We start from the raw sequence: 131,579 nt of genomic DNA, 5'->3' as shown, positions 1-131,579 counted from the left end.
CACTCTATACTTTCAACAGTAACTGAATTTGCAGTAATAACAATAGGCTGTTTTCTTAGATTTGTTGGCCCTACATGCATGACATCAGTTAATAGTTTAAAGCCTGACAGTAGGGTAAATGCAGGATACTTTGATTTAATTTGATTGTTGCTAAGTGGTGACAAATTTTGCAGCCCAAGTTTGATTTTGCTGTCAGAATACCAAGTGAATTCAGAGGAGAGTAGACAATTTTCCATTCCCATCATACTTGGATCATTTCAGTAGCACTTTCTTCAATATATCTAGTATCCATCAGAACCAAGATTTTCATAGTCTGTTGCCTATCAGGAAGTGCAGAATTATTGCCCAAGATATTTTTCAATAGTATTTTTAAACAAAATTAAGTAAAAACAGTTACTAAAAAATAAGTGAAAGTTTATAGAAATCAGAGCACCACCAAAAATTAGTAAGATTTTAGAATGATCTTTATTGTATGCATTTTTCAAGTATATACACATTTTTTAAGACAGAACTGGTTTTGGTATCTTACCCTGGTGGTATGAAATTGTCATTTATTCTTTCCATTTCAAAAGGCAGGGTGTCCTTGGTTCCTGTCTAAGGCACCCTGGGAAGGCTTTGAGTTCCTTTTTTCTGAGAGTCTTACTAAGTAAGCCTAAGATCTCTTAGAGGATGGTACTGGTTTTCTAGAATGGCCCTTCAGTTGCATGGATGTAACTTTTAAGAACTTATTTTCACTGGCAGATTGGATGAGAATGCAGAGAAATCCAGTGATCACTGCTGAATTTCAAGATATGTTACACCTATGTCTAGTGGGCTATTTCTATGTGCTGTTGTACCTTGACAGTGGGGATGAGGCTTCCTCTTAAGGTCATTCCCCATGACACCTAAAGAAAGGCAGATATTGTCCATCAGGAAGCTTTCAGCAGATGCTATGAGCTGTGCTTTCTCAGCCAATCTGTATTTGAGCTAGAATGGCAAATTAGAGACACTTCACTGGGCTAGAATGTGCAGGACATACTCACCTTCAGAGTTGGATGCCACTCTTCTCCTTTTCTTTAAAGAGAACTATTATGTTGTATCTTGGGTCCATGTCTAGATACTCATACTAGGTAAGTCTTTCTAGTATATTCCTGATATACAAGCAAGACTTAAACACAAGTATAGCTAGTCCCACATACAACAGGAGTTCCCAAAATCTCTCCCATACACTTTATCCATGAGCTCTTTGGGAATATAGAGAAAGCAAGATGGTCATTTTGTGTCCCTTCCTCATTTGCCCCTGAATCAGTTCCACAAGACTAGACTGCACTTTAAGTTAGTGGTTGCTATTGTTTTATACCTTGAAATGATTCTGAAAGGATTCTAGAAACAGGGTATTCTGAAGGTTTCATTTGTGTACCAATTTTTTTGAGTCCTCATATTTTAGAAATTGAACATGCACACACATGATTTCAACTTTGTAAAATGATTTCAAATTCATTCCGTCTCCAGATTTTACTGCACAGTTTCCCTGTCATCTCAGTATTTATAGAACTGGTTGAAATTAAACTGTTTTGAACTAAGAAGTAGATAGATATATATATATTTTTTTAAAGAGTGTTCATAGATGAACTCTGGCATAAGGTTTGTAAAAAGGCAATTTTTAAAAAATAAAACGTATAACCTCAGGTAAAAAATAACGCATGCATTAGTACTTGCAAATCTGCCTACTCAAATATTAACCAAAGCATGCAAGATAACTGTACTGAATGTAAATTTACCCAGTGCATGGTTAAATCTCATAGGGTAGCCTATTTTTCCTTGCTTCTGAGCAAGGAAACATTTTCATGAACTTTGCATTATAGTTTTACTATTTGCTTTTAATATCTTCTTGTCAAGACTGTTTTCCTGCTATCACACTACACTGAACTTTACAGATATTCACACATCTGGCTTATGCAGTGTTGCAGCCAGTGCCAAACGAATCTACTGAGGAATCCAGGTACTTAGACATCTAAACAAGTTTTAAACCAGTTGAGGCACAACAGATCCAAAATTCAAACAAAATCCGTGTGTCTGAACACTACTAAATGCAATTGTGTTGATTGCCTCCACAGAGTTTTGGGTTCAAAATTCTGAATTGTGCATTTCAAATATTTTCTAAAATTTAGGAGTAAATTAGAAATACTGACCTTCTAAATAAGGTGGGAAGGTTGGGGTAATGTCAGGCACATGAAAACCACCATAAGGCAAAGTGGACGTGACGGCTTAATTTCCACAAATGTCACATAGTGAGTGTGTGGGTGCCACACCATTGGCCTCAACATGGCCCTATTTATATGATGAGTGAGTGAGCTATGTGGGCCCCATCCCTTAAGAAACTGGACTTGATCTGTATGTCTAAAAACACTGAAAGTCAGAGATAATGAGGTGATTTCATGGTCACTCAGAATGAACTTGGAAGTCCTCTCACTGCCTTTTTCTGTAACCCCTGCTTCATGAAAAAATAAGGGCAAGGAGACCAGAAATGGAGGGAGCAAAGCTCACTAAGACAAAGCTGGGGGTGAGTCTTATGTTGCTAACAGCTTTGTCACCATCTCACACACCGCCAAACACACACATACAAGCTCAAAGACGGAAATCCTCAAACTCCTAGCAAAGACTCGTGTGGAGGCATTAAACAGTTAAAGAGGAGAAAAACCAGAAAATCAAAAGTGTGAAGTTTAACAACCTCTCACGTGGTATTTTGCCTTGAATAAAATTTCCGCTCCCTGTGACCTCTGCAGACTTACCAAATTAACACACTCTAGAAACCAGTGCCCCAATCTCGGAACTGTTGTCTCAGGACCTTCTCTACAAGAGAAAACTAACTTGCAGTGTTGCAGGGTGTGCGTGCAAAACCCTGACAGGCTCTTCAGGATGCTTTTAGAAACCTGCATTCGAAACAATATGAAGATGAAAAAACAGCAGGCAGTTCTTTGCTCAACAATAAAATGTGTGTCATTTTATTTTTTTCTTTGAATTTCTTGGAGAGGGGAAATGGACTGACAAAACAATAGTAAGGGATATACATACACAGCTAGGTAGTTTGGCATTTTCACTGAGATATGTAAAAAATTAGCCTAGATACCATAAAGAATTGTACAATGAGAGAAATGGTTCATGATTGAATATGTTGCCAGTAAAGGAAATAAAGCAAACCTAAATTTTTACCAATGTCCCCCCATATCACCTGACTCAAACCCTCTTCAACTTTCATTGCCCAAATTTGTTTACATTGGTTGAAAAAAAAAACCTGATTAATTTAATAAACTTTTTACAAACTATAACAGGCATTTATTAACTATTTAGAAAAGACATTTCTATATATTTTGTATATCTATGAATATTGCATATCTAGTCTAATCTAAAAATATTAAGACAAATGGCAAATTCTTCTGTGATGCTTCTCTATGCTCAATGTTTAAAATCTTGGGATTTCATTTTTAAGCTGAAATAGATAACAATAAATTTAACTTTAAATGTTTACATTGAGTTTTTAAGTTAAAACCAACCCAAATTAAGTGACCTATAGTAAATTAATGGCAATGGGGTGAGGGTGTAAAAGTTACGGGCATACTATGTGATAATGTATCTGTGTATTTAGTGAAATATTATGTATCATAGCACAACTCTGTTGGATAATAAGGCTTCATCTTAGTATTTCCCTGCATTGCTCTTTGAAATAAAACTACTACCATAAAAATAACCTATCATATTGATGTGTTTAATTTACTCCTTTGGCTTATAATTTGCAAAGTACCAAGATTAAGGTAGTATTTTTGTACTATTATTGGAAGCATGCCTTCCCTTTTTCACATTACTAAATTGTATTTATATTTGTGCAATTTTAAACTATGTTTTCAAATAAACTTTGTCTGTGGCTTCAAGGTCTTTTGAGAAATCTTTCAAAATGGGATTTGGGGGTCAGAATTGCTTCAAATCATATATAATCCAATTTGTACTATTGATAAAAAAGGTCTTTTATTGAATAACCACCACATATGATGTTGCATGAGCTATCTGGAAATCAAGAATGCATTTTTACATATAAAACAAAACTTTAAAATCTTCTTCCTTTGTTAATTTTTTAAGAGTAAAATATTTAACCTGAAACTGGATTTTGTGATTTTTTTTTAGAATAAAAATATTAAAATATATTTCAGTTTTAGGGTCTGTTTTTTTTCTTTTCTTTCTTTTTTAATCAGTCAATAAATATTTGAGGTTCTATTACGTGCACGTACTGTTCTAATGCAGGAGTGGTAAGTAAGTCAAATCAAACTTGCCCTTGAAGAGCTTAGATTTCTGTGAGGGATCAACAAATACTTTAACACATAAGGATGTCATGTGCCAAAAACTGCTAGAAGGACAAGGCAAATGAGGTATTATGAGAGAAACTGGGGGCTCCTTTTTATCCATAGATGGTCAGGAAAGATTTCTCTTAGGTGATGTTTGGGCTGAGCTTTGAACACCAAGAAGCCCACCAAGTGGTACTGGGAACAGCTCTTTGAAATATTCTCGGCAGAGCCAACAGCTACCACAAGACACCAAGGCAGGAATGAGCTTGGCGTGTTCAAGGAGGAAGGAGCCCAGGATGGCGAGCGCTGTGAGCTGGGGAGACCTTAGGAGATGCCCTGGCAAAGCGGGAGATTGTTGGTGGCCTTCCTGGAGCACATAAAGGGTGGATTTGCCCTCAAGCAGAGAAGGGATGCCACCGAGACAGATGTTTCTGTTTCCAGAATGTTTACTAATGAAGTCCTTGAGTGGTCAGGTTGGTGATGCAGGAACAATAGACTTGGATGAAGAGAGCCACACAGGCACACTGAGCCCCCCTTCTCCCTCTTCACTAAGTCCTCTTGCTATAAGCCAACAACCTGGTGGAAGTTCATTTTCTCCTCTATCAAATCAGGCTGTACCTCCTTCTTTCCCCTTCACGGTTATTTTACCCAGCGGTGAATTGTGGCTCCTCTCCCGACCCCTTGCATAACTTAAACCTTTTATTATGTCTCTTAATCCTTTTTAAGCGTGAATTCTATTTCCTCAAACAGCTGCTTCACTCCATGTGTATACATACATGAAAGCAGCCCAAGGTTTGAAGTGTTTTTCACATTCCTTTACAAGGCTCCTCACAGTAATGCCTTACCTATCCAGTACTTTAGCGCTCACAAGGATGTATGTATTTTTTTTTTCCTTACTTATACCTCATAATAAATAATGCTGCCTGAAAGGAGGTTAGAGGGGGAGCGAGCAAAAGCATAAGAGACTCTTAAAAACTGAGAACAAACTGAGGGCTGATGGGGGGTGGGAGGGAGGGGAGGGTGGGTGATGGGTACTGAGGAGGGCACCTTTTGGAATGAGCACTGGGTGTTGTATGGAAACCAATCTGACAATCAACTTCATATATTGAAAAAAATAAAAAAATAAAAATAATGCTGCCTGGTTATCAACTTAATGAATCAGAACCTTGGAAACTGACAGTTAATTTAGTATTTTCATCTAAGGAATTAAGCCATTTGATTCTTAGGAGGCCCCCTGCTTGAGTTTGCTCACCTGAGTTTAGAAGGGTGGAGACCAAGCAGTGCAGCCTTCCCAGGCCAAGGTCTTTGAAAAGGAAAAAGAAAGGAAGCTAACACTTACTGAAACCTGCCATGTGCCACATTCCTACACCATTATTTCTACTACACCATTTTAACCCTAATGCACACTCAGGTCCTCTGCTTCTCCCCTCCTAATAATAAACACAGTCTATAATTAATATTATTGCAAATGATGAACATAACAGCAAAAACTGTGCCAGGTGGAAGAAAAACATCTTACCGATTAAGAACTGACTAAAGATCACATCTACTATTAAAAACTGCAAAAACTGGCCCAGGAAAAAGTAAGCTTGAGAGAAATCTTACCAAGACGATGGCTAAGAGTGCTTACAGGAAAACTGGCTACTGATTCAAAAAAATGACAAAAGAACAAAATCTTGACAAAATCTAGAGTGGCAAAATTTGACCTGGTAAAGGTGGACCCGCTGGAAATCATGGCCACAAAAGGGACTCTGCAATAGGAAAAGTTCTAATAGGGAAAATGTGATGAGGACCAAAAGCTGAAGACTCAGACTGTCTTCATAAAATTTACAGAACTGAGGGTGCCCGGGTGGCTTAGTTGGTTAAACATCTGACTCTTGGTTTGAGCTCAGGTCATGATCTTGGGGTTTTGTGAGTTCAAGCCTTGCATTGGGCTCTGCATGGACTGTGCAAAGCCTGCCTGGGATTCTCTCGATCCCTCTCACTCTGCTGCTCCCCCACTCGTGCTGTCTCTGTCTCTCTCAAAATAACTTGAATTGATACCAATTAAACTAATTTCATTAAAATAGAAAGGAAAATATAAAAGCTTGGAGAGAGTTCAACTGGATAACTGTTTCACACCTCCCCTCACCTCAAATCTCCAATCTCCCCCACCCATGGTCCCTCCAAGCTGAGGATCTCACTTCTTACTTCCCTGAGCAAATTAAAGCAGGCAGGACAGAATCCCCAGACTCTCAGTGCTCCCACTCCTCACAGCCGCATCTGGCGCTCTTATCTCTGCCTTCCTCCTGTCCCCAAAGACGGGCTCCCCAGCCGGTGTCTAAAGTCAGCTCCAACTGAGCACGAGATCCCGTCACCTCTTGCCTGCTCAAGGGCAGCAAACAGCAATTCTCACCTTTCTGTCCTACATCCTCAGTATTGTGCCTATTTGACCATCTTATTTCCCATATTTAAAAACAAAAACCTCTCTTGTTCCCAGCCCACGTCCTGTCAGCCACCATCTCTTTTTTGCTTCCCTTTGTGGCAAAATTCCCCAAAGAGTGGTTTGCATTCATCTTCTGCAGTTCCTCCCCACCCCCCAAACTGTCCCCTTGGAGATCACCCATGACCTCCAAGTTGATCAATTGTGTAGTCAACTCATCTGACTTAACCTACCACAGTTACTTGACAGTTGATATCTGTTGCCTCCACTTGGCTTCCACTTGCATGCACTGTTCTCTTGATTTTTGCCCACGTTGGTGTTCACTCCTCTCAGAGTCTCCTTTGCTGGCTCATCTTCTCCTGGACTTCTTATATTGAGCCTTTGCTCAGTCCCTGGACCAGTTCCATTTCCTGTCTTCCTCCACAGGTGATCATACCCAGTCCCTGGTTTAAATGCCACCTTTAGTTTTTTTACTTCAGTCCAGACTTTTCCCTCAAAATCCGGAGTTGTATATCCAGCTTCCCACTCAACATCAACCATGGAGATCTAACAGGCATTTCAAATTCAACACATCCCAAACTTGCGATCATCTTTTCCCATCAATACCCCCCAATCCCACCAAGCCTTCCCTATCTTTGTTGATTGCAACTACATTCTTTAGTTGCTCAGAGGAAGAACTTTAGGGTCTAGCTTGGCTACTCTCTTTCCCTCACATGCCACGTCCTGCCCACCAGGAAATCCTACTGGCTTTACTTTCACATGTATCCAGAATCTGACTATCCTTGCAACCTCTACTGCTACCATCCCATCTATGTGAGCCATCATCCTAGCTCACCTTGCTTACCTCAGTAGCCTCTACTTTTATCCTTGCCTCCTATCAGCTAATTTAGAGAACTATCTTCCTGAAACTTTGGTCAGATCAGATCATTGCTCTACTTAAGAGCCTATAATGACTCCCAATGGCACTCCAGAGTCAAGCCCTTCCAATGCCTCCTGGCTCAGGCAATCTGGCCCCTCTCCAACATCTTCCCCTACTCCTCTTCCCCTCATTCCCTTCTCTCAAATCACACTGGTCCCCTTACTGCTTCTCTGACATAATAGATTATGCTCCCACCCTGGAGCCTCTGCTCCCATGAGTCCCTCTGCCAAGCATATCTTTCCCCCCCAAATATGCATTTAGATGACTCCTTCACCTCCTTCAAGTCTTGGTTCAAATCTCACCTCCCAAAAAATGCTTTCCCTGCGTACCATATTTAGTAGCAAAATCCACGCCTCCCCCCATTCTGCTGTTCTTTTTTTCCATAGCACATAGTACCTTTCAACATATTATATAATTTACTTATTTCTTATGTTTAGCATCCGGCTCTCCCTGCTAGAAAATAAACTCAACAAGGGCAAAGAGTCTGGTCTGCTTTGTTTACTGATATTTTCTAAGAAAAGCAATGCCCAGCACATAGATATTCAGTATTTACTGAATGATGAACCATGTTATATACATTAACACAATAAATTGGCTTAATGACATTATCTCCAGAAAAATACTTTGGGGGAAAAAAGTCATCGATGTTGGTATAATTCTGATTCTTTACAAAAAAAAAAAAAAAAAAAAGATTTGCTAGACTGAAATAAAGGGTCAAAACCTCCACAGGGTCAAAGTGCTAGTTAAAATAGTGATGTAAAATAGCACAGTAAAAATATCCTGTGCCACCAGACTGTGAAATGTTTGACGTAACTTATCTCATGTACTATTAGGCCCCCTGCACAGATGACAAGACTGAGTTTCAGAAAGTCAAGTCTCTATGCCTCTACTCTTGCCGTTCTATCTGCCCCCTACCTCACTGAAAGACTTTTCCTAGTAAATTTTTAAATAATAGGTTGCATGCGAATGAGAATAACTTACTGTTTCCTATTAAATTTCCTCACTACAAATGATTTGCCACTGACCACATTCGAAAAGTGGGACCTTAGATTCAAACAGTGCATACACACCATGGTAGACTCTCCCACTGGGCACAAGGAGACAGAACAAAGTGAATGTAAGCAGCATCTGACTTGCAAACATTGTCCTAAAAACTTTATGTGTGAGTCATAAAAAAAATCCTCCATCCCAATCATTTCCTTCTCCTCTTCTCACCAAAACATTATGGCACAACACTGATGTTGGTCATTTTACTTGGATTTTTAAAAATGTATAGATTCTTTTAAATTTTTTAAATATTGAGGGGCACCAGGGTGGCTCAGTCGGTTGAGCATCGGACTTTGGCTCAGGTCATGATCTCACAGTTCGTGGGTTCAAGCCCCCCGTCGGACTCTGTGCTGACAGCTCAGAGCCTGGAGCCTGCTTTGGATTCTGTGTTTCCCTCTCTCTCTGCCCCTCCCTGGCTCATGCTCTGTCTCTCAAAAATAAACAAACATTAAAAAGAAAAATTTTTTTAAGTATTGAATGGACATGTTTTAAGTAGTAATAAGCATACCCTATATGGTAGGCAAAATAATGCCTCCTCAAGGATTTCTATATCCTAATCCCCAAAACCTGTGAATGTATTATCTTACATGGCAAAAAGGAACATTGCAGATGTGATTAATTTAAGGATCTGGAGATGGGAAGTTTATTCTGGACTATCTGGGTGGGCCCACTGTAATCATAAGGGTCCTTATAAGAAGGAGCAGGAGAGCCTGTCAGAGGCCATAGGACAATGGACACAGACACTAAGTGACGTCCATGTTGTTAGGAGGCCACAAGCCAAAGAATGAGAACAGAAGAGTTTCTAGAAGCTGGAAAAGGCAAGGAATGGATTCTCACATAGAGTTTCCCTGCCAACAGCTAGATTTTAACCCTGTAAGACCCATTTTCATACTTCTCACCTAATGAATGTGCTCTCTTGAGCCACCAAGTTTATAATCCTTTGTTACAGCAACAATAGGAAACTCATACAACCTACAAACATGGTGCCATCGAAATGCTGAAATCCCTTGGTGCAACCAGTATTGAGCACACTGGCACCTGCATTAGGGAAGCTACCAGCAAACTGAGAGCCACAGAATCACAGCAGGGTCTCCACTGACTCCAGTATTGCACCTGACATCCATTCGAGAAAGACTAAAAGACTTCCCTGCCTCGGCCCCTCCCACCTTTACAGAAGAAACATCTTGCACCGTTGCTGATGTTCCACTACTGATGGGAATGAGGCGGCCTTGGTGCCCACACCAAGAAACCCTAAAGAGAAATAAAATCAGTCACTGTCTTGGGTTACCTGTTCCGTTGATGGATGAGAACCCGCCAAGGGCAGAATCAGTTTACTTGGCATTTTGCAAAAGAAAAAAGAGCCATAAAGGAACCTCAGATTGTGAGAATAGCTTTTAATTTTAAAACAACTGAAGCAATAAATCATCCATCTCTCTTTCCATCACAGGCAATGCTCTCCCCAAACAGTTGAGATATTTTAACAGCAGCTGTGACTAGTGCAAAATAAAATAAATACAAACTCTTTCAGGAGTCAACCTCAAACCTGCTGGGCAGGTGGGCGCAGGCAGCAGGCTCAGCCTCTGCCCAGGCCGATAGGAGCGGCGAGATTTACACCATACATCATCACACCCAGCTCTGAACGGACCACACAATACCTGGGGAGGGGAAACCACAAGAGAATGTTGCCTAAGGTGGAGCAAATATGCCCAGCACCCTCATGTAGCCAGCATCCTTGGCACATGGAAGATGCTTGAAAAATAAGTGCAAAGTTAGCTTCTAAGCAAAGCTGAAGGAACGCGGTTTGGGGCTCATTTGCTTTAGTTTTGTTTTGTTTTGGTTTTTTTATTGGAGTCTTATACATACTGGTTTTTACATAGAAAGTCTTCTGCTGTCTGGAAGGCATTCTGTGCCTCACCGAGCTGACCCCAGCGAAAATATGTGTGTTGCTTCTGTCTATTGGGAGAATTACCTTCCACACGTGGCATCTCACTGCTGACTCCACACCATCTAGAACCTAGAGCAGCACCTGTCCAAGTGCAATGCCAGCCACATGTCTAATTTTAATTTTGGTAGCCATATTAAAAAAAAGAGAAAAAGGAATAAGTGAAATTTTAGTAACAGCTTATTTATCTAAAATATTGTCATGTTAGCATGTAACCAATATAAAATACTGATGAAATATTTTACGTTCCCTTCTTTTTGGTACCAAGCCTTCAAAATCTGGTGTGTGTTTTACATGAACAGCACAATCTCGATTTGGACAAGCCAAATTTCAAGAGGTCACTAGCTACATGTGGCTACTGACCCCTGCACCCAGTAGCACAGATCCAGCACATTTTAATACAAACTCTTTCAAGATGATTTACGGTGTAGGGAATCTTCATGGCACTGGGTAGGTGATCTTATACACCAACGTAAGAGTACAAAATCTTGCTCTGTAACCTAGGATTTCTGACCGAGGCAAAGGGTGAAATCACGTTCCATCTAATCCCATCCCCTGCTCCTGCTCAGCACCTGCCATCTCCCCAACAGACTACAGAGATAGTGTAATTTAGCAACAGTGATGCTCACAAGAGGAAGAGATATCCTTTCTGTGACAGACAACTTTCTCAGTACTTACTTGGGGATCATAGCTATCACTGAATTAGAGTAAGAAAATCGTCTACACACGTTACAGATTTATTTGCTGAAAGTGGTGCCGAGCTTTTTCATCGCAGGAGGTGTTTTAAACAGACTTTTTCATTTTTGAAGGGGATGGGAACAAGGTATCTTGTGGACTAAGAAGTGGAAAGTTTCAAGAATGGGAGAGAAAGAGGATAATTACCAAAGGAAGTGGGAAGAGAAGTTGGGGTGGGGACACTAAAATGATGCAGATTATAAACTGGGGAGTACGACCTATAACAAACCAACAAGTTACATCTAACCTCTGTGTGCTCCCTCATCCCACATGTCTAACCCCCATAGTAACTATAGGAAAATAAAAATAGAATTGAATGTTAGGGCAGGAAGGGACTTCTGAGCTGATCCAGCCTACCGCACTCATTGTAAAGAAAAAGGCCCAGAGAGGTAAAAGGCCCACGGCACCTGGAGTGGCGTCGGGCCACGAACCCGGGTACGCACACTGGACACTGCAGGTCATGGGAAAGAATGATGTTGGGAGTCACAGGCTCAAGCTACTTGTGCCGGGCTTCCTGTAGCCCAAAGTGAGCGTGGGGGAACAGCAGGCACATTCTCTTATAGTTGGAAGAAAACAGCCGTGTCAATTCAAAATACTGAAGCAATGTTGACGTAAATGGCATTAAAACGTGATTCTTCCAGTAGTCCTTTCTGCATGCTTTTTTCCCTTAAAAAAAAAATCCCCCAATCTGAACCAAAACTGGATTTCTGATCAGTTATATGGGCATTCAGATCAATTGACAAAATAAAAACTTTGATACATTTTCCAAAGACACATTCATTGGGATTTTACACAAATGGATATCAAAAGATATTTACAGGAAAAAAAAAGGTGCACTCTTTCACACGTACACCCACACACGGTGAGAATTTCACAATTACACCACCACGCCTCACACAGAGGACTCCTAACAGGCTGATAATCTGACAAAATCCACACATTATTCCAGTTTTCAGTCACAAATAATCTCGTCAACATACATGGTAAAATTAAGGAGTATGTTCCAGACTTTTATTCCAGGGAAATCTGCCTCGTATATATTAAGGTATACATATAAACACACTTTTAAAAGCAAGAAAGAAACACATTATTTGCTCCAGTTTTTCCCCAACTCTCAATCTGAAATAAAGAATAGCACATATACAAAACTTTGCCTTGTAGAAATAGCCCTTTGTTTTGTGAGGCAGGAAAAAAAGGCAGCCATAGTAATATTCTCTTACAATATGTTTAGGCATCAAAAGGGCTAAGTTTATTTTTCTACTTGAAGAAATTAAGTAATGGATAGCCTATAATCTTGTACTGATTTTACACCATTTTGCAAAGTTTTATTACAAAATTTTTATTTTGTTCAAAATACACATGCTATCTTTGTTCACATTTCAATCCAAACCCCCAGTTATCCCCCGACCCCCGAAGAAGGCCTTCACTTTGTAAGAGCATTGAAAATGAGTCATTTTTCATGTGTGTTTGGAGTCAGTATTCTAGGACACTCAGCCAAGGAGACTGGATTTTGTAAGGCTGCTTTGCGTAGGAATTTCTACAGGAGCCAGGGACTCATGTGACAGAGTGGGGCTGCTTTAGGATCTCCAAAACAACACTAAAAGGCGGCACTGGTGGGCACAACCGAGTAGAGTTACTGCACCGTGAGCGCCCTCCTCATGCCAATTGCATTTGTTCCCAAATTGAAGAAAACATCAGACGGGAGAAGGAGGGAGCACACTCTACTGGGACCCACACGGCATACCACCTGCTACTCTTTCAAGGGTCACCGTATCAAACCTCACATATCTATCCTCAAAGCACAGCTCAGAAATTAAGTCAAAGCTGAGGCACAGGGAGGATGAGGGTCTTGCCCAGCTAGGGGCAGCACCCAAGTCTCCAGGCTCCCAGCCTCGGGCTCAGTGCTCCTCAGACATACAGCATAGCTAATCTCCTGTAAAAGGAGCCCCGATCTTAACCAGAATCCTGACTGCTCACAACTCACCGTGTTGTAATCCACTTGTCCATGTGGTATTTTACCCAACTGGTTCTACTTTATTTTCCTACAGTTTCTAGACAGATCCTTTCTACCAATCAAATGCACGTTAGGCAGACTGCAGTAGATCCTTCTTCATTTGACTGGATAATCTGAAATAGAAACTCCAAAGACTCTAGAATTCAGTACAGAGCTGCAGGAAGATTATAAACCACTCTTGTTGCACTTTTTCATCACATTTGAAACCCTGATCTAATCCCAGGTTGCAACAAAAATACTAAAACACCAAAATGGAAATGATGGTTTTTCACAATGTCATATAAAGCTTCCTTGCATCTGAAGCCCTGAAGGTGCCCAAGATCACACTGCTGGTCACAGCAAATAAGCAGCAAAGGCAAGTCAGGAGGTGATTAGCCCAGAAAGGGCCAAGAGGAGACTCTAGCCCCAGAAAAATGTAAAAATGGAGGCAGGCAAAGAGCTCAGGGACAAGAAAATTACAGACAAATTTGGGGCACTTAGTGTGATTCCAGGGAGTTGTTACATGTTACGGTAAGATTAGCTACTTTAACTAAAAATACATACTATGCCTTAGGGAAAAGGGCTGCTGAGAACCAGAATTCATCTACTTTTATTTGGCAAAGAACAATGTTGTGCTGCTGTGGGCATCCAGCATTCTCCCACAAAATGTCACAAACCCAGGTGGATTCTTGACAACACTTTTTTAAAGGGACAACTCAGCCCTTTTTACTCCTGAAAATCTAAGTGGGGAACCAATTTTTAAAACTGTTCCTGAGTTATAGTTTCTTTAAAATAGTTACTTGCTTTTCTCAGCTATGCTTAAGACCAACTGCTTTAACCTTTAAAAACTAGCCCGTCATAGATTTCCTGGTTGACGATAACAGTCTCACCCTCACACATTCACACAATCACATTATGAATTTTGATACGATTAAATTAAAAATACCTTTCATTGCAGATGCTCTTATCTTCTATACATGGACAGGTCAGAAATTGTGTGTAATGAAAAAACTATGTCACAAATAAAGCCCATCCCATTACTGATTTTTGATATGAAACAAAAATGGGCTTCTCATTTATTTGGGGGTGAGGCCACACCATGGGCCCCCAAAGCATAACACAGGGCTGATGGCACATTCCCATTTTTGGTGTGACACTGGCAGATCCCCCACCAGCAGTATAAATACCTTTTTTTTTAAATCATCCTCTCCTTGAACATTTATAAAAAGAAAAACTATCTACAGTAGTGTATCATCACTAATAGAAATTCCTTCCCAGTTCTATTTCAGAAGGCGTCAAATGATGTTCTTTAAATAAACTATAAATACCCCCATGTATTCCTTCATTTCATGTCTGGTTGTCCCAACTTCTGTTTTTTTTTTTTTTTTTTTTTTTTTTTTTTTTTTTTTTTTTTTTTTTTTTTGGCAAATTAAAAAGGCGTGTGGCTTCTTCTGGCCAACTGGCACATCTGAGGCTCAGCGTGGTACCCTGTGGTAAAAGTACATGTAGCCCAGGTCCTTAGGGGGCCTTTCTGAGGCACACACCCTGTGGTCATTGTAGATCACCCATCTGAAAACAAAAGAGAAGAATTCGATGATTTCAGTCAGTCCCAGGAAGCTTAGCGGAAAAAAAGTTACTGCTCCATCCTTATAATAGTCAAGGTGTTTTAAGACAAAACCAAGCCTGTTGTATAAAAAGGAACAGAACACTGGTGGGAATTTACTACTACTTTTTTTATTCTTGAGCTCAAAAGTGGTCATTAAAGGGGTTTCCAAACATTTTACACCCTTTGATCTCATAGCCCCTTTTGTAGAAATCCATAGATGGCCTCAGAAATTAAGTCAAAGAATTATGTACGACAGCACTTACTTCAGCCTGAGACATAAAACTAGGTAAAAATAAGAAGTAAAGAGCCATGTGGTGAACTACTGTACAACTATTAAAATGTCTTCAAGGAATATTTGGTAAAGTGGGAAAATTATTTCAATACAGTATGAAGTGGAGAAAAAGGTTAAAAAATTGTATGTGCTGTGTGCATACCTTACTCTTTTAGAAAAGTTGTAAAGACATACATACATTTATATATAGCATATGTACATAGACATATACCCTCTCCCAATGAAAATAATAAAACAAAGAGAAGCGTTATCAAAATATAAACAATGATTATCTTTAGGCTTTCAAATGACATATCCTTTGCTTGTTTTTGCACTTTACAAATTCCCTGCCGTAAACTGTATGGCTTCTTAAATTATAATTAAGCTCATTTTCTTAGGAAGAATATTTTGCTTAGTAATAAAAAAAATTCTCACTATAAATCAAGTGTGCACAACTGTTTCATTAATCAAGTTAAGATGACAGCACTAAAAGACACCAAAAAGGGGCACAACCAAGTCGCAGGGGTGGGGGGGACGTGTCTCCCTTGCAGTGCATCTTGTTGTATAAGATCAACATCCCACCAGGACAGGGCAAGACTCCATTTCTCCAGCATCCCAGGGGCTGAGCATTGCCTCAAGCGGGAGGCCAACACACAGGCTGCTCAGAGGAAAGCTCAAGGAAGACAAACCAGTGGGGTGTGTGGGGATCCAGCCCAAGGAGAAGGTTCTGAAGACAGCAGCAACCTCACATGCCATAGATGTCTTATTCCCGGCTCACCACACACATAGCAATTCTACTTAAGAAGCCAAGAAGCCCACTGTAAGGCCACAATAAGGCAAAACAGTGGATGTTTAGGGACGCCAGATAAAACACAGGATACCCAGTTAGATTTAAATGGCAGGCAAGCAACAAACAATTTTTTAGTGTAAATACATCCCACGTAATACTGAAGACATGTTTATACTAAAAAGTTATTCGTTGTTTATCTGAAATTCAAATTTCCAGGGCATCCAGTTTTCTCATTTTGTTGGCTAAAACTGGCAATCCTATGGAGGTCCCAAATATCTACACATTCGGCTGCAGGATGTATCTTTATTTTGGGAAGTCACTTTGGTATAATGGTTGAGAGAGGCTTTGAATACCAGCTACTTACAGGCTAAGTTCAAGCTATTCAACTTCTCTGAGCCTCCTGTGTCTTGATGTGTAAAATGGCTTTAAGAGTATATCCCTACAAAACCATTGTTGAGAGCCAAATGAAATAATATAACAATAACATACACCAAGTAGAGTCCCTGGCATACAGTAGGTGCTTAATAAAACATGGATATCATTTACCTTCTAAAAAAGACTTACCTTCCTTCCTTTTTAATATGGCAAACATAATGGCCACTCATTGTAGATGTTCCCATGTGACTGATGAACGCAAATAATTCATACACTATGAAAGAAGAAACACCTCTGTTACAAGGCAGCATTACCAGAAACCAAAGCCACTTCTGATTAGAATTTAAAGCCAAGAACAGTGGGGGCACCTATGGGGCTCAGTTGGTTAAGCATCCGACTTCGGCTCAGGTCATGATCTCACAGTTTGTGAGTTTGAGCCCTGCACCAGGCTCTGTGCTGACAGCTCAGAGCCTGGAGGAGCCTGCTTCAGATTCTGTGTCTCCCTCTCTCTCTGCCCCTTCCCCACTCTTGCTGTCTCTATCTCTCATAAATAAATGAACTTAAAAAAAATTAAAGCTGGGGCGCCTGGGTGGCGCAGTCGGTTAAGCGTCCGACTTCAGCCAGGTCACGATCTCGCGGTCTGTGAGTTCGAGCCCCGCGTCAGGCTCTCTGGGCTGATGGCTCAGAGCCTGGAGCCTGTTTCCGATTCTGTGTCTCCCTCTCTCTCTGCCCCTCCCCTGTTCATGCTCTGTCTCTCTCTGTCCCAAAAATAAACAAACGTTGAAAAAAAAAAAATTAAAAAAAAAAAATTAAAGCCAACAACAGTGAACCCCAGCAACTGTTTAGATTGAAAGACAAAGACTGTTTACCTTGCTATGCTGAGAACACACACACCCACCCACACACACACACACCCAAAGTGACATCAAATTTGACCTGCAAATTCATCACAACACAGGACATAAACTATCAAAGCACAGCTGACATTAGATTCCTATCTGGAAGGGGCTTTAAAATCCCATAGCCACGTCTGGTGGCAAGCTCATGGGTCTAACGGGGAAGTCTTGGCTCTCTCACTTCTAAGCAGCATGAGAGCAGAAAGTGGTTTCCTCTTTCTGAGCTCGTTTCTTCACAGTGATTAAAAAATCCACCCACTTCACAAGGTTGTATAAGGCGTAAGTGAGCAATTCAGACTAAAATACTATACAAATGTCAGGATTATGAGGAAGACAGCAGAGAGCTGTTGTCATTTATAGAAAAGGATAATGCTTCACAGTAGGCTTCTTGTGGATTCTGACTTGCTCACAACGATACGGGACCAAAATTCAGACTTCATGCTTTCTGAAGAAGAAAATATAGAGCCTTAGTGTAAGACCGATGTTTATTCTCTAATAAGTACCTCCTCCCATCTAGCAAAGTATTCTGGACATCCCCATTCTGAATGAATTTCAGCCCGGGCCAGGCCTCAATCTAAAAACACCAAGTGGGCTCCATGGACTGGTACCCGTCCACTCTGCAAACTGTTACAGGCCACGACAGAGTGTTTACAAACTTTCATAATAATTTCAGAACAGTATTCATGTCTGTTGAATCTAATAAGGAAAGAAAATGAGCTTACCTGTTCATTTTTCTAGTGCTTAATTTGTATTGCATTTTCCAAAGTATTGTTTCTGGACACACTCTTTCCCTTGACCCTCCCTCTCTAATTCCTTCTCTCCTTTGCTATTCACTCAGGCTCATCCACTTACTTTCCCACAAGTCCCAACCTTACTCCCCCTTCACTTCACATCACGCACAGCTGATCACCTGCTCCTTCCTCAAATATTTGCCCCCAGGACACAACTGTCTCTTGGTTGTTCAGCTGCCTCATGGGCTCCTCCTGGTCTCCCTGACCTTCAAAGACTGATGACCTGGAACTTAGACCTCAGACCTTTCTTTTCTCCATTCTACACACACTCTCTCTCTTTGGGTGATCTCATCCCATTGCATGGAGTTAAATGGAATTATTTTCTTAATTTCTGGAATGTTCATTGCTAATGCCCAGAAACACAATTGAATTTTGTATGCTGATCTTGTTTCTTATAATCTTGTTAAATCCATTTATTAGTCCTAAAAGTTTTTAGTGAATTCCTTTGGATTTTCTATATACAAAATTATATCATCTGCAAATAGACAGAAGTTATACTTCTTCTTTGCTAACTTTGATGCCTTTTATTTCTTTTTCTTGCCTAATTGCCTTAGCTAGAATATTCTATTACAATGCTAAATAGAAATGGCAAGAATGGACATCCCTGTCTTGTTCCTGACCTTAGAGGAAAAACATTTAGTCTTTCACCATTACGCATGATATGAGCTATGGGGTTTTTGTAGATGCTCTTTGTCGGGTTGAGAAAGCTCCTTTCATTTCCAGTTTGTTGAGCATTCTCTCTTCGGCCTATCCATCTCAGTTAATGGTGATTCCATTCTTCCATTCAGGACAAAATTTTGACTTCTCTTTGACACCCATCTTTATTTTTCTTTTCGGTAAATTTTTTTGAGTATAGTTGACACACAATGTTATATCAGTTTCATGTCCCCTCAGGCTCTTTACACACATCCAATGCATCAGCAAATCCTGTCAGCATTTCCTTCAAAATATATCCAGCATCCAACCACTTTTTACCACCTCCACTAGTAATGCCCGATCCTAGTTACTGTCATCACTTGTCTGAATTTTTACAACAGCCCCCTATCTGGGCTCTTTGCTTCCTCCCTTGCCCTATACTGACTATTCTCAGTATAGCTGTCATAGTGGTCTTTAAATGGAAGTCAAACTGTGATTACTACTATTCAAAACCTTCCCAGTGGCATCCTGTATCTCACAGTAAACTCTTCCTCTCACAATGACCTATGAGGCCAATCTCCTGCCCCTCTCCCCCTCACTCCACCCTGGCTACTCCCCTTATCCCCCTCATATCACCTCAGCTACTTCCCCCCTCCCCCTCACTCCACCCCAACTATTCCCTTGCTCCCCCTCACTCCATCCCAGCTATTCCCCTTCTCTCCCTCACTCCACCTGGGCTACTCCCCTTCTCCCCCACACTCCACCCCTGCTACACACCATCCCCCTTACTCCACCATGGCTACTCCCCCCTCTCCCTCACTCCACCCTGGCTACTCCCCTTCTCCCCCTCACTCCATCCCAGCTACTCTAACCTCCTGGCTACTCCTCAAACACCCAGCATGCTCTGGCCTTCAAGCCTCTACACTTATTGTTCCCTCTCTGAAACTATTCTTTCAGATGTCATTTACTTACTTCACTCCTTACTTCATTGAGACCATGGATGAAATTATCACCTCGGAGAGGACTTCCTGAACCACCTTGTAAAAGAGCAACTCTCCCTTCCACCCCCACCCTCACTCCTAAGCTCACCCACAACCTTGCTTTATTATTGTCCACACAGCATGAAGCAACTCCTGTCACATTACATACTTACTTGTGTGTTTATTTATTGTCTATCTCCTTTTATCTCAGATTAGAATATATCTCCGTAAGGATAAGAAGTCGGTCTGTTATGTTTACTGAAATATTCCTGACACAGAGAATGGTGGTTTAGCATGCAATAGACGCTTCATAGGTATTTGCTGAACATATAAATAAATGTATGAATTAGAGAACAACTCCGTTCACTCCATTTCTTCACTTGTTTTTATATCATCTTATATTGTATATATTTTATAAACCACCTACCAAAATATAAATTAGTAAAATAATTATTAAAAAAGGGGGTTCCTGGGAGGCTCAGTCAAGCATCTGACTCTTGATTTCAGCTCAGGTCACAATCTTACAGTTTGTGACTTCGGGGCCCACGTCGGGCTGCAAGCTGACAGTGTGGAGCCTGCTTGAGATTTATTCTTTACCTCTCTCTCTGCCCTTCCCTCCTTCCCTCCCCTCTCTCTCTCTCAAAATAAACTTTTAAAAAAATAATTAACAAATTAATAATTATTTTTTAATTATTAAAAAATAATAATTAAAATAATTATTAACAAAGATATCACTCAGAGGGGATTGCCTTTCCCATCATTAACTAAATTTTTGTTGTTAGCTGTCATATCAACTGATGACTAAATCAATCAATCAATAAATAAAATCCAAGTTTAAAACCTGAAACCAGGCAAAAACAATTATGAGTGGCAATCATTTTGCCTGGCACTTAGTTTTTGAAATAGTGACCCAAGCACCCTTTTTGGTCTTCCCTCCCCTTTGCCCCCCCCCCCCAACACTAAGAACCTACCCTACAGTAAGCAAGGGAGAGTGTGGGCAGAGACCGGTTCATGTTTCTAGACCCTGGTTGGTTTTTAAAACTCTTTGGAATGGGGTGCCTGGGTGGCTCAGTTGGTTAAGCATCCAACTTCAGCTCAGGTCATGATCTCAGTGGTTCTCGGGTTCAAGCCCCACATCTGCCTCTGTGCTAACAGCTCGGAGCCTGGAGCCTGCGGTCTGCTTCAGTTTCTGTGTCTCCCTCTCCCTCTGCACCATCCCCCCCCCCATTAACTCTCTTTCTCTCTCTCTCTCTCTCAAAAATGAATAAACATTAAAAAAATTTTTTTTAACTCTTTGGAATAATTCTATATCAAATTCCAATACCTCAGTCTGAGATACAGTACTGGTCTCCCAAAATGAAGCTGCTCTCTTAGAGTCTTCATGAAATAAAGACAGGACATGATACCCTAACCAAGACTTCCCCCCTCCCATGGAACTGATCCCCAAAACAATGACGTAAATAATTGAACAGAGTATCTAATGAACATTGCTCACATTAAGCACGGGTCATACAATGAAACATGGCTTAGACCCCAACACAGCCAATGAGTTGACAAAACAAGACAGAGAAAGGGATGCATCCATACATTCCCAAGCCCCCATAGGCATTTCTCCTCTCTTTGGTTAAAAACAATTCAATGTATACTCAGAATCATAAAAATGAATTAAAAAAAAGGATTAGCATAAATCTTAGTCCTATAATTAAAATTAACAATGTTTATCAATATAAGCAACCACCCCATGCATTATTCAAGACCTCCTGCTGGAACCACCAGCAAAAGAGAGCATCTCTCCCAATGCATCTGCAAAAACTCAACAGGTAAGAAATCTCAATTGATATTTGCTTCCAAAAGAGAAAGTGAAGGCGAATAAACCCAACAGGGCAGCTACTGCTGATTCTTCTCCAAGTTCCCAGAGGCCTCCCTCTAAAAAAACAGCATCAGTGCACACACTCCCAAAAAATGTGCAGACCCCTCTTCACAGAGATAGAAAAAGCATTTTGAGGCAAGGCAAATCATTTTTTAAATGCTGACTTGCAACAGAGAAACTCTGGAAGTACCCGGAAGAGCTGGACAAAATTGCCTAAACCACTATGTCCCTCTAGAAAGCCAGAATTAAACAGTGTCTCCAACTCACATCTTTCCCCCTCACTTCCCTCTCCCAACAAAACTTGTCCTTTTTTGAACGTTAGAAAAATGTGTCCAACCTTGCTAATATGAAGAATTTTTTAATATCAAAATTTTACCACCACCGCCCCTAAACAACAAAACAGCGACTGTGCCCTGATTTTATTCTTTGAGAAAGGACTGTCAGAAAACAAGGGTGGCACGTGGAAAACAGAGGAGCCAGGCAACCTGCCCTTTCATGTCATATGGAGGAATGGCCACCCAAGGGTTGTCTAGGGTAGGGACTGGCATACTATGATGGCTCATAAGCCAAATCCAGCCCTCAGACTACTTCTGTACTGCCAAGGAGAAAGGAAGGAGGAGAGGGACAAAAATACCAGATGACATAATTATGGCCCACAAAGCCTGAAACATTTACTCTCCGGCCCTTTAGAGGAAAGGCTTGCTGGTCTCAGTCTAGGGGAATGAAAGTTCATCTCACTGCTTACTACTGACTAAAGGTCCCAGACTTAGTAAAGTTACTCATTAACTTGTAGATTTTTGTTTGGTAAAAATACAAAAAATTTCTGTCCAGTGGAATGTATACCCTAAAGGATTTATGACCCTGAGACACTAATTTTATATTTAACTCAGCAGTCAAATTATCTTTCAACATCCTGGCTTCTCCGATGCTTTGAACCAGTAATAAAAACTAACTGGTCCCCTCAGTAATTAAGGAGTCAAAGAAAATCTGTGATACGTGCTCAGTTTATATGTACCTGAAAATCATGATTTTACCTTTTTGAAAATTATAGTTCAACAACTCGTAATGACCTAAAGCAACTCTAGATTCAGGAGTGCAGTTCAATGAATTTATATTTGTTAAGCCATTATAGCATCTATATGCTGTATATTTGAAAAGCAGTACTATCTTGTAAGGGTGTGACACATTAGTTCGTCTACAGAGCATGCACAGAGTACACAAACACCAACAGACTCCTTGAAAGGACCAGCGAGACCCCAGGGGCTCCACAGCTTTTTGGTAAGAAACCCAAACTGAGTCTTCCAACTGAGTCTTCCTAACCGGAATAACTGGATCCATTACCCACCTCTAACTCCTTCTGTACAATGGGGGGTGGGGGGGGGGGGTATCGTTCCCAATTTATTAACATTTGACTCACAAATACCTTATATCTGCAAACAATTTCTACCCAGAACAGCTTGATTTCCTTCATCACTGCTCTGAGAAAAGAACACAGTGGGAGGTGGGGGGGGGAGAGAACAGGGTAGATTTGGATTTGGAGCTTTGAGAAAACTTCAGAATTCCCAAAAAAAGCAAAAGGAGCATTTGGGTAAATCAAGAACAGCTTAAGGCAGCTGACAACAAAGACAGAGTCTTAAAGAGCCTACAAATGGGCTCCCCAACCTCAGCCAGCTCAAAATTACCAAAACCTCTTGACTTCTCTTTCTTATACTGCCTAAAACTCTAAATATCAACCAATCCCCTCCAAAGCTTAATAGTTCTCAGTCATTCATACTTTAGTATAAATTAGCTTATTTCAGACTGGCTTCCTCTTAACTTCCAATAATGCCATTAAAAAAAAAAAAAAAAAGGCCTATAGGAATTACAAGCAGATACTGAAATGCATGGGCTCAGGAGCCCAGCTGCATTAAGTGTGTGTTGCTTTCCAGAGACCACTTGTGTTTAGCTCCGCTGCGTGGTTGTACCTCCTGCTCTGTGGATCCTATTCCCGTTGCATCCCTCAGGGAGCCTGACACTTTGGGAGACACACCATTATATAAATGTCTCTCTGCTCCCCTTGCTGGAAAATCTCAGCTGCAGTAGAAGCTGTCTGTGCCATTACAGTGATGCGGCTGAAGGAGCCAGAGCAGATTTTGAGTAATCACAGCCTAATCACATTTTAATTACATTGGCAATCAGTGAGTTCTTAAAGAAAGAAAGAAAGAAAGAAAGAAAGAAAGAAAGAAAGATTAAATGCTCGTTAAACACAACACAGAAACAGAAATAATTTTGCAAATGGCAAAAGCCCAGATAGGTCAGACTGAAAGGCCTGATTTTTGCACTTTTTATAATATTTAAAAACTCAACAGAAAGTTAGGTGATAGCCCTACAATGTGCAGAATATGATGATAAATAGAGCCTTTTGAAAAACAGACTCCTCCTTCCCTTCCAATTTAGAAAATCTCCAGTAAGATGAAGGAGGAGGTACACAGGTTTCAAAATCAGACAGACCTGAATTCCAAGCTGGTTCTCCCACCACCAAGTCACCTAACTTGTCAGGTCCCCACTTCCTCATCTGAACACCCAGCCGTAAGGAGTGAAGGAAAGCTGTGGAGGAAGTAGCGGGTGCCTTAGCAGGCATTCAATAAGTGACACGCTATTTCACCCAGTGTTGTTAGCATTAACCCTTCTTTTTTCTTAATTTTTCCAAATGTTTATTTTTGAGAGAGAGAGAGACAGAGACAGAGTTCTAGTGAGGGAGGGGGAGAGAGGGAGGGAGACATAGAATCTGAAGCAGGCTCCCAGGCTCTGAGCTGTTGCCACAGAGCCTGACGCAGGGCTCCAACTCACGAACCACAAGATCACGACCTGAGCCAGAGTCGGACACTTAACCGACTGAGCCACCTAGGTGCCCCAGTACAAGTGCTTCAGTAATCCCTGTCCTTATATAGTCACTTTTTTCCTAATTCAAACACCTATCTTGCCATTATTTTCCACATTAACATGGTATAGTGATGTCCCAGCAGCCACTGTCCTCCTTCTTAAGGCAATGGTAACCTAATCTGGCTTGTAGGGTGGTGGTTCCCAAAGTTTGGCTGAATTAGAACCACCTAGAGGGCTTGCTGACTCCTAAATTGCTGGACCACCTCTGAGGTCCTAATTCGATAGGTCTAGAGTGGGGCCCAAGAATATTCATTTCTAACCAGTTCACAGATGACGCTGATATTCCTGGTCCAGGACTACTCCTTTCCCTTCTCAGATCACAAGCTAGGAAGGAAGGTCTCCACCCTCAGGTTCCATGAGTGGGTCCAGTGATCAGGGGAAGGCTGGGCAGCACATGACTCAGATTCTCAGGACCTTCGCTAAGGACTCCAGGACAGTAAGTACTCCGCTGGATTTTAACCTGGAGACATACATTGTAGGAGGCACTGGAAGTCACCTCAGGGCCATTAGGGAGACGCTGTCTGAGAGTGGCACCAACCCAGAAGAAGCAGAGCCAAGGGGAACAAACAGATAAAACGGTTTCAGTCCCAGGGGCGCCTGGGTGGCTCAGTCAGTTAAGCATCTGGACTTGTGATTTCAGCTTAGGTCATGATCCCAGGGTTGTGGGATCGAGCCCCGTGCTAGGTTCCTCGTGGAGCATGGAGCCTGCTTAAGATTCTGTCTCTTTCCCTCTGCCCCCTCTCCCCCTCACACTAGCACATTCCGTCTCCCTCTCTAAAACAAACTTAAAAAAGGGGGGGGGGGGTTCAGTCCCAGAATCAAGGGCATGGTCTCCCTGGGACTGTCCAGGTTTTATGATACAATACTTCCCTTTTTGCTTAGATAAGTTTGGCTCAGCTCTCCTTCCACTTACAGCAGAACCGGAAAATGGAGTTTGTTGGTTTTACTTGGTTTTCCTGTCGGTTTTGGCTCTCCATTTTGCTCCTAAATAACAATTACCTAAACCATTAAATTGTCTCCATTACCACCAAGTCAAATGTCTCCACCAAGTCACCAACCCAAAAAGAGGTCCAAAGCAATGTTTTGGGAATGTAAACAACCTACCCCACACAGAATACACATCTCCCAAGGTGAACCTCTATGAGTTTAATGTAATTCTAACCGAATCCCTACAGAATGGCCAATTACAAGATCAGGAACTTTCCAAAATTCAGCAGTAACAATTTAGAAAACATAATGGGGAAAAATTATATTTAAAAATACATTAAAATTATATTCATAAGTAACAGAAAATGTAATTCTGAGAAGACACTAAACCACAAATACACAGGAAGTTTATGAAGAGAACCATATAGCTTTGCAGGGGTGGGCAAAGGGAGAGGTGAATAAAAAAAAAAAAAAAAAAAAGGATAAATAGCAAGTTTCTGGCCAGAAAAACTCAATATTGTCGAGCGACCAGGTATTCCCAAGCTAATATGCAATATATGAAACTCTCATACAAATCAATAAAAAACAGATGAAAACATCAATAAAAAATGGGAAAATGGACCAAAGGAAATGAGGAAGTGATTAACACAAGAAGAAAAACAACCAGCCAATAAAAATGTGAAAACTAAGGGCAGTACTTAGCCTGACGGCACTGGTGAGAGGGACAGGGAAGCAAGAGAGTCACCAGAGCTGGCTTTTGGGGGCCAATGTAATAATCTGCATTAAAACCCCGAAAACACACAGTTTTGACTCAAAAACTTCACTTCTGAAATTTACCCTAAGGAAATAATCAAATAATTTTTAATAGAGAAAAAAGTAAGGGAGCACAGAAGAGAAAAAAACTTAAACATGGAACAAATGGTTACTATCTGGACAGTGACTGAAGGAGGTATTTGTTGTACTTCTGTAAACAGAATTCATCCTTTAAGACATGTATTATTTAAAAATAATTGCTATTATCTTCTGGATGTAAAAATAACCCTATTATTTGAAGCTCTTTCTACAACTGTCTTTTATTTATATGATTAGTTGGCCTAAAATCAGGTGTATAAATTATGGTACTACTGTACATGGGATATTATTGGCATACGTTCAACAATTTAGACTCACATATATGTACACACACAGGGGAAAAGCAGGTTATAAACAGCATGTACAGAATGAATGTTTGCTTTTTTTATTGTGGTTGTTTTTAATTTTATTTATTTTGAGAGACAGAGCACACAAGTGGGGGAGGGACAGACAGAGAATGAGAATCCCAAGTAGGCACTGCACTGAGAGTGCCCACCCCCCATACCAACCTGGGGTTCAATCCCACAAACTGTGATATCATGACCTGAGCTGAAATCAAGAGTCAGATGTTTAACCGACTGAGTCACTGAGACATCCCATGAATGTTCTATTTTCATAAATATACATATTTATATTCATTTTTATACAGTTTCGTAGAAAGGCCTAAAGAACACACACAAAATACTAATAGTGGTTATGACTGGGAAGTAGGATTGTAAGTAATTTTTATTTTCTTCTTTTCATATATCTGCACTTTCTCAAGTTGCTAAAATTATTAAATACCCTTTTTAATTATAAGAAAAATAATACAAATGTTAATATTTTTAAAAAAAGAAGTGACTGACATTTGAGTTTGGGAGTGCTAATGCAGCTAAGTATAAGAAATCATCTTTTTCTTTTCCTGTGATTTATGTGATAGAACACAAACCAGTACACTACCAATTCCTCCACCTAGCACTTAATGGAGACAGCAAAAACTTTATCTCCCAACATTCATTCATCCTTCATTCAATCATTCATTTTTATGATCACCTCCCATGGGCAAGGCAGATGGTGCTGGAAAGTCTACTTTAAAAACATCCGTTTTTCTTAAAAATCAGATACAAAACGCAATGGGTAAGTTAGGGTGGGTTATACTTCTTTGGCATTTCATAATTAAAATTTTCACCTACTACTGCTTTTAGATGCAGTATATTCTATACCTGATTTCTCATGGTGCATCACTGTCTCCTTCCCCACCCTTACCCACAGGAGCCCTAAATTTGGGGGCAGTGAAGAATAAGACCACAGAGCTTGGCCCCAAGTGCCTGCAATTTAAGGATGCTTAAAAGCATCATTGTGACATCCCATTCAAGGATGAAACTCAAAACCAGCAGCACCAGGAGTACCTGCAGATCACTCCAAGTCAGTAAGCCCAGGGAGATGATGTGGCTGTTCCAGACCATTAGTGACCATCTGTAAGAGAGTGACTGGTCCTTCCAAGCTCCATCAGAAAACAGGAAAATGTAAGGATCAGATTCTCCCTCTTTCTGCAGCCAAATATCTTGGCAGCTTTACAATGGCCCCATCTTGTGGTTTATTCCTTCCATGAGGAGGACGTACCATCCCCAAAGAAAAGTCCATTACAGAAAATCAAGGAAGAAGTGGACCGATAGATATGTAACATGTAATAAAATCCTGCTCATGAATTATTGAGTAACATCCATTAGTCACCAATTTCCAAAAAGTAATACAAGACTCTTAGAAGAATATGGAAGTTGGGAGAACTAGATCTCATCCTTTTCTTACCCAGTCGGGATAACAGCAGTTTCAGTGAAGAAATTCCTATTTTATATAAAAGAAGAAGAAAGTTTCCCTCCCACCGTCTATCTCTAGAGGTAAATCAATATACACATTACAGATCCTGTAAGACCACTAATGCGTGGACCATTAATGAGAGCTACAGCTTTATTATTACAGGAAAAAATGCTGCTAATGTAAAATTAATTAAATCCAATTATTTTTTACTTGGTACTTTCTATGTGCTAGACACCATGAGCTTTATAAAAATAAAACAGCCTCTCCCTTCCACAAGCTCCCAAACAGGAGATGCAAATATTTACATAAATAATTTTATGTTGCAAGATGAATTTGAAACTTCTAATAACAAAAGAATAAACATTATGTTATAGGGGTTTCAGGCACAGGCTCTGGAGGCAGATTACCTGGATTGGAATTCTGATTCTATACCCATCACTAGCTAGCTATGTGACCTCAACAGGCTTAACCTTCTTTTCTACCTCATTTTTTTCATTTAAAAAATGGACATAATAATGATATCTACCTCATAGGATTATTGTGAGGATTAACTGTGGCACAAATGGAAGTATCATTAATATCAGTATTAATTATTACTGGCATGAGATAAGGAAGCACTAATTATGAAGATCCTGGGAAAGCAGTCCCACGGAATAGAATCTGTGGCCAAGTTCTGAATAATGGTAAGGATTTTAGTGGGAAGTGATGGGAGAGAAGGGCACTTCACAATTAAGGATTAACCTGAGCAAAGGCCTAGAAGTAGGGAGAGTCGATGCCCTGAGTAAGCTGGTGTTGTGGCTACAGCAGCAAGGCAGCTGAGCTATATGTAGTGGGGGAAGGAGGTGTGCCAAAGAAATAATGCTGAGCAATGAGGCACGCTGGCATCTGACTCAAGGAGGTGGTGACCATCAGGCTAATAAGACAACACTCCTCTAGAGGCAATGACAGCTCAAGAAGCAGGGCATCATAATGGTAAAGAACATGAGATTCTGGGTTTGAATTCTAGCTCCATCTCTTAAGAGCCGTGTGACTTGGGCAAGGACCTAATCTTTCTGTGCCTCTGTTTTCTCACATGTAAAATAGGTGTGTTGAAGATTAAATGAGGGTCTATATACCAAGTTCTTAGAACAAGTGCCTGGCACCTAGTGATACATATGTGTTTGCTATTAAAAGGTTGAATACTGTATGACTCTTGATCTCAGAGTCGTGAGTTTGAGCCCCACACTGGGTGTGGAGATTACTAAAATAAATAAATAAATAAACTAACTAACTAACTTTAAAAAAAGTAGAATACTAGCCTCTTCCTCTTGATAGCTCTTCAGAAAATTATGAGCAGTTGGTATGGGCAATGACAGGGTCAAGGATATAAGACTGCTTTTCAATTATTCAAAAAAATACTACCACAAAAGTAAATGCTCTCATTTGGACAAAAATTTCCACGGTCCATGAAAAAAATTTATCTCAAAGGAGTGACAAACTGACAGCAATCACTAAGCTTAAGCACACACAGTTCTAGGCAACACGACTCTTGAGTTTGTCCAAGACTTCATCAGATCACCACGGCCATGCAAAAATGGCAAAGTGCACCATTTACGAGAAGACAGTATCTGTGTTGATTTTGGATGATGGCAAAGGTTTTAATGTGAGTTGGGATGGGGGGGAGGAGGGCATGAGCCAATGGATGGTCACGATTGCTCAGACAATCCCTAAGGCAAGAACTTACTTCCAGATCCATCCTTGACTCTAGGTCCTTCAGGCTTGGCCTCAGAAATAATGTTTGCATTGGCGTTATTCTCCATCTCGATCACAAAGTCACTGTCCTCCTCAAACTCAGGGTGACTAAAGATCCAATCCAGGGCTCTTTCCAGGTTATTATTCTAATAAAATAAAACATTTTTACAATGAATGCAGTCCCAGGGCCTCATTATATCCTGCCCACTTGAACCAGGATGTCAAGCCGATAAGACAGGAGGCCTGAATTCATTAGTCCTAAGTGCTTCTGAGTGAGAAGCTCTGACCCTGCATATGAAATGCACATTTAGCTGGTATTCTCTGAGTCTCCCAACTGGGGTCTGTAATTGGATTCACCAGAAAACAGTTCTGAGCAGCAGACCAGCCTTCCAAAGTCCATATCAGTCTTAGCTCAGTGTTCCCACAGGCTAATGCTACTGATGAGGTGCAGAATATCAAAGAGTATTGCCTATGTCTAAGAACAGCCCTTTTTCAGGCCACAATAACTGCATGTACCACATTCCCTATCAACTGTGTTTTCTGCAGAGCCATGCCAGGTAGAAGGGATGCCAATGTGAGTACCATGTTAGTGCATCTTCTCCCTCAATGTCAGCAGAACTGTTGAAATTGCAGTAGAGACAAGATTAATGCCTTGATTAATGGTGACAGCATTGGTTAGTTAGGTTATATTGTTTTAAACTGAACTCCATGAAGTTCAAACCAATTGACCATAAAAACATTTTCCTCTGTGATATCAATCAATGGCAGGTTCAAGAATTTGTTTCAACATCATCAGAATCTCCAATGAAACACTCAGGCAGTAAAATAAGTGGGGCAAAGCAAGTGCCCCGAATGAAAACTAACTCCAGTTGAGATATTTCAAGCATTTTAAAGGGAAACAGATTGCTCCAGCCACACCCCATGCATCAGTTGAGAATTGTTACATGACCTCAACAATGGACCCCAGCAGGCAACCAGTCAGGAAAGGTAAGAAAGAACCAGTAGCAGACATCCACTCAAAAATGGATATGGTGTGGCAAGGGAGGGTGGGTTGAAAAAAAAAAAAAAAGTACTTTCCCTCAATATTAAACAGGTATCTGTACTATAAGAGGAAGACTTCTATGTACCCTCTAGTTTCATGGTCTCTTCTCTCCTGATAACATCAGAAGTTCATTAATACCAGAAGCATCTTCTCTCTCCTCAGAGAGAAACAGAAATGGAAAATTCCAGAAGCCATTCAGTCTTCTCTGTGAGGACTTTTGATAGACACTTCTCCAAGGTCTTGGTCTCAGAAACGTAAAATTTCTCCTCAAGAACTGCCTTATTGAACACTGAATCTAATGCATCCTTCTCTGCTCTAAGGCCACAAGGAAGCTCCAAGTCAAATCTCAGACCCCTGCGAGTAATAAACACCAAGATGATACAGTTTCTTTAGGTTTGGTCATCTTGCCCTGGCTGCATTATCTCCCTATTTTTATTTTTTACTCCCTATTCTTAAACTGTCCATATAATTCCCCCCAATCATTTATTTTAGCTATATATATAATATATGCAAATACAATTTCTATGGGCCATGGTGGGGTACAGAGTGAGATGAACATGATTCCAAATGATCAAAGGACACTGGAAAGCCCAACGGCTACTGGCAGAAATACACATGACCTCCAATAAGTGGAGAGTATTCTCACACTATCTCTCATGCTTACCGTGGCTCGTAGCGCCTGAATAGCCTGATTCCGATGGAATCCCATGGAAGTAATGATAGCTACAATTTCCTCCGGAGGTTGGTTATCCAATCCAGTAGCACCAAAAACAGAGGCCCCAGCAGAAGCCGCTCCTCCATAACCAGGCATGGTCAGTGGTTCGGCAAAATCTGGGGAAAATAATCATTCTCAGGTCTTTTCCTTTTTTTAGTCTTGAAATAAACAACATTTTAGAGCTAAGAAGGAAAAATACCTACGAAGTTATAATAATCAGGACAGTTGGTACTAGCATTAAGGATAAACATATAGATCAGCTAAAACAGAATTCAGAGAGTCCAAAAATAAACCCATAGATTTATGGTCAGTTGAGTTTTGACAAGACCACTCAATGGGGGAGGGCAGTCTTCTCAACAGATCGTGCTGGAACAACTGCATGTCCACATACAAAGAATGAAGATGGATCCCTACCTCAAGCTATATTCAAAGATTAACTCAAAATGGCTCCCTGACCTCAATGTTAGAGATCTTAGGATAGGCAATGGCTTCTTAGCTATGACAACAAGAACACAAGCAACAAAAGAAAAAACATAGAAAATTAGACTTCATCAAAATTGCAAACTTTTGTGCTTCAAAAAATACCATCAAGAAAGTGAAAACACTCACAGGATGAGAGAATATATTTGCAAATCATGTATATGGTAAGGTACTTGTATTGATTATGAAAATAACTCTTACTACTCAACAATAAAAAGACAAATAATTTCATTAAAAATGGGCAAAAGTTGGGCTGCCTGGGTGGCTCAGTCAATTGAGTGTCAGATTCTTGATTTTGGCTCAGGTCATGATCTCATAATCAAGATCAAGCCTCATGTCGTGGAGCCCGCTTAAGAGTGTCTCTCTCCCTCTGCCCCTCCCCCACTTGCACACACACATGCTTGCACAAGTGCTCTCTCTCTCTCTCTCTCTCTCTCTCTCAAAAAAAAAAAAAATGGGCAAAAGATTGGATAGACATTTCTCCAAAGAGATTTAAATCACCCACAAGGACATCAAAAGATGCTCTACCTCATTAATCATTAGGGAAATGCACATCAATATCACAATGAGCTACCACTTTCACATCCACTGGAATGGCTATAATAAAAACAATAATAACAAGGGTTGGTGAGGATATGGAGAAATTGGAACCCTCATACACTGGTGGTAGAATGTAAAACAATACAGCCTGATTGTTGAAAAACCTGCACTTTTATGTTATGGAGATGGCTTCTTTCCTTCAATCTTATGAAATAACCTGTGCTAGCTTCACACTTTTCTTCTATGGCTTCCTCACCTCTCCCAGACTTCATAGACTGAAGAGAGTGAGGGCCTTGCTCTAGACTAGGTTTTGGTTCAAGGGAATGTTGTGGCTGGTCTGATCTTGTGTCGAAACCACTAAAACTTTCTCCAAATCAGCAATAAACCTGCTGTGTGTTCTCATCACTGGTGTGTTCAATGGAGTAGCACTTTGCATTTCCGTGGAAGAATTTTTGCTTTGCCTTCACAACTTGGCTGTTTGGTGTAAGAGGCCTAGCTTTTGGCCTCTCTGTTTTCAATACGCCTTCCTCTCTAACCTGAATCATTCCTGGCTTTTAAGTTAAAGTGAGAGATATGTGACTCTTCCTTTCACTTGGACACTTAGAGGCCAGCATAGAGTTATTAGCTGGCCTAACTTCAATACTGTTGTGTCTCAGGGAATAGGGAGGCCCAAGAAGAGGGACAAAGACAGGGGAATGGTTGGTCGGTGGAGCAGTCAGAACACACACATCTGTGGATTAAGTTTGCCATCTTATGGGTGCAATTTGTGGTACCCCAAAACAGTTACAACAGTAACATCAAAGATCACTGATCACAGATCACATAATAGAATAATAATGGAAAAGTCTGAAATATTGTGAGAATTACCAGAAACGTGACACAGAGACACGCAGTTAGCAAATACTGTTAGAAAGTGGCACCAATAGACTTGTTCAACACAGAGTTGTCACCGACCTTCTGTTTGTAGAAAGTACAATATCTGCAAAGTGCAATCAGATGAAGTGCAGTAAAATGAGATATGCCTACATTTCTAACTAAGAAATGATAAGGACTTGAAATAGAAAACTGTGCATGAAGAAATGGGGGTTGGTTAGTTAGCTTTCACTTCTGTCTACTTTATTAAGGTATAATTCACACACCCTATAATTCACCCACTTGAAGTGTACACCCAGTGGTTTTCAGTAAACAATATTGCCCACTCAACAGACTACAGTATAGTGTAAACATAACTTTTACATACACTGAAAACTAAAAAATCCATCTGATTCACTTTATTGTGGTGGTCTGGAACTCAACCTACAACATCTCTCTGACATATGCCTGTATGGCCCACATCTTTCCACTGGTCTTTTTGCCACCGAATTACATACTTTAAAAGGTGAATTATGGGATGCCTAGGTGGCTCAGTTGGTTGAGCATCCGACTTCAGCTCAGGTCACGATCTCACGATTCGTGGGTTCAAGCCCTGAATCAGGCCCTGCGGCGACAGCTCAGAGCCTGGAGCCTGCCTCAGATTCTGTCTCCCTCTCTCTCTCTGCCCCTCCCCCACTCACATTCTGTCTCTGTCTCCCAAAAACAAATAAACATTTTTAAAAAGGTGAAAATAAATAAATAAATAAATAAATAAATAAATGTAAAGTACTCACTTAAAAAAAAAAGGTGAATTATATCTCAGTAAAGCTATTATTTAAAAAAACAGAGAGAGTGAGAGTAAAGATTAACACTGTGACTCTGCAACACAGGCAAAGTGCCACCTCACTGAAGCAGAAAAAAAAGTGACCTAAAAAGTTAAATTATGAGGGGCAGGAAAAAGTGAGCTAAGAAGCTAAATCATGAGCTACAAAGTCATTTTCTGGGACACATTCAGAGGACATGTTAGTATCTCCATGGCTTAGCAACACTGAAGATCTCATCAGACTCCAAAGCTATTCCCCTTTCCAACCACTGACCTGGCTCTTCCATGTGAACAATGATCCAGTTGAAGGCCACTTCAGCTCCCATATTTCCAGTAAAGTACACAGCCTTCCGACATGCTTCTAGAGGGAAACCCATCTCGGCCAGCTGCATCACTGATGACTCATCAATGTCTGAGGCTATGGAGCACAACAGAATATTCTGGTGTAAAAATGTAAACTCTCTTCTTGTCTTAGCTTCTCCTCTCCCACTATCCACGTGCTATCCAAACAAAGTGCTATATTTTTGGTGGTTTAACTTTGTTTTGTTGTGTTTTAAGTCATCCAAATATTTAGCTATTTGAGCTGAGTTTATATCTGACCTAAATAGGAACCATGTTAATTACCTGGACAGCCCAAGCACGGAAAAACAATTCCCTAATTTCATAAGGGGAGATTTGGTATATTCCCAGAACCACTTCAACCTCTCAGATCATCTCAAGACCTTTCCTATAGCAGTTCTTCTATGACTGAAATCTGAAGAGAAAAGAATTATCTACAGGCCTAAAAGCCTATTCTTTAAATCCCATAGGAAATTATACCAGGCCTTTAGGAAAATATATGTATTTTATATACACCAGGTCAAAGGAAATAATCAGCTCTGGGGAAATGGAGAGCCCAAATGTTAAGTAGAAAAGACAGAATATGTTCTGTAATGGTATACATTTAAGATTTTGAAAGAGATACCTTTATAAACCTAACTTGGGCTTGGACACAGAGCGTTTTCTTTTCTTTTCTTTTCTTTTCATAATAATAGATAGATGTTGGTGGAGATGTGTGTGCATACGTATGTGTGTGTGTGTGTGTCCATGTGTATACATAGAAGCACACGTCTGTATATGTATAATGTACAAAAATATACATTAAAACCTACAGGCATGTGTATCTATATATATGTACATGTACACACATACACACATAAATACATGCATGTATAATGCATACATATATATAGGCCAATAAATTTTTTGTATATACTTTTGCACATGTATATACATGTTTATATAGATACACATACAAGTATGCATAAATGCACACATAAACACCTACTTAGTGCTCTCAAATTATCCAACAGTTAGGGGGGAAGAGGAGCACAAAATATATCCCTCATGTTTTCCGTGTCGTGACGTCTCTACTGAAAATTCTGCCAAAGACGGCAATTAATAGAACATAGTAGTAGTAGAACTGAGGATGAGAGATATCTTTTCTATAAAAATTATATCCAAAATGTATTTATCATACAAGGAAGGTACACAGAACATCCTATCAAGACCAAATTTTAAGAAAGCAATGATTTAAGACAACAGTGGCTCCCAAGTTGTGTTGTATGGTGGCCTTGTGTTCCAAGAGAGATGTCATTATTGAACCACAAAACAAGGGGTTTCCATGGCCAAATTAGTTTTAAAATCTACATTCTCTATTCTCCCCTTAGAAATTCACAAGGTGCATCAGCATAGTGAAGACTCAAACATCCTATAATAAAGACTCCTACAGTAAAGAAACTAGGAAACTCTACAGGATACCTTTCAACATCTTGTAAGACTCTAATGTTCCCTACAATGCAGTTTAAGAAGCGCAGCTCAATAAATGGTGTATGTATGTCTATAATAACATATTAGATTGAAAGTGTTTAATTCCATTTTTGTGAAAAATTAAGTGAGCCAGGCATGGGTCAAGGACAGGGGAAGGATATGTGCCAAGAGTTAACAGTGATTATAGATGGGCGATGAAACCATAGATGGCTCCTACTGATAATTCATAATTTATAAATACCTTTTATTCTCATAATAAGAAAATAATCAAAGTTATTCTTTTTAAAAATGAGAAAGGAAGGATGCAAATGTTAAACAATCCCAGATCACTCTATTTCTCCTGTTGAGTACAGGTAATTGCTGATAAGACGGCAGGCTCAGATCTAGGAGGAAATCAATGGCCAAACCATTAACACTGGAAAATGGCTGAGTGCTTCCAATCAGAGACAGACTCCTCTGGCATTCAGGTCCAACCACCCATCACCTCCCCTGGGGCAAAAGCCTTGCAAGGACAGCTCTCTGGAGGATCTGGAGCAGCCAGCAAACCGCTCACATTCCAGAAAAGGTCAAGTGGCATGAAAAGCACATTTGACTCCTAGATCTGGTTCTGGTCCCAGCTCTTCGGTCTCTGAAGTTTTCTGGGTCTTAATTTTATACTCTGTAAAAGGTTACCTGCCCTGCCCTTCTTACTGTGAAAATCAAATAAGAACCTGGATTTTGCATGAATAGTAAAACTATTTATCATTGGAAGAATTTATGAAATAATAAATGCAATATAACTCATGGTAACCATTCAAAAGTAGTAACAGCCACTGTTATTGTTATAGATTATGCACAGAGACAATGGCTTTCCCAAGACCCTCGCTGACCCTAACAGCTTCTTCTAGCAAAGAGCAAATCGTAATTGACCAAGGAAAAGAAATGTGGAGGTCTAAGCCACATGATCAATCATTTGCAAAATACATGAACTTCTAAATTAACAATAGTTTGTCTCCAGGAGAGCTTTGTAGACAAAAAGATTGAGAGTATTTAGTGTTAAACATTCCTTCTTCCTCCTAATTAATCTCTAAATATTCATTATAAATAGTTTATTATGTTCTTTTCAGAAAACCAAGAGTACCAATTCCCACAGGATTAAGGAACTAAAAGTCTACAAAATTAACACAATCCAATGACACTAATAACCTTTAGAGTATTAATTAATACAGCCATGTCCTGTCCAACAGCAGGAGTGGAAAAAATGCTGGGCCACAGTGCCATCATTGCTCTAGAGCCCTACTCATGGCCAGAGTGGGAAGAAATGGCATCATTAGCCCACCTTCACACCTGAGGAAACTGAGGCTCAGAGAAGTTAAGTAAATTTTTCTAGGTTGCACAGTCATAAATGGCAGGGCCAGGTTTCCAATCCGGGGCTGGTTGGCTTTCATGCTGATGATCACTCTTCTGAGCTACAGAGCCATTTAATCACCATGTCACTGGTTTACATTTACTGGTAACTCAACTTGCAGATGAAGAATCATTCCTACCCAGGAAAAAGCTACACACATACACATGTAGAGAACAATGCCCCTTTATTGAATTCCCAAAGATAAATGTCAGACCCATGACAACTGTAGGACAACTGAGAAAAATTTCGAAAGATACATACGGTCTATCAGTTGGTTCATCAGGCGATCTGGAAATCAAAGGAGAGGGAAGAAATGAGACCAAAGCATGGCAAATAGTTTTAGAGAAAAAAAAAGAATTCATGCAGGGCACTCTCTAATCCCTCAACCCCGAGGGATTCCACACTGTTGTCAACCACTCAGCTCCCCCCAACACATACCACCAAGTCTGTACAATATGAAATCATCACAGTAGGGAGTGAAAATAAACAAGGTTTCAGGCATTTCAATCAGATAAAACATGATGCTCTGGTTATCACCTTAATGAACGAAATGATTTATCTCCCTGTATTTCTAAGAACTCTATATAATTACAAACTAAGGATTCTGTTAGAAACATCAGAGAAAGCAGGAGCAGTTCTAATGAACTATAAACTGATCTCTGCTCTCTGGCCCCTTGAATGGACCACCTATGCCACATAACAGAGTGTGCCACGTAGAGTTCCATTCCCTACTTTCCATACTCTACAATTTAGCATTTAGAGAATTAGCACTAGAGAATAATGGAACATAGATGCCTATCTTGAATATGATCTTGCTCCTTCTGGATTCACCTTACCCTTCTTTGGCACCTGAACTTGGTCACCAATAATATTCAATGCTCAACTAATGAAAAACCTTTGGTAGAGGGGCCCAGAGTGCTCTATCACTATTAATTCACCTAATTAACTGATTAAAAAGGTGAACAGTAAATAGGTGAGCAAATGAAACCACAATGAAATCGATTTCATCAGTAACTGAGCTAACAATAAAACCAAGATTTTTTGTCCCTGTCCTCCGATCCACAAAGATGAAGCAATTCTTTTCTGTATGTCCTTTTCCCTTAAAAAGTTAAGTATTCTAGGGGTGCCTGGGTGGCTCAGTTGGTTGGCATCTGACTTCGGCTCAGGTCATGATCTCACAGTTCATGAGTTCGAGCCCCGCTTTGGGCTCTGTGCTGACAGCTCTGAGCTCAGAGCCTGCTTTGGATTCTGTGTTTCCCTCTCTCTCTGCCCCTTCCCCACTCATGCTCTCTGTCTCTGTCTCTGTCTCTCTCTCTCTCTCTCAATAATAAACATTAAAAAAAATTTTTTTTAAGTTAAGTATTTCTAAATAAAAATTTATTCTTCACAGAGCCAGCTGCTCCTTTGTATGAAACAGTGACTAAGCTGGGGAGGTAAAATGTGGTCAAGATTTTTAAAACCAACATGCACTATTGAACTTCCCCTTCTGGCTGTCCAACCATACTCCCAAGAGGACACAGCTCCTCAAAACTAAAAGCCTACTGAAAACACACTCCTTATCTTCCCTACAGGTCCGTTTGGGGGAAGGAGAGGCAGAGGAAGCCAGAGGCAACATAACCTAAAAACTGTTTGGAGATTTGCTGCCCTCTGTTGCCAGTGATTTCTGCAGGTCCATTTCATTTACTCATCATGGGTCTGTGCCTCCTCCCATGACTAATTTAAGTTTACTGTTGCAGCCAGGCCTCCTACTGTATGTCTGTGGTGGGTTAAACACAGGAAAATGGCCAAGGGACAACAGAGTGGTGGAAGAGAAGAGACTCTTCATCTTCGGGTGGGGCAGGGAGACAGTGAGAGAACATCCTCCTGACAGAAGATGGTACCTTTTGAGTCATCAGGAATGACGATAGGGGGGCTGATGTCCGGAAGTTCCTCCTCTCCTGGCTGTAACCCCCTGGCTCGGAGATGGTTGATATCAAGTAGGTCTGGCATGTCAATAGAAACATCTGAAAAATTAGAGAGATTACATTCACCAACTCTCCAAAAACCCACAATCACCCCCTAAAACCAGCACCTCTAACTCTTATGTACATGTGTCTAAGCAGAGCTAAGGGATGCTTTTCAGTTCCCTGGAGTAGATCACTGGACCAGTAAACTCACTGAGACTAGTTAGATTTAATGGAGAAGCAGAGGGAAAGTACAGAACATTTCACACTGAACAAGCAAGAAGTTGTAAACTGGGAACCCAAAGACTATTTGTGGCCCAGACAATTTCTGTTTAATGTTTTTAAAATGTTGGCAACAAATTCCAATTTTTAAATCAGAAGATTTCATTTAAATATCCCTATTTCCAGCTTATTTTGAAAAACAGAAAGCTATAGCATATTCTCAAATGGTAATAACTGCCTGGGTCTAATTTTCAGCTTCCACTCTAGACAATATGTGCCCTAGAGCCTATCACAGACCCCACTGCTGCCTACTGATCCTGAGCATCATATTTGTGCTATTCTGATTCTTCTGGTAAAGAAATGTTTTTCTAAGCCATGTCTTTATCCAAAGTGGAAATACCCAAGAAAGACCAAGAAAGCCAGGCTACACATTTCTCATATCCAATGTACTTCTTTCATTTACATTAATCCCTGTGCTTGTTAGGCATTTGAGTTTGCAGCCCCTACATTATGCCTTTTCTCAGATCATGACAGGCACTGCGATCATTCTAACCAAGGTAATAAAGAATGAAGTTTTAAAGAAATAAAATTGAATCTCAAGTGTATTAGGCTTGGGGGTATTTTTTTTTAACTGCTCAGGTCAGTTGTTATTGTGCTGACTTACTTAAATACAAAATTTATTAGTCTAAAAGTCTGCTGAGATTTAGTGTTATATTCAGTTATGACAATAATGAAAAATGGGTCCCAATGTTGGTGTGGGATAGGTCTCTTGGGCTAGCACACAGAACCTGAAAATACTATCCCCAAAACTAGCTATGATGTCAGATAAATAAATCCTATTTTAAAACAACAACCCAGAGAAAAAGCTTACTTAAAAAATTTTTTTTCAATCTCAGGGGATAGCAAAAACAAACATAATGTCCGACAAAGTCAATACAGTTGTTCCTCAACAGAAAAATTCAGGTTCATTAAAGCTTTGAGGCTCCTTTAAATTCAGCAAGTCTATGAAATCTGATCTGAATTTTTACAGAAAATCCAATGACAAAGAAAAATAAGAAAGCTGTTTCCAAAGCAGTTAAAAGCCTTTAGACGAAAGCAGTGTTCTCTCTCAGGTACTTCTCAGGTCCACAGAGGAAAGGCTGAGTGATGATCATCCTGCCCGCAAAATCATTCCACCAGGAAAATCGAAGATGTGCTGCAGAATCAGTCACGGCCCTGCACAAGGTCACGTGGCAAGCAAGTGCCATGTCAATGGAGTGCTAGAGGTTCTGGGGAAATCCGTCCTGCTGATTTTACATTCTTTCTACCTACCCCCTTCAGATGAGCAGATGAGTGCTTAATTAACCAGTATAAGACCTGAGTTATTTTTTAAGCCCTCAAAACCAGAAAATCTTTAAGACTGGCAAGCAGCCTGAGCTACCTGCTTGAGAAATGACAAAGAGTAAAACTGTCCATCCAGCACTGAAGACAGCCTAGTAACACCTTGATGTTGGATCATGACGATGGAGAAAATGTTCTCATACATTGTCTAGAAAACTAACCTCTAACAAAGGCTTCTGAAATTAGCAAGAAAAAAACCCAAGTAAGGCAAAAATCAAATCCCTTTTCTGACTATTTAATGCAACTGACTATACTCATTTTGTTATTAATAAAATTTGTATGATTTAAGTGACTGTTCTCAGCCACACCTGCCTACTTTAGAGGCAGAGGAGAAATAATAAGAGGAGCATGTACCTTCAATTACCTGCACCTCCAAGTGTGGTCTCTGGACCAGCAGCACCAGCAGCATCAGTATCACCAGGGAGCTTGTTAGAAATAAAGAATTCCAGGCCCCACCCCAGACCTGCTGAATTAGCACCTGCATTTTGCCAAGATCCCAGATAATTTGTGTGCATGTTAAAGTTTGGAAAGCATGGTTTATTTGATAATGTGGAGATGTCATTTTCACTCTCAGAATCCAGTCATCCCAGAACGCATCATTACAGGGGTGGGCAGCATGTGATAGTTTTTATTATGAGTGCAAATCATATACTGTGACTCAAAAGAGAAAGGTGAGGACAATGGAAAAAGAACGAAATGGAACTATTTCTGACAGCCAACCACATGGGCCCTTTCACACGCCATTTTTTTAATGGCTAATTTGATGTTTCAAGCAAAAGCATGCAAAAGATACCTACCAAATTTTTTGGGAACCCAGTCAAGACCAAAAGTGAACTTCTTTATCTGCACTACCAAGTATTCAGGGAATGAGGCAAAGCGAGATGTTCTGGGAAACACAAGGGGATTAGATCAATGAAACAAGGCAATCAGAATCATGATTATAGTTCATGAAGCATCCAAAGCTTTGTCTGAGGCACACCTGGCAGTTCCAGTGACTGCACTGAGAAGGAAGGACACTCAAACAGACACAAGCGGACACACTCACCCGCAACCAGTCATTCTTCCTGGCCTTTTCCCAAGGAGAAAATGTTTAACGGAGGAGAACGTTGTCCTTAGAGAGTGATTTGGAGCATGGTGCAAAATTACACTTTTATTTTGCTGTGGCATTTTGTATTTCTGAAAACTACTTTTCAACTGTAGACATCTTTTTGTAAAACCCTTGCTAGAATTTAGTACAGTTTAGTACCCCTGAACAACGCAGAGGTTAGGGGTGCTGAACCCCCCATGGAATCAAAAATCCACATATAACTTTTGACTCCCAAAAAACTTTACTAATAGTCTACTGTTGACCAGAAACCTTACCAATACCATAGAGTCAATTAAACATATTTTATGTTATATGCATCATATACTGTATTCTTACCGTATAAATATGCTAGAGAAAATATAACACTGTACTGTAAAAAACCCACTGGACCCACACAGTTCAAACCCATGTTGTTCAAGGACCAACTGTGTGTGTGTCTGTGTGTGTGTGTCTGTGTGTGTGTGTGTGTGTGTATTATCTGTAGGATAATACGTGCATGTACTACATGTTTGTATGTGGGGTTTGAAAAGCTTCACAAGTTGGGGCGGCTAGGTGTCTCAGTCGGTTAAGTGTCTGACTTCGGCTCAGGTCATAATCTTATAGTTTGTGGGTTTGAGCGCCATATTGGGCTCTGTGCTGACAGCTAGGAGCCAGGAGCCTGCTTCAGATTGTGTGTCTCCCTCTCTCTCTGCCCGTCCCCCACTCACACTTTGTCTCTGTCTCTCAAAAAAAGTGAATAAACATTTAAAAAAATAAGAAGAAAAAAGAGAAACAAAAAAAAGAAAAGCTCCACAAGCAATCCTGACATACCCCCAATCTCTGCTCCCACAGAGAATCACTATCTTACAGCACAAAGTTGACATAAGGAGGGTTTATTGAAACTTTGGTTGAGGTTGACTACTGAAAATGCCAACACCTCATTAAAATACTACTGTATCTAAAATCCATGATCATGTGAATCCTAAATATATATAAATATATATACATAATGAGATAAGCATCTAAAATATCTAAATCTGACCTTACATTTTTAAATTAATACATATGGTCAATATCTCGAGTTTCCCTTCAAACTTTCAGGAATTGTCTAGACTTTAGTTTGACAATTTCATGCAGACTATTTACCTACTATACCAAATTCAAGCCCCAGTTCCAGCTCATTCTCTCCACATTTATCACCTTGTTTATAACAACCATTTCTATGTGAGTGTCAATGTGGATATAGTAGGTTATGTAAAAAAGAAAATAAGCTGTAGACAGATACTATGTCTTAAAATGAAAGACTCTCGAACACCGTCCCCACAAACTCTACTTTTCATATCTAAGTCATTGCCTTCTACCTGGAATGCAGTGGGCCCAGAATTCAGAAAGCAAAAGAAATGCATTGCTGCCCCCTAGTGTAGAAGAAAAGCCATAGTACAGGGACAAAACACTATCCAAAAATGGGTCAAAATGATGTGGATTTGGGTCTAGAATATGCTACTTAATTCACTCCAATGTGGACAAATCACTGACCCTCCCTGAGGCTCCATTTTCACATCTACAAAACAGATTTCTTAATCATATCTACTTGCCAGGACTATGCAATGTTCATAAAATGATGTGAAAACACTTGGCACACTAGAACATATACTATGTATACCCAGGGAATTAGCACGATTATTTTGTCATAAAAGAGCTAGAATCCATGGCATTGAACACTGACTTGGTCTATCACTGACCTGTTTTTTGCCCCAAGCAAGTCATTTAACCTCTCTGTATCTCAAATTCTCCAACACAAGGATGGTAGAAGGGTCCAGGCAATGATGTAAGGGAGTTCTTTAAAAAACAGGAACTTAACGATCCTAAGGAACTTATCTATTATTACCCTGGTTCATTCTCCAGAAACTGTAATATTATCTCTAATTAGGCTTCCTACCTTCTGAGAAGCAGTAATAAACATCATTCTTACTCCAATATAGCCAAGTCCTAATTTCACCAAAATCCAACCAACTCCAGCTGCAGTATTTTCAACTAATGTAAAAATGTCACCTCTCTGACCTCTTCTTCTTACCACATCAACTTAAAAGCTGGGAAATATGTAATAGTGAGATCAGTCAAAAGTCATCAGTATATCAGTTATTTCCAAAATGTGGCTGAAAAGCCCCAAGACTCTAAAAATTGCTCTGTGGTCAGTATCTGGGTGAGTAAATCAGCTGGTGATACCATGGGCAGTGCAGGGAACTGGAGGCTGGGGTGTGGTGGGAGAGGGGTGGATAATTTAACACATCCCTTTGTTATGGGTAACTAACTACCAACCTAAGAGTACCAGAAATCAGATTAGATGAGCCCACATTATATTTACCCTGTTAGGTAAACATGCTATATATTATATTCATCTTTGTAGCCTGTAGAGGGTCTCAAATTGAATCACACAGACAGTAACTGCTCAATATATATCTGTTCAAAATAATCTCAAAATCAGTAATGTGCATTCATTAATTGCAGGTTTGGGGCATCAAGTTTGTTAGTTAAATCTAGCAAAAAGTGTAAATTATGCACCACTTACTCTTTTATTCCTAAAATTAATTCCTGGAAATTAAAATTTTTCCTGAAAGACCATTAGACTGTAAACCATTCAAAAAGATCTAGGTAGACACACAGCAAATTTACCTCAAAAAACTGCTATGGGGACTAAATCACTTAGTATACAAAGTGCTTAGAATTGTGCCTGACAACACTGTTGCACTGTCTACTGACAACCTATTATCATCATTTAAAGTATATCAATTGTTTGCCAATCATAATCAAGGCAAAAACACTATGAAAGCCTTAATAAGAAAATATATAAGCTGTCCTTCTCTGTGAAATTAATATTGTCCACTGTATTGAAAACCTGGCAACTAAAAAAATACAATTCTATTCTTTCCATTGAATATGTTGAAAATATGACAATTAATCAACCGCAGTCCAACTGTATAACCTAAGGCAAGAAAAAAAAAGGAAAGGAAAGACAAAAACAACGGTAATAGTAATTACAGCATGTGAGGCACTATACAAAGCACTCTGCATAGTTTATCTTGCCTTAACCTTCACCCCAACCCTAGGAAGAAACTATTATTATCCTGGTTTACAGATAAGGAAACAGGAGCTTAGGGAGATGAAGTCACTTGGCCAAGGTCACATATCAGTAAGTTCTACACTGGGGATTAAACACTGCCTGTCCATTCAAAGCTTGCACTCTGGAATCCTACACTGTACCTTCCTCTTCATAAATGATAAAAGTCCACACAAAATCTCTCCCTATTGACCCTTCCCCTGTGAGCTGCTTAAAGGCAGGAACTAGGTCTTGTTCAACTCACTGCCTAGAATATTCCAGGTGAACAATAATACTTGCTAGGTGAATGAAATGTCCAAACACTAATATTCTTCCCAGAGACTGTCTGTTCAGAACTATTTGAAGAAAGAGTCTATTCTGGTCTATACTCACTGAAGATCTACAAAAAGGACATTTTTTTTTGCCTCCTGGTCTTTCAGTGTCTGGGTCTAACACAAGAAAAATTCAAGACCCTAAACTAACATAAGGAGATCGTGTCTATATTGCTAGAAATAAGAAAAAGAAAAAAAATCTTTTAGGAATCTCCTGAACTGTGTCTCCCAAAACTAATACTTGAAACATGATAAGGCATAATAAGGAATATGCAAGGCTTTGTATAAGGGTTATAAGTATATAAGCAGATACGAAATGGTAAGGGAAATTGGATACTACGTAACAGAGGAATTAAGAGTTTAAACTTTGAACTCAATAGATCTGAATGAATTCCAGGTCTGCCACTTACTGGCCAATTATTTCTCCTTTTATCTCCTCATCCATAAAATGGGGAGAATGGCACCCACTTCACAGTAGTACCAAGAGGATTAAATGACAATTGATGGTAAGTGCTTAACACATGACCTGGAATAATAAATGGACCAAAAAATGGTAGCTGCTTTCTTCTCCTTTTCCACAAAGACCAGTTTTCAATTATTAACAACTGGATACATCCAGTATTAATTTTTTTCATATACATAAAAGAATGAGAGCATGTATGTATGTAAAAGACAGAGAAAAGGAATAAACGTGTTTAATAGCTACTGTCAAGGATTAGAGAAAGCAGAAACCCCTACTCTAGAGAGTTATGTTAGCACTGCCTACAACTAAATATTTTGTAGTGCTTGAGGAAAAAAACAGGTAAGCAAGCATCATTCCTCCATTACAGATGCAAGAAGGACACTGGGTGGTGACTGTGCCCTGGGATAGAACATAGGCTGGGAAGTGGACACAGGAGAAGGATCTAGATCGCCTGATCACTCACCCTGGAGTGAGAGCCTCTGTCTCTGGAAAGCTAATGCCTCCCAACTCCATTTTAACGATGGGCCTTTTCCAAGTGATAAGAAGGCTCCTTTCTGCAGGCCCAGAGAGTGTGTCACACCTTGCACTTCTAAGACACAAGGCTACTTTTCTGAAGAATAGAAAAGGGTAGCCAAGCAGACAGGTATATGAAGAACAACTCTGCAGCTTACATCTGATGCTGGGGACTTTCTAGGTGGCCAGGTCCCCTGATCACTTCTATATCCCATACATAAACAGAATTAAAGCGCAAAGAGAGAAGGATAACTGTTTGAGAAATCTTCCACCTACTGTCAATAATTAAAGCAAAACAAAACAAAATAAAATAAAATCGTTATGTTGTATACCTTAAACTTGCACAGTGTTATTATATCTCAATATATATCTATATATGTCAATATCTCAATAATATCAATGATATCTCAATAAAGCTGGAGGAAAAATAATTAAAGAAAGTGGGTCTACCACTAAGATACTGTGTAGATGTCTAACTACCCAATGATGTCTCCAAGTTGCAATGAAGTAAATTTCACCATTTACCACACCAACTCATCAATGTTTCTCTGCAAGGACACACATACAACACACACACACACACACACACACACACACACACACACACACAACACAGACCCTGTAACTCAGCAATCCTAGGATAAAAACTTACTTCACATTGAATAACTGATAAAGGAATGGAAAATTATTAACCTCATTTGGATATGAACAACATTTAAAACAATCATTTTAAGAAATTATGGCTTTTTTTAGCTCTTTGAAATAAATCTTTGTGCTTTCCCATTTTTAACATATGAAGTCAATCATCTGAAACAAAGAGGAATCCCAGGGATGGCTGTTCCAGAGAATAAAGGATTTAGGTTTGACGGCTACTTGAGGTGATAAAACATCCAGCAGTAGCTCTTCAGCCTTCATTCCCCTTTCACATCAACTAGATAGAGCTCAATTTTTGTCAGGAGGAAAGATGGCCAAAGAATATCTAAAAGGAGTGGGGGTGCCTGGGTGGCTCAGTTAAGTATCTGACGTTGGCTCGTGAGCTCATGATCTCACAGCTGGTGGGTTCGAGCCCTGCATCGGGCTCTGTGCTGACAGCTCAGAAACTGGAGCCTGTTTCAGATCTGTGTCTCTCTCTCTGTCCCTCCCCCACTCGTGCTCTGTCTCTCTCTCTTAAAAATAAATTTAAAAAACAAAGAATATCTAAAAGGAATAAAATTCCCAGAACCAAACTTCCAGACCTCCCTTCATTTTATGTGACTATGAGGACTTTACACATTTGACTGTATAAAATCGATTAAGGTGTCAAGTGCAGGAAAAAAAAAAAAAAAAAAAAAAAAAAAAACTTATGTACCTGACAATGAGGCACACAATGTGGAAACTGAATATCTCCTAGCTAAGTCCTGAGCAGCTCATTTGAACAAAGAGCAGGAGCCCTATGTCCACTTTGAAATACCCTGAGAGCCCTGGTCACCAAGTTCTAAGCCAAATTTTTAATTATGGAATTAAACTATATCATATGGAGTTTAAATATTGAAGACTATCATGAGTATTTCCATAATTTCTTCATTAATATCATTCTTACCATGGGGTTGGGGTAGGGGGTTGTTGGAGTTCTTGACTACATCCTCTTGGAAAAAAGAAATTTCCTAATAGAGGATAAACCACAGCCTTGCCTTTAAAAAAAAAAAGGCATTCCCTCCCTAGCACATAATATAAATTATGAACATTTTATTGGACAGGTCTCATACAAGTGAGCTCTATAATTAGGGTTGTATGATTCATTATCCCATCTCACGTGAGCAAGCATGTGCAGACTTATACAGTTCCCTGCTACCTCTCCCCTAGCCATTCCCCACCTGTCAAGGGTCCCCCCTCACCCCACTCCCACCATACAAGAACACACACACAGGTGCACACATATACACACTTACTTAACACCCGCAGACTTTGCTTGTAGGGCGCTGCTCCAGAAGTCATCGACATTTTCTGGTTCAGAAAAGGCCTGAAGGCAGGCACTAAATGGTATCTTGGCGCGAACCAACTCAGGAAGGGGTCTTCTGTTTGCTTCTGCTTCCCTTCTCGTTAATTCATAGGCAATCAGTTCATCTGAGTAAAAGAGCACATGACCTTGTACTCACTCTTATCTTCTTAAAGTGAAAAACTCCCCCTTTGGCCAACCTTCCCGAAGGCTTCTGGGCTGGGGCAAGATTGCTTACTTGTTGCCCTCCACAGATCCAGAAAAGCCTGCTGAAAGGCTGATCTTGAGCCATCTTTAAAGTGGCACTGACAGACCGCATGAACCATTCATATTTTTTTTTGCCTGTTCTTCTTTGAGACTGACAGGAGGGACCTGTGAACTCCAGCCCAGATCAGAGGTTCTGCCCTCATGTGTAATGTGAGTGATGCAGGAACCTGGTCTTTCATTCGTCCAGAGGTCAAGGCTGGGATTACCCAAATGCCACCTTCCAATCACAAAGTCTTCACACCAGAGAATTTCACACTGAAAGAGACCCAAGGGTCATCTCTTCATTCTGATTAGAGGTCATGGAGGGTGTGGACCAAGGAGCAAGAAGACCTATAGGGGCCAGAGTCCTCTACCGCACACAGCCTGTGATTCTAACCAATGCTGCCCAGACAACTCGGGTTGAGGTTACCCACCACCTCAGATAGCAGAGCCACCAACCTAGAAGGCCTTTTACACTATTCCTGCTCAAACAATTAAAATACCAAGGGAAAAAGAAAACATCACATCATCAACTTCCCAAGAGTCAGCAGATCTGCTCTTGGAAACTGCCTATAAGTCAAAATTTTATATAATTTTGAAAGGGCGTTTTTGGGAATTCCTTTTGTTAACCAAAAAAAAAAAAAAACCCAAAATAAAACAAATTACTCCTGAATTATCAGTTTTTAAGCACCCTTATGTACCTATGTGTTTTCTTAAGCACATCTGAGCATGGGTTTAAAATTCATTGTCCAGCCCACTATCAGTTTATGACGTACTTATATCTAGGATGCCAACATTAGGTGTTCCCAACAATCAATTCCCAGAGACTAAATTATAAATCTCCTTTCTGAAAAAGAATAGTTACTACTCATAAATCATAAACACTGAGTTATAGAGGATCACAGAACTGAGTAGAATATCCCCAAGGCTGGCAAGAGAAAGCAATCAAGCCTTATTCTAAAACAGAAATAAACCACAGACCCCTACCCTCATTTCTACATTATATAATGGATAAGAATTTTAAAACTGGTCCAAAGTTGCAGGAGCTTATAGAAAATGGAAATCATTTCATCTTAAAATCATCATAATCCTCATTAGCACAACAAACTGACCCCCCCCCCACAAAAAAAGGGAAAAAGGCCACCCACTGAGTTGTTGACCTTCACAGAAATGACCAGTTCACAGGACATAAGTAACATAGTAGATAATACCCATCCTCTATTCTGCTTGGGAAGAACCAGATAAACAAACTGAAGGAACCTTCTCCTGAGACCCCAGCCTGGCCATGGTTCCTCTACCTTCTTCTGAAGTCCAGAGACCCTTCTAATGGGTCTTGGTCCTGCCCCACTTCATCTCCCACAGGAGGCATTTTCAATACTCAGAGGTCAAAGCCAGGTTATTTCAAGATCTCTGCTAGAATGTCTCACATCAAAAAATGCAGTTCTGGGGGCGCCTGGGCAGCTCAGTTGGTTAAGCGTCCAACTTCGGCTCAGGTCATGATCTCACAGTTCGTGGGTTCGAGCCCCGCGTCGGGATCTGTGCTGACAGCTCAGAGCCTGGAGCCTGCTTTGGAATCTGTGTCTCCCTCTCTTTCTGCCCCTCCCCTGCTCGTGCTCTGTCTCTCTTGGTCTCAAAAATAAATAAGACATTAAAACATTTTTTTTAAAAAATGCAGTTCTGGGGCACCTGGGTGGCTCAGTCAGCTAAACATCTGACTTCAGCTCAGATCATGATCTCATGGTTCGTGAGTTTGAGTCCCACATCAGGTAAGCTCGAGCTCCACTTTGAGTGAGTCCACTTCTCCCTTTCTCTCTCCCTTTCTCTCTCTCTGCCCCTCGCTCACTTGCGCCCCCCCAAAAAGAATAAATAAATAAAAAGAACGCAGTTCTGATCATTTCCCTCAGAACTTATAGCACAACTCATGAGTGCTAATGTTCAAAGAACTTTCCACATTTATAATTACAAATAATGTCCCACCAAATTAAGCTGACTCCAAGCCAACTGGTTGGTCAAATTTATAGGCACTAAAATAGGTTCCATCCGTAATCCCTCCAACAAAAGCCTGTGATGCGTTGGACTCTTCACACAAGAAAATCACACGGGGACTGAGGAAACGAGGAAAAGAGACGTGCCAACCAGACACCATCTGGGCTGGGTCTACTCCTGACGCAACTTGGCAGTGACTGAACCGTATTCCTTCTCTCCAGTTCGAGGGTTTTCACGTATGAGAAAGCACACTGCTAGTTTCCCACTTTGGAACCATTACCCTTGTTGGTTGCTGCCTCCATGGCCACAGGTAACTGCATCAGGTAATCCACCCTCTCCGTGTAGCGGACTTTCCGGGTCTGACAGCACTGAATACGTTCTTCCACCAAAAACCGAAAAACATCACTTGGGTTTTCTGAGCCAATGCGGTTCCTCTGAAGATTAGATTATATCAGGTTAGTAAATTTAGGACTATTGAGCCATAAATAAAAACTGGCATAAAACAGAGTATCTATCAATCTGGTGTAGAGATTGGGCATTACTAAGCATTCCCTCTGGGCATGGCAGTTCACCTAGAGTACATTCATAACAAAACACTGGCATTTCTCTAAAGTCAAAAAATGGGGGACTGGTTAAATAAATTGTAGTTCATCATGTGAATTAACATTATGCAGCCATGAACAGTTATGAAAGAGGGACTGACCTAGATGGAATCAGAAGAAAAGGGGTGAGGGAGCCATACTAAAGACAAGGCAGGGGGGAGGCGAGGGTAATAAAGGGTTGCCCTGGAAAAATTAAGGCACATATGATATGATCATGTAAATGCATTTGTGTAAATTATATACAAATAAAAAAGAAATCATGCTACATCCAAATATGTAACGATAATGGGCAAAACATTCACAACAGGTTAAGTGGAAAGTAATGCTTATAGGGGCGCCTCAGTGGCTCAGTCGGTTAAGCGTCCGACTTCAGCTCAAGTCATGATCTCACAGTTAGTGAGTTCGAGCCCCGCGTCATGCCCTGTGCTGACGGCTTGGAGCCTGGAGCTGCTTCAGATTCTGTCTCCCTCTCTCTCTGCCCCTCCCCTGCTCACACCCTGTCTCTGTCTCTCAAAAATAAATAAACATTAAAAAATTTTTAAAAAGAAAGAAAAGAAAACAATGCTTATGAAACAGTCTGGAGAGAATTAATAAATGCACCCAGGGAGGCGTCTGGGTGGCTCAGTCAGTTAAGCATCCGACTCTTGATCTCAGCTCAGGTCTTGATCCCAGGGTCGTGAGTTCAAGTCCCAGTGGGTTTGAAACCTGCTTTAAAAAAATGCACCCAGGGGTGCCTGGGTGGCTCAGTCAGTTAAGCGTCCGACTTCAGCTCAGGTCACGATCTCGCAGTCCGTGAGTTCGAGCCCCACATCGGGCTCTGGGCTGATGGCTCAGAGCCTGGAGCCTGCTTCCGATTCTGTGTCTCCCTCTCTCTCTGCCCCTCCCCCGTTCATGCTCTGTCTCTCTCTCCCTGTCTCAAAAATAAATAAACGTTAAAAAAAATTTTTTTTTAAAAATGCACCCAGAAAGAGACTGGTAGGTCAGACACCAAAATGTTAGCACTGGTTGTTGGTAGGGGCTGTTCTCACTGGTGATTTTTATTTTCTTTCTGCCTTTTTATATTTTCCACAAGAACATGTTTGTAATCAGGAAAAAGCGGCTGTTTTTTAAGAAGGGGAAAAATAGTTTAATCACAAATTCTCAGTAGCTTTGAAAAACCACAGCATTTAATGTGATTTGACTCTGCTGTAAGTAGAACGTGCCCATCTCTTCTGAGTGGTGGCACAAGGACACCAAAGACCACAGCCGCCTCTTAAGGAAGTCTGTCATGGAGACCAAAAAACCTGTGAATGAAATTATGGACAAACACTCTTGTAAGTACAAATTAAAGAAGAACAGGAAGATCCAGAAGTGCTAGAAAACAGGGACTGAGAAGCGACTCTGCCAAACGGGCTGCGAAGAGCAAGCCTCACACCAATGCCACACGAGCTTGGACCATGAGAGATTCGGGAAAGGGGCGGGGGGTAGGCACCCTGGCCACAACACAATGGGCTGCACCTGCGGATTGGGCACACCTCTTACAACGCTTTGAGCAGTTTGGAAAACCGCCTTCTCACCTCTACTAGATTCACCAGGTGCAAGAAGAACTCCTGGGCATCCTGCTGTCTATTAGAGGAGAATTCCGGGTGGCTCTTGCTTACGAAGGCCTTAAACATGCGTGGAGAGATCCCATTCTGTTGAGGCTGAGATGTAAAAATAAAACCAACTTACAATAGTTTCACACACGTTAACAGCACTGAGCAGCCAGCAGCGTAGGGATGACCATAAGTCCCAATTTTCAGATGAGACCACTAAAGCCCACAGAAGTTAAACAGTGATGACAGCCAACGTTCGCTGGACGTTTAGTGTGCAGCAGGCACCGCACTAACGAAACACAGGAGAAACACCTCCACTCTCTAAAGAAAGGCATTATTCGACCCATCTTCACAGGACATGCTCCAAGGCAGGCCATTATGGCCCACTTCAGGGCAGGCAAGAGAGGCAGGAGTGGGGGTTCTCTGAAGGAGGCCAAAGGGGAGGAGAGCTCTGCAGCACCCCCTTCCCTCCTTGTGAGAGAGTCTGAGAGAAGCCCCCATAGAGACGGGGGTGCAGCAGACCTCATTTTATCGTGCTTGACTTTACCGTGACTCGACGATACTGTGTTTTTTTACAAACTGAAGGTGTGTGGCCGCCCTGCACCAAACAAGTCTGTGGGCGCCATTTTTCCAATTGCATTCGTTCATTTTGTGTCTGTGTGTCAAATGTTGCTTAATTCTCAAAATATTTCAAACTTTTTCATTATTGTATATTTGTTATGGTGACCTGTGATCAGTACTTACAACTCACCGAAAGCTCAGATGATGATTAGCATTTTTTGGCAGTAAGGTATTTTTCATTAAGGTATGCACATTGTTTTGGGGGATTTTTTTAGACATAATGCTACCGCACACTTAATAGGCCACAGTGTTAGGGCGCCTGGGTGGCTCAGTCGGTTGAGCATCCAACTCCGACTCAGGTCACGATCTCTCGATTCACAAGTTCAAGCCTGGAGCCTGCTTCAGATTCTCTGACCCTCCCCTGTTTGTGCTCTGTCTCTGTATCTCTCTCTCTCAAAAATAAGTAAACATTAAAAAAATAAAATTAAAAAAAGTAGGCCACAGCGTCGTATAAACATAGCTTTTATATGCACCAGGAAACCAAAAAATTCATTTTGCTCCCTTCATTGCAGTATTCCCTTTATTGTGGTGGTCTGGAACCAAACCCACATTCTCTTCGAGGTATGCCTGTACCTCCAAGAGAGGAAATGGCACAGCATGCCCCCAGTAACCGCTGCAGAGTGCTCAGGCTCATGAGCGTGCCCTTGGCTGTTTCTGGATCAGAGCACGGGTTGTTTCCAGGAGCTTGCCCCTTGCCTGGAGAAGCTGGAGGAGGCTAGCAGCAGCTGCCAGGATGACAGAGTGCAAAGAGTGGGTGGCAGGGACAACTCTGATAGATAAGGATATGTGAACTTCTCTGGGGACCAGAAAAATAGTAGCCAGGCTCCTTCAGAAAGGACACTGCATAAGATGATGGAAAGTCAGCTGGCAGAGGAGACTTGAGGCAGGAGCCAAGGTGGGGGTTACAGAAGTCAGTTGAACAGAAAATAGGGAAAGGTCCCTGTGGAGGTCCCTGAGGAGACAAGCAGGGAGGAGGGACACCTCTAAGGAAGCACTAATGTGCCCCTACAAAAAGGCTAACCATGGCAGAATACACATGGCAGCCAAGAGGAAGCCAAACACACTAGCTCAGTGAAAGGCTCTGCCTCTTGTCTAGTATCTCCATCCCTTGATCCTTACTTGACTTTAGAGGGGCCAGAGCCAGAGGGAGCAAGGACACAAAGCTACCAGAGGATGCTGATGCTAGCTAGCCCTTGTGCACTGCTGGTTTCCATGACTCCCGAGCCTGGTAGGGGAGAGATGCTTTCAACTGCCTTTGATGTGAACTGGACTTTTTAATGCTGGTAATCTGCAGGAAATCACTGGAAATCTAGGCGATCTGCCTGAGATGCTCTGAAGAGGCAGAACAGGATGAGTCCATATCACCACGGAGGACAGAGGTGGGCTCATGATAAAGCTGTTTCCTGAGTCCCCTCCAAGTTCACCCATCTAATAATGGTGTTACATGTCACTTCACTCAATACTCACAAGAACCCCGCAAAGAAGGGACTTCCGTTATCCTCACTTGATAGCTAGAGAAACAGAGACGAGCAGAGAAGTGCCAGACAGATCTTTCAACTCAAAGAGGTCTTACGACCAGATTATCATGCAGCTAACAGAGCTGAACCAGAATGAACTCCAGTTGTGATTCCAATTCCAAGCTCTCTGAAGCAAAGATAGGGAGTGGCAGCTGTAGCACACAGTAGGTCTCACTGAGACAAACCTCAGCTTGCCAAGCAAGCAGAGGAAGTGGTTCATGTACTGTGCAAACTGTGCGGCTGCTGCACACCTACTTCTTCTCAAAACCTCCACTTGCTATCCTGAGAAACTTAACAGAAACCCATGGGGGAGGGGAAGAAAAAAAAAAAAAAGAGGTTAGAGTGGGAGAGAGCCAAAGCATAAGAGACTCTTAAAAACTGAGAACAAAATGAGGGTTGATGGGGGGTGGGAGGGAGGGGAGGGTGGGTGATGGGTATTGAGGAGGGCACCTTTTGGGATGAGCACTGGGTGTTGTATGGAAACCAATTTGACAATAAATTTCATATATTGAAAAAAAAACAAACCTCCACTTGCTCAGCTTCTGGGCCACATTCCCCTCTGCAGTCCAGGGAATGTGGTCCCTGGGCGGGCCATCACTGAGCACACAGCACAGCGTGCCTCCCACTTCCTGTAACTTCCAGTCTGCTCTGGCCCACCTCCTTGGCCTCACTGCAGGCTTTAGCAGGTGGAGGCCACGTTTCACACTTCTATGAGATCTCCTAGACATCCAGGTCAATGCCTAGGGTCCAGGGACCATGTTAGGTGTGCACAATCACACAATCAGATGCAACGGGGGATGGGAAAACTCTCGTACCCATCTCCCTGCAGTCCCATAGCGGCTCTACGTGTAAAATCTCCCCAACACATATTTCCTAAAAGCAACGTTTCTAATAAAACTCTGGTGATTTTTCCTATCTTGTTGAATATATATGTGACCTAACCCTGTCATCCAGTATTTACTAATCACCTACATCACGCAGAGCACTACTGGGGATTCTACCTTCCGAGAGCTGAGAGACCATGGGGAAATGAAAGACAACACACGTGTCCATAACAAATGCTGAGGAACACTGCAGAAGACCCACAACAGCGCCAGCAGCTCTTAAAGGAGAATTCTCCAAAGTGGGAGCATTTGGGCATCTGAGGACCTGGAAACTGTACATAAATGACCAGCTTACACACATGCGTGGCGTCAGATATGCTTCCAGTGCTAGATGAAGACCAATTTACACCTGATAATTAATGTTACTACCTGTATAAAGACCTCCCGGGGACGATGTAACAAGCGTAACTCTCTTCACTCACACTGCTTGATGCCTGTCTACCACACGGTGTCACCCAACATAAGCACACAAAAATAATGCCTTGCGTCACGGCTAACATTTATTCATTCATTTAACAGAAATTTACTTAGTGCTATAACATGTCAGCCATTGTTCTAGGTACTTGGATAAATACTTACTAGATGTCAGGCACAGTTCTGACTACTTTATACATGTATCTTGCTTAACTCACCTAACCTGACGAGGTGATGATAATGATGATGATTTTCTCCACTTGACAGATGAGGAAACTGAAGCAAAGAAGTACTAAGTAACTGGCCCAGGATCACACAGCTACAGAAGTCAGTTACTTGCTATCTCACTGTCTGTCTCCCTGTGTGTGTCTGTCTCTCTCTTTATCCCAGGTCTTTTTTTTTTTTTTTTTTTTTCTGTAGAGAGTGCACAAGCAGAGGAGGGGCAGAGAGGAGAAGGAGAGACAGAATCCAAAATATCCTCTGTGCATCATCAGCGCAGAGCCCGACATGGGGCTCAAACTCAGGAACCATGAGATCATGACCTGAGCCAAGATCAAGAGTCAGACACTCAACCAGCTGAGCCACCCAGCACCCCTATCCCATGTCTTAATACTGCTAGTAATAATTACTAGCTCTCATCTCTGATGGCCCTGAGTCCATCTCACCAGTTGCTGAAAAAAGGAAAACAGTATGCCTTGGACTCTGACTGAGCCCTCTTCAAACTCACACGCTTCTGGAGTCAACATTCCAGGCCAGTCCAGCAACTATTCCTCTGCTCTTGGCAGTGCAGAGGCACCACACGGAATGAGTCTTTTCACAGTGAGCTTTATCTTTAGGCATTCACATACACACGCACTCACTGCCTGCTGTGGATGGCATTTCTTCCTGCAAGCTGCACTTCAACCCGATGTGGCTGCCAGTCCCCATCAAAGCAGCTGCCTTGGAAAGTTCAACAAGTCAGTAAATTCAGAAAAGCTGGCTGCTGCTCTGTGCCATTCACTGTGTGGTCGTACAACTGGGAGGAGAAGTTTCAACAGGGACTGTGGTGAGAACCCCAGCACCTCAGCCCCGCACTGGGCCGTGGCCCAGCCTCATTCATTACCCACCCCCACACCTCTTCTCTTTCTGTGCCCATTTCATTTGTTTTCCCTGGACTGACCTTTCTTAATCCTTTGTTCGATCCTCTGTCAAGCTATAGCTTGTTTACCATTGAAAAGTTATTTGAAGAAGCTTCCTAACCAGAGAGACGCTATCTCTTCCTCTCCACGTCACACTGCAGACCAGCTCCCGGCTTTCACCGGGTTCAAGCATCTTAGTTAAAACTAGCTGAACTCCACAGTTAATGTCTTGGTCATCAGCTGGCCTGTCTGCCTGTGCCCATGCCCCACACCTTTTCTATCTGACTTCAGATGGAAGTCTTACTAAGTCCCATACTCAACTATTAGTATGTTCCCTTCATATCTAGCATAGTCCAAAATCTTCCAGATCTAGCTTCCAGCTTATCAGGAACACAAGCTGAAAAAGGCAACAATCTTTAAAGCAATCCTGGGGCAGATGATTCAGCTCCTTCCATAAATCAATAGCTTGCAGAAAAAAAGGGAGGGGGATTTGTAAAAGTCATCTTTGATACTGCAGGGGAAACTCCAGGCATGGACTGCATATTAGATGATACTAAGGAATGGTTGTGAATTTTGTTACTGTGCTACTAACACTTTAAACAACTTTTAACACGATTTTTATGCGGGGGGGGGGGGGGGTGGGGAAGGCATTCTAGTCACAGTTGCATACTGAACATGTACAGGTAGAAAAGGAGGATGCTTGGGTTTTGTGTTAAAATCCTGCGGGGAAGAGAAGGGAGAGGAAGGGGAGGAAAGAGGAAGAGAACAGGGAGGAAAAGTTGAGCTCAGGGAGGACTGCTGAAACCAGACTGGCAGAATGGTGATTGCTAAAGCTACACAATGCTACTTGTGTGCATATTTGCAAATTAAAAAAAAAAAAAATGTTTTTTAAGACCAGGCTCTGGATAAGGCAGTTAGTTAAAAGAAACCAAAAAACCAAAATAAGAACCAAAGAACGAAGTCACAGAAACCACATCTCTTAGTTGGTATGGGTCACTGACATCATCCCAGTGTCCCCTATGGGTCTATCACCACACAAGATGAGAGGGAGTGACCAGACCTGACCAAGAGTCAGACCTGCCTTCAGGAAGCATGCACTCTCACCATGAGCCAGCTCTTAAAACACCTGAAGCAATGGCTAGTCTCAACAACTAACTTTATTAAGAGGGAGCCCCAGGAGTCTCCAAAATAGCAACCACCTAAGGAACCTGTCATATTTATAGGATACTGTACTTACTTTCTCCATCAGCAATTGCAAAACAGATCAGCTAAAATTAGCGAGAGGACTATGGTGTTCAGAATCTTTCCCACATGCTTATTTATACAGGGCTTTCTGTTTAACTCTGCACCAAGAAAGCAGCCAGATACTCTCCACTCACATTCTGCTGAGCCTAAAGCTTTAATTAATAAACACACAGGAAGAGTGGGGCTTTGTATCACATTAGAGCAACACCCGTATGGATATTTACATTGTAAGACCACAGGAATAAAAAGAAAGCTAGATGCATCTCAGCCTGTCCCCAGTACACGTGTATGGCATCTGTTCATTTAAACTTTTATTAATCTTAAACCATAAACCTTGGGCCAGTAGTTCCTAACCCAGATTCAAACCCCAAATCTTCAAAGAGAAAGGAGCAGAGGGCTTTCCCCAAGCTATTTTTCATATTTCAAAAAGTGAGTTAGAAATGTTACATTTTCCCCACCAAGAAAAATGGAGGTTAGCGAAAATAAAGCTCTTATGCTTGGGAGTAAAATTACATCACCTCAAAGCAGAACACTGGTAATCTCATGGTGATCAAAAACTAAGACCGGTAATTCCTCATCAAGTTTTTTTTAGAGGGGAAATCAAATGAATTGTCATGTAAGAAATGCAGTTTGTTTAAAATACAGAATTGTTTAAAACATGTTATCTTCGGAAGAAGAAATAAATTAGAGTTATTCAGCATTAAAATGTGTGAAAGCATGGTCTTAGAATGCATAAAATCAGGAGTATTTTTTGAAGAAGAAGAAAAGCGTCCTTTTATAAAAGTGAGGAGGTTTTATCTACAGCAGATGCAATTTAATTTTAAAAATCAATTCAACAAATTCATGTAGAAATGGCAGTGCCCAAAACAAATACAGCAAATCTTTTTATAGATGAAAATGTGCATTAAGCATGTGTACATAAAAACTAGATTTTGCCTTGGTCTACAGAAGACCAACTTAATACTAGGAAGCATGTAGCCTAGAAAGGACCCAAGATGTAAGACAGAGGTATTGAGAAACACAAGTTGCTGGGCCACCTGGCAATTCTGCAAACTTTAAGGACCCCCTGTTGTCATCCACCTACACCATCCACACACTGAGGCACTGGAAAGCCTGAAGCAAAGCCAGAACAACTATCAGGGATGCAGAATAATGTAGGGGTCAAATGCAGACTCAGGGGCCAGCCTGCCTGGTGTAAATCCCAGCTCTGCCACTCACTAACTGTGTAACTTTAGGCAAGGTTTCTGTGCATTAGCGAACATACAGGAAGAGCCAGGCCTTTCCTCAGCACTATGCAATCTTAGCGATTAGTATTGCTGGTGGTGGTGGTGGCCGTGTAAAAAGGCCTTCCCACCACATGGTGGCTCTGACTTCTCTCTCATGCTCTCTCCCTTCCACAACACATTCCTCTTGTAATCCATCCCCTTCTCTGCTTTAGCACACCTTCTTTCTTCTCTTAGGGCATTTCAGGCACATTACAAATCACAAAAGCCACAGGCCTGGGACAAGGCCACCTCACCAAAGGGCTCCGGACACCTCAGAGAAGAGTCTCACAAACTGGTTTCTCTGAAACCAACTGCCAGTGAAAATCCTGATGCCTCAGAAAGCAATTCCCTCCACTGGGAGGGGAAATGGAGATTTTGCTATAGCAGCTTAAAACTGACTCCCCCAGGGCCACAGATTGTATGGTCAACTCAAGCTCTTTTTGAATGTTAAAGAGACCCTGGTGATCTCTGAACCAAAGGCTCACTTGTATCCCACCCAGCTAGATGGTCTTCCCCACACTCCCAAGATGCACATTGTACTACTGGTCACATTCAGGATCCTTTCTCTAAGACCATTAGATCACGGTACCTTGGAGCAGGAAAGGATTTCACAGATCATCTAGATTAAAGGTCACACACTCAAATGCAACAGCATACTGGCCAAGTCACGAATCACAAAGGGACTGGAGCCAGCTGGGGACTGTGTGTCCTGTTTGAAGGGAGGGCTGCTACTCAGCTCCAGCCATCTGCTATCATGGGCCTGGAATCGCCACAGGGTCTTAGTGTTTAAGAGAAGCTGGAATTCAGGTGTTTATGTGTGGGCCAAGGAAACATACCTACAGGCCAAATACGGCCCAAATGCTGGGTTACCCATGTTGGGCCAGACAAAGCTGGGGTTCCCACTTGTAGGCTACAGACCCTGGAGATCACAGAGCTACTGTACCACAGTCAATAAACCCAACAGTGAGCAGGGGGCAAGGGCCCCAAGCAGTCACTATTCATAGAATTTGAATAAATACATGCCTTACTCATATAAGAACTCCTTTTTTTCTAATGTAAAAGGACACTGTAATATTAACCAAACCAAACTTTACTTGCAAATATTACTAAGTTGATAATTTTTATTCTATATTTTCTCAAATGAGGAGACTCCAAAAGCATGACACCAGGCAGGAATACACACAGATTTTATTTACACTGGAGAGACAACCTTCACACCTGCAACAGTCACAACCACCACCCACACCAATTCTGCCATTTGACCGCTGGGGTTGGAAGCTTGCGTGACTAGCCCATGATCTCACAGCTCCTTGCAGAGCCAGGAAAGGAAGCCAGAGTCCCCGAGTCCCAATCCAGTCTCCTTCTCCTCCACCAAGGAAGGTGGGCTCTGACCCAGAAGTGTCCCACAAAGTGACACAGCGTGGATGAAAACCCAGGATAAAATGTGATGAAAACAAAATGCTGGGCCCAGCTGTTTTCACCATCACCTCTTCAAGGATTCATGGGAGCTCAGAGGTGGAAGAAGCCTGAATAACCCCCATGCTCCAGCCCCACATCCAAACCATCCCTTCAGCTGTGTCCCAGATGAGAGCCTTCCAGTCTTGGATGGATGAAAGACTCGTTATCTCGCCATGGTGGATACCAACGCATCTCCCTGCCCCCACACCACTCTGATCTCCCAGCCTGGCCATTCGGAGTATCTATTTCCCTCTCCACCCTCTTAAGCCCCTTCCTTCTCCCCACCTCTAAATGCTCCCTTCATAATCTCCCTTCTCCCAGCTTCTCCACTTCCCCCAACTAGCCAGCTTTGTTATGAACAAGCATTTATTCACTTTGAATTCCTGCTGTCAGTCTTGTTAAGGATGACTGACTGAAGGTGGGAACACAGAGGTCAACACTTGAGAAACAGATTTGCCCACTAAGTCAAAACAGAGCACTCTGAGGGCAGAGCAGGTGGTAGAGAAAAGGGGCACGCACTCCATTCAGGCCATATGCAGCACCACGAGCCGGGCTGCCAAATGCAGCTGTGTAAGCTGTGTACTGCAGAATTTCAGGGGCACCTCTCAAAAAGACCAGGTTGTGAGCAGTGTCCTCTGGAGTTGAGCAACAGAACCACCCAGGGAGGGGTCAGTAGCCCATTCTGTAGGCACATGGAAACGCAAGTCTCCCTATTAGGAGACGGGGTGCATCTTTCATTTATTCTATCAATAAACAGTGACTGAATGGCCAACCGAGTCTCTCATATCTGAGTGTGGTTTACAAATCTGCTAGGAGCTTACCAAAAACGAGAACCACCCAGCCCTCCCCAGAAATTCAGAATTCCCAACTCTGAAGGTGGGAGCAGGGTGGAGGAGGAGGTGGAATAGGAATGTGTGTGTTGCTTTTTAACAACCAGCTTCTTGAGAAATCCTAGCAAACAAAGTTGAGGCCTAGGAGAAAAAAGACATTATAAGGGCCAAGATTATGCTGCCCAAGGAGAAAATGTTTGTATATTTGTATCAGGTTTATTCCTTCCATCTCAGCTCTATCTTATGAAGAACACTGTTCTGAAAACCAGTGACAATGGCACGCACATAAAATCCATAAAGCAACTATGACTAGAAACACCAACCCTAGCTATTTCTTACCACAACTTTTAAGAGCACACAGACACCCTAGACTCCAAAATGAAATAGCTATTCTAATACCTTCCTAAATTTACAGCCACCAATTGCCAAAACATAGGAAATCCATATTTTAGCTGGTTAAGTCCCCTCCTACCTGCATATCAATGTGGCAAACACTGGGACACATACCTTGTGTTCTTCCTTCATCACCTGTTCAATGAGTTCAGATTTCACTGGAGGCTTTGAATACTGGCCTGAGAGAAGGCCGTGTCCTAACTTAGTCCTGGACAGGAGGGACAAAGAAAAACAAAAGCGTCATTGTTGTTTTCCCATAGAGATATTAACATTATCTATGAATGCTTTTAGCTGGAACATTTTATCTTGGTTACTCAAAAATAACTTATTTAAGGAGGCCTGGGTGGCTCAGTCAGTTAAGCTTCTGACTCTTGATTTTGGCTCAGGTCATGATTTCACAGTTTGTGAGTTCCAGTCCCATGTCCAGATCTGTGCTGAGAGTCTCCTTGGGATTCTCTTTCTCTTTCTCTCTCTCTCTCTCCCCCTCTCTTTCTGACCCTCCCCTGCTCACACTCTCTCTCAAAATAAATAAATCTTAAAAACTTTAAACACTAACTTATTTATTTCATTCTTCTTGATACCGATGTCATTTTTAAACTAGCCTCAGTCCTTTATAAATAACTATTAATATCTTTCTTCTTCTAAAAGTAACACACGCTTATTTTATAACACTTTTAAAAATACAGAAAATAAAAAAGAAAAGAGAATTGCCTTTAATTCTGCAACCCAGCAATAACCACTAAGAACACTTACTGGATACTTTTCTAAAAAAAACTTTAGATACCTTTTAATCAGCACTTACATCTGTGTGTTGAAATCCTGTGTTGGATCTAAAGGAGAGTAGTCAAATATTCTTGGAAGATTTCCCACATACCTAGAAAATGAGAAGGGAGAGTCAAAACGTAGGAAGTGAATGAACAGAAATAAAATAAGCTGCCATCCTAGCTAAGACCTTCTTGTCTTTCTATCAAAGTTAACTCATCCACCCAAAGAAAACTTTTCCTGAAATCTTACCTTTACAGCTATCTTCATGGCCTTCCATTGTGCTTCTATCAGTGGGCCTCAACCCTGGGTGCGAGTTAGAATCACCTAAAAAGTTTCTCAAAAAAATACCAAAGCCAGGGTCACCCCCAGATGTTCTGATGTTGTTGCCTGAGACTGAGGCTTGGGCTTTGCAATCTTTTTAAAGTCCCCCAAATGACTATAACATGTAACCAGAGTCAGAAACCACCGGCTAATGCCATCACAACTGCCATCTCAAAAATTAATGGTAAGGCTGGAAATTATCCCAATCATATCAAAATGAATAATGATGATAACAGGAGTAACAACTACTATCCCTTAAGGGGTCTCTATATAACCTGGTTGGGTCTTCATGAAAACCATATGAGGAAGGGATGGTTATTGTTACCCATTGGAGAGATAAGAAATCAGGATGCTTCCAAAGTCACCCAAGGAAGGAGTGATGAAGCCCAGAGTGCACCCAGGCAGCCTGGCTCCAAACCTACGCTCTGAACCAGTTTTCTGGAAGTACCTGCCCTGTCTGTGATCCCTTGAGCAGTCCCCAACCCGTCCTTCTGACCAGTTTACATTGACAGAGAAGCGCCAACTTCCACCACCCACAGCTAATCTCACTATACAATCATTCACTTCTCAAGTTCACTTCCTATTTCATACCCTCTGTTCTGTGCTGTTCATCTTTCCGTTTTCAAGCTTTAACTCTCTGAGTGTGAAAGCTCTAGAAAGAAGAATCTAGAAGCAGATCCCTTTCACTGGCACTTCATGCACTCTGCTCTGCCCACTTCTCTGACCTCATTCCCATCCCTCTCCCCTAGACCACAACACACCAGCCACATGCCCTTCTTTGCCAGGACATGCCAAGCTCACACCTGCTTCAAGGTCATGCCATCTGCTCTCTTTCCCGGAATGTTCTCTCCACAGACCCTTGCTCCATCTCAGGTCTGTTTAAAAGGCACCTCTCCACCCGTCCTAATTCCCTATCACCTGACCCTGGCTGACTTTCTTCTTGGCATGCTTCAGTATTTGCAATTCTATAATTTATTTATCTCCGTTTATCATCTCTCTAGAGATTATATACAAGAGTATAATCTCCATGAAGGCAGATACATGATCTGAATCACTGCATCTCCAGAACTAGAATAGCATCTGACATGTAAAAGGCACTCATAAAATATTTGTGGGGGGCGCCTAGGTGGCTCAGTTGATTGGGCATCTGACTCTTGGTTTTCCTCAGGTCATGATCCCAGGGTGATCGGATCCACCCCACATCAGGCTCCACACCCAGCATGCAGCCTCTTTAGGATTCTCTCTCTCCCTTTCCCTATCCCAATCCCTCGCTCATGCTCTCTCTCTCTCAAATAAAAACATTTTTTTTTAATTTTTTTTTTCAACGTTTATTTATTTATTTTTTTTGGGACAGAGAGAGACAGAGCATGAACGGGGGAGGGGCAGAGAGAGAGGGAGACACAGAATCGGAAACAGGCTCCAGGCTCTGAGCCATCAGCCCAGAGCCCGACGCGGGGCTCGAACTCCCGGACCGCGAGATCGTGACCTGGCTGAAGTCGGACGCTTAACCGACTGCGCCACCCAGGCGCCCCAAATAAAAACATTTCTAATTTAAAAAAGTGTTGAATACATTTATATTGTGTTAACTGTATAACCAATTTCCATAACTGACTACCTACAAACCAACATAAAAGGCATTACTATAATAAAGCCCTAGCAGAGAACCATGACAAATAGTAGTCAGCAATGACTTCTAATCAGATCCCCCAACTACTGGACACTTGTAGGCACCTGCTGTCTACAAACTCAGAATTTATTCCCCATATTATGTACTTATGCCAAAATTAACAGAGCCCACTTCTCTGGGACAGTCCCATTCAGATGGTTTTTGGATGTGTCACTAGGGCAACAATTCCATCTAGAAATTTTCTGTCGACCAAGAGCCAAGTAAGAGATCAACCAAACTTTGGAACAAAACTGTCCACAGCCAGAGACTGTACTGAGGAATTGTTAAAACACAACATGATGAATTCATCAGCCCTCCTACAAACCAGTCTTTATCATATCTCGAACATGATATGAAGATGAACATTAGTGAAAAGGCTTATGCTTTCAGGCAAGATTGGTGGAGAAGAATAAAAAATTAAAGGTGGCAAATCTTTGATGTCAGAAAAGCCCATTTTGCTAGTAATTTATATTACTTTTCTAATCGACGAGAAATATTCTTCATTACAACAAAATTAAGTTAAAACACAGAAGCAATGCTGGATACTTTTTAAAATACGTATTATACCTTTAGTTTGCAATCTAGCAGTTCTCAAAGGAAAAACAGTTTTGCTATCTGATAATCCATCTTAGCTCTCATTCAGTTTGTACACTACACCAGGTTACTTAGACTGGATCCTCATCAGAAGTATTCTGAAATGTAAACTGGGTTCTGGTGGCAGAAAGAGTATCGAGGAGTCAGGCTGACATTTCTAAATTACACTGTGGTTGTACGTAAGGCATTTAATCTCTCTGTGAGACACTCTTTCTACTTACAAAATGGAGACACTGTCCCCTGAATCTAACCCCACTGAGTTAGTCCCGCTGGGGAGAAAGGAGTCAGAAAAGCAAGTATTTCAATCAACTGACACTTGGTAAAAGAATGAGCAGACTGAGGATGAGTATGAATAGATTGCTCATGTTCAAATATATACAGTAAATGTGCAGAAATCAGAAAATTAAATATTCAGTAATATCAAATTCTAAAACTCTTGAAACAACACTGAGCTGAGAGATTTGAATCTTAAATCCAAAACACAGATGTGAGGTACATTTTTTCATTAAATAAAAAAAAATCAGAAAGATAAAACTGTTCATCAAACTTTGGAGGGTAGAAAGCATTTTCAAAAACTATAGACTATAAAGCACTGAAAATGTTGGATTTTGTAACCAAAGAACACAAGTTTCCTCCATTCTAGTTTAAAAGAAATAGTGATTATACAACACCTACCATAAAGTCTTTCCTTCAATATTTTTTTTAAAAATCCTGGACCATGAGACACATAAGACGAAGTTATACTGTCCCCCAAATAACAATACAAGTAGGAGACAATGGCAAAAATTTGTGAAAATAATACGATGTGTGATACATAACTTTGAAAAGGTTTTCCCATCTCAGAGCTTCAAACTTGCTCTTCCTCTAAAACCCTCCGCCCCACTCCTCCTGCATATGGGTCAAGGTGTGTGCCCCTTTGCATGTCCTTTCTTCAAAGAGATCCTCCCTGATCACCTCTTCCCCTTTTCCTCCGTGGAACTTACTATGTTTATAACCATGCAGCTGCTCTTCTGATCATTTATTTATTCAGTGTCTGTTTGCCCAAGTGGGGCCAGGCACCGTGTCCTTTTGCAAACTAACCACAAATTTCCAAAGCCAGAAAACAGCAAGAGGAATGAGTATTCAAATACCAAGAGAGGAAAGAAAAGGATATTTGATATACTTTTGATTAACCACCATTAAAGCAATTAGCATTTCAACTCTACGTGAGTAAAAAATTGTCCTGTGCTGTTCCTAGTGTGCTGCCTACCCCTCCATCTGTAAGCACATGTGTCCTCTTCCATACTTGAACCATGGTAGAAACCTACCCGCTCTGGAATACACTAGAGATAATTTTCTTTTTCTTTAATTTTTATAATTTTTAATTATTTGGTGGGGGGGGGGAGTGGGAGTTAGACGATCCAAAATAGGCTCTGTGCACTGAGAGCCCAATGTGGGGCTTGAACTCACGAGCTATGACATCATGACCTCAGCCAAAGTCAGATGCTTAAGGAACTGAGCCACCCAGGCACCCCAAAGATGTTCTAAACACCCACGAGTGCACAGCCACACTCCCAGTCTGTGCAGCGACCCATCTAAGCCCAGCCTAGGGAAGAAAAGGGCCACAGACACAGCTGCTCTCCCCCTCCATGTGGGAGGAAGAAAGCAGCCCCATACACACACAGTTAGGAAGCACCCTACATCAGTGGCTCCCAATTATCTATGGTGAAGGGCCAGCTGTTTTATTTCAGCTCATACAGGTGACTCCTTTAAAAAATATAATAAAAGAGGGGCGCCTGGGTGGCGCAGTCGGTTAAGCGTCCGACTTCAGCCAGGTCACGATCTCGCGGTCCGGGAGTTCGAGCCCCGCGTCGGGCTCTGGGCTGATGGCTCAGAGCCTGGAGCCTGTTTCCGATTCTGTGTCTCCCTCTCTCTCTGCCCCTCCCCCGTTCATGCTCTGTCTCTCTCTGTCCCAAAAATAAATAAACGTTGAAAAAAATATATATATATAATAAAAGAAAAAATGAAACACCTCTCATAAAGCATGACAATGTCAAATTGCTACAAAAACTTCTAAATCCTCACTCAATTTCCATAGTTATCACAGATCCCTATCCAGCAGTCCTAGGACCAGTGCCAGTCTGTGAACCACATTCTGAGTAGCAAAAAAATGAAAAGCTTAAATCCGCCAAGAAACTCCACTCACCAGGAGGGCAACACTGATCAAACCGATCACTGAATCTCTCCTAGAGCATCTATAGGAAGGAATGTGGCAGGCTTCCATGAAGATTGATGATTAATATTTTCTTGGCATAGAGGGTGATTGATGGTCTAAAAATGGAAGCCATTATTAATATGACAAACCCCTGTGAGTTTCTCAGTTACAAAGCTCTCCTAATCTCACCTGATTCCCGTCACACTTGACAAGTGTTCTCACCCAGCTCCAGTGCAAGAAGTCACACCAGGAGGATGTGGTGAAATGTCCTGCAGCTGAGGAAGACAGGGTCCCCGGCACATGCTGAGTGGACTGGACGTGGAGTGGACGAAGGGCAGCGCTGTGCGCACAGGTCTGCAGGGGGACACTTACGCTCTCTGGAATTCTGGGATGCTGAAGATGGCCTGCATGACCGAACTGAGATAGCAGCTGTTGCCCAGGTTCTTGAGACCCGTGTACCCGGGGCCATACATGGGCTTCAGCTTCGTCCCCGTCTCCTGGATCACTTCCCACTCGCTGACCCGCGGCTTGATGTCATTGTCCCGAAGCCCGTTCTCTGTCTGGGGCAAAGTCAATGAAGGAAACCAACCTTACTTGTAATTATCACCCAAATATCATGTCCCAAGAGTTATTTCTAACAGCAGTGGATGTTTCTGTCCCTTTATTCCTCCAGCTAAGCAGAAAAATAACCTAATTAAAGAGACTGAGGTAGTGATAGCTGCACAAAAATGTCAACACGCTCAACGCCACAGAACCACATGCTTAAAAACAGTTAAAATGGTAAATTTTGTTATGTATGTCTCTCCACAGTAAAAAAGAAACACATCTTTAAAAGATTAAAAAATGAAAGAGAGGGGGCACCTGAGTGGCTCAGTCAGTTAAGCGTCTGACTCTTGATTTCAGCTCAGGTCATAATCTCACAGTTCATGAGTTCAAGCTCCGTATCAGGCTCCGTGCTGACACTGCTGAGCCTGCTTGGGATTCTCTCTCTCTCCCTCTCTCTCTCCCCCTCCCCCACCCATGCTCATGCTCTCTCTCTCTCAAAAATAAATAAACTTAAAAAATTTTTAAATGAAAGAGACTGAGGAAAGGAGATAAGAGGAGGAAGAAAGACAAATAGGAACTGAAAGAAAGAAGCAAGTGGAGTGACTTCAAGGGAAGAGACAACACAATACTGCAAACAGAAAGGCAAGAAAGCTGGAGAGGAAAGCGAAGGAAAATCATGGGCCTCAGGAGTGCCCTGAAATAAGAGGGGGGTTTAAGAAGAGCACAGAACGTAAACTAGAAGGTGACATGAATGAGGATGAGGAGACAGGGGAGGAGAGCCTGAGGACAGGGAGGCGGGCTGAGAGGGAAGGGCCACAACAGAGCACGCACACTCAAACAGCTCCTCACAGGGACAAACATTACATAGGCATGATATCGGCTTGAAAACACAATATTAAATGAAGCAAAGCTTTTCCCATCAACAGTATGTTGGCTTGTTCTTTCCACCCCCGAGCTCTGCTTCCCTTCCTGAAATTAATTAAAGTGATGTCGGTCACAGATCATTTTAAAGGTCATCTTCCCGTACCTTCTCGCTTCAGCGAACAAGGAGTGATTCATGCAACTCTCCATCAGAGGAGACAGAAATTTTGCAAATAAACTCCAACTAAAACAAATGGTACTTGAGGAGGTGCCACTTTTATTATACCATTAAAAAAATATTCTAAGCTGGTAACCAAAAGAAAATGCTAATGAATTAAATCCAAGAAGTAAATGCACACATTAAAATTGAAAACCTTTAGAAGCAAGATTCCTGTTACAGGAATTACATATTAAATAAACCAAATGGTTCCCTCCCTGCAAGGAGGGAACACAGACAAAGTCGACCTTCTTACCCCGTGCATATGAAGCATATCAATTCCAAAATGCGCTAAGTGCTTGGCCAAATGAGGATCCAAAACAGGTTCCTCTTCTTGAAAAGAATAAACATCTAGAGGGTGAGGAGAAAACAAGGAATGAGATTTTTAACCAAGTTGTTCAATATTCAACATGTATTTATTGAGCTCCCTCTATGCACCAGGCTTGGACATATCAATGAATAAAGTCAAGAGAAACCCCTCCAGAGTTTACACTCAAGTGGAGAAAGGAAAGATGATAAACAAGGAACATAATAAAGATAGATTTTGTAATTATTCCCATATATCAAGTCTTTTGACATTTCAAGAAGTAATTTTTTAAAAAGGATTTCTGGGGCGCCTGGGTGGCTCAGTCGGTTAAGCGTCCGACTTCAGCTCAGGTCACGATCCAACAGTTTGTGAGTTCGAGCCCCACATGGGGCTCTGTGCTGATAGCTCAGAGCCTGAAGCCTGCTTCATATTTTTCCATCTCCCTCTCTCTCTGCCCCTCCCCCACTTGCTCTGTCTCTCTCTCAAAAATAAACAAACATTAAAAAAGTAATTAAAAAAATGATAAAAAAAGGATTTCTGAAACAAAAAAATTAAAAAGCAGCATCTAAAGTTAAAATAATTGAAATTAAACAGATGTAAATGCCTAACAATTGATTGCCACGGCAGAGGGAGGCTGGGAGGGAACAAAGGGAACGCACAGGCCCTGGGGAGCAGCTGAATGGCTGGGGTGAGGTTTTAAGTCCAAGACAAAACAAAATTCTGCCTGTGGAATCCTCTATGGTCTCAGACCTACCAGCTCACCAACTTCCACCTCCCACCTGCTGCTTCCTCCCTTCTTTCCAATGTTAGTGTCCACACCCCACTGGTGAGAGATTTAGTGAAGACTGTTCAGTACTTCCCAAATGCGTCCACCTCATAGCACACACAGAAAATGAGGATGCATGTGGCACAGCAGGGTAACTCAGGAGGTTCCAGCCACCCCAGGCCCGGTCCCTGGGCACCAGAGCCTGAGGGATTAGCATCTTGGCCTTCTTGGCAAATAACCCCAAAAGCTTTCCAAACTACTGTCTTCGGTGTCCTGACACAGCAGTGCAATTGTGGGAGAGGGAACAGATATCTTCAGGCCCATTTTGCAGGTGAGGAAAAGAGGCTCATATGGTTAAATAATTGGCCTCAAACCCCACAGGTGGCTCAGAACCCAGGTATCCTGACCCCCCCCAGTACTTTTTTCTCTGTGCCATTCTATTTCCTTAGATCTCTCAGGAGACTCAGAGACTTGGTGAAGCATCATCACAAGCCCTTAACAGGAATGAAGAGTCAAAAATCACAATTTCTTGGGGTGCCTGGATGGCTCAGTCATTTAAGCACCCAACTTCGGCTCAGGTCATGATGTCACGGTTCATGGCTTCGAGTCCCATGTCGGGCTCTGTGCTGACAGCTCAGAGCCTGGAGCCTGCTTTGGATTCTGTGTCTCCCTCTCTCTCTTTCCCTCCCCCACTCATACTCTGTCCCTATCTCAAAAATAAATAAACATTAAAAAAATTTTTTTAAAAAGATAGCATTCTCTAGGACAGGAAAAGACAGACTGTCCAAAGAGGTTCCTCCTCTTTGGAACATCACAGGGAGAATAAATAAATACACACACACACACACACACACACACACACACACACACACACACGGAAACTATGGTAACCTTCTGACCCATGTGGAGACTCATGGCCACCAAAGGAATTCAGTCTTTCTATTATTAATAGATTAAATGTTGTATAGCTTTCTCTGCTATCCCTCTTCCTCTAGGGACCCATTTTAACTCGTAGGTAGGCAGCCTTCATTTATATTCTTTCTTTAGTACAACTCCATGTTCTCAAAAGCAAAACAAAGGACAAAATCCCCAGCCCAATCAAGAAAAACAACCCCCTCAAAAGAAAGAAAGAAAAAAAGAAACAAAGAAATACTTCCCCAAAAGTTTAAATACTAAAAACACCAACAAAAATCTTTAAACTAATAATTTGAAACAAATATATAAATAATATTTTTTAATCTATGGCAAGTAACAAAAAAATGCCACTCAAATACTAGCTGGGAGGTGAAAATGACATTCCCTAGGCACTTTCACTTTGGTTATTATTAACTAATGAAACAGTTTTGAAGACTTAAAGAGTTTAAGACTCTAATTATTTGAACTTTATTAGAAAATAATAAAATTGCCAGAACTGAACTGATGGCATTGGCTTAGGATTTTGAAATAAGTGAACATCACACAGCACTCTATAGTTCTTGTTAGGCTCATGCCATAATGAGAAATTAATGTTTCCTACCTCCAGTCATTAACTGCTCCAAAGATTTGGTCAGACATGATAGTTATTTTTTACCACAATGATAAAAACAGTTCTGTGAGTAACATATAAGAAATCTAAAAAGGAACTGTGACCCTTTTGGCAATCATGAAGAATTTATAAATGACATGTGACATGTAGTCATAGAAAAAAAAATGTGAAATGGACTCAGGAAAGACCATCCTGAGATGTACTGAGTTGGCACAGGGGTTGGTGGGACAGGCTATTTCACAGCTGCTGTGGGCATCTCCAGAAGCTTCTCCTGCAGCCACCAAGGCATTATAGCTTCTTCTTAGGTAAACTAGTTTCACAACAGAAGAACAAAACACCCTCTCCTGCCTCTATCCTTCCTCAGTCCCTTCCTACCAAGAACCTCATCCTTGCTTTGCCAAATCAATGTGTCCTCCCATAGAGGAAAGTTTTTTATTTGTTTGTTTGTACAGTGATCTGTTTCTTGGTTTGTCTCTGTACCCATGGAAACCCAGAATGGAATTTAATACGGGGCCCATTTTTACTACCCATGCCACCACAATGGCCTAGCTTGCATGGTCCAGGCTTCTTGGAAGAACTAATTCTAAGTTGTGACCTCAAGGTGAGTAGGAGTTTCTCACTGAACAGGTATATCCTTATTGGGGAGAAGGAAACCAGATGATCAGATCACATTGCCATTAAATACTTGAGTCCGCAACCTGCTTGGATTCCATGTGCACTAAGCAATATTCTAAATATAAGTCAGCTCCCCACAGGGAAGGAATGTACTGGTCAAGCCAACATAAACATCCCACTTACAGGCAGTTGTGGTTCTCACTATAAACTAAAAAATAAACACTTTCTTGTGAGTTGAATTAGCCTGGATGAACCCAGCGAATATGGAAATGGGACCCTTGGCAGTGGTACCTTCACCAGGAGGTGGCCACCCTAGACAGGGGGCACCATACCCTCCTAGGCCTCAATGTCCACAAGGCTCATCATCAGACATTAAAGCAAACTTCAGGTATGTTTTCATTAACTTATTTGACTTTAAAATAAATGAGTTATAGTTAGCAATCTATTAAACAGACTTAAAAGAAACTAAAATTGATACATCCGTAAACTAACATGATAATTAGACTAAAAATAATCATTGTGCAACACTGCATAAGGCAAGCAGAAATAAAAACCCTGATCTTTCTTCAAAAAGTGAACATTATTGGGGCGCCTGGGTGACGCAGTCGGTTAAGCGTCCGACTTCAGCCAGGTCGCGATCTTGCGGTCCATGAGTTCGAGCCCCGCGTCGGGCTCTGGGCGGATGGCTCAGAGCCTGGAGCCTGTTTCCGATTCTGTGTCTCCCTCTCTCTCTGCCCCTCGCCCGCTCATGCTCTGTCTCTCTCTGTCCCAAAAATAAATAAACGTTGAAAAAAAAAAAAGTGAACATTATTGCAGGTGAATCAATTCAAGAACCCTCATCACAAGCTATATGATCTACATCGCTGGTTGTCTTATGCCTTCTACGATAGAAACAGAAGTACTTATTCAAATGTTCTCAATTACATGAGAGGAAAAACCCTGAAAGTTGTCCCTCCTCTACGAAAAAAAACAGGGGAACCCATGTGCCTCAGTCAGTTAAGCGTCTAACTCTTGATTTGGGCCCAGGTCATCATCTCCCGGTCAGTGACATTGAGTCCCGAGTAGGGCTCTGTGCTGACAGCACAGAGCCTGCTTGGAATCTCTCTCCCTCTCTCTCTCTCTCTCTCTCTCTCTCTCTCTCTCTCTCTCTGCCCCTCCACCACTTGCATGTGCAGGCACGCATTCTCTCCCAAACATTTTAAAAAAACAAAATAAAACCAAAAAAGCACTTAACTGTGGCAGATAATGAATTAATATTCTTAGTCGCTACAGAGTTTTTTTAAACAAATAAGGAACACCTACACATACACTACTAGAAAATCAACCAACAAAATTCACAAATAGAACTACAAATGGCCAAAATTACTATGAAAAATGTTTAGCCTTACTAGTAATGCAAAAGAAAACAAGATACAAGATTAGCAAAGGTTTTTAAAAGTTGTGAATACTTGGGGCACCTGGGTGGCTCAGTTGGTTAAGCGTCTGACTTCAGCTCAGGTCACGATCTCACGGTTCATGAGTTCAAGCCCCATGACAGGCTCTCAGCTGTCAGCGCAGAGCCTGCTTGGGATCCTCTGTCCTCCTCTCTTTCTGCCCCTCTCCTGCTTGCTCTCTCTCTCTCAAAAATAAATAAACATTTAAAAGAAATTGTGAATACTGAAAGTTGTCAAAGATTGGCTAAAATGAGTATTCTCATACCCTGCTGAGAAATAAATTACTATGACTGTTTAAAAGAAATTCAGCAATTGAAAATGTAAAAGGATCAATCCTTGTCCATAAGAATTTATCCTAAATATATCATTAGACAAACATCCAAAGATTTCCATATATGTAAGGATACTCATCAGAATAGCAAAAAAATTATAACAACTCATAGGAGAATAGTGAAATAATTTATGGAACTATCATAGAATATTTATTGAAGAATATTTAATGACATGAAATATATACATATTTAATGTTAAATAGAGGAAAATAAGGAATAAAATTTTATACACTATGATTCAATTTTTGTAAAAATGTGGGGCAGGGGTTGAGGGTGCTGTTGAGTGTTGTGTAAGAATTGATCAAGGCCTTGGGGCACCTGGGTGGCTGAGTCAGTTAAGCTTCTAACTCTTGATCTTGGCTCAGGTCATGATCTCACAGTTCATGGGCTTGAGCCCCGCATCTGGCTCTGCACTGACAGCACTGAGCCTACTTGGAATTCTCTCTCTCTTCCCTCTCTCTCTGCCCCTCCCCGACTTGTACACTCGTGTTCTCTCCCAAATAGATAAAATTTCTAAAAATGCTAATTAAAAAATTTTAAAGAAAGAATTTATCAAGGCCTTAAAACATGGAAAAAAAAACTAAAAGGAAATACCCAAATTGTTAGAAGTGATTTGCCAAATGGTATTACTAGTGATTTTTATTTACTTCTCTAAGCTTTTCTGTTTTCTAAATATGTTACACTAAATATCTGCTTCTTGTCTAATCAAGGGGCAAATATAAAACATTCCTTCCTCAAGCTGTAAGGAAAAAAGCTTTAGATATACTCTAAATCATAGTTTGAAAGTAAGTGTCATGCGGAAAAAAGGCTTCTGGAAATTTAAAGATGCACAGAGAACAGAATTAACCCCTGCCTTTATTATTAGCATACATTTAAATAGAATTTAATTATTTAAATACTTACATACGAGTTGGTTTATTTAACAAAAGTATTTGGGCATACCATGTGTAAGATTTCATACAGAACCCAAAGATGAGTAAGACAAGAGCTCTGCCCTAAAACAACTGAAATTTGAGAACTAAGCCATGTATACAAATAGTTGTAGTCTTAGGTTGTTCCGAGAACTGGACTTCTAATAACTGGTCTTATCAAAGCACTACAAAAAACAACATAGAAAGAAGACACATCCAAATTATTCTCCCCTTGCAATTTTGCCCATTAGAATTCCTACATTATAAACCCTTCCCTCTGTAGCCCCCTAAAAGGACAATGATGGTTGCCTCATACAGCAGTCATTCAACATAGGGAAGACCTGTAAGAAACTTGCTGTAACCCCCAACCCAACTTCATGTCCTGAATTTCTTCTTCAGATCCTAGAACTCTTAGGATTCAACCTGGCTTGTGGAGAGGTTTATCCATTTGCGGGAGGAAGGTTTGGGACCAGGAATTGGGACTTTTGCAGCTACTTATCTCTAATGAGTTAAACATTAGTCCACTAACTGTGGAAGCAGGAAAATAATCCAAAATGTGCATCAAAAGGTCTTGACATGACTAAACTGTCAGCCCTCAATTATAAAACAAATGAAAAACAAAACCTGTTCGATGGAAAAGGCATGGTAGACAAGAAGTATGCCACATTTGGTGAAAACACCCTAACCAATTAACTCTGAAGCAGGCTAACTCAGTCCTAGAAAGAGAACAGAAGAAAAGACAAATGTCTTTGTACGTCTCTTAAAAAAATCATCTTACCTTAAAATGAAAAAGAAACAGAGACTAAAGCTTGGAAAGATGAAGAAGACTGACCTAGCTGTTGGTCCAGATCTATGCTTAGTAAACGTTTTCAATGACACTTACATGATGGATTCTTATGGCCATTGCTCAGTATTTAAGTTTCTTGTTATTGATCCTGATATGATTTCTCTTTTCCATCACAAAATGGTAGATGGAATTAACTAAACAAAAGTGGCCAAAAATAACACTTGAGAGCATACAGTGTGAGAGCATAAAAACAGCCAACTCTGAAGCTGACAGTACAAGCAGGAACCAAATCCAACCCTTTGCTGCCAGCTGATGTCACACAACAGCCTTTAAAACCCCTCTTCTCCATAATGAACCCATTTGTTCCTGAAACGATACTAACCCCCTAATGAATTCTAGGGCTTCCCTCTACTGTGGTTTGATTATCCCTGTTCACTTCACAGGTCTTGGTTCCTACCCCTGTCCTCTTAACCAAGAGATATATAAAAAGATAATAATAAGAGTGAACAGTAGCAACTAACTTTTATTAAGGCCTTACTGTATGAACTGGGCTAAATACTTTATACACATTAGCCTCCCTCCCCTATGAGGGAGATGCCCTGATCATCCTCAAGATGAGGAAGTTGAAGCTGAGAAGTATTTGAAAACTTGCCCAAGACCTCACAGCTCGTACGAAGCAGAATCAAGATTCAAACGTGAGCTATGTCATGGCCTCCACCCTCCACCCTCCACCCTGGGAATGAAGGCACTGGTTAAATGAAGACGGAGCCACTGCAAGTTCCCCAGGTCAGTAAAGGCACACTCACCTGCCCCGTCAGGAGTGATGGTTCCCAGTTTCACAGCCAGAGGGTAGCCCATGTCTCTGTAATGCTCCAGCGCGTGGCCATTGCCCCCGGAGCTGTCAAAGAACCATTTCCCACACAGCACGGAGCCATCGGTCAGATTCAACCAGAGGTTTTCCCGAAGGTCACACCTGGCACACTTCCAACCACTGAAAAAGTCATTGAAGAGCAGTTGGTATGGCCAGAACTCAGAGCATAGTTAGAAAATTAACATCTAAGAAAACAGAGTGTCTCAAGCTGGGGATCACAGGAAACAGTCAGTGGACAACAGAAACCAGTGCTTCTTTCCTCCTTTTCTCCCTTCAAAATATTAATGTCACCCCTCTCAGAGCAGCAGGACCAATCAGTACCCTGTCTGCCTCCACAATGGGTTTTACCTTAAAAAACTGACATAGAACCTGAGGTTGGGAGGGGAGGTCATTTCCTTAAAATTCCGACGTGAGGGACACTAATAAATAATACGTAAATCTAAGATACTAAGGATCCCATGTATATAAACATGTAAAGTTCTAAAGCATTAGCCACACTTAGTAAAACTAGTTTAAACAAATGCTACTACACAGTAAATCTGTATTAAGTAGAAAGAATGTCAACTTCACTGAAGGTTAAGTGTCGGGTATGTGCTAGGAACCTTCCAGAAGTTTGATCACCTAATTTTCCAGAAGTTTGATCTCCTAATTCTAATAAACACCCTTCCGAATCAGTATTACCAGCCCCATTGTCAAAGGGAGAAACTGAGGCCCAGAAGTAGCCTGTCTTCCCCTAAGACCACACAGAATGGGAATTCAGTACAGGCAGGATTCAACAAGACTAGACACCCTCCTAATCCATCCACTCTTTGTCTCGAGTACCTGCCTCTGAAACACAACAGACCTGATAGGAGATGCTAATGTAGACCAAAGAATATTCCAGCCAAAAATGAGACAACCAAAGACTTTTATAAGTTGGGGTCCCCTAGAAGCAGACTCTGAAACAAAGATCTGAATGTAAATAGCTTGTTTAGGAGGTGATCCCAAGAAGCACTGTAAGAACATAAGACTGGAAAGGTCAGGAAGTCAGTCCAGGCTTGTCAACAAGATGACCATCATGGGCAACTGGAGCTCAGTCCAGTTGGGGAACTCCAGGAGATAGGCCCACTCAAGGGGTAAGGGTCCAGGGTATTTATCCATCCACTCCACAGCCACTGGTTGAGGTTTTGAGGGTTGTTCCAGGAGGATAGGAAGGAACATTAACTCTGTGGCATTTCTTTTTAAATTTTTTTTAATGTTTATTTTTTAGAGAGACAGAGACAGAGCATGAGCAGGGAAGGGGCAGAGAGACAGGGAGACACAGAATCCAAAGCAGGCTCTAGGCTCTGAGCTGTCAGCACAGAGCCTGACACGGGGCTCATACCCACAAACCACAAGATCATGACCTGAGCCAAAGTCGGATGCTTAACCATCTGAGCCACCCAGGCGCCCCAACTCTGTGGCATTTCTAACTGACACATGGCCAGGCCTACCTAGCCTCAAGCAGCCAGAGAAAGCCCTCAAGCAAAGAGTTGCAGGTACCTGCCACTGGAAACCTAGGGGCGAGATGGGCTCAGGGGTATGGGCTCGACATGTTCGGAATCCACAAAGGTAAAGATATTTTTGGAAAGAATTTTGAGCTCATTTTTAATCAAAGGCATCTGGTAAAAATATGTGTAACTGCTAATTCAGAGAAAAGGTAGAAAAGTAAATATTCCTTTGCCCAGTTTTAAGGGGTAAAGTTCCATTTCACTAGCTGATGCTCACCTTGGAGGAATCCTGACTCCATTGTCCAACTGGGTAAGGTTATTGGCATATTTGGATACTGGCAATTCATTTTCCCATGTGTCTGGGTCCTGCTTTCTATATGGAGATTTTGAGCTGAGAACTGCATCACAAGCAATTGTTACCTGTAAGACAAACCCAGGTATCATATGTAAAAACAGTTTGAGAGAACATCAACTTCTAGAAAACAAATTTAAAACTTTATTAATAAATACAGGCTAATCCAAGAAAATTCAAACAGCAGTTGCCATAAAAGCAAGATCCTAGTTAGCTAATTCCAGCACTTTCTCCATGAATCTAGCTAGGTTTAATCCCTAACCTGGCGTGTGCAATATTATTGATAATGACACAAGATAGCAAGAAACCAAATCCAGTTTGTAAACCCAAGCACAGGAGTCAGATTTAACGATTTCTTAGCAAGCTGAGTGAAAAGTATATGGCGAACAATTTACAAGAGTGACATTAGCTACAGGAATGCCTAGGATTTACCCAACTGGTGTGTTTTCCTCCTAACAAATATACACCCAGATATCCAATATCCTCAACTCATCACACAATGGCATGTGGTCAAGGGCATTTGAATGGAATGCAAGCAGCACGGCTCCATTTCTTAATCTGGTGCAAATGTGACCCTGGATGGGGACAGGCCTAGGTATCTCTGTGCCAGATCAGTCGACATCATGAGCAAATCTGTGATGTCCAGCTTGGCACCAACTGACCACAGGGGAAGGGGATGCAAATTCTCTGCTTTCTCCCAAACTGTTATGATCCTGGACACATGCCTTATCACCACATTTGCCATTTACTTAATGCTGTAAAAACTATCTCTAGCTGTCTTTAAAAACATATTCTGGTGGGAATGTTAAATGGTACAGCCACTTTGGCAAACAGTTTGGCAGCTCCTCAAATGGTTAAATATACCTAGGCATCAGATGGTTAAACAGAGTTACCATATAACCTAGCATTCAACTCCTAGGTATGTATCCTAAATAAATGAAAATATGTACCCATACAAAGACTATTGTACACATATGTCACAGAAGTATTATTTATAACATCCAAAAAGCAGAAACAACCCAAATGCCTGTTAATGTTAAGTGGATAAATAAAATATCATATGTCTACACAATGGAAATTCAACAATGAAAAAGAATGGAGTCCTGATACATGCTACAACATGAGTGAATCTTGAAAATATATGTAAGGTTTAAAAAAGGCCAGCCACAAAGAACTATGTACATCGTATGATTCCATTTATATGAAACGTCCAGAACAGGCAGTTCCACAGAGACAGAAAGTAGATTAGTAATTGCCAGAGGCTGGGAGGGATGACAGGTTGAGGGGTGATGGCTGCGGGCTAATGAAAATATTCTACGAGATAGTGGCGATGAATGCCCAACTCTGAATATAATAAAAGCCACTGGATGGTTTTAATGGTTTTTTTTTTTTCAATTTAGGTTTGTATTCTACATCACTAAGATCCCACACAATTAGCTGAACTTCATGCACAGTATTTTCCCCTGAGTGGCCCTAGAATTCATTAAGAGGCAAGGAAGGAAGTTCCCTCAGCTGCCATCCACCCCCACCCAAACCATGAGCAATTCCTATCACTCCTACATGCAAACTCTATTTGGAACCTTCCTCTTCTCAACTTCAACCACACTCCTCTTGTCCCAGCCACTAAGACAGCTCACCCAGACGGCTACACAGCAGCCTCCTTGCAGTTTCCTTTCTCCTACTCCTGCCCCTCTTCTGCATAGCAGCCAGAGCGGTCTGCTGTGAACATCAAATCCTATCCTTCTGTGGCATAAAACTGCAAGGTACTACCAAGTGATGACACAGTCAGGAATAAGGAAGAGGTCTCTGCCTTCAAAAAAATTCATACTCAGGGGCACCTGGGTGGCGCAGTCGGTTAAGCGTCCGACTTCAGCCAGGTCACAATCTCGCGGTCCGTGAGTTCGAGCCCCGCGTCAGGCTCTGGGCTGATGGCTCAGAGCCTGGAGCCTGTTTCCGATTCTGTGTCTCCCTCTCTCTCTGCCCCTCGCCCGTTCATGCTCTGTCTCTCTCTGTCCCAAAAATAAATAAACGTTGAAAAAAAAAATTTAAAAAAAAAAAAAAAAATTCATACTCCGGGGCGCCTGGGTGGCTCAGTTGGTTAAGCGTCCAACTCTTGATTCCGGTTCACAGTTCCTGAGATCGAGTCTCACATCAGGCTCTGTGCTGACAGCATGGAGCCTGCTTGGGATTCTCTCCCTCTCTCTCTGCCCCTCCCTGGCTCATATGGGCTTGCTCTCTCTCTCACTCTCATTCTCTCTCTCTCTCAAAATAAATAAACATTTTTTTAAAAAAAGCTTATACTCCATTACACGTCAGGCATCCATAAATATATCTAAACCTATTAAAGAGATATTCCTGGGGCACCTGGTGGCTGTGTCAGTTAAGCGTCGGACTTTGGCTCAGGTCATGATCTCACGGTTCGTGAGTTCAAACCCCGCACTGGGCTCTGTGCTGACAGCTCGGAGCCTGGAGCCTGCTTCCGATTCTGTGTCTCCCTCTCTCTCTGCCCCTCCCCCCCCCCATGCTCTGTCTCTCTCTGTCTTTCTCTGTCTCTCTCTCACTCAAAAATAAACATTAAAGAAAAAATTTAAGAGATATTCCCATTCATCTCTCACTACAAACACTTTTATACATACAATTAGTCTTTTCTTTCAATTATCAAAATTCATCTCCCACTTCATTCCAGGAATGACCCTAGAAAACAGGGCTGAGGTCACCATAAACCCCCTTCCTCATTCTATGGGTTTGGACTGCCTTAACACTTCTGTGCTGCCTTAGCACTTCTAACTACACATCCGAATCTTTTTAGTCTGGTCTGTTATTACAATCTCTTTGTTGCTTCAACGACTACCTCAATCCCTTCCCTGTCCTCCTCTGAATCTTCTCCACCCCATTAGATCTTTTTAAAGTGCTCTGGTTTGCAATGCACAATAATGTTGACCAAGATTTGACTATAATATTTTCTCTTTTCTTTGAATACGCTTCTTGGTGACATTCAACAAAATTTCCTTAAACTTCTGGGCCACTATAAAATACTGATCTAGTGTTTTCAGAGTATCATCTGAAATCACTTAGTGACCGTTTGTATGGATCACAGCTGAAGATCAGAATCCATTATCCTGTAATTATACTATGAATTATCTTTCTCTGGTTCCCTGGATTTGTTGTCCAGAGTGAAGAGAAAGAACGTGATACTAGTCCTGGCTCCATCCCAGGTCTCCATAGGCTTCAAATTCAGTAGTGTTCTGGAACTGACTCAAACTGGCTTACAAAATTGATTGTTAAATTTTAAGAAATTCTGCAAGATGGTTGTTAAGCACAGCCATTAGTTTTGTAATTAAATTACAAAAACTTACAATTAAGTAAAATACATTTTTAAAAGGTAACAAATATTCAAAACTCTTCACTTCCTGTTCTACTATAACTTCCGATCTTCCGTGTGCTCTTGAGGTTATTTACATCTACGTTAGTGACTGGTGGAAATTCTGTTTAATGGTATGCTACTGCGCATTCTCTTTTCAACACTGCATTCAGAGACATCATGTTAGCCTGAAATTAGCCATGGTGGGAATATTTACACCATGGAAATCATCAAACACTACAAAGCAGGGCTTTTCCCCCAGGGAGCTGGTTGCTAAATATTTACAAGCACACCACTGCTTGAGTTCCTGATATCTAAAATGCGGCATTGGATTTCAGGCTGTAAGATCCCTACTGAGCTTCAAATGCTATGTGTCTGTGAACTCTGCATCACTGAGAGGTGGTTTAACTGTCCGGGACCATCCAAGGAGTTCCTATCTTAAACGCAATTTTTTCTGTGCTGAGAAGCTCAAAAGATGAAGCAAGAGTCATCTGGTTGGGTGATTTTGAGCTCAATAATGTTTGTAATTTAAAAGCTTAAAAAGAGAATATCAAACACCAAATATGTAGCAGAAGCATAAAAAGAAAATACAGGAACTAGGTTTAAATAAATAAATAAATAAATCCTATTATATAAATAAATCCTATTATTTTACCATCAGATAAATACAGGTGTTTCCTTCAATCTCTCCACCCCAACTTCCAAATAATCCTCCCTCTCCCCTTTTTTAAAAATTATTTTTAAGTATTTCTTAATTCTAAAAGATTCTGTGTTAAAAATTATAACATTTATTGTTGGATTCAGATTCCTATGACACTTCAATTTTAACTAAAAGTATTCACACTTCAAATTATATTGTGAATACAGGAATAATTAAAAAATACTTAAAGGCTCTTTCATCAACTTTTTTCACACAGACTTTTCCTTCTTAAGTGAGTGAGATTAAAGTATATTGTGAATATAAGAATAATTAAAAAACACTTAAAGGCTCTTTTATCAACTTTTTTCACACAGACTTTTCCTTCATAAGTGAGTGAGAGAAAAACTATTTCTCATGACATTTATTCACAATGTGCTTCTTTCTTTCTTTTCCAACAGCAGACATAAGAGTTTTATTAAACAAGGGCAGGCAGTAAGTACTCTCAGTATCATGGAGATACAAGCTTTAGTATATAATTTCAGGTAATGGGACGAGGTAAGACCATTTTGCCCACTCATATTTTATCCTTGGTAACAGCCACATGAGTCAACACAGGGAACTGGAGAAAGGAGAGGTAATTTAATTCTCTGTGCACTGCTAAACACTTTGCACTTAGCACTAAAAAGGATAGGTCACATATAATTAAAGGAAAGAACTACAATAGGTAAATACACAACATTTTCATTTCTGTGGTCTTGTATTTAGGGATAAAGTAGGTCAGGGGCAAAAGAGGTTGTATGGTAGAAACCTGGTCCCTAATGACATGGGAACCCCAAGCACAAACACCCTCCCCCTCCTGGCAGAGGCAAGTGAGCAGGTGGCTGTGGACACAGAGTCACACAATGTCCTGAAGATTCCGGGACCTAAACACCTGGCTTTTGTTCTGGAGTGTGAGGAGGGGAAAAAAAAGAACTAGCATACCTAAACTCAACTGACCCTGACCCCACTACTACTGGTGGCCAGGCTCTGACAATTCAGGGTATGCACGGATTGGAAAAGAGGAAAAGAAAGGGAAGAGAACAAAGCAGAGAAGGATGGGGTGAGGGAGACAGTACAGGAAAGCACAGGAAACACAGTTGCGTCCTTGTAGGAGCTCCACGCCCCTTCACAGCCTCAAACTAAAACAGAACCTGGCTTCCTCATAACTGCTCAGGAAGATGAAAGTCATTCCACAAAAAAAAAAAAAAAAAAAAAAAAGGGAAGGGAAGAGAAGAGAAATCCACCACTAAATCTAAATGTTAAAACCTAGAAAGTAATCTTAGTCCTCATGAGGAACAAAACTTTCAAGGAGTCTCACATTACCACAGAGCTCCCGCAGACTTGTGATTTGTAAACGTTTGGTTATTTTTATAATCGTGTTGCGGTTGTTTTGGCAGAGGAGTCCTTATTTCTCCCCCAAACAAAATCTCACACAGAGGGCTAACATGCAGAAGATATAAAAATATAGCCACTCCTCTCATGAGAAGACACCCCTCTCCAGCAGCCCCTGCATATCTCAGGGGCACAGTGTGAAAATCTAAGCAACAGACTGTGAACTACAAGCAGCAAGAAGCCAGCTCGCCTGGCGGAGGCCAGCCCACCTTGATGGGGAGACAGGGGACCAGCTCACGGAGCAGGAGTGGGGAGCCAGGCCACCTGGGGGGAGGCCAACCCAATGTTTGTACAGCACCGGGAGTAACACGCAGCAAAGGGTATCTGGCCCAACACTACTGAGACCTCACCCTGCAAGACCCTTTCACAGAGAAGAAGCAGTATGCTCATGATCGTGCTCATTCTCCTCTTCTCTCATTCAACCCTCCTTCCCCACCTCCACATGCACACACACCGCACACGCACACACACCTGACACAGAGAGTCACGCGCATCTAGCTAGCAGCCGTGCACACTCACTGACCAGGGCTGGTAACTCCTCAATATTTGGTAGTGCTATTTCATAGTGGTCTGGGAATATAACAAGTTTGGCTTCATCTTCATATTCATAATCGTCGCTATTTAAATCGTCATCAGTATCTAGATCTGAGGAGAAAACAAAAACAAAGAACAAGAAGTGAAGAGAAAACATTCTACACCAAGGCAGCACTCACTGGGAAAGCCAGAAATCCACAGCAGTGACAAACAAAGGTCATGACATTTACGATTCCCTCCTCTGACAACCATCCATCTGCCCCAAACCAGGAGTAAATGTAGGTCTACCATCTTTCCTAAGTTGTGAATACTTACTAATAAGTGACAGATGTATAAAGACTGAGTCCTATCATACAGCTTTACAATTAAAATAGATACACGTGCTAGATATTCAATTCTTAAAGATTTTTAAAGGAATAAATTGTTAATTATGATTTGCCGGGTACCAGACTCCTGATTGCATAAGAATGGGTTGGAATGTCTTTTGTAACACTGTAAGATGGAAGAAAGCACAGGATTTCAGAAGTGATAACCCAAGGTTCAATCCCAGCTCCAAAATTTAATGTAACTTTGAGCAAGTCACAAACTCTCTAAACCTTAGTTTCCTCACGTGTAGAATGGAGATAACAGCTCTTACCTCACACAGTTTATACAAGGGTATGTAAGAAATTGTAGACAAGAGATCAGGCACATAACGGGTAGTCAATGAATGAGGGCTATTTTTTAAAAATAAAATGTCAACCTCCCTCTCTCTGTCTCCATCTCTCTCTCTGTCCCCTTCCCCCTCTAGTTGTTATTAAAATACTGCATTGTAAACCAGAGGGGAAAACTCCATAATATAACTAGTCCTGTTGTCCTCAGGCTGTGCAGAATTTCCAGTAAGAAAACTGAGCTCCTCTAGCCTGTTATTTATCAAGTCATCACCTATCTGCTTGGCTAATCTCTGCTAAAGGTTAGGTGAAGGCTCAAGGAAATGTCTTGTCACAGTATTTCCTTGGACATTTCAGCCTTACATTCACATGGATGCCAGGATCCCAGATCATGTTTGTATATTTAGATGTTTGGAACTATGGTGACAAAGAGCGATTGAGCCATATTCCACTCACACCACACATAAACAGGTACACAAACATGGGTCTATAGATAGGAAGAAGTTATTTTCCCAGACGAAGCAGCTGCCTGAGAACCAAAGGATCTAGGTTCTGTTATTACCTTCTTGTTTGCCTCCAATCACAAACTTAGTATCTTTTTGTATACAGCGCTGCTCCTGAATTCTCAAAAGGAAGGCAGTGTTAAGCGGAAAATGAGATACAGGGAAACACAGTCTCAATAATTTTTAATAAAAGGTCCAAATACTAAGAATCAGAAATATCAAAATAAAGAAATAACCAACATTATTAGATAGCTATAAGAGTTCAAGTTGACAAAAAGCAATGTCAAAGATGATTCTAAGAATTTAAGAAGTCACTAAAGGCGTTATTTGCTAGATGGAATGATGCCCAATTCATGAATCATTTAATAAAAGCAATTAGATTTTCAAATTTTTTTTTAAAGTCACTAAAGGCATTTATTTAAAGGAAATGATTCACAGACATTCTACATGTAATAAAAATTCGGATGCCCCAATATCTATAATTTTAAAAATTAGAACCTAAATGTTCAATGAGAATGGTGTTGAACCCAACAGAATATTATTTAAATATTTATTTAGACTATGTAGAAACATGGAAATATTTATCCTATGGCAATGTTAAAAATACAAAATTCATCTTCATGGTAATGACAACTTTGTAAAAGTTATGCCCACAGACAAGCAATAGAAGGAAACCTGAACAAATGAAAACAGTGAGTGTGTGGGCTTTTTTCTATTCTTTAATCTTTATTATATCTTTTATGACAATTTTAAGGAACCAAAGTACAACCCTTTTGTTTTTGTGTACATATTCGGCTCATATAACATATTATCTAAGTGCCTCTTGTCCACAGAAAACACACTCACTGAATGCTAAGTCAAATCTTACCTGGCCAAACACAATGATAAACTAAGTCCAAAAAAAAATCCTGCTCTGTCATTTACTAACTATGTAATCCTGGGCAAATTCTTTCCAAGTTCATTTTCCTCAGGAGCAAGCTATGAATAATGTTATGTACCCCCAAAAGATTGTTGAAAAGATTAAACAAGATAAGGTTCTAAGGCATCTAATATAGGATCTGGCAGGTATTAGGGGCTCCACAGATAGCAGCCGCCATAATCACCATCAACACCTTCTCTACATTCCTGACAACCAACATAATCAAAAGTACCTCCCCTTCCCTTTGGTTACCCAGCTGCAAAGCAATCCTGAAATAAGTTTCAGAAAGACCATGACATCTGGTGGGGATCCTTCTATGAAATCTCGGTATGGAGAAGATATGAGCTTCAAATGCTTCCAGACTGTAAGCTGTCACAGCAGGAAACCAGTCTTATTCACTTTACATACCCCCAGCCCCTGCACAGTACCCAGCACATAGCACACACTCAGTAAATGTCTGTGAAAGGAGACTCCAGGAAGTTAAAGACCCCAATATGCTACGGACAACAGCTAAGCAAGAGCATCAGAAGGGTAGTTGTGGGTTCAGGGTTTATTTAATTGGTAACTGATATGTGTTTAACAATAAGCAAAACTGCTGTTGTGCAAAAAGCAGAACTTTACTGGGCTTTTTTTTTTTTCTTTTTCTAAGTAGGCTTCACGCCCAATGCAGAGCCTAAACTCACGACCCTGAGAGAGCAAGACCTGAGCTGAGATCGAGTCAGACACTTAACTGACTGAGCCACCCAGGTAACCCCCTTTGTTGAGCTTCTTTACACTTAGAGTTGCTTTTTTTTTTAATGTTTATTTATTTTTTGAGAGAAACAGAGTATGAGTCGGGGAGGGTGAGAGAGAGAAGGAGACACAGAATCTAAAGCAGGCTCCAGGCTCTGAGCTGTTAGCACAGAGCCCGACACAGGGCTTGAACTTACAGACCGTGAGACCGTGACCTGAGTCGAAGTCGGACACTTAACCGACTGAACCACCCAGGTGCCCCTGTTTTTATTTTTAATTCAATGGGATGGAAGGGGACATGATCTTTCCCAAACATTTTTATCCAAATGAAAGAAGAGTCAGCAGAAGTAACTTACACTCTGATTTTAAGGGACGAATCTACGGTTGCTCCTAAATATATATGACCCCACAGTCCTAAGTATAAATCTACAATTTCCAAATTTCTCTAATTAGAGTCTTACCATTCCCCAAAATATCTAGTTGAGGAACCTACAGAGAAATTATACCCTAAGGGCCAGTAGGACTAGGACCCCCACCCAACCTCTCCCAGCAGGTACTTTCCACTACGGCTATTAACTGGCAATACCTGGATGGTCTCTTTTTCTAAATCTAAAAACAAACAAACAAACAAACAAACAAATAAATAAAATTAGTCTTTATTTTATTTATTTTTTGAGAGAGAGAGGGAGAGAGAGCACGAGCACGTAAGTAGAGGAGGGATAGAAAGAGAAGGAGAGAGAGAATCCCAAGCAGCCTCCACACTCAGCACAGAGCCCAATGCAGGGCTTGGTCTCACAAACCTCGAGACCATGACTTAAGGCTGAAATCAATGCTTACCTGACTGAACCACCTGCGCCCCTTAAAAAATTTTTTTAATATCTTTTCCCACTTCTACTTCAATGATCCTCTCAGATCCCTGGGAAAAGTGGCTGGGACCATAGCCATTTCCAAGAAGTGACTTGCCTAAGCTGGGAAGAAGCACCATGGAAGGAAAGATCCCTGTATCAGACCAGGGCTCTGACGCCTAGCTCAGAGTTCTCCCAGCCTGACCAGATTAACTAGTTTGTACCCCACAGGTGAGCAGTTTGGCTGCTCTAGTGCTGTGAGATCTGCACTAGGTGGGGGAAATCTCCTTGAACACAGACCCTGTTCTGGGACCTACTTCAGAAGGAAATGGCAAAATGGAGTTCACTAGAGCCTTCTGGCCGTTACAGGTGCAGCTGAGTTTTCTGAACAGGCCCACTCCTAGAATTTTTCACAAACGCTCTGTCTGTTTTCAACCTACTTCTCATCAAGTATGAATGCTAGGGCTAAAACCAAAAAGGTGGAAATTCAAGCTCTCTGAGGTTTAGTGACGGTTCTTCAATGTCCCAGACTTCAGACACAAAAGAACTTGACTCATTTACTCCTACTTGTGAAAGTGGTGGGAAGGAGGGGAAGTCAATAAAAATGTGAATATTTAACACTATTTATGACATACCAAAGATATGCATTAAATGTACTAGCAAGTTATTTACACATTTATACACATTTGTAGCTTGACTGTAAAAAAGTATGTAAGATGAGGCCAGAACCACATCATGAGTCCTGGGGTATTCTTTGAAGATCCTGGACCCCCTTATATTCCCCCCTTCTCTCCTTCCATCTCATAAAACAGTAAGTTTTGAATCAGCTTAGCCCAAAAATTCACAATCTCTCATACTGTTGTAAGTTATCTTTTAAAAGACAATCTAATAGCATCCCTCTCTAGCTTAAAAACATTAACACAGAGCTACCCACTTTCTCAGTACACAGCAGCGTAAAGCATCCCAACGATTTTTGCACAGCAGCCCTAAGCCAAAAGAAATGCCTAAGGGCTCTGTTTATTTAGTAGTTAGGTCCAAACAACTTAATAAATATTTATGTTCTAATGATTTAGTAACCATTTGAAAAAATATACATAAATTGAAAGAAATGTTTTATTTCACTCTTAACCACAATCCCTTATGTGTGCACCTGTTGGGCACTGCACAACTTCTTGAGTCAGATGTTAACGCTGCCTCCCTCATTTTCTGTTCCACATTTATCTTCACATGGTACCTGCCTTTTGCCATAGAAACCACCGAAAAATCAGCTTCACAAAGAGGTGAAGTCACTGAAAGGACTATAGGATACTCAAATAGTAAAACTACAGCAAGTTAATAGGTCATGCAATGTCGTGCTCGCTTCAGCAGCACATATACTAAAATAGGTCATGCAATGTTCAAGTACCACTGTCGTTTCCTTGAAGAGTTAAAAATATCTTGTGGTGCACCTGTGAACTCACTGTAGCACCCTAGGGTGCCTCAGAGTACAATTTGGAAACTAAGTGTTGATGGTTCCCAACTGCCTATAGGTAAAAATTCTAAAAGCATGATACATGTCTATACTATTGCTGTGAAAAATATAAAATATATATAAAAATGTGCAAACAGAAAATACTGTTTGTCTCTGGGGAGAGTAATCAAGTAACTACGAGACAGAGAAGCAAGAATAACTTACTTTTCATTATACAGCCCCTCATAACTTTTCAATTTTAAGCTATGTCCAAAAAACATTGTTCTAAAAATGTCTTTTAAACCCTAAATATAAAGAGTAAAAATTTAAGTGATTCAAAAATTAATAATTGTCACTGTTGATTTAAAAAATAAAAAAAATACACCAGCTAAAGCTAGAGCTGAGGCAAGGATCCTTAACTGTGACTTCGCCTGAATGGACATCAAGGTAATCGGGAAGACTGACTTGAATGTTGAAGGGCAAGATGGTGCTCAGGAGACTTAGATAAGCCATTCAGCACCAGCTAATGGCCTCAGTTTCCCTTATAAAATCTGGAGTCATAAATGAATGATTATAATGCCACCGTTAGGCCAGTGGAAAAGGAATTGGTCACCAAGTCATGAAGCGACTGGGGTACAAGAAGCTTTGATGAGAACGCGTGAGTCAGCTGCATCTATTTTATGAGGGGAAGAGGAGCATCAGGATGACATTTCGATAGCAATGGAAAAGTGCTTTCCAGTCACAGAAACAAAGAGACCATATAAGAGAGTTCTGCGTTCTCTTCCTCTCCAAGAAGAGACAACCCAACATCCCTTTTAGGTAAGGAGTCTGTGGCAGAGGCTACCAGCTGCCTCCCAGTAGTCACTCTCCCCTGCATCTTTAGTAACAGACTTTACTCAATGACGCCAGCTAATAAATTTTACGTACTCTCCAGTCTCCTGTACAACACATGGTACAGCCACGTGACCAAGTTCTGACCAGAAAGGTGTAAACAGAAGTGTTGCTTAGGGATCTGTGAGAAGGCTGACAAAAGTAACGACCATGAAGAGACCATGAAGTTAGACTCACAGGCCAGGATGGAGGGTGAAGCAGAAATATGGGAAGTGTCTAGATCCTGATGAACATGAGGGCATCCCATTAGCCTAGACTTGATACTTCCCTACATCCTCTACATGAGAGAGAAATATACATCTACTTTATTTAAAGTCACCAATATTTTAAGTTTTCTGTTCCATACACCAGATCTAAGCCTAATGTGGTCCTTCACTGAAATTAATGCACAGGCCACATCAACTTGAAAACAGCTGTGATCAGTGTAACAAGAGAAAAGTCACTGCTATCGGGGGACATGAAGCATCATATCAAGGGAGCTATAAAGGTGGGCTTGCAAAACCAAATTCTTACTCAGATGAAGTAACTAACTTCATTTGTGAAGCATCTGGGTAACAAACAATAGAGAGAAACAGGGCCTGGGCAAGCCCCGAAGTACCAATGACGTTCGAATTTAAATTTTTTTTTTAAACCCGGTACAGTCCAAATAGAATATCTTTGCTGGACTGTGAGTTTTAGGGATATTCTGTGGTTTCCTAAGATATGGAATATTGAGTGAACACAGACCACAGTCTATAGAAATGGATCGACTGGAATGAAATGGTAGGTTAGCATTCCCCAATGAAAGAGGTCCACACACTATAATACACAAAACCTCAGTGCTTACTTTTGGCTTAATTCTTAAAATAGCTAAGGGGCACCTGGGTGGCTCAGCTGGTTAAGCATCCAACTTCAGCCTAGGTCATGCCCTCGTTCCCGATTTCAAGCCCCACATCCAGCTCCGTGCTGACAGCTCAGAGCCTAGACCCTGTTTCAGATTCTGTCTCTCTCTCTCTCTCTCTCTCTCTGCCCCTCCCCCACTCACTCTCATTCTCCCTCTCTCTCTCTCTCTCTCTCAAAAATAAATAAAACATTAAAAAATGTTAAATTTAAAATAGCTACTTTACCATATCCTCTACCACCAAAATGATCACTAGAGAAATCAAACTGCAAGGTCTTTCAGGCAAAAGACACAAAGGCTAAAGAGCAGGAAGTCAGCTAACATCTTCATTCAATCAAGAAAATAATGAAAAATAACAACAGTAATCAAAAATGTTTAATTATTTCCACCTCTAAGAATGCCACGCTGATATCATTTAATTCAGAAGTTACATTATCTCTGCAAGCCAATTTGACAATAAATTTCATATTAAAAAAAGTTACATTATCTCTACTAGTAGAAGGGGGCCTGCGGCTAATAACCAAAGCATCAGAATGCATACAATCATTTCAGCTTTGAGGCCTATTCTGAGCTGGTTTGGGGTTAGTTGGTTGATTTGGGCTGTGGTCCAAAGACCATAGAGAGGTGGGAAAGATTGGTCAGGCTGGAAAAGCCAACAACAGATAAGCCTCATAAAGTAAACCACTACTGAAAATCAGGACAGAAGACTGCAAGCATGAGCTCAGTGTAGAGTAACAGAGAATCAAGGCAGGAAGGACACTCAGCTCCATGACTGTTTCCAATGGATTTCCTTTCCAAATAATTAATGTGTCTTTTCATTACAATAGTAGCACATGTTTGTTATAGAAAAACTTTAAATATAGATAAGCAAAAAGAAGAAAATAAAAATCACCTCAATCCCACCACTGGAAAAGAGCTACTATTAACAATCTGGAATATATTTTGCCAGATTTTTCTGGACTCAGTTATATATGTACACGTGTATGTATATACCCACACATGCATGTACACACACATACATATATGTACACATACGCATACACCCATACACACATATACACACACGCGCATATATTGTATAGATTTTTTTTTACCAAAATGAAATCATAACATGCAAACAATTTTTAAATTTCTTTCAAACAATAATCCTAGGCATTTAGGGATATAAACTTGCTTGTTCAAAAATGATTAAACCACTTTTTCTCCTGGCAAAAACATATCAGAAGCTTAACGTGAAAAATTATCATGATTATAGGATATAGAAATTAATGCTCATTAGCATGAATAAAACTGGCTCTTCTAAATGAGGGAAAAGAAAATCACTGCTAGGCACATACCACAGTAATCATTGTGGCAGGCAAGATCCCATGACAGATGATAAAATTAGTGCACAAAACTGGGGCGCCTGGGTGGTTCAGTCGGTTGAGCATCCGACTTCGGCTCAGGTCATGATCTCGCAGTTCATGAGTTCGAGCCCCGCGTCGGACTCTGTGCTGACAGCTCTGAGCCTGGAGCCTGCTTCAGATTCTGTGTCCCCCTCTCTCTCAGCCCCACCCCTGCTTGTGCTCTGTCTCTCTCTGTCTTTCAAAAATGAATAAACATAAAAAAATTTTTTTTTAATTAGCGTGCAAAACGTTGAAGAGAAACAAGATATCAGCATAGTCTCAAAGTATTACTCCCAAGGTATTTATTAATTACACTGAATCTTCACAGTGGAGAAACCCAGCAGACACACCACCTTAAAAAGGGATCAAGGTTAACAGCACCGATATAAAGACACCTCAGCATCACATGCCCCCAATATCATGCACTGAGAAGGGCACATCACCTCTGTGGTGTTCTTGCCAAAAATGCAACACTTCAGACTTATAAGGAAACAGACAAAAACAAATTGAGGACCATTCTACAAAAATAACTGGCCAATACTCTTCAAAAGTGTCACAATTATTAAAGACACACAAAAAAAAAGACTGGGGAACTATCAAAGATTAGACAGAACTAAGGAAACATGACAACGAAATACAACATGGGATCCCAGGAAGGAAGGAAGGAAGGAAGGAAGGAAGGAAGGAAGGAAGGAAGGAAGGAAGGAAGGAAGGAAAAAGAAAACACTAATGGAAAAAATGGTGAAATCTGAATAAAGTCTATAGTTAGGCTAATATTAAAAAAAGAAAAAATGTCTCTACTTTCAGAGCAGTGAAAAAAGAGAGCAGAAGCAGAATCACAATTAGTCTCCAGTCCCTGTAAGTATAATTGCTTCAAAACACTAAACCCAACTAAGAGTACTAGAAGCATCTTTCACCACTATGTAAACACAAAGTGGAGGCAGATCATCCCAAGTTAAATTGGTACCTCTTATCCTTAAACTGAGGAAAAATAAATAACCTATTATTCCAAATCAGACATGCACATGCACATACATACACACACAGAAAATCTGGACACAGTATGGATTACTATTTACATTACCTAAAAAAATCTTGGAATTCCTCCTTTTTGGTAAAGCTCCACCAGATGCCCCTCTTACCTTCTGAAAAGAAAATAAGAGATTGTTAAAATGCAACATGCAGAAAAGATGACGGGGGGAGTTGGGGAGGGAAAGGGTTCTCAGTTGTTAACAAAAGGCGAGACGAAATACTCAACCTGGCCAGAAATTCCAGGATAAACCAGAACTTGACCCAAGTCAAGGGAGGTAGGTGAAGGGCAATGCTATTGTTCCACCTGATTACTTTCATCAAATTATCAAGACCACTTCTGGAAAGGGACATAGAACCGGGGATCAAGGTGAACTAGAAATTTCAACTTCAAATTGGCACACGCTCCCAAAAGGCTAGAGTCCATGCCCAATGATGGAACTATTCTGGAGAGATGGTGGTGGATCCCAGAGGGAAGGCTCTTGTTCCCCTGCTACCCACTGGGTCCCTGTGCTTGGTCCTGGGTATGCACAAAAATTACTGTTGAAAGAGCTAATAAATACTGATTAGCTGTCACTGATATTCTGGTCATATTAAATCTCAATCTAACCTCCCTAAGCATTTGGAGCACCGACTAATGGTTAGTTGCCATGTTAAGCTTCGTGTATTTTCTACCTCTGGTGGAAGTACCTGACAGCAATGAAATAAATGTCCATTCAAGTGGTTAAGCAAAAGGAGTCATTCATTACCTTTCTGACAAAAGGGTTTTACTTTTACAAAAAATTTTACTCTCAAACAGGATTATAAATTTTTTTTTCAAATGGCCAGAATGATATTTCCACACTGTTTGTTCTCTCAGTTATTAGAAAAGAGTACATTTCCAGTGCACCATGGTGTGCTGGTCAAAGCCTGGCATCTTTTCAAGTGGCCACATGTTATAGCAGCATCAAGGCCTTGCTGCTGCTTTAGTTTGTCCCATTATCAGTCTTAAGTCTCCTTTGCCACATTTTATCATTTGGCATTGAAGGGTGACTCATCTTTGTGATTCTCACATTAAGTTTACAGCTTCTACTATAAGTTTATGGTTCACATCTTAAGCATGTGAATATGATAGAACACATTAGCTCAAAAACCTGTCTCTCGAACTACTCGTGCCAAATTCATGTCACCTCTCTTAGAATCCCTCTCCACCAAGGTCTCAGAGCCCCTGCTCCTCTCCCCACCTTGTGCCTACATCAAAAAAAAAAGGATGAAATAAAACCGGTAGGCACATTTAGCAATCTTAGAGTCACTTGAAATCTCTCTACAGAAGTTTATGGCATGCTTTTAACTTTTCCAACCTGTCTCCTCCACTTCTGCAGGATGGTAGAGGGAGAAAAGAAGGAGAAGGGCTGCATGAAAACCTGCTAGAATATGAGGTTCTCCTTGATTGTGAGATCCACACCTTAGACTTGGATTAGATTCACTTCCTTACAGGGGAAAAAAAAAACTAGGTCTTCTTTCCAAAAACCATCACCTCTGTGCCTGCCTCAGTCTCCACTAGAAATCAACAGGGTTTGAAAAAAGGCAACTCCTCAGTCAGCAAACATGACTGTGCCCATGGGTAAGGCTCTATGCTGGCACTGAGGCTGCAAAGTGAATGAAGACACGCTCCATTCCTTGATGAGCCCACGGGCACAGTAGGAGAGCATATATACAAACAGCACTATAGATTCTGGTGAGTATTAAGGGAAGTGTGAAACAGGTAGGATTACAAGGAGGAAATGACAGTTCTTCTGGGGTGGAAGCTGTGGGCAGAGCTGGTCAGATAAGAAGACCAGCAGGTCTGGCATTGAGCGGCTGCTCAGCAAATATTTATTTAATGGATAAATGGATGGATAATGGATAGAAGGATGATGGATGAACGGATGAATAGATGAATGGATGGATAGATAGCTGGACAGATGGATAGATAGAGGATGGACAGGTAGATGAATGGATGGATGGATAAATGGATAGATGGAAGAATGATAGATGGATGAAGGTATAAATGGATGGATGATGAATGAATGCATGGATGGATGGGGGGATGGACAGGTAGATGGATGGATGGATGGATGGATGGATGAATGGATCAGTGGATGGATGATGAATGGATGGATGGATGGATGGAGGGAGGGAGGATGGACAGGTAGATGAATAGATGGATGGATAAATGGATAGATGGAAGAATGATAGATGGATGAAGGTATGAATGGATGGATGATGAATGAATGCATGGATGGATGGGGGGGATGGACAGGTAGATGGGTGGATGGATGGATGGATGGATGGATGAATGGATCAGTGGATGGATGATGAATGGATGGATGGATGGATGGATGGAGGGAGGGAGGATGGACAGGTAGATGAATAGATGGATGGAGAAATGGATAGATGGAAGAATGATAGATGGATGAAGGTATGAATGGATGGATGATGAATGAATGCGTGGATGGATGGGGGGATGGACAGGTAGATGGATGGATGGATGGATGGATGGATGGATGGGATGGATGATGAATGGATGGATGGATGAATGGATGGATGAATGGATGCATGCATACATGCATGATGGATAGATAGATGGATATGCTGACCACAAGGATACAACAGGTATAAGAGAAATGAGACATCCCAGAGAGGAAAAACAGCATGTACAAAGGTATGAAATCATAATGTATTCCAGGAAGAAGTGGTTAGATATGTCTAGAGCACAAAGCTGACATAATAAAAATCAGAGTCAGAAAGGCTATAGAGGCCAGATCATGGAAGGCCTTGTAATCAAATGGAAAAGAATTTTGGATTTCATCTTGCAACAAAGGGAGATACAGAGATTTAAGCTTCAGAATGCTACAGATATGTGCATTTGAAAAGATCACTCCAGGTGTACCACGAAGACTGGGTAGGATGGAAGGCAGCAAGTTTGAAGGAAAGGAGATTAGTCAGGAAGCTAAAGCATTAGTCCTTTTAAGGGATAATGAGCCCTCAGACAAAAACTACAGGGATGGAGAGGACAGGATGGACTTCAGAGCCATTTGGGAGGTCCAGATAACTAGACTTGGTCACCAACCAGCCATGGAATGAAAGCAGAATCCAAAATGTCTAGGTCTCTAGAATTTAAGATGAAGGACAACTCTGAGAAAGAGGATTATTCATTGAGTCTGGACACACTGAGCTTGAAGTACCTATGAGGTGTTCAAGTAGGAAAAACCAACTCAGAGTCAGATGGTCAGACTTTGGCTCTGGAAAGATACTGATTAGTAAGTCATGAGTTCAGAGACAGTGATTAAACAAGTAAATGGACAACACTGATGAGGAAGAACAGTTTTCAGAGAAAGATAGTCCAAAGGCACCCTAGGAAGTGTGGATATTTAAGGAATAAATGAATGAAGAGATGCCAGTGAAAGAAAGTCAGAAAAGGCAGGCTAAAAAACAGCAGGAAGCCAGGAAAGAATGGTGCCAAAGAAAGCAGGAGAGGAGCGGTTCCAAGAGGAAAACAAGTTCAAATGCTTGTAAGGACAAGTAAAATCAGAGCTGAAACATATCCACCAAGCATGATAAATGAGCGGTCACTGCAGCCCTGGCAGTTTAGTGGATTAGCAGGAAGATGGCAACCGGATGGCAACGCTGAACTTCCAGGGAGGTATAGTAGAGATGATGAGAAGTTTTTAGAGACACTTACTTTAGTTGAAGAATAGGATGACCAAATGAGGACACTATACAGAGACAATTAGTGGTGTGTTCTTTTTGTTTGTTTCAAGTCTTTATATAAATTCTAACTACTTAACATATAGTTTCATATTGGCTTCAGGAGTAGAATTTAGTGATTCATCACTTACACACAACACCCTGGGCTCATCACAAGTGCCCTCTTTAATATCCATCATCTAGGGGCGCCTGGGTGGCGCAGTCGGTTAAGCGTCCGACTTCAGCCAGGTCACGATCTCGCGGTCCGTGAGTTCGATCCCCGCGTCGGGCTCTGGGCTGATGGCTCAGAGCCTGGAGCCTGTTTCCGATTCTGTGTCTCCCTCTCTCTCTGCCCCTCCCCCGTTCATGCTCTGTCTCTCTCTGTCCCAAAAATAAATAAAAAATGTTGAAAAAAAAAAAATTTTAATATCCATCATCTAGATCCCCCATCCCCCACCTGCCTCCCCTCTGATAACCATCAGTTTGTTCTCTATAGTTAAGAGTCTCTTATAGTTTGCCTCCCTCTCTTTTTTTTTCTCTTACCCTATGTTCACCTGTTTTATTTCTTAAATTCCATATATGAGTGAAGTCATATGGTATTTGCCTTTCTCTGACTGACTTGTTTCACTTAGCATAATACACTCTAGCTCTATCCATGTCCTTGCAAATGTCAAGATTTCATTCTTTTCTTAAAGTTTATTTATTTTTTCTGAGAAAGACAGAGACAATGCATGTGAGCAGGGGAAGGGCAGAGAGGGAAAAAGAGAATCTGAAGCAGAATCTGCACTGTTAGCGCAGAACCTGACGGGGGCTCGAACTCATGAAGCATGAGATCATGACCTGAGCTGAAGTCAGACGCTTAACTGAGCCACACAGGTGCCCCAAGGCTTCATTCGTTTTGATGACTAATATTCCATATTCCATATATATACTTATGGAATGTATACATATTTATGGAATGTACACATATATACATATATACACACCACATCTTCTTTATCCATTCAGCAATTATTGGACATTTGAGTTCTTTCCATAGTTTGGCTATCACTGATACTGCTGCTATAAAAATTGGGCTGCATGTGTACCTTCCAATCTGCATTTTTGTATCCTTTGGGTAAAAACCTAGTAGCACAACTGCTGGATGGCAGAGTAGTTCTATTTTTAATTCCTTGAGGAAACTCCACACTGTTTTCCAGAGTGGCCACACCAGTTTGCATTCCCACCAACAGTGTAAGAGGGTTCCCCTTTCTTCACAGGCTAGCCAACATGTGCAGTTTCCTGTGTTGTTAATGTTAGCCATTCCAACAGGTATGAGGTGATACCTCATCATGGTTTTGATTTGTACTTCCCTGATGATGAGTGAGGTTGAGCATCTTTTCATGTGTCTGTTGGCCATCTGGATGTCTTCTTTGGAAAAATGTCTATTCATGTCTTCTGCCCATTTCTTAACTGGATTATTTGGGGGGTTTGGGGTGTTGAGTTTGATAAGTTCTTCACAGATTTTGGATACTAACCCTTTACCAGATATGTTATTTGCAAATATCTTCTCCCATTCCATTGGTTGCCTTTCAGTTTTTGTTGACTTCCTTTGCTGTGCAGAAGCATTTTATATTGACGAAGTCCCAATAGTTCATGTTTGCTTTTGTTTCCCTTGCCTCCAGAGACACATTGAATAAGAAGTTGCTATGGCTAATGTCAAAGAGGTTACTGCCTATGTTCTCCTCTAGGATTTTGATGGTTTCCTGTCTCACTCACATTTAGGTCTTTCATCCATTTTGAATCTGTTTTTGTGTATGTTGCTAAGTGGTCCAGTTTCATTCTTCTGCATGTTGCTGTCCAGTTTTCTCCACACCATTTGTTGAAGAGACTGTCTTTGTTTCCATTAGATATTCTTTCTTACTTTATCGAAGATTAGTTGACCATACAGTTTTGAGCCTATTTCTGGGTTTTCCATTCTGTTCCATTGACCTACGTGTCTGGTTTTGTGCCCATACCATACTGTCTTTATCACTACAGCTTTCAAATATAGCTTAAAGTCCGGAATTGTGATGCCTCCAACTCTGCTTTTCTTTTTCAAAATTGCTTTGGCTATTCAGAGTATTTTGTGATTCCATACATATTTTAGGATTGTTTGTTCTAGCTCTGTGAAAAATGCTGGTAGTGTTTTGACAGGGATTGCATTAAATGTGTAGACTACTTTGAGTAGTACAGACATTTTAACAATATTTGTTCTTACAATCCATGAGTATGGAATGTTTTTAAATTTCTTTGTGTCATCTTTAGTTTCTTTCATAAGTATTCTATAGTTTTCAGCATACAGATCTTTCACCTCCTCGGATTAGGTTTATTCCTAGTTATTTTATGGTTTTTGGTACAATTGTAAATGAGATCAATTCCTTAATTCCTCTTTCTGCTGCTTCATTGTTGGTATATAGAAATACAACATATTTCTGTACATTGATTTTTGTATCCTGTGACTTTGCTGAATTCGTGTATCAGTTCTAGCAATTTTTGGGTGGAGTCTTTAGGGTTTTCTACATAGGGTATCATGTTGTCTGCAAATAATTCTTTGCTGATTTGGATGCCTTTTATTTCTTTTCGTTGTCTGATTACTGAGGCTAGAACTTCCAGTACTATGTTAAATAACAATGATGAGAGTGTTGTTCCTGACCATAGAGGAAAGCTCTCAGCTCTTCCCCATTGAAGATGATATTAGCTATGAGTCTTTCATATATGGTCTATATGATGTTGACGTATGTTCCTTCTATCCCTACTTTGTTAAGGGTTTTTATCAAGAATGGATGTTACATTTTGTCAAATGCTTTTTCTGCATCTATTGCAAGGGTAATATGGTTCTTATCCTTTCTCTTATTAATGTGGTATATCACATTAATTGATTTGCAAATATTGAACCACCCCTGAAGCCCAGGAATAAATCCCACTTGATCGTGGTGAATAATTCTTTTAATGTACTGTTGAATTTAATTTGCTAATATCTTGTTGAGAATTTTCACATCCATGTTCATCAGGGATATTGGCCTGTAATTCTTTTTAGTGGGGTCTTGAATCATTTGGGGATCAAAGTAATGCTGGTCTCACAGAATGAGTTTAGAAGTGTTCCTTCCATATCTATTTTTCAGGAACAGTTTAAGAAGAAAAGATAATTAACTCTTTTTCAAATGTTTGAGAGAATTCCCCTGGGAAGCCATCTGGCCCTGGACTTTTGTTGGGAGATTTTTGATTACTGATTCCATTTCTTTGTTGGTTACCAGTCTGTCCAAATTTCCTGTTTCTTCCCATTTCACTTTTGGTAGTTTATATGTTTCTAAGAATTCATCCATTTCTTCCAGATTGCACAATTTGTTGGCATATAATTTTGCATAACATTCTCTTATAATGTTTGTATTCCTATGGTGTTGGTTGTGATCTCTCCTCTTTCATTCATGATTTATTTGGGTCCTTTTTCTTTTTTTTTTTTTTTTTTTTTTTTTTGATGAGTCTGGCTACGGGTTTATTAATTTTATTAATTCTTCCAAAATCCAGCTCCTAGTTGCATTGATCTATTCTAATGGATTTTTTGTTTGTTTCCACATCACTTATTTCTGCTCTAATCTTTACTATTCCCCTTCTTCTAGGTTTAGGCTTTATTTGCTCTTCCTCTTCTAGTTCCTTTAGATATAAGGTTAGGTTGTGTATTGAAGACTTTTCTTGTTTCTTGAGGTAGGCCTGTATTGCTATATAATTACTTCTTATAACTGCTTTTGTGGCATCCCAAAGGTTTTGGAAGGTTGTGTTTTCATTTGCATTTGCTTCCATATATTTTTTTTCTTCTTTAATTTCCTGATAAACCCATGCACTCTTTAGTAGGATGTTCTTTAACCTCCATGTATTTGTGGTCTTTCTAAATTTTCTTCTTGTGATTGACTTCAAGTGTCCCAGTGTTGTGATCTGAAAATATGCATAGTATGATCTCTACCTTTTTGTACTTGTTGAGGGCTGATTTGTGACCTAGCATGTGATCTACTCTGGAGAATGTTCCATGTGTACTCAAAAAGAATGTGTATTCTGCTGAGTTACAATGAAATGTTTTGAATATATCTGTTAAGCTCTCTGGTCCAGGGTGTCATTCAAAGCCCTTGTTTCCTTGTTGATTTTCTGGTTGGATGATCTATCCATTGCTGCATGTGAGTTGTTAAAGTCCCCTACTCTTATACTGTTATCACTGAGTTTCTTTATGTTTGTTATTAACTGATTTATATATCTGGGTGTTCCACATTGGGGGCATAAATATTTACAATTGTTAGATCTTCTTATTGGATAGATCCCTTTATTATGATATAGTGCCCTTCTTCATCTCTTGTTACAGTCTTTGGTTTAAAATCTAGTTTGTCTGAAAAAAAATAAATAAAATAAAATAAAATAAAATAAAATAAAATCTAGTTTGTCTGATACAACCATGGCTAATCCAGCTTTCTCTTGAGGTCCATTAGCATGATAAATGGTTCTCCATCCCCTCACTTTCTTTTTTTTTTTTTTTTATATATATGAAATTTATTGACAAATTGGTTTCCATTCAACACCCAGTGCTCATCCCAAAAGGTGCCCTCCTCAATACCCATCACCCACCCTCCCCTCCCTCCCACACCCCATCAACCCTCAGTTTGTTCTCAGTTTTTAACATTCTCTTATGCTTTGGCTCTCTCCCACTCTAACCTCTTTTTTTTTTTTTCCTTCCCCTCCCCCATGGGTTCCTGTTAAGTTTCTCAGGATCCACATAAGAGTGAAACCATATGGTATCTGTCTTTCTCTGTATGGCTTATTTCACTTAGCATTACACTCTCCAGTTCCATCCACGTTGCTACAAAAGGCCATATTTCATTTTTTCTCATTGCCACATAGTATTCCATTGTGTATATATACCACAATTTCTTTATCCATTCATCAGTTGATGGACATTTAGGCTCTTTCCATAATTTGGCTATTGTTGAGAGTGCTGCTATGAACATTGGGGTACAAGTGCCCCTATGCATCAGTACTCCTGTATCCCTTGGATAAATTCCTAGCAGTGCTGTTGCTGGGTCATAGGGTAGGTCTATTTTTAATTTTCTGAGGAACCTCCACACTGCTTTCCAGAGCGGCTGCACCAATTTGCATTCCCACCAACAGTGCAAGAGGGTTCCCATTTCTCCACATCCTCTCCAGCATCTATAGTCTCCTGATTTGTTCATTTTGGCCACTCTGACTGGCGTGAGGTGATACCTGAGTGTGGTTTTGATTTGTATTTCCCTGATAAGGAGCGACGCTGAACATCTTTTCATGTGCCTGTTGGCCATCTGGATGTCTTCTTTAGAGAAGTGTCTATTCATGTTTTCTGCCCATTTCTTCACTGGGTTATTTGTTTTTCGGGTGTGGAGTTTGGTGAGCCCTTTATAGATTTTAGATACTAGCCCTTTGTCCGATATGTCATTTGCAAATATCTTTTCCCATTCCGTTGGTTGCCTTTTAGTTTTGTTGGTTGTTTCCTTTGCTGTGCAGAAGCTTTTTATCTTCATAAGGTCCCAGTAATTCACTTTTGCTTTTAATTCCCTTGCCTTTGGGGATGTGTCGAGTAAGAGATTGCTACGGCTGAGGTCAGAGAGGTCTTTTCCTGCTTTCTCCTCTAAGGTTTTCATCCCCTCACTTTCAATCTGCAGGTGTGTATAGGTCTAAAATGAGTCTCTTGCAGGCAGCATATAGATGGATCTCATTTTTTTATCCATTCTGATATCTTATATCTTTTGATTGGAGCATTTAGTCCATTTACATTCAGAGTTACTACTGATAGATATTAATTTAGTGCCATTGTATTACCTGTAAAGTTGGTGTTCATGGAGATTTTCTCTGTTCCTTTTTAGTCTTTGTTGCTCTTGGTCTTTCTTTCCCACTCAAAGAGTCCTCTTTAATATTTCTTGCAGGGCTGGTTTAGTGGTCACAAACTCCTTTAGCTTTAGTCTGTCTAAGAGTGGTGTTTTTTTTTTTTTTTTTTTAAGGTGGGAGGAAAAAGCCAGAAGAGGGAGACATTGAAGAAAAGGGAGTTAAGGAAGGAGCAAGTTTATGAGGAGGAGGAAACAGAGCTGTGAGGACAGACAGAACATAGCTTTCTGCTGGGATGGAGGAACCAGATGCAATGAGTTCCCAGGAGGCAAGACAGGAGTTCAGGGTCCCTGTTTTCTTGGTAAAGTACCAGTCAAATTGTTTTCTAAGGATGGTGAGAGAGGTCATGGCAGCACCTTGAAGACTGCATCCAGAATCTGGAGTGGGAGAAGGTGCAGGCCAAATTTGCTGGGCAGTGAGTGCGCCCAGCAGAAGGGGGAAGACCTGGAGTCTGACATGGCCCCAGACCATGGTGGTGCAGAATTGCTCACAGTATGCACACAGAACCCATGATGATGCTGATGGCATGACTGGCTGGAGCTCTGGGGACAGTTAGGCGAGACAAAGGGCAAAGGATCTTTGAAGGCACTGGTGGTAAGAGAATGTTTCAAGTCATGAGATGCAGGCTTAACAAACAGAAGCAGTGGCCGCCTGGACAAGTCATGGGCCTGGAAATCTCAAGGAGGGAGAACAACAGAGTGAAATCAGAATAAATGAGTGACAGAGCTAAACTGAGAGAAGGTTGTAGTCAGGGAATGAAATATTTAACTGAAGACTTCAGAGGCAGAGTTAACCATGTGAAATCACCACCATTCTGCAATTCTGCCTCAAGCTTAGTGAGCAAGTTATTTCAAGCTTCTGGGCCTCAGTTTCATTCCCCACCCCACCCCAGTTTCCTAAAACTTCATCATTTTACACTAAGACATCTGTTCAGGACAAAGCGGACCTCATAAGAATTGCTATGCCCCACATAACAGGAGCAGTGAATGTAAATCATGTAATATCGGGCCAATATTAGACTATTTTAATCATTAAGGTGATGGCTTATCTGACCTCCTGGCCTCTCTTCCTCCTCTTCCTCCTACTTTGCCCACTGTCCAATTTTGGGATCCCTCCTTTGTCTGGAACTTAAACAGAGAATATATTAGGCAGGCTAGCATGAACGATTAGATGAACCTCAAATCAGCACTGACTATTTTGAAGTTCCAACAGTCTACTAGCTATTAGGACTGAAAGCTGAATAGTGTCACTAAGTATAAAAATCAATACTTGAAAATTAATAACATCCCCAAACATCATCAATAACCAATTAAAATATAGTAAGTAAAAGTTAGCAGTAACAATAGTTACAAAAATTACAGAGCATTTAAGAAAATCTTACAAAATGCAAGCTCTTTTACTGAAAATTACAAAATATTATTGGAGACAAAAGAGAACTGAATACTGAACTGATTCAAAATGAACTATGTCATTTTGAATACTCATTCAATAAATATTTATGAAGCACCTACTGTGTGTTGGGACAGCTAAGTGCTGAGGGCACAGAACTGAACAAAACAGACAAAAAATCCCTGCCCTCGTGGAGCTTAACCAATGCTATAGATTATAATCTACAAATTCAATGTGATTCTGATCAAAATCTCAACAGGATGTTTTAAACTAGATGAACTGATTCTAAAATCTGTATAGAAAAATAAATTTCTAAACCCAGGAAAGTTCTGGAAAAAGTGTTTGTATCACCAGATATCAAGGCTGGCCACACCAATGCAGATTCAGAAAAACAAGATCAACAGAAAAGAACCAAGAGCCCCAAAGCAGACCCAACTATGAATGGCAAGTTAAAATGTACGAAAAGAAAGGACAGATATCATATGTTTTCACTCATAAGTGGAACTTGAGCAACTTAACAGAAGATCATGGGGGAAGGGAAGGGGAAAAAAATAGTTACAAACAGAAAGGGAAGGAGGCAAACCATAAGAGACTCTTAAGAGAATAAATGGAGCGGGGATGGGGGAATGGGGGAGAGGGGAAAATGGGTGATGAACACTTAGGAGGGCACTTGTTGGGATGAGCGATGAATCATGGAAATGTACCCCAAAAACCAAGAGCACACTTTACACACTGTATGTTAGCCAATTTGACAACAAATTATATTAAAATAAATAAATAAATACATAAAATAGTTTTAAATGAAAAAATAAATAAATAAAATATACAAAAAGATGATACTATAAATCATTTAGAAAGATTGCACTAGCCTACCACAGCAGGAAAACTGGTTTTCAGTATGGAAAATAAAAAACAGATTCCCATACTTCACACAAATACAATAAACTACAGATGGATTAAAATCCAAAAATGCTAAAACACACATATGCTCATGCAAATACACATGCACTTCAAAAAAAAGTATTAAAAGAAATACTGTTATGACCTTGAGTTGGGAAATAATTTCATAGATAAGATACACAAGGCACAATTCATAAGAGAAAAGGTTAATGAATCTAACATTGAATTCAAAACTTCTGCATAAAAGAATTCATAAATGAAGCAAAAAGATAAGCCATAGACCATAAGAAAACAGGAAAATCAGAGAAGAAAAAAACCAGAATGGCCAATAAACATATATAAAGATGTTCAACCCTCACAAAAGGAAATGCCATTTATTTAGGTGCCACTTTGCAACCGTTAGATTGGCAAAAATCAAAAGTCTGACCAAGTGTTGATGGGGGGTGGGAAAACAGGAATTGCTAATCAGTGCAGACAGAAGTAGAAATTGAGTGCAACCACTCTGGGGAAAGATTTAGCAATACCTAGCAAAAATGCAAATAAGTACTTCTACAAGCCAGCATTACCACTTTGAGATATACTTATTTCCAAAATAAATCTTACACATGTACCCCCGGGAGAAATGTATAAATGTTAATTGTTGCACTATTTGTAGAAGCAAATAAAAAAAGGAAACAATCTAAATGTTCATTAATAGAACAAAAGAATAATAAATGACAAGGTACTCACAAGAGGGAATAACAAACAAATAATAAAATGAAGTAAGTACATTCAGGTACATCGCAACATGAATAGATTTTAAGAACAATGTGAAAAGATAAAGCTCTACACAGAATTATAAGTAACAGTATGATAGTATGTATCTACATCTTTAAACCATATAAAGTCATTCTACATATTGTTCATGACTATCCATACGTAAATAAAATAGAATGACCTATATAGGAACGAGAACAAATTTGCAGCCATGGTTACTACTGGAGAGGGAAACAAAAGGGACTTGAACTTTCAGGAAAGCTCTTTCTCTCGCTCAAAACAAAAGAAAACCAAACAAAACAAAAAATCTGAAGCAAAAATATCCAAATATTTTTTACTTGTGATTTTTGCATTTCTGGCATTATTTTGTGTACTTGTCTGTATTTTTTTGCTTAACTTTTTTTCATTCAGTCGACCTATGTCTTCTTAACACCAATCAGAAATTCAGAGGAAGAGAAAAATTAAACTGAGTTACACAGGGTTTGGGGAAACCTGTGAATTTCTGCAAAGGGTCCCATTTTTGTTTCCCATCCTCAAAAGGAATGAGAAGTCATGTGGGCACAGTAAACTCTCCATGTGATAAACCACACCACGACAATGCCACAGAAAAGATATCAAGGCCAGTTCTCCAAACGTGCAGCTCACCTCTCGCACATGTCTTTTCAGGTGCATGTATACACTCTGTCCAGTTTTTCGAAAATGTCTTTCAACATGTTCCCTTCCAAAGGCCAAAAATGTATTCATGCATACATAGAGTCCACCTTCAGAATTCTAGAAGAAAGAGACAGGTCACAACATTAGCCAAGGATATCTCGCCAAGTCATTTAGATAAAGAAAAGGGAAGGGAAAGAGGGCAAATGATGAAGACAAAGCCCAGCAAAAGGCCACCTGGCTGTTGTAGTCATCTGCAATGACCCTCTGAGGCTCCACAGCCACCCACAGCATCAGCGTCTGCCCCAAACCTGGATTCCAGGTGCTCTGGACAGCTGCTCACAATCTCCCAGTCAGGTGAGAGCCTCAGAGGGCCTGGGAAATAAACATGCTTGTTGGACTCTCCAAACTTGGGTACAGGACCATAAGGGAAACGAGAAGCTTGGCCAGTGAACCAACTACCACCACGGCAATCCTGTCTCATCATTCTCTCTCCCTGATCAGTGCAAGTCTCCAGGAACATAAAGTTTTATATTCTTTTAGCAGCAGTTCTTCGATTCAAAGATATTCTTCTCTTCCTTCAATGACACAGAATATCTGACCGTACTTATTATAAATTAGGATAATTCAATAAATCAATAACTTAATGAGTAAATAATAAAGGATAGAGCCCTCTAATAATCCTAGCTACATATTTTTGCACGCCTGATATGTGCCAGGTGCTTCTCATGTATTATTTCTAATCCTAACAATATTACAAGCTGCTTATTATTATTTCCATTTGACAGTTGAAAAAAAGAATTAAGGGGGCATCTGGGTGGTTCAGTCCGTTAAGCATCCAACTTTGGCTCAGGTCATGATCTCACGGTCCGTGAGTTCAAGTACCACATCGGGCTCTACGCTGACAGCTCAGAGCCTGGAGCCTGCTTCAGATTCTGTGTCTCCCTCTCTCTCTGCCCCTCCCCTGCTAATGCTCTATTTCTCTCTCAAAAATAAATAAAAATTAAAAAAACTTTTAATATTTAAAAAAAATTTTTTAAGAATTAAGGATCAGTCACTTGCCCAAGTTCTCACAGCATGGAAATGTCAGTTAAATTGACTCTATTTCTCTTTGCAGCCTTCTATGCCACATTTCAAATATTATTTAATTACAGACACCCTGCCACAATGAACAGTCAAGGATATTGTTCACAGTTTAGATACTTGATTTTCTATGCCAATTTCATCTCTCCTTTTTCTCTCACTTTGCTTAACATGCATCTCTCTAAATTTTGCCTATAAAATCAACCACCTTTTCCTCAATGAAACTGGATTCTTATTAAGCTCTCATTAGTCTCGCCTCACCACATAATTTTAAAAAACAAATTTTTTTAAAAACCTGTCAGAATTGATAGCAAGCCCCTGTCAAAATTCCTTACATTACATTTTAGTAGAGCACAAATTCAAAATCAAAATAGGCATTGATGTTCACTACAAATATATGAAAAATAATTTATAAGTTCCAGTAACTCAAGATTGTTTATTTTTTTAATTTCTAATAAAATTCCCCAACACTATATGGTTTATAAGCCAGACATAAAGGAGTCTTATCACAATGAGGATATTACAACAACATCAGTTCAAATATGTGTCTATTATTGTAGCAAATACATTGCATAAGGCAAGAAAAGGAAAAAAGCATAAAGATCACAAAGAAAGAAGTAAACTGGGTCTCAATTTGCTGATGACATTTACTCTATATGGAAAATCCTTAAAAATCTAAAAACTACTAATGAGTAAAACTAATACATGAATTTAGCCAGGTCACAGAATACAGATTTATAGGCAAAAATCAACTGCAAGTTTACACTCTGGCAACAAACACTTGCAAATTAAATTTTTTAAATTTGACTATAAAATAGCATCCAGAAAACTCAGTTATTTAGCTGGTGCTTCTGGATAACTGTTTCCCTTTGAAAGAGATCATTTGAATAAAACTAGAAAAGTTCTTCAACTGGAGGCATATTACATTCACTTGATCATCAAATTGAATATTTTCAAATTTTTTTTAAAAATAGGTGTTTTTTGCATAGTCATAACCCTTAAAAAACTTGTTATCATTATAATGGCCAGTTATTCATTAAACCCATTAAATTGAGCACCACATATTGTGATTTTTAAAAAAAATAACACTTCCATTCTCTTCCAATAAAATGGAACCCAATCAAAAGAATTCAAACCAGAAGATACACCAGGGAAAATATGAGATTTGTAACCAGGGTCCTGAACTACCACTAATTAGCTCTGTGGCCTAAGACAGGTTGTCATTCAGTCTCTGAGCTTCAGGATTCTCCTTTACAAGCATGGCTGCAGCAATAACTCCCACCTCACATGGTTTCGTCAAGTTCAAAGAGGATGAGATACATTCTATACTATAATACATTCATAGCAATTATTTATTATGAGCTACAGGTCTGTGTGCTACACATATCTCCTATTAGCTCAATCATTTTATAATTGGAGGAAACAAGGAAGAAAACAGTGAGCCAGTCAGCCACACAGGCTAGGGGCAACAAATATTAATCTATCAGAAAAATATGTTAAGCAACGAGCAGGAGAACCAAGAAACCAGCAAGCAGAGGAAGAAAAACGTTCAAGTGCAGCATTTTTCTGGAGAAAAAAATACACGATAGCTATATAATGCAAGAGTTTATAAAGTAATCTCTAAAATAATCACAAGGTCTTTGCTAATTTCATTGCCAAGACTTCTTGACTTCTTAGGAAATTTGATAAAAATTTAATATACTCCAAACATTCGTTCTCAGTCTGGAGTCACTTGATACTGTCACAAAGTCGATAATCAGAGAGGAAAATGCTTCAGCACTCACAGACAAATGGCCCCACATAGGAAAGGATTCTATTACAAACATCCATGGGTCTCCTCCATCTGACACATGCTGGCCTCTGAAGCAGTATGTGCCTGTCCACTAGGGGCTCTGAGATGGAGGCACTGCCCACAGGACTTGCCAGCAGTACGAAAGCTTCAGGACACAGTGAGACACAAACCCCCTCAAAGCCACCCCATACAGGGGTAGCTTTAGTCTAATGGTCTAACGTTTTCTTCCCTCCTGCCTTATTAATGTCTAAACAGTGGCCCTATAAGACACTTTCTTTTGCATACAAAGACAGTACTCCATGCCTTGTGCTCTGAACAGCTTCTTTCATTAATGATGACCAGTGTATGCTGACAAGTCTATCCCTCCCGTTTCCTCTGTGACCAAAGCACAGAGAATAGTTTTAGAGCCTGGGATCAGAGCTGAGCTAACTGATTCTTAGTTTTCAAACCCTCAACCTCGTGCTCTCATTAACCAGCCACGCCCCCACTAAGATTACTGCCCTGGAAAATACTCGTAAAGCACTTGCCTTCCTGTGGCCAAGAGTGCAGCCATGAAATCGGGCAGGACCTTCCTTCATATAAGCACTGTGTCAAAACTGCGGAAACTAGGATCACATCTTGGTTTTTGTAATAATGTTGGCAGAGTACACACACTGCACTAGATTGTGAAGACTTGGGGGGGCCTCTCTCTTAATGTCCTTCATCTCAAGATTTGATGCAATATGTCTTTAGAAAAAAAAAATTTTTTAATGTTTAAAGAAAAAAATCATTGTTAGAAAACTACCAACGAACAATGAAATACAACTCAAAGAATATCAGGGCAGAATACAAAATAATACTTTTCTCAAGTCATGGTGGTAGAGTGCTTATTAAACCAGATTACAGGGCGCCTGGGTGGCTCAGTCAGTTAAGCGTCCAACTTTGACTCAGGTCATGATCGCGCTGTTTGTAAGTTGGAGCCCCGCATCGGGCTCTGTGCTGACAGCTCAGAGCCTGGAGCCTGCTTCAGATTCTGTGTCTCCCTCTCTCTCTCTGTCCCTCCCCTGTTCATGCTCTTTCTCTGTCTCAAAAAAAAAATTTTTTTAAACAGATTACAAATGAAATTCATATATATTGCATTAATATTTTAAATAAATGGTAGCATATGAATAGAGATTCCAAAAACACATTCTATGGTAACTGCTTAATATATATCAAACCACAAGAAATGCAAAAATAAGGGGAAATCACTAATAAAAGTTATTGGGGAAGTTAGATACCAGTATACAATAAAATTAACCTAGATCCACATCTTATGCCAAACACTGTATGTAATAAGGTCCAGAGAGCTCTAAGAGATAAGCATTTAAAAAGCTAGAAATGAGCAGAATAGCATATTTTATCCCACTTATGAGGGGGAAATAATTTCTGGCCGTGAAAATACAGGATAGAAAGATGGCGTAATTGAGTATAAAAATGTAAACACTAATGAACAGGTTTTATACCACATAATATAATGAAACAAATAGAAAACCAATCATCACAGAATGAGGAAAGATGACAAGTACAACGAAGAAAAGTTTATATCCAAGCTATGTAAAAACTGATAAAGTCACAAGATGTCAGCATTCAGGTTCAACTTGGTAAGTTTTTCTTTTAAGATCATTTAGTTTTAACTGTGAGAAAATATTAAAATCAAATCATCACATCCTCACTACCTCCTGAAGTAATAAGCATGGTAAAACAATCTCAGGGCAGGGGCGCCTGGGCGGCTGAGTCAATTAAGTGTCAGACTCTTGGTTTCGGCTCGGATTGTGATCTCACGGTTTTGTGAGTTCGAGCCCCACATCGGGCTCCAAGCTGACAGTGTGGAGCATGCTTGGGATTCTCTGTCTCCCTCTCTGGCCCTCCCCAACTTGCACTATCTCTGTCTTTCTCAAAATAAATCAATAAACTTAAAAACATTAAAAAAAATTCTCAGGGCAAGTATATGCCTACTAAACCAGCAGAAAGTATGAAAACTACAAAGCCTGAAGCCACAGAGAAAACCTGGATGGAGTCTCACAGTATAAATCGGTTCCATCCTTCTAGAGATCAATCCAACTGTGACTCTTTGACACAGTTATTTCTCCTTTGGGTACAGACTTCAGGAAACCAAAATAAAGAGAAAAGAAAGCTAATTTGCACAAAATATTCATAGATACACTGTTTATAATAGGAAAAAGAGCTCCCAAACAAAGGAGCTAAAATATGTGGCATATAAACAAAGCAAAATGCTATAACGTTATTTAAAATGACATATTACGAAATATGTGTAATGTACACAGAACATAAGTATAGAATTGTGCGTAATTTGCACAGAAAAATAATGTTCATGAAAAAAAAAAATACATGCTGATGACAGGGAGGAAAGAGAAGAGAAGAAGGGAAGTCTGTTCATTGACCAAGACCCAAAATGAAACTGGAATGTGATCAATGTTTTATATTTAAGTTCTTGACCTTGGGACTCACAGCCTTACCTCCTGTTACCTTTGAGCTTGGTCTAAAGAGGTGTTTGTCAAACTACTGTCATGAAGAACCAGGTTGTTTTCTGTTGTGTTTTGTTTTGTTTCTGTTCATTAAGGAAAGATATGTGGTCCCACTGCACATGACTAGACCCTGGCTCAGCCAGATATGAACTTACTCCCACATGTAAGTCCCACAAAACCCAAACGGGTCTATATGCTGTCCAAACAAACTAATCCACTGCTCACACGCTTGGATGTGGCTACAATGTCAAGTTGCTATAGAAATTACTAAGTGCTTACTCTCAATGTTTGTACTTATCTCTTGGCACCAGTCAGCTGACCACACTTGAGTAGCATTGGTCTAGAGCTAGTGGCTGCCATGTCCACACCCCATTCTTAGAACTGCCCAGTTCTGGAACGGGGCAGTTCTAAGAATGTGTCATGGTGAAGAAAGTGTGACTTCAAGGACCTTCAGAGACACCAAGCCTTCAGAGCAGCCCACATCAAAACTAGCTACACACACCGATGATGCCTTCACGACTGTACAAGCGCCCCCGATTCCACGCATGTCCACTTATCCACCTGCCAGCCTCTGCCCATGACCACATCTCCTGACTCCTCACCCTGTGCTGCCGGTCCTGACCTTCAAATCCGTTTTTATTTCAGAACCGTTAGCATCTCGCTCACTGAAATCTACAGCTGTGAGAAACCCATGCTTCCTTCATTTGAGGCCACTACGTTCAGATGCTGAATCACACGTTCACTCCTTAAGGGTAGGGAAATCATGTCACATTCATTACTAAATTCCAACAACAGTACTCTCTGGTGCAGAGCAGAACTGAACAAACATATGGAATGAGTGGAAAAGTTTGTGTAGTTCTCTCTCACTCGGCTACATAGTTTAGTCTCTCTCTCAAACTGATCCTCAATGTCCTTCTGATTTGGATTTAAAACACTTCAGAGCACAGGCTCCATCTCAAGTCACTAAACAATGAGGATCACCAAAAGAAAACAGATGACCGTGCATAGAAAAACAGCCTCAGGTGGCTCAGTCGGTTGAGCGACCGACTTCGGCTCAGGTCATGATCTCACAGTCTGTGAGTTCGAGTGCCGCATTGGGCTCTGTGCTGACAGCTCAGAGCCTGGAGCCTGCATTGGATTCTGTGTCTCCCTCTCTCTCTGCCCTTCCCCCACTCATGCTCTGTCTCTCTCTGTCTCAGAAATAAAAAAACATTAAAAAAAATTTTTTTTAAAAGAAAAACAGCCTCAGGCGCCTGCAGGAACACTAGGTTTTCAGGTTTGTTCGGTTAAAGTCAAGCCCTTAGCAGCTTGGACACTTGAACCCCATTACCCCAGCTCTCCTACTTTCTGTGACCAAGCCAGCCTCCTTGGCTCTTCAGGACTGTGGCTGCCATGTCCACACCCTATCCCACCTTGGACCCTATCTGGCCCCTGCTTTCAGAGGTCACCCAGCCCAGAACGACCAATATGCGCTTCCCTGCATGTTTTTAGCTAAATAAGATTCTAATTAGCATTTTCATGATGCACTAAACAGAAATGTGACCAATGTGTAACACTTGATTTAGAAACCTGAATTCACAAGGAAGTCAAGAAATACCACTCAGGGCTTCTCTGAAGTTCTATAATGATTCCCATGACAATTCTCCCACCTCACAATCAAAGAGAGAGGAGCAACATTAGAAGCCCATATGTTGTTTAACTGCACTCTTCAAAGCATGTCAATATAAATACGATGGATACATAGCTGTTCGTTTATTACTTTACATTGTATTATCCTACATGCCGTTCAGAAGTAACATCAAGAACGAAGTCACCTTTTTTTATACCGCTGCCATTTGAAAGAATATTAAAACTGAGGTGAATATAAAGGTCAAGGTTACATGTTTTCAGAATAGCAAGTGAACAGTCATTTTAAATAAAAATACACCACATTGTCAATCAGTAGGTGTTCAGAGAACTTTGTTTACGATGGTGTGTTCTTGGAGACTTGGAGACCAGCCCCCGCTGGAAGACAGGAAGGGAGAGTGAGCCTGTGTGAACAGTGCACTCAGGAAACAGAGTCGCTGCGTAACACTTGTTTTTATAACCACTGAACAGTGTGGAAAACAAGCGGTCATTGCCGCAAAGAGAAACATGATGTAGGTAGATGGAGTCACAACAAATCCACGTCCAGGACAAATTACATACTAACACCCAGGAAGACTGTGACTCACACACGCATGCAAAAGGCAGATGAAAAGGACAACACAGTATTTTCTAGAACACTGATTTTTTTTAAAAGCAAAGAAAAAGAAATCAACTGACAAGCTGCTTGTAACAGTAAAAGGAAATAACCTGAATGCCCAAGTATATGGTACATTCATGAAATATAACACTCCTCAGCCATTAAAATTGATTTGTAATGAGTAATTCCTGATATAGGAAAAGCACATGGTATTTCTGAGTGAAAGAAGCAGGTAACAAACCTGCATATGACGTTACAATGGACACAACATGCATGCACTACACGGCATGCGATGTTATCTCAGCATGAAGAGATAATGTGGGATTGCTTTCCTCATGTTGTCTTTTGGCATTTTCTCATTTTTCCTCAGAAAAAATGATTCCTTTTTGGGGGCACCTGGACGGCTCAGTTGGTTAAGCATCTGACTCTTGACTTCAGCTCAGGTCATGATCTCACAGTTTGTGAGATCGAGCCCCACGTCAGGTTCCACACTCTGCTTGAGATTCTCTCCCTCCCTCTCCCTTTGCCCCTCCCCCACACATGCTCTCTCTCAATCTCTCAAAAAAAATTGATTCAGGGGTACTTGGGTGGCTCAGTTGGTTAAGTGTCCGACTTTGGCTCAGGTCATGATCTCACAGTTCGTGAGTTTGAGCCCTGCATCAAACTCTGTGCTGAAAGCTTGGAGCCTGGAGCCCCCTTTGGATTCTATGTCTCCCTCTCTCTCTGTTCCTCCCCAGCTCACTCTCTCTCTCTCTCAAAAATACATAAACATTAAAAAAAATTAATTGATTCATTTTTAATAGTAAAAAACAATAAAATTTTTCTTAATTAAATACGTTTAGAACCAAATATACGTACACATAATAGAACAAATGCTCCCTTTTCTTAACCCAAGCTTTCCTTAGGCTTTAACAACCAACTTCATAGCTTTAAGAGTCTGTATCTTCTTGCAACTCACAATAAAAGTGTGACCTGAAAAAACTAAGAGATTATTTCAAAAGCTGTAGGTAAGGAAATTTGGGAACACACAATAAAAGAGGTGATGAGGAATATAATCTCAGGGAGACAGATGAGAATGTGATTACAACAAAAAAATGAAACAAATCAAGGACACTGTACCCCACCTCAGGTAGACACCATGCATGTTTACAGAAGGGAGATAGAGATATCGTCTGTGTGAAGGGCAAAACAGCTACAAAAGAGAATGAAGCTGTGATGCCTTCTCTGGGGGCAAGAGAAGTTGGTGGGGTGTCGAGCAGGAGGCGTTTATTCAGCAGAGAGAGAGAGAGAAGCATAGTTGGTGCTCTGATGACATGTAATCCTACTAAAAGATCACTCTGGCTACCAGAGGGATCTATAGGGTGGGGGTCAAGAGGGTATATGGTCATGAGGCTATGCAATCTAGACCCACGCTACCACTGGCCACATGTGAATATTTAGATCTAAATTAAGTTAAATTAAAAGTTCAGTTTCTTAAACACACTGGCCACATTTCAAGTGCTCAATAGCCACATGTGGCTAGGGCTTACCATATTGGACAGTGCAGATACAGAACAACTCCATCATCACAGAAAGTTCTTTTAGACAGTTCTTGTCTAACTAAGTAAGGCAAGATGGTGGCTTAGCCTGGGGGAGGTGGCAGGAGGTCAGGGAAGGGGACTCATAGCAGAGATGGGGAAACTTTGGCAGATGCAGGTTATAATTTTAGGATAGAACCCATAAGCAAAGAAGATGGATTAGATTGTAGGGGTTTGTGGGAAAGAGTAGGATCAAGGACAGTTCCTGTTTTAACTCTTAGACTCGTAAGACTACCCACCTCTCTCTGCTCAACTCTTGCTTCCATCAAGCAACCACCTGTCTATTAATTCTGCCCCGCAGGTACTTCCATATATCTGAATGGTAGATATAAATATTCCAATGACCAGAGCACAGATTCCCAATACATTCTGGCTTCTACAGCAAAACAAACAGACAAGAGTTTGTAAGTGCAAAAACTAAGTACAGGCAGATGGGAAACAAATGTGCAATAAGAAAGTAAAACAAGGTTCCAGAGCAAGGGCAGCCAGCATGCAATCCACAGAAAGCAGAAATGTGATGGTAAAAAAAAAAAAAAAAGCACTGTCAAAACATAGTTCACCAGTAGAACAGAACTTCCAGAATGCAATATTTGCAAACTATAAAACCTTGCTTCCAACGGCAAATCCACTGAAATAAAATTATCCAAATAAATTAAGTAGAAAAAACCAAATGCATATAATCCCAGGAGAGTGTAGGTCTCTCTGCTGAATGTCGATAAATCATGCTTGTAGCATGAAGTGTTAAGAAAAACTAGAAATGTTGATGCAGTGATGATTCTTCCAGTTTGCTCCCACTTTGACGTTTTCCTCTCTGCAGAGGGCTCCCACGTATGCCTCAGAGCCATGCAGCCAACCCAGACAGCTAAAGGCAGAGTTCAAAGAGCTACGTTCTGACACACCACAAATTTACTGTTCCACTGAAGCGTCATGTATTAACTTTTTTCCTAAGGATAAAACCAAATGCTTGCTCTGGGTATTTGGAGCAATGAGGATGCTGTCACCAGAACGGCTGGGGAAGGGTTAGGGCAAGGCCTGTGGAGCAGCTACTATGATGCTCATAGGACACATGGGCAGAGTAAAAACCATCAGAGTGAAGACACTGAGGTGAGCGTCCTCAGCAGTGCTAAACTGAAGCCACGATCCACCTAAGTAGTTCCCAGCTGACACACAAGAAGAGAAAATGTGAAACTACCTTGTCAAAGGTAAAAACCTTTTATACTCATTTCTTCTCATTTTTAAAAAGAGATGGCTTTCTTCAGGATGCATTTCCCCTGACAAACTCTATTAAATGTGAGGATTAGGTTTCCAGGAGAACCCATAAAAGCCCATCACTATGAGCTGGATTTGAGTATAATAGCGCTGAACAGAGTACCCCCCGTCCAAGGAAGCCAGCACACATTCACGTCCAAGGCTTCTGCTGTAGGGCAGAACCTCATGCAGAATTGCCACGTACGGGATGTCTCTCCTTGGCAACCCCAAGACCCTATAAATTCCCATCTCACCTTCTTCTCAGAAGGGTCCCTGCCACGAAATCCCACTAGAGAGGTAGATAACATTAAGTAGGTTTAATGGGAAGCCATGTTTATAACAACCCTGCAAGGTAGGTACTACAGAGACAAAGGCCCGGTGAAATTCAATGAAAGTAAGGCACCAGCTGAAGTCATGCTGCTACTCAGTAGTAACAGTGCAGGGGGGAGGGGTGGAACCCAGGCCAGTCTGGCCCTCCACATGCTGCCTGGTGCAACAGAGAAGCAGATGCTGTTTTGGTGGCAGGAGCTAGGTGGGCAGCTGTCAGTAAGCACACGCCACCACGGGAGCTCGGAGAAAAGAGCAGTTTCTTCTTTTTTTTTTTACCAAAGCTGTTTCATTCCAGGAAAGCAGACCGGGCAGGCAAAGGAGAGCACACGAGTAGGTGGCTTGTGCCAGGTGTTCTGCCATGCTGTCCTGAAGGGGAGAAGAGAGGCTTCAGCAGGCCCCGCCATCTCCACTTCCCAAACTCGGAAGAACGGCTGGGGTCCCCGGGAGATGGCTGCTCCAGGCTGACAGCTCCCTGACCAGACAGCAGCGACACCCAACGTGCTGGGGTCCAAGACCCTGGCGAAGCAGCTGCAGGCTCGGGCGGCCCCACGGCTCACCCACCCTCATCAACTGATGTCCAGCCACTAGGCTGGATCTGTCAGTGATCCCGCTGCAGGCCTAGACATATAGTGCACATCAGCTGGGGCTCCTTCCAAAGCTTCAGGCTGGAGACTCAATGGCAGAACCTACCTAAATGGCACGTCCAAACGAGCAATTCAGCAGCTGTACCTAAAGGATACAATAGTTGAATTACTTTCACCCTTGACCCCTGCCTGCTCCTCTTTCCTCCTGGCCAGTCAATCCATGAATCCCACTAATAGACCACCAAGCCTATTTCTTTTTTTTTTTTTTAAGTTCATTTATTTATTTTTGAGAGAGAGAGAGAGAGGAAGAGAGAGAGAGAATCCCAGGCAGGTTCCATACTGTCAGTGCAGTCCCATGCAGGACTCTGTCGCTCGAACCGTGAGGTCATGACGTGAGCCGAAGTTGGACCTTAAAACGACTGAGCCACCCAGGTGCCCCTAAGCCTATTTCTAACAGCTGCTGGGACAGAGACATCTGTGTCCTGGTCACCACTGTATAGCCACACCCAAAAAATTAACCAAGACCAAAAAAGCAACCTTTGGTTTGATTAGGAGAAAGTTTCCTTAAGTGCAACTCACAAGAGCTATTCGCCTCTAGGCCAATCGCCCATGGAGTCCATATGGGGCAGATTTACTCTAGTGATTTTATTTCATAAAACAGTAAAGTCTGCATGTATTCCATCTATGACTGCTCGTGCAACGTGATTATCTGTTCAGATTTCTAATTCCTGGAGGACACAGGGCCCCAAGCTCCTGAGTTTCTCCACGCAGTACTCCCCCACCTGACTGACCATCTCAACTACCTCATGTATGCCTTTGATACGCTCCTTCTGTCAGGCTCCAGGCCTTGAAGTCACCTCCAGCTCCTTCCACGCCTTCACCCACCGCATATTCGGTCACTAAGCTACACTGATCAAAATTTCTGAGTTTGTTCCCGCCACCCTGCCATCTCTACCCCACTGTCATCACCCCAATGAAAGAACCCACCCCCAAAACTACAGGAGCCCTAGCTCGATTCGCGTTCAAGCTCTCCCCACCTCTCAACCTCACTTCTCACTCCACTTCCAGGACAGCCACAGCAAATAACCACTGTCCCCTAGCTCATAACTGGCCAGCCCATCCGGCCTAACCTTACAAGACCCACCATTACAACCCACAGAGGATTCAGTCCTGCTTTCCAGTCTCCCCCTCTTCCTTACATGTGTGCGGAACTCGGTCCCAGCTCCGTGCCTCGGTCCCCTCCTCCCACAAAATGCCACTTTTTCAGATCCCATCCAGGTGTCCAGACCAGTAACTTTGCCAGATTTTACTGATTATTCATTCTCATGTCTGAAATCTCCATACATTACAAGTGCCATGTTATTTAAAACTTAAATACCCTATTTAGTGCTGCAGGGTCTAACCTCCTGACACATCAGGGCTTAAGTCACTTCTGTGTCATATACCAGTCTTTGAACAAGTCCCTGAACAAGCTACCTAACCTCTCTGACTCTCAGTTTCCTCTTCTGTAAAATAGAGTAACAATAGTAGTTATAATTTACAAGCCAGTTACTATTGTAATTAAATGAGATGTATATAAAAGTACCCAGTACCGTGTTTGACACCTAACAGATACACAAAATTGGCACTCATATTCCACCATGCTAGAAACATCCATGCCATACCCATCTTTACTGTGGTCCTGTTTCCCTCCTAAATACTCAAACTCTCCCAGGGCAGTGCTACATGTATTGTAGGTTCTAAGTAAGTATTAATGCTTGCTAATTAACACAAAACTTTTATTTAATTAATTTATTTTGAGAGAGAGAGAGAGAAAGCCCAGGAGCACAAGCAGGGGAGGAACAAATAGAAAGAATCCCAAGGAGGCGCTGCACTGTCAGTGTGGGGCCCAATGTGGGGCTCGAACTCATGAACCGCGAGATCATGACCTGAGCTGAAATCGTAAGTCGGACACTTAACTGAATGAGCCACCCAGGTGCCCCAAAACATTCTATTTTTAATCTCATCACAGGAAGCACATACTATTGTGCACCTCAAGCAACATCTCTAGTCTGCAGGCATGTTCAGATTCATTCAATTCTTGTCATTATTGTATTGACCTCCTGTTCCAGCCCTAAAAATAGCTGCTCTTGTTCCCATCTTCCCTATGCATGGGGACAAGGGGAGTCCTGGGCTGACGGCCCACAATACTGGACGTGAGCAGCAGCACAGATGCCTGGGCTACATCCACAGAGACCAGCCCTCCTGTCACTTCCCTCAGGGCCACCATGTGTGAACACCTCTACCAAGATCCCTGTGGCATCTAGAATCACAACACACAAAACACTCAGCAAGTACCCAAGACAATTTTCCCTAGCTTGACAAGGGTCAAGCTTACAACTTTTCAGATTATAATATGACAGAATAAATATATGGTATTGGTTAATTTTAATAACATTTTTTATTCCAAAAGATATGCTCATGATTCTTAAAAAATAGGGGGAAAAAGGGGGACAGATGCAGCGTGACTAGCACAGGTCTACAAATGGCACAGTCTTCTGTCTTCTCTTTTCCCTTTAATTCTCTAAGACCCCAACTGTTCCGTGTCCTCGACAAGCAGTATCCCAACCGTGATGGAGATGTACAGAGTGTTTTGAAAGCACAGGAAAACAAGTGTCTAACTCAGCTGGGGGGCGGAGGGGCAGTGGTGAGGGCCTCACAGAGAACAACCAAGCTGGTTTTTAAGGATCAGTGGGGTTTTCCCAGGGGGGTGAGAGGTTGGGAGAAGCCATTCCAGGCCAAGGGAAGAGCATAAGCCAACACATGGAGTGCTGAAAGCATGGAGCGTGTGAAGAAGGCAAAGTCCCTTGGCCAAAGGGACTGTAAGTAGAGGGCAGGTGCTAAGTAACAACACTGGCAGGGAAAGTTGGATCGACTTGGTAAACTGATTTGAGGTGCTGTGTTAGGAAAGTCTCAATGGTGCTTTGAAAACATCTAGGCAGGGAAATGGCATGGTAAGACCCATGTTTTAGAAAAACTGAGTGCACTATGGCAGACTGGAAGGGAAGCAAGGTAGTCAGTGAAGAAGCTTCTTGCGCAAGAGTCCAGGCAAGAGATGATGAGGGCTTGGGCCTGGGCTGAGGATAAGAGAGGAGCCTACACCAGAACCTGGTCTCTAATGGGAGCCACACCACGTCCACAGCAGCATTACACACAACAGGCAAAGAGTGGGAACAACCCAAGTGTCCAGCAGCACGTGAATGGATAAACACGATGCATTATACACATACATTGGAATGTTACTCAGCTTTAAAAGGGAAGGAAATTGTGACACAGGCTACAACATGGACACCCCCTGAAAACATTACGGCAAGTGAAATAAGCCAGTCAAAAAGGATAACGACCGTGTGATCTTGCTTAGATACAGGACCTAGAGCAAATTCATAGAAACAGAAAATAAAATGGAGGTTGCCAGAGGCTGGGAGGATGGGGCATGGGGAGTTATTGTTCAAGGGGGGGGACAGAGTTTCAGTTTTGCAACATGAAGAGTTCCAGAGATGGGTGGTGGTGATGGTTTCGCAACAGTGTGAATGTACCTAAGGCCTACTGAACAGCAGACTTAAAAACGGTGAAGATGGCAAATTTTATGTTATGTGTATTTCACAGTTTCTTTAAAAGCAGGAGAGGGAGAGGGAGGCAGAGTTGATAATATTGTACATCTCCTAGCCTGTGGCCCTAAATGAAGCGCAGCACCTTTACAGAGCTCCAGTCCACAGAAGGACAACACAGGGGAGTGGAAAGAGAATTCGGAGTTGCACAGATGTCCAGACTCATTACAACTGAGAACAAAAACTTTCCCAAAAGGCTCCCTGACAGGATCAGCATCGTCCCTTACACTCCTGAACTCTAAAAACGATACAACTTAAAAGGTAATTAACGGCAGCCAAAAAGAGATAGGAAATGACTCCTTCATTACTCATTTGGAAAAGTGGGATTCTAGCGTACATGGGGCAGATTACACAAATAAATCAATTCACTCCTTTCTGAAACCCAAAGAAAAGAACTGTAAAAATGTTATTTTCTTTAAAGTGTATTTATTTTTGAAAGAGAGAGAAAGCACAAGTCAGAGAGGGGTAGAGAGAGACAGAGAAAGAGGGAATCCCAAACAGGCTCCGCACTGTCAGTGCTGAGTCCGATGCAGGGCCTGAACCCACGAACTGTGAGATCATGACCTGAGCCAAAGTCAGACACTTAACCAACTGAGCCACCCAGGCACCCCGCAAAATATTATGTTTTTAAACACATAAACCATAGAAACAGGACTGAAGATGGAGAAGCACTAAAAGACTAAGACGAGCTGACAAAGCTGAACCCTAGGCCTGCAACAGAGAAAACCAAGACCCTATCTTACATATACCCCTGAATTTCCAAAAGGCTCCACAACCGGCAGCTCCAGGTAACTCTGGAAACTGGTGTGAAACAAGGGGTAAAACAAGACGGAAGGTTTGGGGGCGCCTGGGTGGTTCTGTCAGTTGAGTACACGACTTCATTTAAGCCCCACATCAGGCTCGTGGGAGCCTGCTTCGGATCCTCTGTCCCCCTCTCTCTGCCCCTCCCCTGCTTGTGCTGTCTCAAAAATAAACATTAAAAAAAAAAGAAAAAGGGAGAAGGAAGGTTTGGAAATCCATCCAGGTAAGCAGTCAGAAACCCAAATCCCTCCTCCACTCCCAGTGGTGCCTCCCACACTGGTAACCCCTGGAGATTTATTCTCTGAAGCAGGTAAAAACACAGCAGTCGGGTCTGTGGGACAAGGAGTTCAGGTAGGAATAAGGGTTCCATTCTGAATACATGGAGACTTAGAGGTGTATGTGTAATGTATGTCTATCAGTCCAGATGTAGACCCAAAATACCAACTATTCTAGGTATTTCAGGTAGGGAGGCGTTTAACACAGGGCATTAGAGGTTTGCTTAACAATCATGGCTGGAGCTGTGAGAGCCAAGGTCAAAGAAACCACCATTCATGTTCAGGAAATCAAGATGCACAAGCATCTTAAGAAACTGCAAAGATGATCCCAGCTCCCCCATGGCTGAGGTAGCTCTGAGTCCCAGACGGATACTCCGAAGCTGATGAAAATCCCACATCTGGTATGTGCCTTTGCTGCAATAGCAGTAGCAGCTTCTTCTGAAACTCTCGGTGGCAGAACCGAAATCAGAACCCTCCTGTCAAAGGATTCTGGCAACTGTAGTGCCCAGGTTCCCAGCCCCTACAACATAGGAGATGGCTTAACAAAACGGGTTGAGGACCGGGAGACCGTATCCAGCCAGTATCCAACATCTAGATGCCAAGACCACCCTCGCGCTCTCCTCCCACTCAGTTCCCTGCTCCCCAAGTACTGGCGGGCAGACCTTCCCTTTCCCGGCAAAAGAGGACAAAAATCTCCCAGCCAGTGGCCAAAGGAAAAAAACAGGGTGCTAAAATTTTAGGTTCTCAGAGAAACAGCCCAGCCAGATCACACTACAGGGACGCTCACAGAAGAATAAGGTATTCTCATCTCCAAAAAGGCCAACAATTCCCAGCAAAGTAGCTGTAATTTTTTTCTAAAGTAGTCAAATTCTCTACATTTTAATTTGCTTCAAAAAAATGGACATGAGTTTAAAAAATAATGTACACGACACATATGACTTCTATAGTTGAGCTAAGGTTAACAATCAATTATTCAATCCCCACATATGTGAAAACGTGAACCCATAAAAGCCACAACACAGGTGAGATGTGTTACTGAAGCAGCCAGTTGTACTTTTCTTACCTAAACTCTAGATCTTGGGTTTTCAAAGTATGACCTGTCATGCCCCCAAAGCCTTAGTGATCTACAAGGTCAAAACTATTTTCATGACATGAACTTATCTGCCTTTTTCACTCCTGTTCTATCCTGAGCATACAGGGGCATTTTTCAGAAGACTACATGACATCTGATGACATCATCAGCCTAATAACTAACAGAGTGGAAGTTGTTTTCAATTTTTCTGTCTTAATCTCTAATATGGTAAATATAAATAGAAACCACACAAAATCTCTTTGGGGTCCTTGAAAATATCTGAGTATACAGGGATCAAGAATCTTGAGAATCATTGCTATAAAACAATGTTTTAGAGGCGCCTGGGTGGCTCAGTCAGTTAAGCATCTGACTCTTGGTTTCGGCTCGGGTCACGATCTCTCAGTTCATGAGTTCAAGCCCTGCTTTGGGCTCAGCACTGCTGGTGCAGAGCCTGCTTGGGATTCTCTCTCTCTCTCTCTCTCTCTCTCTCTCTCTCTCTCTCTCTCTCAAAAATAAATACATAAACTTAAAAAAAATGTTTTTGTTAGTTGCTTTTAGAAAGGAACTTTTGGGGCGCCTGGGTGGCGCAGTCGGTTAAGCGTCCGACTTCAGCCAGGTCACGATCTCGCGGTCCGGGAGTTCGAGCCCCGCGTCAGGCTCTGGGCTGATGGCTCAGAGCCTGGAGCCTGTTTCCGATTCTGTGTCTCCCTCTCTCTCTGCCCCTCCCCCGTTCATGCTCTGTCTCTCTCTATCCCAAAAATAAATAAACGTTGAAAAAAAAAAAAAATTTTAGAAAGGAACTTTTAATATGTAAACCTGATTAGAATTAGTTTGTTTATATCTTCAAAGAGGAAAAAATAAATGTTTTACTATCTTGTATCTGTTGATCCCTTAGGAGGAAGAGTTTTCTACACAGATCCCAAATTATTTTTCCCCTACAGTAACCACCATGATGACAAGTCTCATTGCCTGGAAGGCAGCTCACAGTGAGTCCCTAACAGGAACTGTTCCTACAAGTAAAGGATCGCAAAGCCTTTCCCAACGGATATGTAAACCAGCCCCTACCATGAGGCCCCAGTTCCCCAGAGTTTTACAAAGACTTTCAGGAATGTGGAGAACCAGCAGTGACATCTCAACATCACCAAGGGGCCTCAGAGCTTCAGAGAATGGGAAACAAGATCCCTCTGACAAAATAATGCTGATGCTGGAAGGGAAGGAGAGGAATGAGGGACTCTCACATCCTCTCGAGCCACCTCTGCAGCTGCTTGTCACAGCAGGTGTGGCCTGAGACCTCTCTCTTCTCAGCAGCTGCTGGTGCTGGGAAGCCTGCTCAGCCCCTCTGGCACAAATACAAACCTCGAAGAGTGAGAGCATTTCACTCCTGGAGCACCTTTGATCAACAGACCACGGGAGCCAGTGGATAAACACTCCCCTCGTCCATGTCCCAGGCGGAGGACACTGAGATACATTCAACAGTTCCCCAGGGAGTCCCTGGCTGGATTGAGCACCAGTGGTCCACTGCAGCAGCCGGCTCCATAACTCACTCTTGGATTGGCTTTCCCTTTTTCCTTTTGTTATTATTCCCTTGGACGTTCTTCCTCTTATGTTCCCTGGGATACCCTTCCAAAATAAACTGCCCATGCTAAGCTCCTGTCTCAGTCTTTCAGTTGACCCCACCTAAGACAAGGCATAAGATAAGCTCTCCACATCCAGACAGGTGGGGAAGGGACATAGCACAAGAGTGGCCCTCCTTGTCCCCATTCCTAAAGCTTGGCAAAAAGCTTCACATCTAGCAGATGTTTTAAAACTCCCAGTTAAGTGAAAAGAGAAGGAAGTGATGACAAACTATGGAAGACAGACTGTAACTGCTCTGTTGTATGACATAGACTCTAAGTAAAATGGGCTTCAGAGAAAGGGATGAAGTCTCAAGTAGAAAGGGAAGGCTGAGAAAGACTCCCAAAGATGATCAAGAAAGGAAGGTGGCTCCAGGAAAGGAAATATGAGTCTTAGCCACTGGAGATCCAGAGACTGGCCTCCCCAGAGCTGGCAACCTAGAAGCTGAGGGGAGGCAGCACAGAGTGTATGCAGATGAATGAGGGGTTCGACAACCAAGGAGAGAAGTAGAGTTTATATGGTGGTCCATGAAGGCTTGTGAGAAAAGTGCGGACCAATGTCTTCACTTAACCACACCAACCTTTCTATATAACTCTGAAGACTGGGCTTACAACCCGTGACTGACTCTCTTTAGCTCTTTCTTTTCTTCCCATAGTGATTACTACTTGGCCAGGCACTCTTCACATATTAATTTATTTAATCCACAAAACAACTCCATGAGGTAGGTTCTATTATTGCCCCCATTTTACAAAGGGAGAAACTGGACCACAGACAAGTTACACAGCTGGGAGACAGAGCTTGGGTTCAAACCCTGCCAGTCTGGTTCTCTCTCTCATATCTGTCCCCCACAGTCAATAAAGTCACCACATTCTACATGATAATCCTACATGATTCCTTTCACACTGTTTCTTATATGTTGTATCCTCAGCATTTTCAGAACCTATAACCACATGTAATTCATACATTTCCTAGGCATTAGTTGAGTTCCTGGCATATACATATGCCAGATGCTGCACCAGCAGCTGGGGATAAAGATGCAAAGTCCTCACTCTCCAGGAAAGTCCCATTACACATCTTACAAGATGAACCAAGTCATGGAGAGGTGAACCTGTAGGTCAAGGTGAGAAGATGGGCCTGGGATGAAATTGGGATGAATTGGTAGGTGAAAAAAAACAAATTCTCACTCATTCCAGAAGTGTTACTGAGTATCTGCCATGTGCAAAGTCCTAGAAGACAGGAAGGAAAGGAAGGAACACTGAAATGAGTTACCATACAGTCCAACCCAATCCTCATACCCACACAGGTGGGAATAACAAAGCTGTCCACACTACGCCTGAGAAATAGTAGATACATAATAAAAAAATGATCAATTTAGTCTTCCTCTAACTCTACTTTAAATCACATAACTTACAGTTTTCCATAACTGACCACATAAAATCAAGATCCTGTTGTAGGTATTCAAGGCTCTCATCGTCTACTCTCTACTTACTTGGTTCTGACCTCACTACTTATTAAATCAATCTTTTTCTTCCCAATACATCACAGGCAAATAAGGAGAACACATTCACACTTTATGTGTCTGCCCATGTGATTTACCTTTACTGCACGTTGGTCTTTTTTTATTTCTATCCATCTTTACCTATGGCTACTTTCAAAAGTATCCAATGCTAGGATGATAATTTTTTCCACTCACATGGTTTTGGCCTTTCCTCTACCACAGTCCTGTGGCACTTGTAGATTAAAGCCTCTGGTGTGTTTGGCACCAGTGGATTTAACTGTTTGGCTCTCACAGTCGAGCATGTAGGAGCTGGCACACAGTAGGTGCTCAAGAACCTGTATGTGATTCATGATGAAGCAGTACCAGAGAGAAAGATCTTGCGTTATCATACATAGTGTTTTGACATCACTTGTTATAAAACCTTCTTTCTCTTTCTCCCCATAGATAATGAAATATAATGATTCATCAGCCTTGTAAATAAGCCCAGTCTCCCCAAGGAACTACTGTGACATGAATGAAATCATCATTTTACACTGGACACGATGCTTCTAGAATGGTGTTTGGCACACAGTTAACTCCCAGTAACTATTTGTGGAAGTGAATTAAAACAATCAGCTTTTTTTTCACACCTGCCACATACTATATAATGTGGTAAAGATTTTTAATACCAAAGTTTTAAGAATTTGAAGAGCAGCGCAGATCAAATACAGTAAAAGTAGCTTTATCCACTCTACATGTTGTGCTATCCTGAAAGCCTAGGCCACTCTCTTCTTCCTGGACTTCACAATCGGTCAGTTGCTTAAGTTAGGGAAGACCATCATCCCTCTCCACCCTTAGGAGCTATTAATGGGAACCTGCCCATCACTAGACACAAAATCTGAAAATGGCATTTTCAAATACTTTGTGGAGAACAGGATTTAATGACACCGCTGACAGTCACTTTAAGTAGTGTGATCACAATATGTAAGTATTAAATACAACCATCTCATTCCACTTAGACCTTTTTGAAAGAAAATAAGTAAGTAATGAACGAAAAGCAAAATTTTTATCCCCCAAATGATCTGAAATTAGCATAAAAGAAAAACTAAATATCCTAGAGAGAGGATATTAATTCCGGGACTTCAATGTATAACAAACAAATATGCTTTGACATCAGCCAATATCAACCCACCAGGTAATAAAGGATACTTTGGAAAATTGGTCTCTCATTTGGTTTTTCTTTTTTTTCCCCCTCCAACGATACTCTACATAATGTGAATAAAATGTGTTAGACTATTGTTTGAAACCTGCCTCAGTCCCTCTAATCCAATGCACCTCCCGGTTGCATTGAGATCTGCCGGTGACACATGAGATCTAAAGTGGGTGGATAAAAATAACCTGGTCCTCAAAAAGACATGATAAACGCCAGACAGCTGAGTCACTTTGAAGCCCATCTGACTCTTGAAAGGGACATTCACCCTCCTTTTCCTTGTCACACATATACATACCACCTGGTGAAAAACACCACCAACCTCCCTGGGTGGAAGGCGGGGATCTGTCGTAACTTCCCCCTCCAGTCTCAGGTCACAACCCGCGACTAAACTTTTAATAATTTATACTAATGCATCTCAGCCCCAGCTACTCATTTAGAAGAGGAAGGGGAAAGACTTAAAGGAACCGTAATAATCCAGTAGACCCCCTATTTCTGCTGCCCAATTGGAGGCACCCGAAGGTTTCCTGTGACATTCTAACGGGAAGAAAAGGAGTGGGGGAGCAATGCAAAGTGGAGATAGAAAAGCTCAGCGAGGAAATCAGAATCGTCCAGGAGCGGGAATCCCTGGGCAGAGCAAACGGTCCCAGAAAGAGAAGGGTTGTGCGTGTCTACGGGGGATCGATGCGGTCCACCCGCCCGCCCTCCACTCTCGCCCCGGGGAGGACGCAAATCATCCGCAACGTGCAGTTCAGATCAGGGAACTCTTCCATTGGATCTACCTTTCAAACGGTGGCGGGGCTGGGGCCAGGCAGCTGGGAGCTGGGGCCCAGTCAGCCTAGGAAGGCTGGCGGAGCTAAGCCTCGGCGACCCAGTGCTCAGCTGCAGCAGCCTCGGGGAAAGCAGCGCCCGGCACGCAGCAGGCGCTCACTAAGTGTTTTCCGAACTGCAGTGCCCCTGAGCCAACTCCGCCGCCGCGGGAGGAGGTCCCCCGGCTGCCACTGCGCATCTTCTCCCCCGGCTTCACGTGCCGCCCAGTTCCGCGGCTCGCGGCCGCCACAGGCCGCTGGCACCGCGACCCTCCCCCGAGGCGCCGCGAGCGCCGCCGAGCCTCACTTACGGGGGAGTCGTACGAGAAGGCGCACTCGTTCTTGTACACCCTGTCCCCCGACCTGGGCACGCGGATCGTGGGCATGTGGGGCACCAGCAGCTCGCCGATGTCTCCCGCAGCCATCTTCCTGCTGCCGCTGCCGCCCGGCATGCCGAACAGGGCGCCCCGGCGCTGCATGGCCGCGGCGCGCACCCGAGCCGAGCCGAGCCGAGCCGGAGCGCTGGATCTGCCCGCGGCGGCGGCGGCGGCGGCGGCGGCGGGCTGCGCGGGCGACCGGAGCCGAGCCGGGGCTGGCGGGCGGAGCGGGCCGCGGGGCGGGAACGGGCACCGGGGGCCTGGGGCGGACGAGCGGGCGTGGGGGGGGGGGGGACGCTGCTATTTTTAATCCAATGGCGAATCGCCGGCCCAGCTGCAGCGTCAGGCGGGGCGCTGGGGAGCGCCAGCCGCAGCGCGCCGGGGAGGGGGCGCTGGAGAGGGGCCCTGCGCCCCGATCCGGCTCGGCAGCGGGGGGCGGGAGACGAACCCCCGGGGCGCGGGCGCGGGAGCCGGAAGCGGGCGGGCGGGCGGGCGGGAGGGGGTGGGGAGGACACCCTCCTCCCGCCCCCGCCGACGGGCCGCGGTGGGGCTGCCCCAAGGTGTTTTCTACCCTAGATCGATAGGTTGCGAAGGGGCAACTCCGAGGCAGCTAACACAAAGGGCAGAATTGGGGGGGGGGGGGGGGGGGGTTAACAACCGCTTGCTTTTAAAACAGCTGAAGATAAAAGCGGGTACTTCCCCTGCCTGGGTAGGGATAGGATTCGACGTACAAATCCGGATTGCACAGCTCCGGGCCCAAATCTAAATTTGCGCTTTGCACTTAGGTGTTAACCTCACTAAACCTTGTTCTTCACTTTTTTAGCATCTAAAGCTTATTGAAAGAGAATAGAATAGGATCCAGTGAGGATGGACATATATTTTTGCAATAATACAGATTTTTCCTACGCATGGAGAGGAAGATCAAGATTTTTTTCGGGGAGGCTTTATATTTCTCTTTGGAACGTATTTTGCGTGATGTGTTCGAGGCTTCTGCGTTGAACATTGAGTAGCCTCGTTTGAAGATCTTATTCAGACACACATATTCCTGTCTTGCAGGTCCAATTCCTCAAAATAAATAATGAATGGGGGGGGGGGGACTAATTTGCAAACTAGCTTGCCCTACAGCATACTCTTATTTTCTCCAAAAAAAATTCTTAAAACAGGTTCAGTTCCGCTGAGGTTCGCTAACTACACGCAATGTAAAGGGCGGTAATTCCTGACAATTACTGGAACGCAGAAA

General features: G+C 41.5%; 1 protein-coding gene and 1 non-coding gene across 2 annotated transcripts; one reads left to right on the top strand and one right to left on the bottom strand.

Annotated features, from left to right (window-relative positions):
* Positions 1-10,083: 10,083 nt before the first annotated feature.
* On the bottom strand, positions 10,084-130,458 carry USP13 (ubiquitin specific peptidase 13). Its single transcript, XM_030328910.1, has 21 exons — positions 130,274-130,458; positions 107,707-107,832; positions 94,448-94,508; positions 85,098-85,219; positions 79,068-79,210; positions 77,257-77,441; positions 70,031-70,125; positions 68,523-68,710; positions 63,413-63,484; positions 62,725-62,818; positions 52,848-52,973; positions 50,970-51,123; positions 48,411-48,585; positions 41,809-41,897; positions 39,347-39,469; positions 37,728-37,754; positions 34,545-34,688; positions 31,525-31,691; positions 29,811-29,964; positions 16,606-16,690; positions 10,084-14,943 (listed from the first exon to the last, which is right to left on the bottom strand). The coding sequence occupies exons 1-21, from the start codon at positions 130,439-130,441 to the stop codon at positions 14,850-14,852; spliced, it is 2,592 nt and encodes an 863-aa protein (XP_030184770.1). The 5' UTR covers positions 130,442-130,458; the 3' UTR covers positions 10,084-14,849.
* LOC115524387 lies at positions 111,154-111,313 on the top strand. Its single transcript, XR_003972089.1, has one exon. It is a non-coding gene; the product is annotated as a small nucleolar RNA SNORA81 (small nucleolar RNA).
* Positions 130,459-131,579: the final 1,121 nt, after the last annotated feature.

The sequence above is a fragment of the Lynx canadensis genome, chromosome C2 (genome assembly GCF_007474595.2).
Source record: "Lynx canadensis isolate LIC74 chromosome C2, mLynCan4.pri.v2, whole genome shotgun sequence".
Classification (NCBI taxonomy): domain Eukaryota; kingdom Metazoa; phylum Chordata; class Mammalia; order Carnivora; family Felidae; genus Lynx; species Lynx canadensis.
The sequence above is the reverse complement of the archived record's forward strand: the minus strand, read 5'-3'. Positions and strand labels throughout refer to the sequence as shown.

Coding starts and splice junctions, on each gene's coding strand:
- USP13 (XM_030328910.1), bottom strand. CDS start 130,441: ATGCAGCGCCGGGGCGCCCTGTTCGGCATGCCGGGCGGCAGCGGCAGC. Junction 37,755..39,346: donor CATTCCTGATGACTCAAAAG/GTACCATCTTCT, acceptor TTTGATTTCCAG/ATCGCCTGATGAACCAACTG. Junction 31,692..34,544: donor TGTTCACATGGAAGAGCCAG/GTCAGTGGTTGG, acceptor TATTTTCCCCAG/ATTTTGCCGAACCACTGACC.